The sequence below is a fragment of the Eubalaena glacialis genome, chromosome 3 (genome assembly GCF_028564815.1).
Source record: "Eubalaena glacialis isolate mEubGla1 chromosome 3, mEubGla1.1.hap2.+ XY, whole genome shotgun sequence".
NCBI classification, from domain to species: Eukaryota; Metazoa; Chordata; class Mammalia; order Artiodactyla; family Balaenidae; genus Eubalaena; species Eubalaena glacialis.
The window spans coordinates 167,610,696-167,754,874 of record NC_083718.1 but is presented as its reverse complement, the minus strand read 5'-3'; positions in this window follow the sequence as shown (position 1 = coordinate 167,754,874).

Sequence of the window (144,179 nt, the reverse complement as noted above, 5' to 3'; positions counted from 1 at the left end):
ACCTATGCCATTGTAACAGGACATCTCCAAACTATCCCACTGGAAATCAATTCCACGGTTTTCAGCTCTGTCCACTTAAAAGTCCAGATGAGGACTCTGCCAGGCAGTGATTTAAGGCCAAGACTACTCAGGCTTGAGAGAGGGACCAGCAGTCCAAACTCCAAAGCTCAGCCAGTGATTTTCTGGGCGAAAATCAATACCCAAAGTGCTGGCCCCAGAAGCAGGAAAAAAGGCACTGGTCATCTCAGGCTGAGAATACATTCTAGGAGCCTGTAGGCTAAAATCACAGGCTAAAAGCACAGGGATCAAGGCCCATCTGGAGTGAGGCATGGAGGAATCTTAGTGGGTGGGAGACAAGGCCCCAGCCAACAAAACTGCTTTGATGAGAGAGTTAAGAGGTGGAAGGGAAAACCAGGGGCTGGGTCAGAAGCCTGTCAGTGGGGCAGAGCACACGCCCAGGACAAGGGGCCTGTGGCTTGAGATCTATGAAACCTATCTCAGCCCATGTGGCAGGCATGACTCTCTCTTGCTAGTGGGATGGGAACCTCTGACCCCAAAGGTTTCCTGCTCCACTAGTGGAACTGACCCCAAAGGGCTGACCCATCTTCTCCAGAAGCTCTGGAGACATTGCTCAGGACTGCTGCTCCTCTGAGCCAGAGGGAGTTGGGAAAGGATGTGGTAGCCAGTGGGGTCAGGAGGCCTCACAGAACAGAGCTGGCCTCTGAGATGCAACTGCGCGAGTGGCTGATGAGCAGGAAAAATCAGGCTCAGCTGATGGAGCGGCCATCCTTTTCCCCAGGACAGGCAGGCAAACCAGCTGCTGGGGTGGGACCTTTAGCCTGGATTGGTTACATCTAGGGGTGCGATGGAGAAGCAGGCAGTGCCAGCATTGTCTGGGAGGCCCTACCCCGCAGGCGGCACCCAGGGATGTAGCTCCTGCACAAGGTAGAGTCATGCACCTCTTTAACCACAGATCCAATGTCTTTCTGTGTAGAGAGTGGAGTGGAAAGAGGAAAGGACTTGAGCATCAGTTAGGCCTGGGTTTGAATCCCAGCTCTGCCATTTGTTAGCTGTGTGACTTTGAACAGTGATTTCACTTCTCTGGGCCTCAGTTTTTTAATCCGTAAAATGGAGGAGAATCATACCAGTCTAACTAACAAGGACGGCAGCTTGAGTCTAAATGAAATCCAGATATATGTGAAGTGGGCTCACCAGAAACTATTTGGCATGAGAACTGATGCAGTATTTTATCCATTCAACCAACAAACCATTCAACATACAGTTACTGAATGCGTACTCTCAGCCAGTTAGGAGAAACCCTCCTGAGAAAGGAGAATCAGACATACAGGATTCGACCCAATAAAACAGTCTTAGGTTGAGTTCATGAGGTAGAGAGGGGAAGAAGGAGAAAGAGAAAAAGGAAGGCAGGGCGGGGAGGTGTGATTCTTGAGCTCAGCATGGTCTCTATCACTTGTACTTGTCTCCCAGCTTAGTCCCCACTGGTCTCACACCAGCGTCCAGTGGTCAAGGTTGTGTGATGGGGAGTGGGGTGCTGATGGAGCCATTTCAGTAATTGTATTGTGTATCAGGGCACAAACAGATCTGCTCTAGGGCCCCACTAACAGCACGTGGCATAGAGTGGAGGGGAGGAGAGAGGCGTCTTCCCCAAATTTGCCACCATGCAGTGGCAGGAAACACAGTGCCTGGTGGCTCAGTGACAAGGACCTGGGTACAGGTAAGCAGCAGCACGGAGACCATGGAGCTTGGCAGAGCCTATGAGCCCATATTAGATGGGAACCCACAGAAATATTTGTAGGGGGCGGGAGATTATGCCCCAGCACGTGGAGGCAACAAGTCTGAAATCTGAGTAGTTATTAGCAAAGTGAGCCCATTTGTACCTAGAGGTGGGCAAAGACTGTGGTGGTCTCAATTACACTATCTTGCAAAGCTACTGTATAGACATGCAGTGATATGTTTAAAGGGCTTGGTGCATTGTAGACCCTTAAAGTGGAAGTGGTAATAACAGTGACTATTATTGTTGCTAGTGGGGTCGTTATTATTGCGCAGATCTGAGCAGTAGTGTCGGTGGCCCCTATTTCTGGCTGAGCAAAATCCATGCTGGGAAGAAGAGGGAAAAACCCAAATCGCATTTTTCTAGTTTTGCATCAATTTCAAACATGTCCGGCCCAGTGCTCTGGAATGAGGAGAGGTGGGCTGACCTGCTGACAGCTGCCTGTGGCTTAGGCATAACAAGCTGAGGGCTTCAGGAAGGAGGCACAGGAAATGCAGGGGAGTGGCTGATGGATGGGACTCATGGACACAGAGCCCCTGCTGGGCTAGTGAAGTTTTGGAGGGCTTCCGTGACAAGCTCACACTGTGTTCTCTGTTGGGATGGGGTCATGGAAGTAGCATGTATTGATACTGACTACATGTCAGGTGGTAGGACCTGGCACTGCCATGAGCAGTACCAATCAGCGCTGTGCAAATCAGCATCTTCACCCTTCTTGTAAGATACCCAGCTTCTCTCTGGGCAGCCACCTCTTTCCTAGTCTAAACTTAAGCCAGTGAGAATGCTCTGCCTTCGCTTGGCCATGGTGATTGGATCAGGGAAGAGCACAAGGCCCCATCAGAACCTGAGGGTGAAATAAGACTTTTGGGGGGATTCTAGGATGTTTTCTCATCTGAGCTTGAAGCAGAGAGGATGTGATTGCTGGAGCTGCTGCAGCCCTCTTGCGACCACAAGGGAAATGTCTATTTGAGAATGGAACCAACCTGGAAGAAAAAAGCACAGAGATGGAGGGAGAAATCAGGTCTTCTATGGTGAAATCGCCTGAACCCCTGAACCAAACTACACCTGAAACCAGTCCTATGCCCTGGTTCTTAACAGTTACGAGACATAAATTCCCTTGTGCTCAATCCAGTTTGGATTGGGCTTTCTCTAACCTGCAACTGAAAGAGAATTGACTGAAGCAAAATCACTGCCTTCAGAGGATTCATTGTCTAGAAGGGGAGGCAGACAAGCAAGTAGACAGTTATGACACACAGTGGTAGCTTCTTTGTGGATACAAACGAGGGCCGTGAGAGCTCCCAGGGCTGTGTGTTGAGGGTGTGGGGTCACTCACTCCTGAAGAAAGGGGAGGGCTGACGCATGCACATCGGGGGAGGTGAGAATGAATGGAGAACACCTCTGTTCTTACTTGTCAGTGTTTCTAGTCACTTCCAGCTTACCCTACTTCCCAATTTCTACCTTTTCTACTTCCTGTTTTTATCTAAGACAGACCTAATATCCATCCATCCATCTACTCATCCATCCATCCATCCATCCACCCTCCCCCGCCCACCACCCACGCACCCAAGCTTAGCTCCAGTTTCACCGTCTATTCCAGTAGTAAAGCTGAGTCGGTACTGTCTGTACTGGGGGCCCTTGGGAGTTTCAAACAGCTGTACCTGGGGTCCAAGGTTAATATAAAATGTCTTTGTGTAGCAGCCCACTGTCTCTACAGTGAGACAGACAGAAAGTCCCTGGAGAGAGAATCAGGCAAGAGTGGGATGGAGGGGACAGGCATGGGGAAGAGAACCGAGGTGGAAGGTGGCCTCCATAGGACCACAACCTCTGCTCAGAATCAGGGTATCTTGGTGACAAGAGCATCCTGCTGGCTCCTGCGGGAGCAAGGAATAGGCTCTCCTTTTCACATGTAGTGAACTTCTCATGAGAGGGAAGGGGTAGAAGGCAGGTTTACTAATTATGGCATTCATTGATATCTTCATTCAACTCATCACCTGGCCTGTTCTGGTCACAGAGATGCTTAGGAATCATCCCTGCAATCAAACCGCAGATGGTCTTATACCACCAATCCCTTCACACTAGGTGTCTTCTGTGGAACTCAGGTGAGCTTCGCTCTGGCTGTCAGTCCTCAATTTTAAAAGTGAGACACGTCTGAGTCTGACCCAGACTGGAGTTAGGGGTCCATTCCTGATACTCCTAATATTATCAATTACATTATTCTTGCTAATTCTACCCAATTCAATTATTTTGTTTGTGACATTTTATTTTCTAAATGCAAAAGTAGTTCTTTGCTAATTCAGAAAATTTGGACAGGACACAGAAAAACACAAGGGAAATAAAGACCAGTAATCTACCGCCAAATGAAAAGTAAATATTTGGAAAATAAATGTTTCTAGGTACACACACAAACACACACACACACACATTTATGTTGTTATCTATATTGTTCTGTAGCCTGCTTTTTTCACATAGCGACACATTACAAACATGTCAGCAAATAGTCTTCTATCACTTCGTTTTAATGGTTCCATAGCATCCCATAGTATGGATGTTCCATAATTTAACCAACTGCCTATGGATATGCAGATTATTTCCCGGTTTCATCAATATAAATAATTCTTTATAGAATATATTTATCTATATATAAGTAGTTGCAGGTGTATTTGCTTCGATCATTTAGATAAATTCCTAGAAATAAAACTGTTGAGTCAAAGATCTGTATGCACGTTTTTAAGATTTTTGATAAATATTGCCAAATTGCCCTCTAAAAAGGTTACACCAACTTGCACTCCTTCCAGCAGGGTACAAGAATGCCCAATTCCCACACTCATTGTTGATTTAATTTGCATATCTTTTGTTTCCAGTGAGGCTGAATGTTTTCTCATATGTTTATTGTCTATTTGTAATTTTTCTTTAGTGAATTGCCTACTTATGTCAATTGCCCATTTTTATGGGGGTGTTTATCTTTTCCTTTTTGACTTCTGAAAGCTCTTCAAATACATCAGCCTTTTGTCTGTAATATATGTTTATTATATTTCCCTCAGTGTGTCATTTGCCTTTTAATTTTGCTTTTGGTGGGTTTTTTGGACACGGTGAAGATTTTCTTTTTAAGTAATCAAATTCATCAATCTTTCTCTTTATTGTTTTTGCTTAGAAATGCTTGAATGCTTAGTGATACTTAGAAAGGCCTAACCAGCCCCAAGTTTATATAAACATTCCTCTAAAATGTTCCTCTAACTCTTTTATGGTTTTAATGCCTTTAGATTTAACTCTTTAACCACCTGAATTTTATTTTGTTGTATGCTATGCAGTAATGCTTTAACTTTTTTTTTCACAAGTAGTTAACAAACCCCCCAGCCCCATGGCATCCTTTCTTCCCTTCTTTGAAACAGATCTATGCAATTTAAACCATATCTGACAGCTTTGGAGGTAGCAGTGATTTCTGTGAATGGGGAAGTAGTTTAAGAGAGATAATGAAGCATGATGCTTTCATCTTTGCCTCGGTTGGTCCTGCATGTCCATCATCGTTTATCCAGCAATATTTACAAAATGCCTACAAAGTGCATTCGGGGAGGTATTGGAAATAGAGGGAGAGTAAGAGAGCATTTCTGCTCAGCACTTTCCAATATCCACATCAGATGTGTAGTGGATGCTGTAGTGTGCCACCTACAGCCCTCCTGCAGGACTAAGGCACTTACTCCTGAAGTGGTCAAGAATGTTGGCTGCTGACAGCCCCCCAGTTACCTCCCTGGGAGTTACTCTCCTTCCTTCAAAGGGTGCTGCCTTGCCCAAGGTTTTATGCCTTGCCCAAGGTTATATGCAGCACACATCCTTAGTCTATGAGTAGGGTCAAAGGCCCAGCCCCCTTACCTTAATTCAGGGCAGCTCTGAAGGGCCACCCCAGTTCCAGAGCTCCCTGTGGGATCTGCTAAGAGCTGTCAAAACTACTACATCTCAGCTCAACCTCTCCCTCTGCCCAACCCTGTCTCTCTCATTCGTTCCCTTCCGGGTGCTCCTGAGAGCCCCCCCTCCCCACACCCCCATGCCCCACTCCAGGACGATTAACTTCTTGTATGCAAATCTCTGTCTCCTGAGACAGGTGCAAGACCCAAGCTTCTGCTTGGTTGAAGACGATGGGTGGGTACAAGGTGACTCCTGGGACCACAGCAAGCTGGCATGGGCAGGGCTCAACTGAACAGGCTTGGCACCGTCTTCCTCAGAAGAACTTTATACATCAGATATTGTGTATCTCTCTTTTTTTTTTTAAGACAACCAAAACTTGAGTCCTTAATACTTTTTATGTCGTGGACCCCTTTGGCAATCTTTTTTTTTTTTTTAATAAATTTATTTATTTATTAATTTATTTTTGGCTGTGTTGGGTCTTCGTTTCTGTGCGAGGGCTTTCTCTAGTCGTGCCAAGCGGGGGCCACTCTTCATCGCGGTGCGTGGGCCTCTCATTATCGCGGCCTCTCTTGTTGCGGAGCACAGGCTCCAGACGCGCAGGCTCAGCAGTTGTGGCTCACGGGCCTAGTCGCTCCGCAGCATGTGGGATCCTCCCGGACCGGGGCACGAACCCGTGTCCCCTGCATTGGCAGGCGGATTCCCAACCACTGCACCACCAGGGAAGCCCCTTGTGTATCTCTTGAATTACATAATGAGCTCTGAACAGGAGAAGGACCATTTAACATCAAAATTACGAGTTTCAGTTTTAACAGCAGAATTATGGTTGCCAAAGTCCTCTCCTAGAAAACTTGCACCAATTAGGCCCTAAGCTCAAGGACAAGATACTAATAAATGCCACAATTTAATTGGCTTGTTCTCACCCAATCCCACCTGGTCGTGCTGCATTTCCCTGATCTGAACAAATATAGGCCCTTGTTCTTTAGGCTTTAAGCATAACTAGGTTCTTCTCTTAAGAATATTCACGTAATTGCTTCCACTTCTTGGCTGATGTGGGCACATATGTCTGTGTGAGTGTCATGAAGCATGTGGGTGTGTGTGTTTACAGGAGGCATAGAGCTGGGCACTGAGGCCCAGATTCCTCTTCAGATCAGTCACCACAAAGGAGACAGGAGCACCACAGCTCCTCCTGAGGTATCTACATCTAATCACGCATTTTGCTTTTTCACTTTTGGCTGCAGCAAACGCAACTCAACAACTCCAGACAATGGGAAGATTTATTAGCTCATGTTCCAATCAGTCCAGAGGTAGGGCAGCTCCCAGGTTGATTAATTCAGTGGCCCATAGATGTCATTAAGGACCCAGGCTTCTTTTATATATTCTCTCTGCCGCCAGAAGTATCTTGGCTTTGTCTTAAGTCTCGTTCTTCCCATAACTATAGCCATTTCCAGGCAACACGTCTAGACCTGCTGACATTGCGAAAAAGACAATACCTTCTTTCCCGAGGGTCTACTTTCAAGAGCAAGTAAATCCCTCCCAGAAGCTCCTCTGCAGGCTTTCCTCACAATGTACCATCCAGAATTGATGTCTAGTCACCAGTGGTGCTAATAGGAATAACCAAGAATGGTTTAGACTCACCAGGAAGCACCACCAAGGCTGTGTCCACTCCACCCAAGGCTCAGGGCAAGATGAGAAAAGTGGATATCCAACAAAATAGAGCTCCACTGGGAAGGGGGGAAGCCTGAGGTGGGACTGGATATTGGGGGTAGGCAACCGCCATGCCTGCCACACTTACCAGCTCACAAGGCAAAAGGGGAGCAGGAATGTTTTGCCTCGAGGCAGTGCAGGGGAGAGGAAAAGGGAAGGGGGGACAGGTAAGAGGAGGGCTGTGCGGGGACCTGGATATCCTTGTGCCCAGGGAGCTGTTACCGCCTTGTTCCCAGAGCTCTCCCCATCCCCCTCACTGGCTGCGATCCACACCCTGGTCTCTTTGACATCAAACCTTGAGCACATTCCCCTCTGCCGCTGTTCTTAAAGATTCTCCTATAGTTGAGTAATCACAGGAGAAGGGGCTGGCAGGAAATGAGATAAAGAGAGCCCTCAACAGCGGGGTTCTCTCTGAGCTGCCCACAGATCTTCAAAAGCCTTGGGGCTATCACACACGGCCCCCAGTCCTTTGGACAGATCTTTAGCATAATCTTTAGACTTGTAAAGGTTAGAGCAAATATTAGTAGGGATAAAAGACATCCAAAAGAGGAGGAAGAGGTCACTACAATCAAACACCGAGTTACTATGTTTGTCCCTTGCCTCTTGGCCCAAACGAATGACACGCTAGGGTATTTAAAAACACTTGCAAAGGCAATTGCCCAACGACGATTTGTTGATCTTTGAGGAATCGTGCTGGTCTGGTAGAGGCTGCAAGTCTGGAAACAGGCAAATGTCATTTATATTTTCAAAGCCTTGGAGAGGGTGTGTTTCTTAAGGCATTGTCTGCACCCAGGAAAGCATCTCCAGGGTCTGTAGGGGCTGGCTGCTGAGTGCCCAGATGAGGACTCAGGTGCGCTGTCGGGTTGCACAAGCACACATGAATAAGAACAATTCATGTCAGACTGACCTGATTTCCTTCTTTGTCAGGGACACTCGAGGCTGAGAGCAGGGACATGTGATAGACACAAGGTCAGGCCCTGCAGGCCCCAGCTCTACCCAGCTACATGAAACGGAAAGTCTTTAAGTCCCTCAAGCCAATCTCGCTCAATCGGGGCGGAAAGTTAGGTGCTGCGGAAGCATCTGTCTGGTTCACCCATTTGTCTCCTGCTGGGATATCCCAGCCCTATTCACTGAGGACCCCAAACAAGGCAACAGAGCCTGAACCCAGCAGTCATCCATTCGCTCGTTCACTTATTCAGTTACTCATTCACGCATCTCTCTGCCAAATATTTACAAATGCTCGCTATGTGGTAGGCACGATGCCAAATGCTAAGGATACAGTGGAGAGTAAAACAGACACAGTCCCTGCCTACATGGCATGTACAGTCCAGTGGGACCTCAGAGGAGGGCCACTGAATCCACTCCCTGGCATTTGGACAGCAAGAGTGCTTTTCAAAATGTAATATGCATAGAAATCACCTGGGGATCTTATTAAAATGCAGATTCTGACTGAGTAGATTTGGGACAAACCTGGGATTCTGTATATCTGATAAATATCGGCGGGAAGCTCATGCTGTTTATCCTTGGACCACACTTTGAATAACAAGAAACTAGAACACCTCATGTGGCAGGATGCTCATTCTCTTTCCTAAGAAGATAAAAGCCCAGCCATCTTGACAACAACCTTGTATCAGTAATCATCTGCTGGTGAGCCCCACCCTCCTGGATGTCCAGAACTTTCTCCTATCACTGACCTCAATCCGGGGAATGATTTCATTCCAGTCAGCTTAGTCCTGGTTTCCTGGAGGCTCCTTTGCATATACGTAGAATCTCAGCTCCAAGGACAATGAAGGAAAGACGATCCAGAAATAATCAATTCAACCAATTTCCTTCTCTCTTCCCTTCCTGAAGCTGCTCACGTCACCATCATCACCATCCTCAATCATCCTCGTCCTAGCAAACACTTACACTGCACTTACTGTAAGCCAGGCATTGTTCTTAGCATAGTAACAAGGTATTACCACATTTAAATCTCACAAACAAGCCTATGAAGTAGGTCCTGTAATAGGTAGGTTGACATCAGTACTCCCATTTTGCTACCCCAAGGAGCCTAGGCACAGAGACGTTAAGTAACTTTCAAGTCCACACAGTTAGCATAAAATCCAGGCTGCCTGCCTCCAGAGCCCATGCTCTTAGCCATTCTCTACATTGTATCAGAAATGCTGAAGACTTCGCACTCATCCATCCTGAGTTCCAGTGGAAGGCGCCAAAGCCAAATGGAGGGGAGCCTCTGATCCCTCTGGCAGGTCTCTGCTGTGAAGCAGCTTGGGAGGAGGACGAGGAAGAGGAGGACGAGGACAGGAGAGAAAAGCAGAGTTGGGATGCATTGACTGGGTGGCTTTGAAATCTTGGTGAGATTAGATCTACCTGTTAAATTGCCTGTAACTTGCGGGTGGATTTGGGGAACCAAGGGGAGGCAGAGAGTGGAGGCAGGATGGAGCTGTTCCTGCATAAAGAACAGGCACTAAAGGAGACCGTTTTCCTGGTTCTTGCTGCAGAAGCTGGAAATTCCTGGTTCTTGCTGCAGAAGCTGGAAAGTGATACAGTCTGGACTTGCGGACCATGGGCACTCAGTGACCCCGGGTCCAGATGGGGAGTTCCGTTCCACACTCAGTGTGGGAACCACTCTCTAGGGACACCTGTGGACTGGTCTGACTGAAGAAGAATGCTGGGGAAGCCAGACGCAGCATTGCTTTGTTCTCCACTCCATCCTCTCCCTCCCAAACCTTTTCTCAGTTTAGGAATGATGCCCTGAAGGTGGAGGGGAGACAGCAGATTAAAACCCCATGAAAAATGAAATGAATTCATTTAAAATGTATTAAAGGGCCTGCTTCTTTACATTATTATTTTCCCCAAACAATTTCATAAGCTTAAACTGACTTTTAAATTTAGCCTCGGGTTTCCCAAACCAGCTTTGATCCATTGGAATAATTGACAATTACATGGAAACAAACTTCACTCTAAATGCACTGTCCCTAGCTGAAGCCTCAGGAAGATCAGGCTGATAAAAGACCCATTCCATCATCCAGGCCTCAGAGGCTGGTGCCAGATGATAGGTGAACACAGTGGGGTGGGCCATCTGAGCCCCTGCTATCACTGCTTTGCATGATTTGGAGTGAGCCCAGTACAATGCCCTGGAGCTCTTGCTTATTCTGTAAGTAGGATTTCACAAACAAAAGAACCATGATTTTCCCCTCTTCTTCTAACTTCCCATGTAACCTTGAGTTTGTGACTTCATAATTCTGGAACTCCCTTTTCCCCTCCTGAAAAATTTTGACCTTGGAGTGAAGTGAAATTGTCTTGAATCATCAAGAGACTCAGCCTCTCCTAGTTAAGCCATTCTATGCTATGTGAACTTTAGTCATTAATGTCCCCTCTCTGGATCCGTGTCCTAATCTGTAAAACTAGGGGGTTGGTCTCCAAAAACATTCACTTTCAGTGCATTAGTGAGTCTATCAGGTGGCGAGAATTTAGGATGAGAGAGGGGCGGCAGGAGATGGGGTTGGAGAGGTGATGATGCTGGGATATGGATTGTGCAGCTATACTGGAGAGCAACGCGGCAGGAATTAGTCAACTGAGGAAACACATGCCCCATGACTCCACAATTCTTCAGAGCAATTCTCACACCAATCCACAGTGGATATGCCAGGAATACTCATAGTGGCATGATGTGTGCGGAGGGAGTCAGAGGTAATCCAGCTGTTCTTGCAAAGCAGTGGAAGCAATGGAACCAGACACACACACAACAGAGTGGACAAGAGTTAACACAGTGCTGAGTAAAGAGATAAGGAACGTGGCACATCTTGAGCAGAGATCTGTTTAATGGAGATTAAAACAATCCTTACTTTCCAAAGATACATACAAATTGAAGAATATACATAAGATACATTTATGTGGTTGCCTATAATAAGAGGAGTAGCGAGAAAGGGGAATACACATAAATAAATGAAATCAGAGGGGTCTTGTAAAGATCATGACATTAGCGTCCTACAGAACAAGGTGTACCTGAGATCCAAATATGATCCCCAAACAAAACAAATCAGAAATCCCACACTAACAACAAAAAGCATTCATGCTTTACCCTATAGGTAATAGGGATAATCTTTTGTTCTTTTTGTTTTTTTCAAGCGGGAGGGAAATAAAATTTTATTTATGTTTTAGAAAAATTGCTCGGGTGGCTCTGTGGAGAATGGACTGGAGAGAGAATGTCTGGGGCTGGGGAGACCAGTGATAAGGCTGCAGCCAGGTCTAGGGGTAAATGGTAAAGTCTGAATGAAGGTCATGACAGAGTGGGGTCAAAGATGGGGAGGGGGGCTTCCCTGGTGGTGCAGTGGTTGAGAATCTGCCTGCTAGTGCAGGGGACACGGGTTGGAGCCCTGGTCTGGGAGGATCCCACATGCCGCGGAGCAACTAGGCCCGTGAGCCACAACTACTGAGCCTGCGCGTCTGGAGCCTGTGCTCCGCAACAAGAGAGGCCACGATGGTGAGAGGCCCGCGCACCGCGATGAAGAGTGGCCCCCGCTTGCCGCAACTAGAGAAAGCCCTAGCACAGAAACGAAGACCCAACATAGCAATCAATCAATCAATCGATCAATCAATCAATAAATCTTTAAAAAAAAAAAAAAAAGATGGGGAGGGGCAGGTGAGCCTTTAAGAAAGGGATTGGCTTGTGAGCTGGTATGTCCCTTAGTGGGTCACAGAGAAGGCTAGTTCTGGTGTAAGGAAGAGTATGAACCTGCAGATTCAGGGGCAGAGGTGCTGTAAGGGGCAGAGCCTGGATGAACTCATACTCTCCAATGGCTCAGACCCTTTGGGAGAACTCACTGGGGGCTCTAGGCCCAGGAGGGAGTCCCCCAGAGACAGAGCCAAGGGTTGCCCTCCAAAAGGGTATCTGGAGCTGGGAAACAAGGATAGGTAGGATAGGTATGGCATGTAGGATGGAGGCACTGGTAAACTGGAGCTGGTTCATACTGTCTCAGGGATTTTGCAAGCCATTGGGAGCTTGAAATTGGCTACGGTGGGAGTATTTACACCACAGAAATTGGCAAATGCTACTAATCAGAGTTCTTCTTTTCCCCAGAGAGTTGTTTAGCCAACACACCACTGGGGAGTAAGAGAGAGAGGATGACCCCAGACTAGTCCTCCCAGAGGCCCAGCATCCTCCACTCATACTCAGAGGCCCTGGAACCTGCCTCCACCCCAGAGAATGAAGGCTGTGTCGGGGGAAAGGAAACAGGCCTGGGAAGATCTCTCAACAGCAGTCAGACTCTGGTACAAACGGAGTGGGCTGGCCAAAACTTTGCCTTCCACCTGGAGCTGGAATGGAGGCTGGAGGAGAAGTGGAAGGAGCTCTCTTGGTGCTCATTGGAAAGATGGCAGAACTTGGTTGAATACTTTTCATAGGTCAGTTTTTTTAATGGGGAGGGGAAGTGACACCAAAGAAGTGGAAGTAACTTTTATTTTGGCATATGGTGGACAGTTTTTAATATTTACACTATTGCAGAATCTATAGAATGATGATCTCTGCTTTGTCATTTCTGCAGCAGTTTTCCTGTACCCAGGACAATTTTTATTATGTTTCCAACACGTAAAAATTGTTTCCTTCTGGGAACTCGGGAATGAAGGGGACATAGGTCACTCTCTCCGTCCTGAGTCTTGTTTATAGTAATGAGAATAATGGTATTTTATAAATCCTTCCCATATACCAGGCTCCATGATAAATACTTTATGAGTGCGACCTCTCTAGATTTTTCCCTGTGAGAATTATTATTCTTGCTCTTTACTCTTTTATGGGAAACGAAATGGAGCCTCCAAGAGGTTAAGTAACTTGCCCAGGGTCACACAGCAAGGAGGAGGCTGAACTGAACTGAACTGGGGTCAGCCTGCTCTTAACCTGTATGTTCCATTTGCCTATTTTCCCAGATGCTCCTCACTTGGGGAGCAGGCCAGAAAGTCTCTGTCAGACCAGCATCCATCCTTCTACCTCCTCTATCATTCCCTCTTTCCGGCCCTGAAATTCTCCTTCTTTCCTTATTCCTCTGATTTGAACAACAAAGTCCACGCTACAGTCTCCTGAAGTCTTCTGGGAAAAGATGGTGTTACCTGAGCCATAAAGGAAGACTCAAGTCTGGTTTCACCCATAAACTTTTATGCATCTAATCCAGGGACTGGTAAACATTTTCTGTGAAGGGTCAAATAGTAAATACTTTCGGCTTTGTGGGCCATACGGTCTTTGCTGCAATGACTCAACTCTGCTGTTTTGTCATGAAAGCAGCCACAGACCGTACGTCAATGAATGAGCATGGCTCTGCCCCAATAAAACTTTATTGACAAAAATAAGCATTGGGCCAGATTTGGTCCATGGGCCTTAGCTCCCTTAGGAAACCAGAGAAAGAGCATCTGCTGAAGGGGCTGCGGATGGGTAAGGCTTTTGCTTGTGTTGCTGCCTGGGGCAGATCAACATTGGCCACACTTGTCGTGGGAGCCCTGAGGTGGCCAGGAGTCCAGCTGAGGGCCCAGCTCATCGAGGCAGGGGAGAGACATTTCAATTTGATTTTTTTGTCCTTTGCCTGATTCATATTCTTCTGACTCAGCCCATTTATCAAGCCCTCCGTGACAGGGCTTTTCATCCATTACCCTGTGTAAGCCTCATGCCATCCTTGCGGGATTAGAGTCACAGCAGTCAACTTTGACCCCGGTCTTTTAAACCAGATTTGCCCAGTTTGATCAGGCGCAGATATATTTGGGTCTTGGGCATTCCAGACCCTCTTTCACGTGCCCTCCCAGGCTCCCAGCAAACATGGATGTCTTCACCTGGTTCCACGCGTTTCTCACTCTATACCTGCCTCCACCCCTCTTACCCTGCTTGCTCCTTGAACTCTGCCCTTGGAAACACTGGCTCTCCCATTCTGACTCCGTGTTCCAAGGACATGTACTCCTATCATCAGGCTCACCCTCATCCTGTCCATTTACCCCTGATCTTCAAGAACCCCCCTCTCATGTCTCCTGGATGATGTCTGGCAATTGTCAGACAGGTGAATGAGCTCGCCCAAGGCCACACAGCCAGGGCAACTGGATGAGACCAGATGCAGCCAGTCCAGGCTCAGCACTCTGGACACCATCTCGGCTATGGGGAAAGAGCAAGGGCTGGCCCCAAGGTCAGGCTGCTCATCTCCGAGGACGATGGTGTTTGCTCCCTGCCCAGAGCCCGGGGAGCCACTGGAAACAAGAGCTCAGAGGAAATGACTTTCTGCGGCAGACAAGCCTCAAAGTTGATTTCCCAGGAGGAATCCAACAAGGCCCTTGAAACGTGGACATCAAGGAGGAAAATCAATCGTCTTTTAAGTTTTCACCTGGTTGATTGATCCGCTGCTTCCAGCCCCTTTTTTCTCTCTCTCAAGTCCGTGGACGTGACCTCTCTCTTACTTCCATATTTTTCCCCTCTCATCTTTAAAGTGTGGGGTGTCCTGGTTCTGATCTGAAACCAAAATATATTGCTTTATGCCAGCTGACCAGGTATTGGTCCCGTGCTACCAAACTTTTTATTTGTTCTGAAGGAAAGAAGCCCTGGGAGCCTTCGAGGAGGGAAGAGGAGAAAACCAGCATTTGCGGAGTGCCTGCTGTGCCCTGGGGCCTCTCACTACATCACCAGAGTTAATTCTGCTCCCAATCCCGTCCAGGCAGATTTTACTGGCCTCACATCTCAGATGAGGACACTGGATTCAGGGCAGAGAAGTAACTTGCAAATATGGTTCGCAGGCAGGAACGCAGAACTGAAGTGGGAACTCTGTTATTCTGCCTCCTCTCTCCCAGGACTGGCAGTGAGCACCCCAGGTGGAATGGGAACCCGCAACTAGACAGCATTACAACCTCCCTTGGGGCTTCCCTGGTGGCGCAGTGGTTAGGAATTTGCCTGCCAATTCAGGGGACACGGGTTCGAGCCCTGGTCCGGGAAGATCCCACATGCCGCGGAGCAACAGAGACCGTGTGCCACAACTACCGAGCCTGTGCTCTAGAGCCCGCGAGCCACAGCTACTGAGCCCGCGTGCCACAACTACTGAAGCCCACGCACCTAGAGCCTGTGCTCCGCAACAAGAGAAGCCACCACAATGAGAAGCCCGCGCACCACAACAAAGAGTAGCTCCAGCTCGCTGCAACTAGAGAAAAGCCCGTGTGCAGCAACGAAGACCCAATGCAGCCATAAATAAATAAATAAATAAAAATAAATTTATTAAAAAAAAAAACAAACTCTCTTGACCTTGACCACAAAGAGATCAAAGTATCTAGGAAACCAGCTCCTGAGTAATATAGGGGCCTCAGGGTGCTGTTTATTCATTCAGGATGTACCGAGTGCCACCTCCGATTCCAGGCACTGTGCTGGGCACAGAGGGGAAAAGAGGTGAACAAGGCAGACATGACCCCTTTCTCTCTAGATGTTACAGTCTGGTAGGGAAACAGACAACTAAGACATCATGATAAAGGGTGATAAAAGCTATAATACAGTAAGTGCAGGGTGCTTGGGAGCATATATCCCAAGCATCTCATCTGAGGGGTGGTTGGAAAAGACTTCTCAAGGTCACCACCTTGCTCTAAGATGGGTAAGAATTAGCCTAGCAAAGTGGGACAGTGAGGGTGCCGTGGGGCTGGTATGCCCGACAGGGTGGGTAATAACATTGAAACTTCAACGTGTCCTTCCATGGGCCACGTCAGTCCCTTAGAACAGAGACTGTTCGAAGCACCTTATGTGTGTCAATTCATTTAATCTTCACAGGAGCAAGTACAGAAGAAGAAAGGGAGGGACTGAAGGGGCCTGGGGCAGAGGCTTACTGAAAGCGGAGGCTGCAGAAGAAGACAGGGCCAGCGGTAGAGGGCTTTGTAAACAGGGCAGCCAGATAAAATTCAGGACACCCAGTATGAATTTCAGATAAATAAGAAGTTTGGTTTTAGTGTAAGCATGTCTCAAATATTGCACAGGACATACTTACACTAACAAAGTGTTTGTTGTTTACCTGAAATTCAAATTTTACCGGGAGTCCTATATTTTTATTTGCTAAATATGGCAACCTTCTTCCTTTGGAGGCCATTTGGAAGGGCTTAGACTTCAACCTCAGAGCAATGGGGGCTCTTGGAAGGTTTTAAAAAGTGGAGTGACACCACCAGCTCTGTGCTGTAGAGAATTGTGTTGGACACAAGCCCAGAGGCAGGAAGGCAGCTTTGAGGACACACTTCCAAGTCCATGGCAAGGCCCTGTCACCCAGGTAGCATGTAGCAACCAGGTGTGCTGCTACCTTTCCCAACCCCAACCCAAGCAGCCCAGTTGCCCATCAAATAGGCATTGAGCACCTACAATGTGCCAGGTGCTGTCTGGGAAATAAAAAAGCTCATGACAGGTTACCTGTCCTCCCCAAGCTCCCAAACTGTCTCTTGGACCTGGACAGGCCAGTGGTGCCATAGTGTGGTCAGTCCCTTAGGAACCCAGGTTTTGAGCAGCAGGTGGAAAAGAAGACCAAGGAAGGCTTGAGGAGGTGAGGCTTGAGCTGGGTTTTGAAGGATGCATCAGGAATTTGGGTCTCTCTGTAACTGCAGTTAAACTAGATCCTAAATAATGCCCCTTTGGACTGGGCCTGCTGCTGTATCTTCTGCTCTGTGTAGTAAGTTGTGTCCTTCACTTTAAATTAAAGGAACTCATTTCCTTTTCCTGTGACTGTTGGCTTCTTCCCATCAATCATATCACTGTCACCTTGACAGTCACACCCCAGGCAGTGGGGGAGGGCATGCAAGCAGTGGAAAGCATGCACATTGGTGTGGGGCAGCAAGATGCCTTAGGGAACCCCTGGTGCTCTCTAGCATCAGGGGCAGAGGGATGGGGAGGGGAAGCTGGCAGACGTGGCAGGAGCCACATCAAGAAAGGCCTTGTCCTTTCAGCTATGAAATGGGAACTTGCACTAAATACTTATAAAGAGCCACTGAAGTCTTGTAAGCATGGAGCTGACATGGTCAGTTAAGATGCTCTAAAGAACAGCTAGGACAACAGCTCTGGCTCCCTTTTAGAAGGTGGTTTGAAAAGAATCTACTGCTGGTGAGAGAACATGGGGGCGGTGGGCTTGGAACGAGCTGGCCACAGATTGGATGGAAGAGGCCCTTCCAGGCAGGTTTCTGAGTCCACCCCTTTTAGCTTTCAGGAAAAAGAGATGTCAAGAGTTAAAACCTCCCAGAGGAGAGGCTGGGGCCCTGTCTGTCCATATTCATAGGTCTGAGTTCATGCCCAGTAGATTGATTTTTCCACCAAGGACTTGAGAGATGCTGTAAGGCACAAGAGGGGCTTCTTAGGTATTAGCTTTAACTGAAATAATGCTACATTAAAACCACCCCCAAAATCTAGTAACTTAAAATGGGACTCACTTATTTTCAAACCCACAGGTCTGTAGGTCAGCCAGGGGGGTCTCTGCTTCAGACTGTGCTTTGGCTGGAGAAGTCTTCTTCCATGTGTCTCATTCTGGAGCCCAGAATGTTCTTAGTGTAAGTTGTATGTTCTCTGAGGGGTGAGCAGAGTGTGGGATACTTCCTAAGACATCTCATCTTAAGACTTGGACCTCATATAATGTCACTTCTGCCCATGTTCCATTGGTCAAAGCAAGTCACATGGCCAAGCTTAATATCAGTGGGGTGGAGGACTACACACCTCTCATGAACGTGGGGGTAGCAGGGAGAAGTTACCTGTGGGACAAATATCTAACTCTCACAGTTACTACCAAGGAGCACAAGTCTGACCCAAGGACAAACTTGCCTGGTGAGAACAGAGAAAAATACCACACACAGTCATGCTCTTTGCTGTGCCAGCTGGAGAAGACCAGCATGCCTACAAGAAGTCTAACCATCTCTCAGTCTTTTCAAGGAGGCCATCTCAAAGGAAGGTCAGGAATGAGGCAGAGATCACATGCATTTTACAGGGGAAAGAGAATAGTAGAAGTCATGACTTTATCATGAATGGTATTCATCCTGGGATTGAGGCATTGCCTGGGGCTGGTCGACCAGGAGTCTATTTTTTTTTAAAAATAAATTTATTTATTTATTTATTTTTTGGCTGCGTTGGGTCTTCGTTGCTGTGCGTGGGCTTTCTCTAGTTGCGGCGAGCGGGGGCTACTCTTTGTTGCGGTGCGCAGGTTTCTCACTGTGGTGGCTTCTCTTTGTTGCAGAGCACAGGCTCTAAGTACACAGGCTGCAGTAGTTGTGGCTTGCGGGCTCTAGAGCGTAGGCTCAGTAGTCGTGGCACATGGGCTTAGTTGCTCCATGCATGTGGGATCTTCCCGGACCAGGGCTTGAACCCGTGTCTCCTGCATTGGCAGGCGGATTCTTAACCACTGCACCACCAGGGAAGTCCCAGGAGTCTATTTTGATGGGAGGCAGAGGAGCCTATAGAGAAGTGAGTCACCCCAGGTAAGATTGGGTGGAGGTGCATGTTGTGATGGGTTGTCAGGGGGAGATATCAGGAGAGGGAGACCCTAGCAGAGTGCTTCATCTATTAGTCAATGTCACTCAGCTGCCATGAACTCCAGTCTGGGTTCAGGGTAAGAGGATTTCCATAGACAGAAAAATCTCAGAGAACTATTGCTATATGGTTTCCAGAAGCTTTGGAACCAGGGTTTCTACAGCAAGTGGTATGTATCAGCATAAGGTTTGACTGCATATAACATAAAGACCTAGTGAAATAAGTCAGACAGAGAAAAACAAATACTGTATGCCCTCACTTATATTTGGAATCTAAAAAAAAAAAATTAAAAACCCAAGAACTCATAGATACAGAGAACAAATTGGTGGTTGCCAGAGTCAGGGGTCGGGGGTGGGAAAAGGGCCTCTTAAGGTACAAACTTCCAGTTACAAGACAAATAAGTCCTGGAGATGTAATGTACAGCATGATGACTCTAACAGTACTGTACTGTATAGTTGCTAAAAGAGTAGATCTTAAAAGTTCCTATCACAAGAAAAAAAATTGTAACTATGTGTAGTGATGAATTTTAACTAAACTTATTGTTTCACAATATATACATATATCAAATCATTATGTTGTACATTTGAAACTAGCACAATGTCACATGTCAGTTATATCTCAATTTAAAAAAAACCCGATGAAGATGATGTAATACATTATAGTAGATAATAGCTATTTGCATTTTCTAAGAACTTATTTAATAAATATGAAGAAAATTAGCTTGGCTTTTATTTAAAAAACAAAAACATAAAGACCCAAAATGAAAGTGGCATAAACAAGCTGGTGTGGTGGCTTCTGGGGCCTTTAGGAAGCAAGACTCCATCATCCTCAGACTGTGGTTTCCATTCTAAGGCCATCTCATGATTTAACATGGCTGCTAGGGCTCCAACAATCACATCAGCTGCATTCTGGGCCAAATAAGGAGGAAGGGGAAGGGAAGTACCTTCATACCTTCGTCATTATAAGGAGAAGTCTCTGAAGTCTCCCACAGCATTTCTGCTTAAATCTTATTGGTCAGAACTTACTTTCACAGTTACATGTAGCTGCAAGAAGGCTGGGAGATATAGTCTTTCTGCTGAATGGGAATACGTCTAGCTAAAAGTCAGATTTCTTTTACTTAGAAAAAAATATAATAGGTATAATAGGCATCCTCTTCCACAAGGAGAAAACATCAGTGTAGATACCCTTGATACTGGGCAGCATCAACCATGATCTTGAATTGGCAGCCATCCTGGCAGCTCTTGCAATATTGATGTCCTCAGCATCCCTGCAAGTGTGGACATGTTTGCTACTGTTGGTGGCAGAAGTCATTTCCACAGTGACCTACAGTGGATGAGAGGAAGATGATGAACATTGATGGTTGCCAAAAAAAGAATATCTAGGACACACATGGACCTGGCAGGAGACCTCCAGGGAATCCCACAGAGTCTGTTAAGACCAAACTACAGAAATACCGTGTGTGCCTGAAACTGTGAGCTTTTCCCTATCCCAGTGGGATAACCCAAGAGACAAAGGTTACAAGCCTTCTCCTTGTCCTGTTGATGGGTTTCTTGGTCACATGGCATCCCATGCCCTTGGCCTCCCTCCTCGCCACGTGGCTCTGCCCCTGCTTCTTGGCTGCCTATGTTACTGAGCTGTGGAAATTGTATTCTGACCCACAGGGACTTCTTAAAGCTAAGAGCTGTTTATGGGACCTGAAATTGTCCTCACAATGATTTCATTCAAAGTAATAACAGCATCTGACGCTATAGAAATTTCATCCTCATGATCATAAGCATTTATAATAGCCCATCATCGAACAAGTGCTTACATTGGAGAGGAATTTCCATGGAGAAAGTCAATCTTTTCAAAATGTTAATTTTTGTGTGTGTGTGTGAGGAAATCAAATGAGATGCCAAATTGTCTCTGTCATTATGTTGCCCTTCCCTCCTGAGCACTTACTGCTCTGATCAGTATGACGTTTTCACACGTAGCAATGCAGATGGGGAAATTTACCTCCTGTTGGAGACCCCTCATTTGTCCATTCATCAGCTCTGTTTGAGCAGCCATCGTCTGCTCTGGTTTTACTGTAGGTAGAGCATAGGGGCAGAGTTAAAGACTGCCAGACCTTGAAGGTTTGGCTACCCTTAGGAAGAGAAATAAGGGAAACGTTCCCCACAATAAAATCAAGCCCCTGAGAGATAGACAGTGTTGGAACACGTGGATAAGGAATTTGGGGGCACCCAATTCCTGACCAGTCTTGTTGCCTTTATAAAAGGCCAGCCCTGGGCTATGACCCTTGTCTCCTTAGCTGTGACTCTGGTGCCTCTTTATGACCCATTCCAGTTCCATGCCCCACTCTGCTGCCTCAGACCACCTTGTGAAACACTCATCTTGGGTACCCTGGTGAACTTGGTGGCCAGGCACACCCCAACTCTCTCACCCACTCACCTCAAGAGTGAGCGCAGGCATCCACCAGGGGGCACTGGGTACAGGGCTATTTTACCCCTTGGGTGCTCTATTCACCTTCTCTAGGAATTGCGATCTCCTCAAAGCCCTAAGAAAAACATGAGGTCCAAAAAAGACGACTATTGGCCTCAATGCACAAAAAGAAAGCAGCATAATCAAAATTAATAGGCATTTGCTTAAATGTTTGTAAAGTGCAGCATTAGTTCACATTCATTAATTGTCAAATTTCATATTCATAAAAATGTCATTACATTTACAAACTATTTGCAGGTTAAATTGTCCCACTTTGCAAGAATTCCTGACTATGCATGATGATTGCTGAGAAATTGTAGTCAACCATAAATTAAATGTTAGACCCAAATGATTTCAAAAGCAAAATCATAAAAAAATCCTCTTAATTTTTTACAACAAAAAGTATATGATATAGAATGTGGGCATACTTACATATGTTTGGTATGATGTGAGGTAGAAATTCCAAAAATGAGTTTCATAGGCTTAGGACCTATGAACGTCATAAAATGCCTGTGAGTGTGTGGCCTTGGAAGAAATGATTAACTATTTTTTTAACTTTTTATTTTATATTGCAGTATAGCCAATTAACAATGTTGTGATTGTTTCAGGTGCACAGCAAAGCATGCATATACATGTATCCATTCTCCCACAAACTCCCCTCCCATCCAGGCTACCACATAACATTGAGCAGAGTTCCCTGTGCTATTCAGTAGGTCTTTGTTGGTTATCCATTTAAAATATAGCAGTGTATACATGTCAATCCCAAACTCCCTAACTATCCCTCCACCCCCTCTTCCCCCCTCCACACCCCGTAACCATAAATTCATTCTCTAAGTCTGTCAGTCTGTTTCTGTTTTGTAAATAAGTTCATTTGTATCATTTTTTTTAGATTCCTCATATAAACAATATTTCTCTTTCTCTGTCTGACTTACTTCATTCATATGACGATCTCTAGGTCCATCCATGTTGCTGCAAATGGCATCCTTTCTTTTTTAATGGCTGCGTAATATTCCATTGTATATATGTACCACGTTTTCTTTATCCATTCCTCTGTCGATGGACATCTAGGTTGCTTCCATGACTTGGCTATTGTAAACCGCGTTGCAGTGAATATTGGGGTGGCTGGATCCTTTCAGATCATGTTTTTCTCTGGATATATGCCCAGGAGTGGGATTGCAGGGTCATATGGTAGCTCTATTTTTAGTTTTTGAAGGATCATCCGTATTGTTCTCCATAGTGACTGTACCAACTTACATCCCCACCAACAGTGTAGGAAGGTTCCCTTCTCTCCACACCCTCTCTAGCATTTTACTGTTTGTGGATTTTTTTGATTAACTATTAAAGAATCTGTTATATTTTGCACCAAGCTAGACATAAATGTCATTATGGCAGTGGTTATAGAAATTATGGTAAACAATGGACCACTATGCAAACATTCAAAAAGAACAAAGTATATCTATATGTACCAATAGGAGAAGAGAACCAAGATATATATTGTTACATGAACAAAGCAAGCTGTAGAATAATGTCTACAGTATGATTCATTTGGTGTTAAAATACTTCATGTATGTGTGTGTACACGAATAAATATGTAAATGCATGCTGGTTTATGTGTGGAAAAGTCTGAAAAGATCCACAGACATAACAGTAGTTTATCTCTGAAGATCAGAAATGACGGGCTGGGAGCTGGCGGGGGGGACTTCTATTTTCATGTTATAATACTCATCTGAATTTCAAGAAAAGCATTTAGTAAGTGCATATATTAATTTATAATTTTGAAAAACAACAAAATTTCAGAAGAGATTGGTCTGCAAGCAGACTGGAAAGGGAGAAATTTGCAAACCAGGAATTGGCATTGTTAACCTTGCACTGTCCATGGGGGGTACTTCAGAGCATGGCAGACCTGAATACCCATCCCTACAGAGGTGGGCCGAGGGAGCATCCAGGAATGGTTCAACAGACTCACCAGGGCCTGAAAGAAATAGTCCTCCAGATTTTTGTCCTTCCTTCCACATCTGTAAAGCAACCTTCCAATTCAATGTACTCTTACAATTCAACCAGTTTGTATTGAGCGCTGATTGTATTAGTTTCTTGTTGCTGCTATAACAAACCACCACAAAGTTAGTGGCTTAAAACAATGGAAATTTATTATCTTACAGATGTTCAGAAGAGATCAGAAGTCCTAAATGCGTCCCACTGGGCTAAAATCAAGGGTCAGCAGGGCTGTGTTTCTTTCTGGAGGCTCTAGGGGAGAATCCATTTTCTTGCCTTTTCCAGCTTCTAGAGGCCACCCTTATTCCTTGGCTTATGGTCTCTTTCCATCTTCAAAGCCAGCTGCATCTCCAAATCTCTCTCTGATTCTGATCTTCTGTCTCCCTCTTCCACTTATAAGGACTCTTGTAATTATACATGAATTACAATGTCCAGTAATCTCCCCTTCTCAAGGTCAGCTGATAAGGAATTAGCAATCTTAATTGCATCTGCGACTTTAATTCCTCTTTGCCATGGAACCTAACATATTCATGGGTTCCAAGAATTAGGACATGGACATTTGGGGAGGCGGTCTGTTATTCTGCCTGCTACACCAATTAAATGGCAAATGCAGTTTGAGGAGCTGAGTTGTGAATAGTTGTGAATAGATACAACCCCTGCCTTCCTGAGCTCTCAGGCTGGAAAAGAGGCAGATGACATACTTGACCACCCATACGGGATTTGCAAATGGGAAGGAGTGGCCAAAACCAGTTCTGAGAACGTTAGTTCATCATCCATGTCAAAGGTATAAAGGGTCCAATTTGCAGTATTGCAGGGTGAGAGCTTGAGCAGTTTATTGGAGAGGGCAGTCAGGGCACTGTGCGTCCACCACACAGTGGACGTCCCCCCCACCTTAAGCCAAGTGGAGAAGGGGGCTTTGAGGGAACCTCTTGGAGAGTTTTATATGTGCCCCTTGGAAATAGAGGAAGACAAGAGCTGGTGTCTGACACTCATCTGAGAAATATAAAGCAAGATGTCAAGGCTTGGCTGACTGGGTGAAGGAGAAAGGGAGAGGCCAGGCTGCACTGGGCCTCGCTACACATCCACCAACCGAGCAGAGTGAGGTGGAGGCCAGGGTCCCTGTGGGCCAAGCGGGCCCAGGAAGAATGTCAAGAGGGGTCCTTGAGTTACACTGAACATCAATGAAGCCCGAAGAGAATCCATAACAATCACAGCAAGTCCAGTAAGGCCTTGCCTGCCCCAACTCTCTCTCCCTCTTCCTGCTGTATCCCCAGAGGAGCCAAAGGCAGCCTGGTGAGGTGGATGAGGCAGAGGAGTTGTGCAAAGAGAGGAAAAGAGGGGCTTCCCTGGTGGCACAGTGGTTAAGAATCCGCCTGCGGGCTTCCCTGGTGGCGCAGTGGTTGAGAATCTGCCTGCCAGTGCAGGGGACACAGGTTCGAGCCCTGGTCTGGGAGGATCCCACATGCCGCGGAGCAACTAGGCCCGTGAGCCACAACTACTGAGCCTGCGCGTCTGGAGCCTGTGCTCCGCAACAAGAGAGGCCGCGACAGTGAGAGGCCCGCGCACCGCAAGGAAGAGTGGCCCCCGCTGGCCGCAACTAGAGAAAGCCCTCGCACAGAAACGAAGACCCAACATACCCAAAAATAAATTAATTAATTTTTTTTTAAAAAAAGAGAGGAAAAGAGAAGACAACCTCCTGCTTTTGCCCCTACTTTGCTGAAGCCCAAGCTGGGGAAAGGGAAGAATGTTTACTTTAAATGAAGCTTTGAGCTTTAACTATTGTACTGGACTGGGTGCTTTAATGACTAAATGGAGATAATTGGGGTGCCTGAAAGTGACCAGAGGAATCTATTATAAAGGAGTGACCAGATTATGAGATCACTGCAGAGGTAGGAAAGTGGAGATTAAAAGGGCAGGTGTGAGAAACAGTTGTTTTCTGCTTTCACTGGCGTCTTGCTCGTTCGGTGGCGTCATCTTAAGTGCTTCACGCTCCCACTGACCGAGCCCATGTTAAACTCCACCTGGCTGGGGCCCTGGCGTCCAGGCCACTTCTTACCAATGCCTCCCTTTAGGTTTCACATCCATAGCCTAGAATTTCTCCTGCTGGGTGGCCACTCCCATTTCAGTCTTGAAGCCATCTGTGCCTTTTCCTTCAGGCCCTAGTGACCAAGAAAGGGGCCTGTGAGGTTGACTCCTCATCTCTGGAGGACAGGCTAGATGGCCAGAGCAGGGACTGAACCTGGGGCTTAGGCTCTGAGAGAGCTTCCATTCCATGGGTCCTGGACATGGGCATGTGTAAGCATCCCCTTAACTGAGCTGCAGGCCTTCTGCTTGTGAAAATTCACCCACAGAAGAAAACGGTTGAAATCCCACCTGGGCCTGCCATTCCCAATCTGGCTCCAGTTTCCCTTTGCAATCTCGTATCTGACAACTCATCCACCTGCAGCCTCATGGAGTCCACACAGGACAACCATCCCAACCTGATGGCGATAACAACAACTGTAGCAGCAATAATAGTAATAACAGCTAGCACATCTAAAGTGCTTACACTGTGCCAGATCCTCTTCTAAGCACTTTATGTATATTAACTTTTTAAATCTCCACTCCAGTCCTATGAAGTCAGTACTATTATTATTGTCTCCTTTATAGATGAAGGGACTGAGGCACAGAGAGGTTAAGTAACATGCCTGGGGTCACACAGCTAGTAAGTGGCAGAGTCAGGATCCAACCTTGGCACTCTAGCTCCAGAGCTCTCTTGTGCCTCTTTGCTTTTGCTGGTACCGTTCCCTATGTGTGCCTAGGATGAGTTTCCCTTCTTACTCACTCAAAGTTCTACTCATTCTACAATGATGGCCATTTTAATATTAGTTCTTCCAATCCAAGAGCACAGGATATCTTTCCATTTCTTTGTATCATCTTCAGTTTCCTTCATCAGTGCTTTATAGTTTTCAGAGTATAGGTCTTTCACTTCCTTGGTTAATTCATTCCTAGGTATTTTATTCTTTTTGATGAGATTTTAAATGGGATAGTTTTTTGCTTCCTCTTTCTAATAGTTTATTATTAGTATATAGAAAAGCAACAGATTTCTGTGTATTAATCTTGTATCCTGCAACTTTATTGAATTCATTTATTAGTTCTAATAGTTTTTTGGTGGTGACTTTAGGGTTTTCTATATATAGTAGCTTGTCATCCAAGGCTGCTTCTTATTTCGCTGATCTGAAAACCCACCTCTTATAAGCTCTGCCCTTCTGGAAGGAAACCTCTCGCCTGTAGGCCTTGGCCTTGGGTAGAGCTGTGACCCATCTACCTGTGGTCACCATGGTGGCTGCAGTCCTGAAACCAGCCAGACTTGACAGACACCCTAACATCCCCTTCTACATTGAAGCCCTCGCTCTGCAGCCCACATCACCTCGCTGCAGTGACTTGATCAGGACCTCTGAGGATTATTTTTCCTGTTAGTGGAGAGCTTAGTTTGTTGAAATTCAGGCAACAGGGCAGTAGAATTTGTCACTCCATCCGGGCCAGCATGGAGCTGAAAGCATGCAGACATGTCAGTATGCAAGCACGGACATCAATACATATATGTGTACTGGAAAATACACAGGGGCTTCAGCCTTAGAACAAAACCCTTAGCCAGAGGGAGGACTTAGTGATCTAAGGAGTGTCTTTTAAGTCAGAGACTCCCTGGACCAAAGGGTGGAATTATTCCAAAGTAAATAAATCAGTCCTATTCTTACAGGATCAGGTAGCTTTGTGAACTTTAGTGACCCCAGCAACCTTGGATATACCATTAGGGTTCAGCTGTAAATCTGAAAGCAATCCTTCTTTTCTATTCAAAAGAGGACCTTTGAAATGACATTGATTGTTGTCCCCCTCCCTTAAATAACATTCTATTTTATTCTAAGAGTGCGTGTTTGTTGAAGAAAATTTGAAGACAAAGGATGATAAGAAAAAGAAAATTAAGATTATCATTCTATAACCTACATAGTGAAACCACTGTTTACAAGCCTTCTCTCTCTCTCTTGCCCATCCCCGCCCTCCCCACCCCCACTCTGCTTCTTTCTTTCACCATCGATCCTTGTTTTCCTAGGGAGATACATATCTTCTACATGTTTTTTCCTAAAGTCATGTGACCAGATATTTGGTACCCTGTTCACACACATGTTTACAAATGTACTGTGAGCACTTAGTGATGTCCCTTTATATCCTCTGAGAAACATGATTTTGCATGACTTTACTACATTCCCATTATTTTTTCTCCATGACATGTGTAGCCATCCTCTTTTGCTGGGCATTTGAGTTGTTTTGATCTTCTATCTCCTTATCTGTTAAAATAGAGATAATAACAGGATAGACCTCACATGGCTGTTTGAGGATAAACTGAAATAATGTATAAATATTAGATGTATTATCATCAATTTTGACCCGCTTTTAAAATGCTGTAAGGATCATTCTTGCAGGTAAACCTTAGTATAAATCCTTGAATGTTTCCCTAGAATAAATTCCTAGGAATGGGATATATATATACCTAAGATTATGAACATTTTTAAGGATTTTGATGTATATTGCTAACATCTCCACCCATAGGTGCATAAGAGTGCCTGCTTCTTGTACCCTTTCCAGCACTCAGTAATTGTGTATGTTTTAATCTATTTCAATTTGACAGTCATGTTGAATATCTTTGTTAACTAATGAGGTTGAACATTTTTTCATATGTTGATTGGCCACTTGTGTTTCTTCATTTGTAATTTATCAGTTTGTGCATTTTGCCCAGTTTTTCCAGTTAGGTGCTTTTTTTTTTTCTAATTGATATTAATTTCTATAGAGTCAGGACATTAACCTTGTGTGTGTTTGTGTGTGTGTGTGAGAGAGAGAGAGAGAGTTTCCAGTTTTGTTTATTCTCCTTTAAACTTGATTTATGGACTGTTTGAAAAAGAGAAGTTATTATTGTTATTATTATTATTTAATATTTATGTAGTCAAGCCCTACATTTTCTTCTGTTGTGTTTTTTTTCTTCTGGTGTCTTTTGGTCTAGAAATCCCTCTCTGTCCAGAGATCAAGCAAATATTTAGCCTTGTTTTATCTTTATTTTATTTTAGTTGTTTTATGGTTTTATCTTTTACATTTAACATTTTAATCAATTCGGTAATCATTTAGGTATGTGCTATAACGTAGTGATACAATTTTATTAATTTCCAATAATTAACAAGTTACCTCACCACAAAGTACTGAATAATCTATTCTTTACCCAATAGCAAGAAATGCTGCCTTATTTATGTGGGTCTTTTCTGGGGAATTCTAGTATATTGCAGTGATACCTTCATTTTATACCCATACCATATTCCCTCGATTAATGTACCTTTAATATATATTTTAATGTCTAAAAGTAAGGGCCTTATTTATTCCACTGCTTCAATTTTTGTTTTGATTTCTCCTATGTTTATTCTTCCAGAATAATTTAAAAACCATTTTGCTAAGTTTTAAAAATTCTCTTTGAATATTTACTAGAATTATATTGTATTTATGAGTCAATTAGAAATAAATTAAATCTTTAAAATGTTGAAACTTCTTATCAAGGAACATGGTGTATTTTGACATTAATTCACTTTCTTTTATGTTCTAGAGTAGGGTTTTAACTTTCCTGTGATATAAACTTGGTGGATTTCAATTCATCATTTAATTGAGACTCAATTTTAACAGGGAAGCTTAGCTCATTCACATCTGTTTTCACAATGAACACTAGGCAGTTTTATTTCTGTTATTTTAAGCTTTTGTTTTTATGCTTACTTATTACCTTCTTTGTTCTGCTTTTGTTGTTGTTGTTGTCTGGAAATGAATTTTCTCTGTTCTTCTTGTCTGATGAATTGGAACTTTATATCCCTTTTTTTACCCCTGAAACATCATTTTTAAATGTAAAAAATGACCCTACTTCATGTCAAAAAAAGAAACTTTTATCAATACCTCTTTGTGAAAGAGGAGAAATCTAATACATTTTGAATTCTCTCCCATCATCCCCAGGTCTCAGTTAAAAAAAAAAAAGAACCTATTAGAATGACTATTATCAAAAAGACAAGAAATAACAAGTGTTGGCGAGAATGTGGAGAAAAGGGAACACTTGTTCTCTGTTGGTGGAGGTGTAAATTGGATTGGAGCCACTATGGAAAACAGTATGGAAATTCCTCAAAAAATTAAAACTAGAACTACCACATGATCCAGCAATCCTGCTTCTGAGTATTAATCCAAAGAAAATGAAAATGCTAACTCAAAAAAATATATGCACCCCCATGTCCATTGCAGTATTATTTACAATAGCTGAGACATGAAAGCAACTTAAGTGTTCATCAATGGATGAATGGATAAAGAAAATGTATGTATTACATATATACATTTATATATACATATATATGTAATTTAGCCATAAATAAGAATGAAATCTTACCATTTGTGACAACATGGATGGACCTCAAGGGTATTACGCCATGTGAAATAAGTCAGAGAAAGACACAAGATCTCACTTATATATGGAATCTAAAATAAACAAACAAACAAACACCCACAAACTCATAGATACAGAGAAAAGATTGGTGGTTGTAGGGGGATTGGGGTAGGGGGTGGGAAAATGGGTGAAGGGGGTCAAAAGGTACAAACTTCTAGTTATAAAATAAATAAGTCATGGGAAGGTGATATACAGCATGGTGACTATAGTTAATAATACTGTACTGCATATTTGAAAGTTGCTAAGAAAACAGATTTTAAAAGTTCTCATCACAAGAAAAAAATTTTGTAATTATATATGGTGACGGATGCTAAGTAGACTCATTGTGATTATTTCTCAGTGTATACAAATATCAAACCATTATTCTGTACACTTGAAACTAATTTAATATTATATGTCGATTGTACCTCAATAAAAATTTTTTTAAAAAAGAAATGCAGGGTATTGGATCTGGGTTTGTGTTAACTTATTTCAAGGGTTTTTTTTATATTTGCATATTATAAAACTTCATTAAAGGTAATCGTTTGGCTTTAGCTTCATCTTAGTTCTTTAAATTCTGAATTTAATTCATTTCTGAAGCAGTAAGCCATACCTTCAAGTGATTTTTTTTTCATCACCCCCATGGCCCCATGGGAAGTGTACTTCTGAGCCCCTTCATGTAAGAGAAAACCTTTTTCTGCTGTCCTCAAGGGAATGATAGCCCAGAATGACAATCAGAATTCGCCATCATGCTTTACCTGTCCTATTGCGCCGTCTCATCTGGAGTTTAGTTTTGTGGGAAGATACAAAGCTAACCTGATTTTCTTCCTTTGTAATGAACTTCTCTTTTCTCTTACATCTGGCAAATCTTTTTCCGTATCCCTGCGATACAGTATTCTCACGAGGCTGTTTCTAGTTGTTGGTTGGTTTTCCTTTCCTGTTGCTCAGTCTGTCCTTTCAATTTGCAGAAATACCAGAAAACGTTTTCCTATTTTATAAAAGTAATTAATTCAACCACATTTGCTCTGTATTCACCTACTCCACTTCCTGTTTTGAATTTATTGTGCCTGCGGTTTATGCCTCTCTTTTTTTAAAGCCTTGTTATTTTCACTTTTTATTTCTTTTCTTTCGAAATCAGGGAGAATTTCCCAAACTTGATTTCCACTTTGTTCTCGGTTTCCTGAAGAATCTAACCTGCTGTTCTTTGCCTTCATTGCGATCTTCAAATTAAGCAGTCACATTGCATTTTCATGCACTTTCTCAAGAAGAGTAATGTATATCGGTGCTTCTTGAGTGCCTGGCATTTTGCTAAGTACTGATCATACACTGGTATCTTGGTTAAGCCATTCAACCCTCTTGGAAGAAGAACTCTTTTAAATCCCCTTTTTGTAGGAAAATGACGAGCTCTAGAACTTGCCCACGACCACAGAACCAGCAAGTGTGGAGCCAATATTTAGCTAAGGCTCCTCACCCTCACCCTGCAGTCTTCTAGCCTAGTTTGTCCTAATTTGTCCTCTCCTCATATTTTCATGGCTGACTTTCTGCTTTAGATTCATAGATGCAATGACATTTTGAATCTTGTTGAGAGGAATATTAAAAGTTGTCTAAAATTATCTCCTGCTCCTTCCTGTAATTTAACTATTTAGGAAGATGTGTTCTCTGATGTCGCAGATGGACCCCCATCTTTTGAACTTTAACTTTTTACCCGGTGTCTGGTTATTTCTGTTCCTTCACCCTCCCAGGGCCAAAGTTGGTTCGCTCGGTATTGAGAGTTGAAATTAGTTCTGGCTGAGATGGTCAGGATGGGCCCCTATTTTTATCTGTTGGGTTCAGGCAAAAGGGAGAAGAAGAAAGAACAGATTTATTGTAAATGTAATGGACGATCAGAGACCAAGCAGTTTGGGGCAGGGAGAGAGGGAGGCAGGGAGGGAGGGAGGCAAGGGCTTTAGGACTCTTGGCCTAAGCACCAGGAAGTGACCTGGCTGTTTCCGGTGAGGTGCCCCGAAGCACTGGGGCAGTGGCTCTTGTTTCCCTGGCCCAATCAGGAACTGATGTCACTCATGAGACCCTGTGCCCCTGGCATGCTTCTCCGAGCCCTGGCTGAATCCATACATGCCCCTGACGTGCCCAAAGCCCACCCCCACCTCCAGGCCTTCCCTTTGAGATGAAGGGAAGGGTCTGATAAGAGTGGAGTTCTGCCAGGATCTCTTTCTTTAATTTAGGAGGGCACCGAAGTCCATTCTTCATAGACTGGGCGCTTTGTTAAAAATAGAAACCAGCTCATGTTATTTTGCATGAAACCTTCAATGTGTCCCCAGCACTTTTCACATAAAATCCAGACTCCTCCCCATGGCCTGCAGGGACCTACATGATCTGCCCCTTTTGCCTTCCTGGCCTCCTTTTGCACTGTTCCAGCCCTCCCTGCGCATGCTCCAGCCACTCTGCCCTTCCTCCTGTTCCTCCAGCATGCCAGGCTGCTCCCAGGCCAGAACCAGGTGGGAAGCTTCTCGTAAGCTCTCTCACAACTGGCTCCTTCTCATCATTCAGGTCTTAGCTCAAAGCTCCCCTCCCCTGAAAGGCTTTCCCGACACCCTGTAGAGATAACCTGTTGCCCCCATCCACACATGCACACCCTCCGTGGAGTCCCACAACGGTTCTTACTCTGAAATGTCTTGTTCCTATCTCCCCAGACTGGAATGTAATCTTCATGAGAACAGAGAATGTGTCTTTCCTGTTCTCGCCTCCATGTCCCCGATACCTAGAGCGATGCTTGGCACATAGTAGGTATTTGTTAAATGTGTGAATGGATGTAGCCCATTCCTTTGCAGGGAGAGACCGCCCTCCTTCCATCTGGGCCAGCCCGCCTTCTATCTTTCAAACATCCACGTACGTTTCCATCAGCTTTGCTTACTTTAGAGTGCATGCCCTCCTTGTGTTTATATTCTACTGGTAATTTTAACCTGACCAGGGGTGGAGGGAGGGAGGTGGGGCAGGTGGAATCTCTAATGAGATCTCTGGCTTTCCTGCAAGTTCAGACTGAATCTACATCAAATCCTTTCCCTCTTTGCCTGACCTCAGAGGTCATGTTCAAGAAGTCAGCAAGACCTTTGGGGAACTGCATGAAGCACAGTTCTGCCTGGAATGACACCTGGTGAACCAGGTGACTTCTAGGAGGGGCCTCCATACCCCGGCTCCCTCTCACTGTTCCCACCCAGGAGAGTCCCATCAGCTGCTGCAGGGGAGTCTCCAGGTCACTTTGAGGATATCAACTGTCAACACAAGGCAGGTCATCCCATCAGATGTACACGTGTATAAGCCATCTGTGAGAAATTGATGCGCCCCTCTACTCCCTAAATGAGAGCCCCCATCCATTCCCTAAGCCACCTGACACATCCTCTATTGAGCAAGGACTCCAGGGAGGCTTGAGCACAGGTGCGAGGTCTCTGCTCTGCCCAGCATGCACAGAGCAGAGCTGGGCAGGCCTCGGTGAAGCCAGCATTCCAAGTTTATAGATTAATAAACTCTGAGCTGGAGGAAACATACCCATCTCACCCAGGCTCCTCACTTTATAGATGAGACAGCTCCAGCCGAGAGAAAGGAAGAGATTTCCTCCCAAGCTCATATGACAAGCAACTGGCAGACCCCCACGTCATCCCTAGTCTCCTGATTCCAGTCCAGAACATTCTCACTCCCTTGTGCCTCAGTTTCCCCAAGGCTGCAGGATTCTAATCTAGGAAGAATGGAAAGCAGCAAGTGCCTGCCACACTTCCCCTTCCCCCCGCCCCCGCCTCCAGCCTTGCCACCCAGGGAATCCATTTCCCAGGAAGCAGGTGGGCTGCACCTCTGCTCAGGGAGGCCAGGACCCCTGGCAAGGAGGGGGAGAAGGCTGCTGGGACACTGCAGGAAGCAGCGGGGAGGGGCATTGGTCAGCATCTAAGCAGGTGCAGCCTAAAGCCTGCTGTTCCCAAGTGGCCTCGCCTGGGCCTGCTGATGTGAGGGGCTGACTCACAGGGGCAGGGAACTTTGGACTCGACTCTGGGCAGAGCACGATTAGCTCGGTGTTCTGACTCATGTAATGATGTCAGGACAATTCCAGGGCACATGATCAGGCACTCCGTAGAAGAAAAATGGCCCTCATTACCAATCGGGGAGGAATATTTCAAACACCTTAAATCGATAAGGCTTAAAATTGGAGGCTGTTTCTCCTTTCTCAAGGCAGAAACTGTCATGGAAAACCCCAATGCTGTAAAGCCTGTCCTTCTGTTACCAGGAGCAAGTCCATGGGGCTCTCAGGGAGATGAGACCTGGGAGGAGGCCCAGCTTAGGAAGCTTTGAATTCTAAGTGAGGTCTGATTTCTCATCCACAGTTAGCAGGGCCCATCCAAGGAGGGCAAGCTACCCATTAGTCTCCATCACAACATTTCATTTGAGGGTGTGCTAAAGAAAATCACCTGATTGGCAAAGAGTAAACTCACTTAATAGGCTCTCTCCCTGCCAGACATAGATTAAAAGTGATTTTTTTTTTTTTTGCCTAAATTACATTTTATTTTCTCACCAGCTGCTAACTCTCTGAGACAGATTGGGAGATAAATTATCACAGCAGTGAATGAATCTAATTTTTCAATATAATTCACGGTAATTCTATATTTTCCACACAAGATGGAAATAGAACTGGCTCTTTGCCAAGAGCCAAACTTTCAAAAAAACACAATATCCTGGACTCCCAGAAGTCTATGAGTTTAGAAGGTACAGACTGTGGAGCTGACGGAGAGAAATCCTGTAGGCTTGGGCAAGGGAGTGGGACAGGGAGAAGGGGGGCGGTAAGGAGGAGAAGGACAGAGCAGAGAAGGAGACAGCATGTATTTAGATGCCTCCATCCTTCCCCCAGCTCATGACAACCTGACCCCACAGGCCTCCTTTCATCCTCCACAGTCTTGGCTTGTCTCTTCTTTATGGAATGTTCTTCCCCTGATTCTTCACATAGCTGATTCCTGTTCATCATTCAAGTTATGACTCAAAAGTCACCTCCCCAGAGAGGTCATCCTTGGCCACTCAATAGGAGGTAGTCCCCTTCCCCCATCACTTTCTATCACATTAGCCCGTTTTGTTTCCTTCATAGTGTTCCCACTGTCTGAAATGGTGAGTTTATTTTCCTTGGTTTGTGTCTGTTTCCCTCCATAGAATATGAGTACCATATAGAGAGGACCCCTCCCCGTCTTTTTCACCATGTACCTGGCACAAGGTGGGCACTCCATGAATATCTGTGGACTCTGAAATATGAACAGGAAAGGAAAGGAGGAAAGGAGGGGAATTTATTGCAAACACCTTATCAGGCGCTTAGTCCCAATAGCATGGTGAGGGTGTCAGGTAGCAATTTGTTATTGTTAGTGGGTTATTGATGGGAATTTGGAAGAGGGAATGGATAGAGCAGCCCTCGATCAGGCAACCTGGCTTGGCTGTGCGCATGACTGCACCTTGTGTCAGTGAATAATCTCTCAAGGTTCATTTTTCTTCCACAGGGCCTTCTCCTGCCAGTATTTCAGGAGAAATTTAAAATGGTAACTCTTAGGAAGGTTGTTGACTAACAAGTCTTTCCCAATCAGAATCAGACTGAACACAGCTGGGGCCAGCCCGGTGCTGCCTGACCTGCCTTCCTGTCACCCCTGGTGACCTGAGGCATGGGCCTGAGTACCTGTCTGGGCAGCTGGACCACAGCATTGGGTGCAAATGAGCTTAAATAATTGAAGGAACTAGCATCTGCCATAAGGGAGAAAAGTGGCCGTACTGTTTGCTTTAAAGAGGCTAAGATCAGATCTGCCTTGGATCTGTAGGGAATATAAATGATGCAATTAAATTGCTGTAATTTACAAGTCATCATTTGCACAGAGCTCTGCAAGGAAGGGTTTGGAAACCATATATTGTATGCTGTGGGCTCTGGGGTGTCCCCATTATTCTCTCTACCTATGGAAAACAGGCTCAGTCTTGAGGGCTCAGCTCAAGTGCTACATCCAAAGAGCCTTCCCAGGATGATGCACTCCTCCACCCGAGTTTATCTAGTCTCCTCGGGTCATTTCATCTGCATTTAGCCCTCACTTCAGTTTTACTTTGAATTATGGTTGTTTGTTTCTGCCTCTTTCAGTGAAAGAGGCACCATTCTTCTCCAGCACCATTGTTATTTCTTGCCTATTGTATGTAATCATTAAATATGTACCATGTGGCATTACATTGAAGATGAAGTGGCTAGCCACTCTCAGCTCTGCCCAGCCAAGGGCCATAGATATTAGAAAAAGAGTCCTTGATGAATTCAGTGAAACAGAGAGGGTGGAGAGAGAGAAGGGTTATTTACTTCTTTTGTGGTGGAAATTGGTGGTGAAAGTTTCCCATTTTTGCCCCAAAGTGATAATGGTATCTCAATGTTCAGTTGAAGCTCCCTGCTTTCCTCCTCCTCAGTCCATTTTGAAAGAGGCTGACCCTACCCCTAGTCCCAGGGACAGAATGTGTGACCCAAACCCAAGCCAACGAGTGCCCCACACTCCCCAGCCTTGGCTTGGGATCTGCTGCTTAGCCCTCAGAACCAATAGGGTGCCTGAGGCTTTGGGTGTGATTTCTGGGCATCGGCAGGTGTATTTCTGGGCAGTGGCAGGTGCATTTGCCAGAGGTATTTGACACTGAGAGGAGTAAGGTCTGGAGTGACTGCCACCACGGAGGTACCATTAGGAGCTTAAGATCAAAAACACAACCCAGGGGCTTCCCTGGTGGTGCAGTGGTTGAGAATCCGCCTGCCAATGCAGGGGACACGGGTTCGAGCCCTGGTCTGGGAAGATCCCACATGCCGCGGAGCAACTGGGCCCGTGAGCCACAACTACTGAGCCTGCGCGTCTGGAGCCTGTGCTCCGCAACAAGAGAGGCCGCGATAGTGAGAGGCCCGCGCACCGCCATGAAGAGTGGCCCCTGCTCTGTGCAACTAGAGAAAGCCCTCGCACAGAAACGAAGACCCAACACAGCCAAAAATAAATAAATAAATAAATAAATAAATAAATAAATAAATAAAAAACACACAACCCAGTAGAAAGCAGAATTCAGGATGACAGTGAGACACAAAGCCCAGACAACAACCTCTGGGCCCTGAATCCAGTTAGGCCTGGATATGACTTTTCTACCCCTGGATGCTTCAGTTTTGTGAGACAGGTTGTTTGCCACTTGCAGTAGACATGCCCCGCCCCCCGGACTAGTGGCTCCTTCATGGCAGCACAGGTGAACTGCGACCGGACTAATGACGTGGGAAGAGTCAAACCATGTAGTCAAGGAAATGTTCAACCTCACTTATCATCAAAGAACAGCCAATTAAAACTATGAGATAACATTGTTTGCCTAGAAACCTGGCAAAGATTAAATGCAAAGATAATGCTCTGTGGTGAGTGGATAGATGATGCTTAATAAGAGTGCTGTGGAAAGGATGTTAATAAACTGCTGGGCAGAGGATAATTTGGAGAATGATTAATAAATGCATATTAAAATCCTTTAGAACATGCAAACCCTTCACTTGCATCTAGGAAAGTATCCTAAAGAAAGAAGAATGTGTGCATTTAGCTAATAGAATAAACGTATATAATAGATGTTTCTAAAACAGTGAAAAATTGAAAATAACCTAAAGTAGAGGATGGGTGAAGTAATTCTGGTGCGTTCCATAATCAAAACTATGTATTTGTTAAAATTATGTTTTAGAATAGAATTTATGTATGTAGAAAATATTTGTAATGTATGATAAAGTAGCAAATAAAATATTAAATATATGTAAAAAAACAAGATAGATATTCTGGAGGAAGAGATTAGAAGTATTTAAAGTTTTTTCTTCTTTTGCATTTTTCCAACTGGCTCAGCTTTCCACATATATCCCGTATTTGACCACACTCACCACGCCTGTGGCTACCAGCCTGGTCCAAATTGCCATCAGCTCTGGAGTGGATGACTGCAGTAACTTCTAACTGGTGCTCTCGTTCAGTCTGCTCTCCACACAGCAGCTGGGGTGATTCTTTCAATGTGTTTGTGAAGTCATGTCTCTTGTCTGCTCCAAACCCTAGTGACTTTCCATCACACTTATAATATCAATAAAATTCAAAGCACCGAGCTGATCTCCCTGTGCTATGCAGCTGCTTCCCACTCGCTATCTATTTTACATTTGGTAGTGTATATATGTCAATGCTACTCTCTCACTTCGTCCCAGCTTACCCTTCCCCCTCCCCATGTCCTCAAGTCTATTCTCTACGTCTGTGTCTTTATTCCTGTCTTGCCCCTAGGTTCATCAGAGAGGGGTGGGATAGGGAAGGTGGGAGGGAGGCACAAGAAGGAGGGGATATGGGGATATATGTATACATATAGCTGATTCACTTTGTTATAAAGCAGAAACTAACACAACATTGTAAAGCAATTATACTCCAATAAAGATGTTAAAAAAATAAAATAAAATAAAATAAAATTCAAAAGCTTAAACTCATAGCCTAAAGTTCCCTACACCTCTGCTTAAACTACTCCTTCAAAAAGGCCTTTCTTGATCAATGAATTGCAAATAGCATGGCCCTACCCACCCACCCTCTCTCTATATCCTCTTATTCTGCTTTACAGCACTTAGCAATACCTGGAATTATAATTTAAATAAATGTAATTTGATTCATCACAGCACCTCTCCCATTTAAATGTTAGTTCCCTGAGGATAAATGTGATCTTTAATTAACCATTGTTTCCCCAGTGCCTAGAACAGTCTGGAACCTAGTAGACACTCAATAAATACTTGTTGACTAAGTGAATGAATCAGAACTAATTTTATCTATTTTTTAAATTTTTCCTTTTGATTTTCATGGGCTATATACATATTATTTTTAATCATTTAAACTTAACTTTAAAAAACAACCCAGGGACATTGTTTTCCGCTCCAACATGTAAGGAGCTTGGAGGTTGCCACTCATGTTCTCACAACAAGAAAAAAGCTAACAAAACTGAAAATCAACAACTCCTCTTAGATACATCAAAGAATTAAGATCACAGGACAAACTGACTCCCCCCAAAACTGGAGAGACAGGGGAATAAAGAGAAACACAACTTACTGGAAATGGAAATTGTGGGAACAAAGGAAGGGTAGAAAAAATGTGATTTATACATTGCTAGAGGCTTAGTGGGGTCTAGTTTGAGAGTTTATACTCCTGGGGGCCAGTCTTAGGGAGCTCCCACACATTTGTGAGTTTTAAATCCAGGAGCCCCACCAGGTTCTCACTGTGAAGATCATAGAAAAATCCCCTTCTGCTTCTGACTTCGGGTGGCCTTGGTCTGCAGCAGCTTAAAGTAGGATCTCAGTTCCCCAGTCAGAGACTGAAGTCAAGCCATGGCAGTGAGAGCACCGAATCACAGCCACTAGACCAGAGGGGACAGTGGCCAGTGACAAGGCCCCTGGCCCATCACTTTTGTAGAAATGAATTTCCACAAAGAGACGGAAAGTAGTGAAACAACTAAAGTGTTTATGAGGAGGAAAAGAGCATGTGTGAATAGACACACACAGGTGAGCTCAGAGAGAGTCGTGTGCTCATGGTAGTGTAAATCACATAGAAGGGGCATTTCTTCTCGGTTTTCTTTGGCCAATCATCCTGCTTTGCCTGGTTCTGAGTCTGTATTTGGTTTATCTCAGGGTCCTCCCCTGTGTGCATGCGCATCTCTTAGCCAAAATGGATTCTGGTGAAGAGGCCTATGGGTAGGTTGACATCAGTCACTATGGGGTGGTGCCCCCTCCCTTTTTGACCTCCGAGGAGCCTTTCTGCACGTGTGTAGTCGGGAAGGTCTCCTTGACTTTGAGAGTGAGAAATATGTAGTCTCTTTTTCTTTTATCTGGGCAGGGCTCAGCCCCTCCTTGCTCCTGATATTATCTTCATCTTGGAGTATCTGTCTACAGGGGACAAACTCCAGCTTCTCAGCTAGGGGCCCATTTATCTCCTGCCTCACTTCTAGCAGGTGGAGTGGAAAGTAACCATTTTGAAATATGCCCAGAGCTTTTTATTTTTCACCTTCCCTCAAGGGAAACTACTTTAACAGAGCCTCAGCTACCTGGAGGAAGGAAAATACCCAACTTCAGTACTTCTACCCTTCTTGTCTTGCCTAAGACTGGAGAGGGTACTGAGAAGCACTTATGAAGGTCACAGCCTTGGGACACAGGCCACTAAGAGACTGTGACTTAATCACAGGATTATAAGATACTTCCCCTTCTCCCCATACCTCACCACCATGATAGAGCTCTTGCATAACAACAGAGGATTATAGCAGAAAAACTGCCAGCTTCAAACCCTATTTAAGAAGAAGTTTCTAGGGAAGCACAAAGAGAACTGTGGAAACAAAAACAAGGACTCTAGAAAAATTGAAACATTATCACCCACAGCTACAGCAAATAGTAAACAGAGTAGGAGTAAAACTCCTAGCCAGATAAAATAAACCTTTAGTGACAACACTAAAGGTTTATTTACCTCAGTTCCTATTACCCACATGTAATGACCAGCTCTCAACAAAGAGTTATAAAGTATGCTAAAAAGCAAGAAAAAAAATCAGTCTGAAGAGATAAAGCAAGCATCAAAATTAGACTCAGATATAACAGAGATTTTTGAATCATCGGACAAGGAATTTTAAATTTTAACTAAGATTAATATGTTAAGGACATGGGGAGGGGGAAGGGTAAGCTGGGATGAAGTGAGAGAGTGGTATAGACATATATACACTACCAAATGTAAAATCGATAGCTAGTGGGAAGCAGCCACATAGCACAGGGAGATCAGCTCGGTGCTTTGTGACCACCTAGAGGGGTAGGATGGGATGGTGAGAGGGAGGCGCAGAGGGAGGATATATGGGGATACATGTATATGTATGGCTGATTCACTTTGTTATAAAGCAGAAACTAACACACCATTGTAGAGCAATTATAGTCCAATAAAGATGTTAAAAAAAAGATTAATATGCTAAAGGTTCTCATGGAAAAATGGATATCATGCAAGAACAGATGGATAATATAAGCAGTTAAATGGAAATTCTAAGATCAAAAGGAAATACCAAAAATTAAAAACACTGTAACAGAAATAAAAAATGCCTTTGATAGTCTCATTGATAGACAGGACATAGCTGAGGAAAGAATCAGTGAAATTGAAGAGAGGTCAATAGAAACTTCCAAAACTGAAATGGAAAGAAGAAAAAGAATGAAATAGACTTAACAGAATACCAAGAACTGTGGGACAATTAAAAAACGTGAAACATATAGGTAGTGGGAATCTAAGAAGGAGAAGAAAAAGAGAAAGGAACAGAAGAAATGTTTGAAGTAATAACTGAGAATCTTCCAAAATTAATGACAGACAGCAAACCACAGATCCAGGAAGCTCAGGGAATGACACATAGGATAAATACCAAATGCACACATGCGCACGCACACACACACGCACAGAGTCATATCATATTAGAACTGCAAAAAAAAAAAAAAAAATTCAGAGGCAAAGAGAAAATCTTGAAAGAAGCCAGGGGAAAAATGTAAAGTGATAGAGAAAGATATGCCATGTTAACAAAAGAAAGCTGAAGTAGCTACATTAATTTCAGGCAAGCAGATTTCAGAACAAGGAAAATTACCAGGGATAAAGAGGGGGACATTACTTAGTGATAAAGAGGTCAATCTTCAAAGAAGATACAACAATATTTAATGTGTATGGCCTAACAACAAAGTGTATACAAGGCAAAAACTGATATAAATGTAAGAAGAAATAGACAAAGACACTATTATAGTTGGAGACTTCAACACACTTCTATCAGCAATTGACAGATCTTATAGGCAGAAAAATCAGTTAAAAATAGTTGAACTGAACAGAACCATCAACTGACTCTAATTGATATTTATAGAATATTTCATCAAACAACAGCAGAACACATATTCTTCTCAAACTCACCTGGAACACTCACCAAGATAGACAACATTCTGGGCCATAAAGCATACCTCAACAGATTTAAAATAATACAAACCATACATAGTATGCTCCAAAATCACAATGGAATTAAACTAGAAATCAATACCAGAAAGAGAGCTGGAAAATCTCAAAATATGTGGATACTAAGCAGCACACTTTTAAGTAACATATGGATCAAAGTAGAAATCTCAAGAGAAAAATTTTACTCTCCATGCAAATGCCTGTTAATCATGAAAACTCTAGTTTATATTTGTCCAACATTCATGAATTATTGCTTTTATGACCTGCTCAGGGATTTTAAGAATAGTTTTCATTAAATTTAATGGTGTTCAGAAATTGATTTGAAGATGGGAGTAATTCCCCAGTGAGCATATTGAGTTGATTTTGTTTAGATAATACATTTTATTTCTTCTTACTTAATTGGAGAGGAACATTAAGACAACTTTTCTTTATTTATTGTTCCTTTCATTTCTTGTAAATGACATCATCACAGTTATTCACTTAACTGTGACAGATCAGGTGAAAACCTAGAGAATTCATAAGTCATGGAGTTGTTTATAAAAAAGGAGAAAATTTAAAAATATAAACTAATTAAACTGAAAATATAACAGCAAAATTTGTAGAATGCAACAAAATCCATGCTTAGAGGGAAATTTACAGCATTGTATGCATATTACATAAGGATAAATATCTAAGTTTCATCTAAGCTTCCACTCCAGGAAACTAGAGGAAGAAGAGTAATATAAACCTTAAGCAAGCAGGAAAAAATAATAATAAAAATTAGAGCAGAAATCAATAAAAGTGAAAACAGGAAAGCAATGGGCGAAAAAAAGCTGATTCTTTCACAAGATTAATAACATTGATAAACCTCTAACCAGGCTAACCATGAAAAAAAGAGAGAAGATACAAATTACTCATATCAGAAATGAAAGAGGGGCCATCAGTACTGATCTCTTGAACATTAAAAGAATAATAAATGAGTATTATGAAAATTCTATGTCCACAAATTTGATAACTCAGATGAAATGGACCAATTCTTTGAAAGACATCATCTACCAAAATTCACACAAGAAGAAATAGAAGCTCTTAATACACCCACATCTATTAAGGAAATTAAATGATTAATTAAAACCTTCAAAATAGAAAGCATCAGGCACAGATAGTTTTGCTGGTAAATTCTACAAAACATTTAAAGAAGAAATGATACCATTCCTCTATAAACTCCTCCAGAAAACACAAGCAGAGAATACACTTCCCAACTCATTCTATGAAGCCAGCATTACCCTAAAACTAAAACCAGATAAAGAAAACTACAAACCAGATAAAGAACCAAAGACATTTATCTCTTGAACATAGATGCAAAATCCCCAACAAAACACCAGGAAATCAAATTCAAAAATATAAAAAGAATTACACAACACAACCAACTGGGACTTATTTCAGGTATGCAAGGCTGGTTCTGCATATGAAAATCAATTAAAGTAATCTGACAGGCTTAGAGAAAAATTGTTTGGTCATAGAGACAGATGCAGAAAAGGCATTTAACAAAACTCAATGATAATTCATGATTAAAACCCTCAAAAAACTAGAAATAAAGTGGAATTTCCTCAACTTGATAAAGAACATCTATAAAAATTTTACAGCTAATATCATATTTAATGGTGAGAAAATAAATGATCCCCCTAAGATCAGAAAGAAGGCAAAAATTTCCATCTTTTTCACCACTCCTATCCAACATTATACTGGAAGTCCTAGCTGAGGAAATAAAGCAATAAAAGGAAGTAAAATGTATACAGATTTGGAAAGAATAAATAAAACTTTCATTGTTCATAGAAAAAATCCCAAAGATTTATGTAGAAAATCCCAAAGACTCAACAAAAACTGGAACTAACAAGTAATAATAGAAAGGTTGCAAGAATACAAGGCTAACAAACATATCTAAGTCAATTGCTTTCATAAATGTAAGCAATGCACAACTGGAATTTGAAATTTAAAATATAATACCACTAAAATTAGCACCTTTCCAAAATGAAATGCTTGGAAATAAATCAACAAAACATGTATAAGAACTATATTAGGAAAACTACAAAACTCTGCTAAAAGAAATCAATGAAGAGTTAAATAGAGTTTGGGGGGGAGGGGCAAGATGGCGGAAGAGTAAGACGCGGAGATCACCTTCCTCCCCAAAGATACATGAGAAATACATCTACACATGGAACTGCTCCTACAGAACACCCACTGAACGCTGACAGAAGACGTCAGACCTCCCAAAAGGCAAGAAAATCCCCACGTACTTGGGTAGGGCAAAAGAAAAAAGAAATAACAGAGACAAAAGAATAGGGACGGGACCTGCACCAGTGGGAGGGAGCTGTGAAGGAGGAAAGGTTTCCACACACTAGGAAGCCCCTTCGTGGGCAGAGACTGGGGGTAGCAGAGGGGGGAAGCTTCAGAGCCACGGAGGAGAGCATAGCCACAGTGGTGTGGAGGGCAAAGCGGAGAGATTCCCGCACAGAGGAGCGGTGCCGACCAGCACTCACCAGCCCGAGAGGCTTGTCTGCTCAGCCGCCAGGGCGGGCGGGGGCTGGGAGCTGGGGCTCGGGCTTCGGTGCTAGCCCGGAGGGAGTCCGGGAAAAAGACTGCAGCTGCCGAAGAGGCAAGAGACTTTTTCTTGCCTCTTTGTTTCGCGGCGCGCAAGGAGAGGGGATTCAGAGCACCGCCTAAACGAGCTCCAGGGACGGGCGCGAGCCGCGGCTATCAGCGCGGATCCCACAGCAACAGGGACGCAGAGGGAAAAACGGAGAGATTCCCGCACAGAGGCTCGGCGCCGAGCAGCACTCACCAGCCCGAGAGGCTTGTCTGCTCACCCGCCGGGGCGGGCAGGGGCTGGGAGCTGAGGCGCGGGCTTCGGTCGGATCCCAGGGAGAGGACTGAGGTTGGCTGCGTGAACACAGCCTGAAGGGGCTAGTACACCACAACTAGCCGGGAGGGTGCCCGAGAAAAAGTCTGCAGCTGCCGAAGAGGCAAGAGACTTTTTCTTGCCTCTTTGTTTCGCGGCGTGCAAGGAGAGGGGATTCAGAGCGCCACTTAAACGAACTCCAGAGACGGGCGCGAGCCGCGGCTATCAGCGCGGACCCCAGAGACGGGCATGAGACGCTGAGGCTGCTGCTGCCGCCACCAAAAAGCCTGTGGGCGAGCACAGGTCATTCTCCACACCGCCCCTCCCGGGAGCCTGTGCAGCCCGCCACGGCCAGGCTCCCGTAATCTGGGGACAACTTCCCCGGGAGAGCGCACGGCGCGCCTCGGGCTGCTGCAACGTCACGCCGGCTTCTGCCGCCGCAGGCTCGCCCCGCCTCCTCCGTACCGCTCCCTCCCCCCGGCCTGACTGAGCCAGAGCCCCCGAATCAGCTGCTCCTTTAACCCCGTTCTGTCTGGGCGGGGAACAGACGCCCTTAGGTGACCTACATGCAGAGGCGGGTCCAAATCCAAAGCTGAACCCCGGGAGCTGTACGAACAAAGAAGAGAAAGGGAAATCTCTCCCAGCAGCCTCAGAAGCAGCGGATTAAAGCTCCACAAACAACTTGATGTGCCTGCATCTGTTGAATACCTGAATAGACAACGAATCATCCCAAATTTAGGAGGTGGACTTTGGGAGCAGGATATATTAACTTTTCCCCTTTTCCTTTTTTTGTGAGTGCATATGTGGATGCTTCTGGGTGAGATTTTGTCTGTATAGCTTTGCTCTCACCGTTAGTCCTAGAGTTAGGTCCGTCCGTTTCTTTTTTTTTTTTTTTTTTTTTTAACTTAAAAATTTTTTTCCCCTAATAAATGTTTTCTTAATAATTTTTTCCTTATTTTCTATTTTTAAAAAATTTAAAAAAAATTTTTTAATAAGTTTTTTCATATTTTTTATTTTAAAAAATTAAAAAAATTTTTTTTTCTTAATAAATTTTTTCTTAATAATTTTTTTCTTATCTTTAGTATAAAAAATTAATAAATCTATTTTTAAAAATTAAAAAAAATTTTTTTTCTTAATAAATTTATTCTTAATAATTTTTTTTCTTATTTTTTATTATAATTGCTTTATTTTATTTTATTTTATCCTCTTTCTTTCTTTCTTTCCATTTTTTCTCCCTTTTATTCTGAGCCGTGTGGATGAAAGGCTCTTGGTGCTCCAGCCAGGCATCAGGGCTGTGCCTCTGAGGTGGGAGAGCCAACTTCAGGACACTGGTCCACAAGAGACCTCCCAGCTCCACGTAATACCAAACGGTGAAAATCTCTCAGAGATCTCCATCTCAACATCAAAACCCAGCTTCACTCAACAACCAGCAAGCTACAGTGCTGGACACCCTATGCCAAACAACTAGCAAGACAGGAACACAGCCCCATCCATTAACAGAGAGGCTGCCTAAAATCGTAATAAGGCCACAGACACCCTAAAACACACCACCAGACGTGGACAAGCCCACCAGAAAGACAACATCCAGCCTCATCCACCAGAACACAGGCACTAGTTCCCTCCACCAGGAAACCTACACAACCCACTGAACCAACCTTAGCCACTGGGGACAGATACCAAAAACAACGGGAACTATAAACTTGCAGCCTGTGAAAAGGAGACCCCAAACACAGTAAGATAAGCAAAATGAGAAGACAGAAAAACACACAGCAGATGAAGGAGCAGGGTCAAAACACACCAGACCTAACAAATGAAGAGGAAATAGGTAGTCTACCTGAAAAAGAATTCAGAATAATGATAGTAAGGATGATCCAAAATCTTGGAAATAGAATAGACAAAATGCAAGAAACATTTAACAAGGACGTAGAAGAACTAAAGAGGAACCAAGCAACGATGAAAAGCACAATAAATGAAATTAAAAATACTCTAGATGGGATCAATAGCAGAATAACTGAGGCAGAAGAACGGATAAGTGACCTGGAAGATAAAATGGTGGAAATAACTACTGCAGAGCAGAATAAAGAAAAAAGAATGAAAAGAACTGAGGACAGTCTCAGAGACCTCTGGGACAACATTAAACGCACCAACATTCGAATTATAGGGGTCCCAGAAGAAGAAGAGAAAAAGAAAGGGACTGAGAAAATATTTGAAGAGATTATAGTTGAAAACTTCCCTAATATGAGAAAGGAAATAGTTAATCAAGTCCTGGAAGCACAGAGAGTCCCATACAGGATAAATCCAAGGAGAAACACACCAAGACACATATTAATCAAACTATCAAAAATTAAATATAAAGAAAACATATTAAAAGCAGCAAGGGAAAAACAACAAATAACACACAAGGGCATCCCCATAAGGTTAACAGCTGATCTTTCAGCAGAAACTCTGCAAGCCAGAAGGGAGTGGCAGGATGTACTTAAAGTGATGAAGGAGAAAAACCTACAACCAAGATTACTCTACCCAGCAAGGATCTCATTCAGATTTGATGGAGAAATTAAAAACTTTACAGACAAGCAAAAGCTGAGAGAGTTCAGCACCACCAAACCAGCTTTACAACAAATGCTAAAGGAACTTCTCTAGGCAAGAAACACAAGAGAAGGAAAACACCTACAATAACAAACCCAAAACATTTAAGAAAATGGGAATAGGAACATACATATCGATAATTACCTTAAATGTAAATGGATTAAATGCTCCCACCAAAAGACACAGACTGGCTGAATGGATACAAAAACAAGACCCATATATATTCTGTCTACAAGAGACACACTTCAGACCTAGAGACACATACAGACTGAAAGTGAGGGGATGGAAGAAGATATTCCATGCAAATGGAAATCAAAAGAAAGCTGGAGTAGCAATTCTCATATCAGACAAAATAGATTTTAAAATAAAGACTATTACAAGAGACAAAGAAGGACACTATATAATGATCAAGGGATCGATCCAAGAGGAAGGTATAACAATTGTAAATATTTATGCACCCAACATAGGAGCACCTCAATACATAAGGCAAATACTAACAGCCATAAAAGGGGAAATCGACAGTAACACAATCATAGTAGGGGACTTTAACACCCCACTTTCACCAATGGACAGATCATCCAAAATGAAAATAAATAAGGAAACACAAGCTTTAAATGATACATTAAACAAGATGGACTTCATTGATATTTATAGGACATTCCACCCAAAAACAACAGAATACACATTTTTCTCAAGTGCTCATGGAACATTCTCCAGGATAGATCATATCTTGGGTCACAAATCAAGCCTTGGTAAATTTAAAAAAATTGAAATCGTAACAAGTATCTTTTCCAACCACAACGCTATGAGACTAGATATCAATTACAGGAAAAGATCTGTAAAAAATACAAACACATGGAGGCTACACAATACACTACTTAATAACGAAGTGATCACTGAAGAAATCAAAGGGGAAATCAAAAAATACCTAGAAACAAATGACAATGGAGACACGACGATCCAAAACCTATGGGATGCAGCAAAAGCAGTTCTAAGAGGGAAGTTTATAGCAATACAAGCCTACATCAAGAAACAGGAAACATCTCAAATAAACAACCTAACCTTGCACCTAAAGCAATTAGAGAAAGAAGAACAAAAAAACCCCAAAGCTAGCAGAAGGAAAGAAATCATAAAGATCAGATCAGAAATAAATGAAAAAGAAATGAAGGAAACAATAGCAAAAATCAATGAAACTAAAAGCTGGTTCTTTGAGAAGATAAACAAAATTGATAAACCATTAGCCAGACTCATCAAGAGAAAAAGGGAGAAGACTCAAATTAATAGAATTAGAAATGAAAAAGGAGAAGTAACCACTGACACTGCAGAAATACAAACGATCATGAGAGATTACTACAAGCAACTCTACGCCAATAAAATGGACAACCTGGAAGAAATGGACAGATTCTTAGAAATGCACAACCTGCCAAGACTGAACCAGGAAGAAATAGAAAATATGAACAGACCAATCACAAGCACTGAAATTGAAACTGTGATTAAAAATCTTCCAACAAACAAAAGCCCAGGACCAGATGGCTTCACAGGCGAATTCTATCAAACATTTAGAGAAGAGCTAACACCTATCCTTCTCAAACTCTTCCAAAATATTGCAGAGGGAGGAACACTCCCCAACTCATTCTACGAGGCCACCATCACCCTGATACCAAAACCAGACAAAGATGTCACAAAGAAAGAAAACTACAGGCCAATATCACTGATGAACATAGATGCAAAAATCCTCAACAAAATACTAGCAAACAGAATCCAACAGCACATTAAAAGGATTATACACCATGATCAAGTGGGGTTTATTCCAGGAATGCAAGGATTCTTCAATATACGCAAATCAATCAACGTGATACATCATATTAACAAATTGAAGGAGAAAAACCATATGATCATCTCAATAGATGCAGAGAAAGCTTTTGACCAAATTCAACACCCATTTATGATAAAAGTCCTGCAGAAAGTAGGCATAGAGGGAACTTTCCTCAACATAATAAAGGCCGTATATGACAAACCCACAGCCAACATTGTCCTCAATGGTGAAAAACTGAAACCATTTCCCCTAAGATCAGGAACAAGACAAGGTTGTCCACTCTCACCACTATTATTCAACATAGTTTTGGAAGTGTTAGCCACAGCAATCAGAGAAGAAAAAGAAATAAAAGGAATCCAAATCGGAAAAGAAGAAGTAAAGCTGTCACTGTTTGCAGATGACATGATACTATACATAGAGAATCCAAAAGATGCTACCAGAAAACTACTAGAGCTAATCAATGAATTTGGTAAAGTAGCAGGATACAAAATTAATGCACAGAAATCTCTTGCATTCCTGTATACTAATGATGAAAAATCTGAAAGTGAAATTAAGAAAACACTCCCGTTTACCATTGCAACAAAAAGAATAAAATATCTAGGAATAAACCTACCTAAGGAGACAAAAGACCTGTATGCAGAAAATTATAGGACACTGATGAAAGAAATTAAAGATGATACAAATAGATGGAGAGATATACCATGTTCTTGGATTGGAAGAATCAACATTGTGAAAATGACTCTGCTACCCAAAGCAATCTACAGATTCAATGCAATCCCTATCAAACTACCACTGGCATTTTTCACAGAACTAGAACAAAAAATTTCACAATTTGTATGGAAACACAAAAGACCCCGAATAGCCAAAGCAATCTTGAGAACGAAAAATGGAGTTGGAGGAATCAGGCTCCCTGACTTCAGACTATATTACAAAGCTACAGTAATCAAGACAGTTTGGTACTGGCACAAAAACAGAAATATAGATCAATGGAACAGGATAGAAAGCCCAGAGATAAGCCCACGCACATATGGTCACCTTATCTTTGATAAAGGAGGCAAGCATATACAGTGGAGAAAAGACAGCCTCTTCAATAAGTGGTGCTGGGAAAATTGGACAGGTACATGTAAAAGTATGAAATTAGAACACTCCCTGACACCATACACAAAAATAAACTCAAAATGGATTAAAGACCTAAGTGTAAGGCCAGACACTATCAAACTCTTAGAGGAAAACATAGGCAGAACACTCTATGACATAAATCACAGCAAGATCCTTTTTGACCCAGGTCCTAGAGAAATGGAAATAAAAACACAAATAAACAAATGGGACCTAATGAAACTTAAAAGCTTTTGCACAGCAAAGGAAACCATAAACAAGACCAAAAGACAACCCTTAGAATGGGAGAAAATATTTGCAAATGAAGCAACTGACAAAGGATTAATCTCCAAGATTTACAAGCAGCTCATGCAGCTCAATAACAAAAAAACAAACAACCCAATCCAAAAATGGGCAGAAGACCTAAATAGACATTTCTCCAAAGAAGATATACAGATTGCCAACAGACACATGAAAGAATGCTCAACATCATTAATCATTAGAGAAATGCAAATCAAAACTACAATGAGGTATCACCTCACACCGGTCAGAATGGCCATCATCAAAAAATCTAGAAACAATAAATGCTGGAGAGGGTGTGGAGAAAAGGGAACCCTCTTGCACTGTTGGTGGGAATGTAAATTGATACAGCCACTATGGAGAACAGTATGGAGGTTCCTTAAAAAACTACAAATAGAACTACCATATGACCCAGCAATCCCACTACTGGGCGTATACCCTGAGAAAACCATAATTCAGAAAGAGTCATGTACCAAAATATTCATTGCAGCTCTGTTTACAATAGCCAGGACATGGAAGCAACCTAGGTGTCCATCATCGGATGAATGGATAAAGAAGATGTGGCACATATATACAATGGAATATTACTCAGCCATAAAAAGAAATGAAATGGAGGTGTTTGTAATGAGGTGGATGGAGTTAGAGTCTGTCATACAGAGTGAAGTAAGCCAGAAAGAGAAAAAGAAATACAGTATGCTAACACATATATATGGAATCTAAGGGGAAAAAAAAAAAAAAGGTCATGAAGAACCTAGTGGCAAGATGGGAATAAAGACACAGACCTACTAGAGAATGGACTTGAGGATATGGGGAGGGGGAGGGGTGAGATGTGACAGGGTGAGAGAGTGTCATGGACATATATACACTACCAAATGTAAAATAGATAGCTAGTGGGAAGCAGCCGCATAGCACAGGGAGATCAGCTCGGTGCTTTGTGACCACCTAGAGGGGTGGGATAGGGAGAGTGGGAGGGAGGGAGATGCAAGAGGGAAGAGATATGGGAACATATGTATATGTATAACTGATTCACTTTGTTATAAAGCAGAAGCTAACACACCATTGTAAAGCAATTATACTTCAATAAAGATGTTCAAAAAAAAAAAAAAAAAAGAGTTAAATAAACGGAGAGATGCTCCATGTTCATGGATAGGAAGATGTCAGTTCTTCCCAACTTGACCTAGAGATTCATTGCCAACCCATTCAAAATCCCAGCATATTATCTTTTGAATATCAACAAATTAATTCTACAGTTTATATGAAAAAGCAAAAGACTCAGAATAATCAACACAGTACTGAAGAACAAAGTTAGAGGACTTAAACTACCCAAATTCAAAACTTACTATAAAAGTACAGTAACAATTATAAATATTTATGCACCCAACATAGGAGCACCTCAATACATAAGGCAACTGCTAACAGCCATAAAAGGGGAAATTGACAGTAACACAATAATAGTGGGGGACTTTAAAACCCCACTTACACCAATAGACAGATCATTCAGACAGAAAATAATTAAGGAAACACAAGCTTTAAATGACACAATAGACAAGATAGACTTAATTGATATTTCTAGGATATTCCATCCACAAGCAGAAGAACACACTTTCTTCTCAAGTGCACATGGAACGTTCTCCAGAATAGATCATATCTTGGGTCCCAAATCAAGCACTGGAAATTTTAAGAAAATTGAAATTGTATCAAGCATCTTTTCCAACCACAACGCTATGAGACTAGAAATCAATTACAGGAAAAAACCTGTAAAAAACACAAATACATGGAGGCTAAACAGTGCGTTGCTAAATAACCAAGAAATCACTGAAGAAATCAAAGAAGAAATTTTTTAAAATACCTAGAAACAAATGACAATGAAAACACGATGATCCAAAACCTATGGGACACAGCAAAAGCAGTTCTAAGAGGGACATTTACAGCAATTCAAGCTCACCTTAAGAAACAAGAAAAATCTCAAATAAACAATCTAACCTTACACCTAAAGCAACTAGAAAGAGAAGAACAAAGAAACCCAAAGTTAGTAGAAGGAAAGAAATCATAAAGATAAGAGCAGAAATAAATGAAATAGAAACAAAGAAAACAATAGCAAAGATCAATAAATCTAAAAGTTGGTTCTTTGAGAAGACAAACAAAGTTGATAGACCTTTAGCCAGACTCACCAAGAAAAAAAGGGAGAGGACTCAAATCAATAAAATTCGAAATGAAGGAGAGATTACAAATGACACTGCAGAAATGCAAAGGATCATAAGAGACTACTACAAACAGCTATATGTCAATAAAATGGACAACCTGGAAGAAATGGACAAATTCATGGAAAGGTACAACTTTCCAAGCCTGAACAAGGAAGAATTAAAAAATATACACAGACCAATCACAGGTAATGAAATTGAAACTGTAATTAAAAATCTTCCAACAAACAATAGTCTAGGACCAGATGGCTTCACAGGTGAATTCTATCAAACATTTAGAGAATAGTTAACACCTATCCTTCTCAAACTCTTCCAAAAAATTACAGAGGGAAGAACACTACCAAATTCATTCTACAAGTCCACCATCACCCTGATACCAAAACCACACAAAGATATTACAAAAAAAAAAGAAAACTACAAACCAATATCACTGATGAATATAGACACAAAAATTTTCAACAAAATACTAGCAAACAGAAACCAACAACACATTAAAAAGATCATACTCCATGATCAAATGGGATTTATCCCAGGGATGCAAGGATTCTTCAATATACACAAAACAATCATTGTGGTACACCATATTAACAAATTAAAGAATAATGACTATATGATCATCCCAATAGATGCAGAAAAAGCTTTTCACAAAATTCAACACCGATTCATGATAAAAACTCTCCAGAAAGTAGGCACAGAGGGAACCTACCTCAACATAATAAAGGCCATATATGACAAACCCACAGCAAATTTCATTCTCAATGGTGAAAAACTGAAAGCATTTCCTCTAAGATCAGGAACAAGACAAGAATGTCCACTCTCACCACTCTTATTCAACATAGTTTTGGAAGTCCTAGCCATGGCAATCAGAGAAGAAAAAGAAATAAAAAGAATAAAAATTGGAAAAAAAGAAATAAAACTGTCACTGTTTGCAGATGACATGATACTATACATAGAAAATCTTAAAGAAGCCACCAGAAAACTACTAGAACTAATCAATGAATTTGGTAAGGTTGCAGGATACGAAATTAATTCACAGAAATCTCTTGCATTCCTATACACTAACAACAAAAGATCAGAAAGAGAAATTAAGGAAACAATCCCATTTACCATTGCAACAAAAAGAATAAAATAACTAGGAATAAACCTACCTAAGGAGGCAAAAGACCTGTACTCAGAAAACTATAAAACACTGAGTAAAGAAATCAAAGATGACACAAACAGATGGAGAGAAATACCATGTTCCTGGATTGGAAGAATCAATATTATGAAAATGGCTATACTACCCAAAGCAATCTACAAGTTCAGTACAATCCCTATCAAATTACCAATGGCATTTTTCACAGAATTAGAACAAAAAATTATACAATTTGTATGGAAATACAAAAGACCCTGAATAGCCAAAGCAATCTTAAGAAAGAAAAACAGAGCTCGAGGAGTCAGACTCTCTGACTTCAGACTACACTACAAAGCTACAGTAATCAACACAGCATGGTACTGGCACAAAAACAGAAATATAGATCAATGGTACAGGATAGAAAGCCCAGAGGTAAACCCATGCACCTATGGTCACCTAATCTCTGACAAAGGAGGCAAAAATATACAATGAGACAAGACAGCCTCTTCAATAAATGGTGCTGGAAAACTGGACAACTACATGTAAAAGAATGACATTAGAACACTACCTAACACCATTCACAAAAATAAACTCAAAATGGATTAAAGACCTAAATGTAAGACCTGACACTATAAAACTCTTAGGGGAAAACATAGGAAAAACACTCTTTGACATAAATCATAACAAGATCTTTTATGACCCACCTCCTAGAGTAATGAAAATAAAAACAAAAATAAGCAAATGGACCTAATTAAACTTAAAAGCTTTTGCACAGCAAAGGAAACCATAAACAAGACAAAAAGACAACCCTCAGAATGGGAGAAAATATTTTCAACAGAGGATTAATCTCCAAAATATACAAACAGCTCATGCAGCTCAATATCAAAAAAACAAACAACCCAATCATAAAATGGGCAGAAGACCTAAATAGACATTTCTCCAAAGAAGACATACAGATGGCCAAGAGGCACATGAAAAGATGCTCAACATCACTAATTATTAGAGAAATGCAAATCAAAACTACAATGAGATATCACCTCACACCAGTCAGAATGGCCATCATCAGAAAATCTACAAACAATAAATGCTGGAGAGGGTGTGGAGAAAAGGGAACCCTCTTGCACTGTTGGTGGGAATGTAAATTGATACAGCCACTGTGGAGTACAGTATGGAGGTTCCTTAAGAAACTAAAAATAGAACTACCATATGACCCAGCAATCCCACTACTGGGCATATACCCAGAGAAAACCATAATTCAAAAAGACACATGTACCCCAATGTTCATTGCAGCACTATTTACAATAGCCAGGACATGGAGACACCTAAATGTCATTGACAGATGAATGGATAAAGAAGATGTGATACATATATATAATGGAATATTACTCAGCCATAAAAAGAAATGAAATTGGGTCATTTGTAGAGATGTGGATGGACCTAGAGTATGTCATATAGATTGAAGTAATCAGAAAGAGAAAAACAAATATCGTATATTAACACATATATGTGGAATCTAGAAAAATGGTACAGATGAACCTATTTGCAGGGCAGGAATAGAAAAGCAGATGTAAAGAACAGATATGTGGACAGAGAGGGGGAAGGGGAGGGTAGGGTGAACTGGGAGATTAGGTTTGACATAAATATACCACCATGTGTAAAATAGATAACTGGTGGGAACCTGCTGTATAGCACAGGGAGCTCAGCTTGGTGCTTTGTGATGGCCTAGTTGGCTGGGATGGGGGAGGTGGAGAGGGAGGTACAAGAGGAAGGGGATGTGTGTATGTATATGGCTGATTCACTTTGCTGTGTGGCAGAAACTAACTCAACATTGTAAAACAATTATACTCCAATTTTTAAAAAAGTACCATAGTTAACACAGTGTGATACTGGCAAAAGAATAGACAAAACATATCAATGTAACAGAGTAGAGAGCCCAGAAGTAGACTCACACAAATATATCCAGCTGATCTTTGACACTGTAGCAAAGGCAATTCAATAGAGGAAGGATAATCTTTTCAAAATATGGTGCTGGAAAAACTGGACATCCACATGAAAAAAAGAAAGAATCTAGACACAGACCTTATACCTTTCATAAAAATTAATTTAAAATGGATCATAGACCTAAATGTAAAACACAAAACTATAAAACTTTTACAGGATAACACAGGAGAAAATCTAGGTGACCTTGGGATTGGAAATGGGTTTTTATATACAACACCAAAAGCACAACCCACGAAAGAAAAAAATTGATAAATTGGACTTCATTAAAATTAAAAACTTCTGCTTTGCAAAAGATAACATAAAAAGAATGAAAAGGTAAGCCACAGACTGGGAGAAAACATTTACAAAACATATACCTGATAAAGGACCAGGTATATATCCAGAATATACAAAGAACTCTTAAAACTCAACAATATGCATTTTAATCTATCACAGTCTACTTCAGATTAATACTAGCCTGATTCTGGTAAAATATAGAAATTTTGCTTCAATATGGCTCCATTCTCTGCCCATTTCTTTGTGTCATCACTGTCACACATATTGCATCCATATATGTTCTAACCCAACAATTCAGTGTTATAATTATTTCTTTATACAATCTTATTTCTTTTAAAGAAATTAATAGAAATGAGAAAATATTTATAGACTTTATCATATTAACTCACATATTTACCATTTCTGGTGCTCTCCGTATCTTTGTGTTTTGCTGTCTGCTGTCATTTTCTTTCAGTCTGAAGGTTTTCCTTTACTATATTTTATAATACTGTTCTCATTCTTTGCATATATAAGAGTATTTTTATTTCACCTTCATTTTGGAAGAATAGTTTTGTTGGGATATAGAATTCTTGATCGATGTTTTTTTTTTTCTTTCAGCACTTTGAATATGCCATTCCACTACTTTCTGGCCTTCATTGTTTCAGATGAGAAGGCAGTTGTTAATCTTACTGTTGTTCCCCTGCATGTGACGAGTCATTTTTTTCTTGCTGCTTTCAAGTTTTTCTCTTGTATTTGGATTTAAACAGTTTGACTACAATGTATGCTGTGGGTCTCTTTGTACTTAATTTTTGACATATTTTATATATTATATTATCTATCTGTACTTGTATTCTACTTGGGATTTGCTGAGCTCCTAAATCTGTTAATTAATGTTGTTGTTGTTACATATGGGAATTTTTTTTAACCATCATTTCTTCAAATAATGCCCTTTTCTCTCTCTCCTCTCCTTTTGGGACCAGCATTACAGATATGTTGTATGCTTGATGCTATCGCATGGGTAGATCACTTTAATTTATTTTTTTGATTTTTTTTGATTTTTTTATTTTTAATAGATCTTTATTGGAGTATAATTGCTTCACAATACTGTGTTAGTTTAGCTTTGTATCATAAACTCCACCTAATCATAGTGTATAATTCGTTTTATACATTGCTAAATTCTATTTCCTACTATTTTGTTAAAGATTTTTGTGTCTATATTCATAAGGGATATTGGCCTACATTTTCTTTTTTATGCTGTTTTTCTCTAGTTATCAGGTAGCTTCATAAAATGAATTGAGAAGTATTCCCTCCCTCTTCTATTTTCTGGAAGAGATTGTTTAGAATTGGTGTTAATTATTCTTTAAATGTTTGGTAGGAGTCTCTGATGAAATTTTCTGGGCCTGAAGATTTCTTGGGGGGAAAGATTTTAAATTAAGAGTTCAATTTCCTTAGCAGCTATAGGCCTCTTCAAATTATGTTTCATTTTGGGTGAGTTGTGGTAGTTAGTGTTTTTAAAGGAATTTGTCTATTTCATCTAAATTGTCAAAATTTTGTGCATAGAATTCACAGTAGTGTTCATAAGTATTCTCTTATTATCCTTTTGATGTCTTTATAGTCTGTAGTTATATACCTTGTTTCATTCCTGAAATGGACTCTGGGTTTTTGCTCTTTTTAAATTTGTCAGTCTTGCTAGCGATTTGTCAATTTTATTGACAGTTTCAAAGAAGTAGCTTTTTTCTTCTATTTATTTGCTCTATCCTTTTTCTCTTTTTTATTTAATTGATTTCTGCTCTTTATTATTTCCTTCCTTCTGCTTGATTTGGGTTCATTTTGCTCCTCTTTTTCCATTTGTTGAGGAAAGAGTTTAGGTTATTGATTTGAAAGTTTCCCCTTTTTCTAACATGTGCATTTAATGTTATAAGTTTCCCTCTCATCACTGTTTGTGACCACCCAAATTTTGATATGCTATATTTTCATTTTCATTCAGTTTAATATTTTAAAAATTTCTTCTTGAGCTTTTCTCTTTGACTCATGGATTATCTAAAAGTGTTTTTCAGTTTCCAATGTTTGCAGACTTTCCTCTTGTCTTTCTGCTAATTGTTTCTAATTTGATTCTGTTGTGGTCAGAGAGCACACTATGTATGATTTCAATTCTTTTAAATTTGTTGAGGTTTGTTTTACGGCCCAGGATATGCTCTATCTTGGTATTGTTCTGTGGGCACTTAAAAAGAATGTGTATTCTGTTCTTGTTGGATGGGTGTTCCATAAATGTCAAATTAGTATTTGACAGTATTATTGAATTCTTCTATATTCCTGTTGTCTAGTTGTTTTATCAATTATTGAGAGAGGAATGTTAAAAGCCAGCTATAATTGTGGATTTGTCTATTTCTCCTCCCAGTTATATTAATATTTTTTCCCATATCTTGCAGTTCTGTTGTTTTGTGCATGTACATTTAGAATTTGTCATGTTTTCTTAGTGGATCAAGACTTGTTTTATCATTATATAAGGTCCCTCTCTGTCTCGGGTAATTGTCTTTTTTCTAAATCTACTTTATCTGATATAAATAAAGCTACTCCTGCTTTCCTTTGATTAATTTGCATGATATATACTTTTACAGTCTTTTACTTCTAACTTACCTATATTATTATATCTGAAGTTAGTTTCTTGTAGATGCATATAGTTGGGTCATACTTTTTAACACACCATGCCAATCTGTCCTTTTTAATTGGTATATTTAGACCATTTACATTTAATATAATTATTGATCTACTAGGGCTTAGGTCTTCCATTTTATTATTATTATTTTTGCTTGTTTTGTGCTTGCCTCTCTATTTCTTTTTGTTTGTTTTTCTATTTTTCTTTTTTTCTACCTTCCTGTTGATTATTTGAACATTTTTCTAGAATTCTATTTTATTTATGTTGTTTTCAAGTGTATCTCTTTGAAAAGACCTTTTAGTTGTTGCTATAGGTGTTATATTATATTTATATAATATATTCTACTGGTGTCATTTTACCAGTTCAAATGAAGTATAGAAGTCTTACTTCCCTTTATATCCCTTTACCTTCTCTAATGTATAATACAAAGTATCTTAAATTTTCCTCTAAATAAATTTCCTCTATATAAATTGTAAATTTCCTCTATATAAATATTTCCTCTAATAAATCAGACAGTGTTATAATTTTTCCCTTCAACTGTCAAACATTACTTTGGAAATTCAAAAGGAGGAGGAAAGTCTATTGTATTTACCCATATTTTTACCCATGATGTTTTTTCTTCCTTCTAGATGTTTCAAAGTTCCTTCTTTTATTATTTTTTTCTATTTAGAAAACCTCCTTTAGACATTTTTTAAGGTATGTCTGCTCGTGACAAATTCTCATAGTTTTCCTTCATTTGAATATGTCTTAATTTCTCATTCATTCCTGCAGAGTAGTTTCACTGGGTATTCTGGGTTGATGGTTGTTTTCTTCAGCACCTGAAAAATACGCTATGCCACTTCTTTCTGGCCTCCCTGTTTTCTGCTGAGAAATCCAGTGTAATTTGATTTTTTTTCCCTTATAAATAAGAGGGGCCAACTCATTACTGTCAGGTAGGGATAAAAGTCCAGGTTCCCAGCTTGACCTCTATTAACACCAGAGGGGTGTGTCCCTCATTATTGCCAGGAGGGTTTGGGAGTTCTGGCTCCCCACGTGGCCTTCACTAATACCTTCCTGACCAGAAGGGTAGGTGTGCCTTTTACAGCCAGGAAAAGGTGGAAGTCTAAGTTCTTCACTTGGTCTTTGCTGGTGTGTGTTGGTTGGGGCCACCCTTTTTCTGCGGTGTTTGGCTAGAATAGAGAGGTTATTGTTTAAAAGTCTTCTGCCTTGTTAGCATGACCCTTTCCTGATCTTTGTCAGACCCATTTATGAGTTGCTTGGCTTCTTCAGCTTCAAATCAGGGATATATGAGTCAAAATTTAAAAAAATTAAAACAAGGAACTCACCATTGTCATTCCTCAGGTCCTGAGCCCCACCAGCCAGCCTCACTTCTCTCCACCTTTTAGAGTTTTCTTAGATTTGTTTTATATGTAATGTCCAGAGTTTTTAGTTGTACTTGTTGGAAAGAATAGGAAAAGTGCATGTATTCCACCTGCCCATAGCAGAAGTCCTGGAGCTGTTTCTAATACATAAAACAAATCATGTCACTTCCCTGCTTAAAATGCTCTAGTGGTTTCATAACCAACCTAAACCAAAATCCACACTCCTTCCACTGGTCTGCACCTTCATGAACCGTCTTATGCCCACCTCTCTGGACTCATCTTTTACCACACTTCTTACCCAAGTGAAGTAGGCAAGAAGCCAAACTGACCTTCTTTGTCTTTCTCAAATATCTGAGCTCATTCTGCATTAGAACATTCACACCTGTGCCCCTGCTGCCTGGAGTGATTTCCCCATATTTTCAGATCTCTTTGTAAATATGGCCACTGAAAAGATACCTTCCTAAAAACCCAGTCTCTATCATATCCCAGTTAAGCAAGTTTTTTCTGGGGAGCTCTTATTTCTATATGTTATACTCTGATTTATGTTCTTGTCTCCCCTATTAGAATAAGCTCCATGAAAATGGTTTTATGTGTTTTACTCATTTTTGAATCCTCAGACCCTAGAACAGTGCCAGGCACTCTGTAAACCCCACATAAATAATTGTTGAAAACAATGAATGAACAAATGTACCCACATCAACCACTTACATTCTACCAGTGCCTGGGAAAGACAAGTCAGAACCAGTCAAGAGAGCAGATGCAGAGTTGACGGTAAAAAGTGTTGTGACCCTATTACCTCCAAAGCTTATGGTCAGGTAAATAATGCTCTATTAGCAATATAAGTTAAAACACTCAAAACATTGCTAAAGCTTGTAAGTGAAAAAATCCTTTGCAAAATTGCATTTAGGTCAACTAATAACAAATATGGAAATCAATAAAAATAAAAACACTATATATAAAAACCTCTGTTGTACCACAAAGTCAGACTCAGAAAATCAATTGTTCATTTTTTAGTATCATATAATTGCATTTATCTGATTATAAAATAATGCACTCTCATTGTTTGAAGAAAACAGGAAGGAACAAACAAAAAAAGAAAACTGCGGATAACCACTGATAACAATTTTTCCCCTTTGTAGGTAAGAGATGTAGTCACAGAGACATGGATTTTATTTTTGACTAATTTGGATTTTCAATTCGGGTGGGGTGTTGGGGGGGAGAGTGAAATGAGAATCTGGTACCTAATCTATTTGGGAGAAACTTAAGGCAACTGTTATGAGAATAAACTGTAGGACACAGGATGGTATTGGCTGCTAGGCATATGGGAAAATGGGCAAAGCAAAGATTATCAAAGAATCAGGTGGCCTGAATATTTCACAATAATTAGTGAGAGAAATAATGAATTTGCATCACTTTAGCCTTTAAATTATTTTAAATTCTTCTATTATTTACAAAAGTCAAATAAGTCAAATAAGCATTAAGCTTAAAAAGAAAAGGAAATATCTTAAGACTTGTTTGGTTGCATGAAACAGAAACTTTAGCTTAAGGATTAAATGGACTTACATGAAAATAGAGGAGGATCCTCATGGAAATTCATGGTGAGGAAATACAGTCAGACCTCATGGGAACTAGAAGGACAAAAGGCAGCTAGATTCTCCATCTTCCTCTCCCTGGGGTTACGTGGTCCCTGGACTCTGCTTCGCTCTGCATATTTATCTCTTTTCCCTACCAGCTTCCATAGCTCAGACTGGTATCCTTCTTTCCCTTAATTTCAGTTTGCATGTGGCTTTGCTGGTGACAGTATTGGTTCATACATACTCTGATGTTGCAGCTTCACTCACTACAGTTACCAATCACAGTTTTTTTGTCTCTTAATTGCATTTTTAGTGAGTAAGAATCTAATGGTTAACCCTACCTTTTGGAAGGCCTATGCTTGTATCAACCAAACATCTATGACTAAGGAAAGGAGGTGGGGTCATACAGACAAGCCAGACTGTCACCAAGGGTAATAGCAACAGAAATCCAAAGGAAGCAAGAAAGGAGAAAACAAGCAAATGACAAAATAAAGAAACCTAAACTAGTAAAGCTAATCAAAACAACTTCAAATTAACAATGTTAAAATCAGGAATCTGACATAACAACCAATATAAAATAATTTCTTAAATTATGAAGGTACATTATGCCAAACTATCAGATAATTTGAAAGCTCAATAAAATAGGGGAAAGTGTCTTTAAAAACATGGCATTCCAAACTTCATGCAAGGAAAAGTGGAAAACGGTATTAGGCTTACATAAGAGATTATTCACAAGGACCTTAAAGATGTGCTGCTAATTATTCCTAATACAAATGATTTCTGTGTGTTATAAATTGTTCTAAAACAAAGAAAAGAATTTCAGGGTGCCCATATAGGTCTATGAGGTCAGTATGATACAAAGCCTGAAGTCTGATAAAGATGGGACAACAAAGCAAGATCTATGCCAACATCATATTTGAACACAGATATGAAGTATTGAAATAAAATATCAGTGAGTAAAATCAGTCCTACATTAAAAGAATAATATAGCAGAAGCATATATGATTTATTCCAGCAAAATGAGGAAATGTATTCATATCAACCATACTTGGCATAATGTATGCTGGTCTAGAAGATCTTAATAGTTATTAATATTGCCTATTTTATTATTTATGTACATATTATATTGTAAACACAATTAACAATCATATTCCTAGTAGATACAACACTTCATGAATCCTGGAAAAAATTCTTGAGAGAGTCATGCAGTGTTGCCTGTGACTAAACACAGATTTCCAAGACTATAAGGTTATTCTGTCAAACGTCTGCCCTTGTAACAAGCACAGAACCACATACAAGAAATCCTTTTAAGTTTAAAATAAGTGAAATAGTTAACATTACACACTACTGAAGTGTTAAGATTAATTTTCAAATATTAAGTAAATAAGCACTCAAAATGCATTAAATTCTTTTAAATATTCACCTGTTGCTAGTCTATCAATGTCAATGTTTAAAAATTAATGAGTGCTTTTCAATCATCACTTGGCCCTTCTTCATTCACTGGCTGGAGTGCCCAGAGGAACTTCATCTAAACTTTTCTACCCAGGAATTCCCTAGCAGTCTAGTGGTTAGGACTCCGTGCTTTCATTGCAGAGGGTACAGGTTTGATCCCTGGTTAGGGAACTAAGATCCCACAAGCCTCACAGCACAGCCAGAAAATAATAATAATAATAAAAAAATAAAAAACTTTCCTACTCTTTAATGTGTGTATGGAGGCTACGGGCAGAGGCAGGAAATGACAACAAGAACAAAAACCCAAAGGACGTCAAAAAGAAGAGGATAATAATTAAATGGTAAGATAAAGAAACCTAACCTAGCAGATCTTAGTAAGAACAAATGCTCAACACTTCAGTAGTTAAGAAAGAAACAACACAATCATTTCAGTGGATGAAACAAAGCATTTGATACAATCTAACAGCTATACCTTATGTTAAGAATTTTAAAGAAAAGGACAGAAATATCCACTTTTACATAAAAATTAATATTCATTGTATACAAAAACCCAACTGAATACTTAATGATAATTCTAAAAACACAACTTTAAAATAAGCAACAGAAAAATTATGCCAGATAACCTTATAATCATTTATCATTATGGTGGGAGTTTTAGATAAAGCAATAAGACATGAAATTGAATTACATGAAAACATTGGTTCTCAGACTTTGGCCAAGACCGAGTGTACTGGAGAGGAATTAAAATAGTAATAATCACAATGACAACAACAATTGACACATGTAGTACTTACTTATTTCATTCTCATGACAAACCTATGAGCTAAGATTACTATCATCTCCTTTTCATAACTGAGGAAACTGGCACAGAGAGGGTAAGTAACTTCTCAAGGGTTAAACAGCTAGGTAGAGGTGAAGGTGGGATTCCAAGGCAAGAAGTCTGAGTCCAAAAATAATGCTCTCCACCAATCCTGTGATATGCCAGACATTGGGCTAAGCACCACATGTCCATGTAATTTTCTCAACAACTCTGAGAAGTGGATATTATCTCCATTATAGGTTGTGGCAGCTGTGAAGTAAAATATAGTTTATAAAATCAATAGGGTTTTGTGAAATTCTTAAAATTATAATTACAAAGATGTAACTATACAGAAAGATTCTGATAATAAATTTTAAATTAAGAAACCAGATATCAAATAGTATTCTTGATATAATTACAAATAAGGAAAAATGTATCCATTTGGACAAAGACTAAAAGGGACTACACTAAAATGAAGACAGTTGTTATGGCAAGGTGATGGGAATATGGGTAATATTTTTTCTTTACCAAATGTCCACAGTGAACATTTAATAAATAATCTGAGGTTGCAAAAATGATATGTAAATGATCAAAGTGAAAAATACTTTGAGGATTTGTGTTGAAGCATCTATTAAAGCAATAAGTCAGAAAAAGGAGATTTTGCATTGTGGAATTTTAAGTGTAGGTTAGCATATACTTAGAATAGATGTTGGAGAGGATGAGAAAAGAGACAGAAAAAATTACCTATGCAAGCAATTGCTTCCTCTATCACTCTGGGGGCTGCCTGTCTTTGCTCAAAGCAATCTCATTAAGTCACTGCTCCGTAACCCAAGGCAAGACTGCACCTGAAGCAGACCAGATGGATTGGGAGCTCTCTGGCCACCAGCATTCAGAATCCACTTCTTTCCTGGCAGCCAAGCTACTGGCCACCAGTGTTTATACTAAATGGCTTCATACGCACGTTAAACTTGGGTAAATTCAATTCTATCCACCAGCCACCAGAAAGAAAAAGTTAGGGTGGGAGAGAAAAAATTAAGCATATATCAAAACATGTTTTTCAAAATAAGGTCCTTAAACGTCAGTCCTCATCAAGAGCTCAACCAAAGACACAGCCATAGTTCAATGCTGGAAGAAAACACTACTGCATTGGACTTATTGAGAGTATTAAAGTGTATTTTGAATATTAATCATTTTTTTACCTTATACCCTAACTTCAGAAATTAACCCCAACTTAAGATGCAATTTCACTCTATAGTCAAGAGAGAAGTAGAGATGGGAGAATGATCCAGTTTGTAATCCATGCAGTCAAAATCCAAGGCTTATTCTCCTAAATAACGTTAATTCTTTCTACAAGTGTAAAGCCTGAGTAATCACTCTCGGTGCTGTGTACAGTGTAGTTATATTAATTAAGGTAAAACTACTCAGCTTCTTTAACAAAAACACCCCAAGACAGAGTGGCTGAAATAAAGTAGAAGTTTATTTCCCGCTCGTATAACAGTCCAGACAGTCTAGCCTGATGGGCAGCTCTGCTCCATGAAGTCAATCAGGAGCCCAGACCCCTTCCACCTTGTTGTTCTTCTATTCCCTGGGATTTTCCCCTGGTTTGTATTGCTGAAGCCAGGTTCCCTGGCACATCAGCAGTCTAGATTTCAGGAAGGGAAACACAGAGCCACAGCCAGGAAAGGTAACTTGCCTTCCGCAGGAGGTGACCCAGAACCTACACATATCACTTCTGCTCACATTCCATTGCCCTGTACTTAGTCATGTGATCACACTTACCTGCAGGAGAGGTTGGGTAGATAGTCTCTGAGGGCATATGTGCTCAGGAAGAAGAGGAGAATGAATTTGTGGGAGGGGGCAATGAAGTTTGCAGGGAGAGGACAATGGATTTGGGGGATACAACTAATATATTTGGGGGAAACTAAGTTGCCATTTAAGACCACATACTTCCTGATCAGAGATGGGATATTTTCCTGGCCCTCATAACTGCCACTGCCAGGAAAATTTAATGGCCACTGAAGCTTCTTCATTCATGCACAGCCCTATTCCTATCCCCAAGCTTCATCGATAGACCGAAGACTACAGTGATCTCCATGCTTGACACTTTTAGTCAAACCCAGAGACCGGACGTGGGCTCACATAGGAATCAAGCAGTCATATGTGTGCATGCACAAGCACACTCACACCATACACACACCACACACATGTACTGAGGAACATGTTGATTGCAACCCATCAGAGTTCGCTTATAGGTACCCTCTGATAGTTGCCCCTGATAGGAGAGGAGGCAAGCCAGAAAATTGGCAGCAGCAGATGGAAGAGGAAAGGTTTGCAGGGGAATGGAGGTGCGGAAGAGGTCTTTGATCTTCTGCAGTCACACCTGTGTTTGTCTGGGGATATCCTATCAACATACTCGAGTAATACCAGGTGCATGTTCCTCTTTCAGCAAATATAACAGATAAACAGAACACAGGTATCTCTGGGATTTGAGGGGATGGGATTCATGAGGGGCCATGTCGCATTGACTGGAGTGGGGAGAAGGATTAGAGCTTAGTGTTTTGAAGGGAAACTCTTACAGCAATGTTCTCAGGAGTTCATCATAAAAGAATCAGAGACTTTGAGATCACATGGCTCTGGGTTACAAACCTCTGCTCCATGACAAGTCACTTAGCCTTCCTCAGTTTCCTCCTCAGCAAAAAAGGAGACAACCATGCCTAGGTGTATGGTTAAACTGATTCTTTGAATGCAGCCTAGACCCAACAATAAGGTCCCAATAATGATAAGTCGTTGTTTATTATTATTATCATTACTTCCCTGGGTTGTTGGGAGGCTTAAATGAGTTACCACGTGAAAACCCCGTGGGCAGTGCCTGACATGTCATAAATGCGATTTTCTGTGGTTAGAGCACCTAAGGGATCTCTTAGACTTTCTCACACTAGAACATGTATTAGGACGTTTCTCTTTTGATAGAACCTAATGTTAAGACTGAGTAAGGGATGGACTGAAAATGGGGAGAAGGGAAAAAGTGAGGGAAAGACATTTGTTAAATGTCTATTATAAGTCAGGCACTGTTGTGGGTATGTGGGGTCGCTGGAGACCAGCTTTGCCGTCTCAGTTTTGTTCTGAGTTGGTATTGCGTATTAGTCTCCTATTTGCTGCTGTAACAAATTACCACAAACTTGATGACTTAAAACAACATAAATTATTATCTTACAGTTCTGGAGATCAGAAGTCTAAAACAGCAGGGCTGTGTTCCTTCTGAAAGCTCTATGGGGGAATGTTTCTTTGCCTTCTTCAGCTTCTACAGGCCTCCTGCATTCCTTGGCTAATGGTCCCTCCCTCACATCACTCTAACCCCCTTCTCTGACTCTGACCCTCCTGCCTCTCTCTTATAAGGACCCTTGTGATTATATGAGGTCCATCCAGATAATCCAGGATAATGTAATCATCTCAAAATCATTAATCACATCTGCAAAGTCCCTTTTGTCATGTAAGGTAACATATTCACAGGTTGCAGAGATTAGAATGTGGATGTCTTTGGGGGGGCCATTAATCTTTCTGCCACAGTTATTCATGTAGACTTTGTACACAAAAACTCTGTGAATCTCGGGAGTAATCAAGAGAGATGGAGGCCAAGAAAAATATTTGTGTCCTCCAACACATTTATACAATGTATTCAGCATAAGTAAAATCCGAATGACCTTTGACACCAACAGCTAGTAGAGTTGAGAGTGCACATACCCTACAACTCAGCAATTCCACTCCTAGGGGAATCCACTAGAGGTTCTGTGCTCTAGGACACAGGCTTATGAATCTTCAGAGCAGCATCCATTCTACTTGTGAAAAATTAGTGTTTCTCCATGAAAATGGATTTGGAAATTCCCACAATGGAACATCACACAGAACTGGAAGATCCAAAGCTACCTAAAACAACCTAGAGGATTTTGAGACACATAACAAAGAAAACAAATCACAAGAGAATACATACAATATCATTTATACAAGTGCATATAAAAAACTAAAAAAAAAAAATATTGTTTAGGAATATATAGTTTGGGTGACACAATACAAAAACACTGCACGAGAAGGTAAACACCAAATTGAGAATAGTAGTTTCTCTTGGGGAAGAGAGGAAGGTTCTGGGGAAGGGGACCTATTTATTAAGTGGAAGTTGAGTACAAGAGGGCACTCATTATTTCACTCATTTTGTAGGTCTGAAATATTTCATGATAAAAATTTTAAATAGTGACCTTGAAATTTTTAAGCAAAATCGTAAATGCTTTCACCCAAGTATCTTTAAGACTGAAGGAGATGGGATTCTTGACAGGGGCACAGGAATGGGCAGGACACTATTTCTAAAAAGTGCTAACAAGGAGACAGAGGAGTAGGTCTGTCAATATACCTAAGAGGAAATATGCAAGGCTGAGGACAGGCATGGAGGAGGACACTCGGGGGAGGAAAGAAGAGGTGGCATTGTTTTGAAAACTATCAGTTAAGATTCTTTCCATTTCAAATCACAAGAAAACCAACTGAAACTGATTCAAAAAATAAAGGAAACGCATTGGCTCATATAATTGTAAAGTCCAGATATCGTTTTGGCGTTAGACTTTGGCTTTGGTTTCTCAGCTGCTCAGCAGGCACTACTGACATTTTGGGCCAAATAATTCTTTGTTGTGGGGCACTGTCCTGTGCATGGCAGGATGTTTAGCAGCATCCCTGGCCTCTACTCCTAGATGCTAGTAGTAAACTCCAAGTTGCGAGAACCAAAAATGCCTCCAGACATTGCCAAATGTCCCCGGGAGGTCGGGGAGGGGATGGCCACACTCACCCCCTCATTGAGAGCTACTGCTTTAGGGAAAGCTGACCTCATCACTCAAATGACATCACCAGCACCTGGTTTCTCACGATCAAGGCACATGCCTTCTCTAGTCTCGGCTTCATCCTCAGGGCCCATGTTGTGGTCCCCGGCAGCACCACATTCTCACCTTATGGTAGCAAAATGGTTATCACAGCTCCAGCCCTTTCAGCCTCATACCCTACTGTCCAGGAGGAGAGAGATGGTTTCTTTGGCCATTCCCACAGAACCGAGACCGTGTCTTCCAGAACAGAATCCCCAGCCTGTGTCTCCTCTCCCCTCCCTGCTCGGGTCGGCTATGTGCCCATAGCCAGTCCCTGTGGCAAGAAGGACAGAATAAGCTGATTGACCTAAGCCCAGAGGACCCACTGTGGAGCTGGGATGAAGTCAAGCCACCAAGACACATGTCTAAAGAGAGAGGTAGGGTGACTTCCCCAAAATGTCTGTGCCCCATCCCTTAAGCAGAGGATGCTGGCCTGGAGCTGTCCAAATTTTGTCAAGGGACCATGTAAACCCAGGCAAAGGGGCCCCAGTGAGTTGATGCTGTGTGGCAGAGACTGCCGGGGGGGTCTACATGAGGCTGGACTGCTCCCCCCACCCCCCAAAACCATTCCCTTCCCCTAATCCCACCCCCCCCCCGGCCCGGAGCCAAACTCTCAAGGGATTAGAAACCTCAGAAATTCCCAGTTCAGCTGGAAGAGAAGGAGAAATTCTGGATCAGAAGCTGGACAAAGACCCTGCCCTTCTCCAGAGACAGAAGACCTCTTTCATGGGCCAGGCTGGGGATGCCAAGATGGCATTGAAACCAGTTCAGAATTTTTATTATCTAGGACTAGACCATTTTAATTACTGAATTGCGACTGTATTTGTGGTATAAAGTGACCAGAGATCATTTTATTACCAAAAAGCCAGGAGAAAATTATGGGGCTTGCCTGAGACAGAGAGTTCATCCTCAGGCAAGGGAGAAATGGGCCTCACTGAATAAATTTTAAAGGGCGAACGGGAGCAAAAATAAAATTATACTTCAGTCGTATCCATGGGTCGTGCTTGCCCAACGTACAGATTCCATGTCTTTTAATGGAGCCCAGGGAAGAGATCCAGCAGGACTGTGGACACAGACGAGGGCCCGAAAGGCAGGCAATCCTGCCTCCAACCGCTGCCAGAGAATCTGGCCTGACCCTAGGATCTGCAGAGCCCCTGGGAAGAGGCTGCCTCAGTAACCAGAGAAGCAGTGGGTTTGGGGGCAGCCCCAAGTTGCAGCCCCGAGGCCGGGCAGGGGCAGATAAATGTCACATCACAGAGAACAGTGGTCCCAGCAGAAACACTTTACAGGCCATCCTGGAACCTGCCAAGGAACTGTAACCTCCCTTCTCCCCCCAGGGCCTCATCTAGATGACCAAGCTAACACTGTTATTATTTACCACCTGCCTTGATTTTCTTGCCATCTGTCAGGAAGCACTGTGACCCGGGAAAACAAAGATTACATCAAGTGCTGCTAGGCCAGGAGACTCAGGGACCCTGGGCTGGGACCCTCAGTTCCCTTGTTCTGAGCAAAAAGGCACAGCAGGCATTCACTTCCTCTCTTTCCTCCCTGGAGACAGATGCTCAAGGGCCAGGCCATGCTGCTCACAAATTCTCTTCACTGACTTCCTGTTTATGGTACTGGCTTGGCTCTCGATGAGGCAAAAAGCCAACGGAATTGCAGGAATCAGTCCAGTCTTACAACTGAAGCAACACGGGGCTCACAGAACCTTCTCCCATTCTGACAAGTGTATGCTCATTGCGTTCTGTCTCCTTGCAAATTACAGCTATTCCTCAGGTTTAAAAAAAAAACAACTGGATATTTCATTTTGGTTGCAGCAGCTTCCTGTTTCCTCAAGCACTGGGAAAGAGGAGGGGGTAAAAGATTGAGGGCAGACACTGACCTCACGGCGGGGGCATAGGTGCTGCCTTAGGATTCAAGGTCTTCAAGCCAAGTTACATTTTTGACCTCACAACAAACTTGAACCCAGATGATACATGGGGCCTTTCTGCTTCTGGCAGATTTAAACAAATTGGATCCAAACCTTCAAATTTCATAGCTCATGTGGACTCAGGGCCCTCCCGTGATTTCTACAATTTCTCGACTATACTTCTTCCTGGCTTCCTCTGATTTTGCTCCTCTGGCCGGGTGAACCATTCTGACTTGTCTGCGCATCAACTGGTAGATGTATCTCAAGAAATCCAACCACAGTTGTGATTCCATCATTCAGCGTCTTATCTGAGGGCTTGAGGAGTTACTGCAGGAATTCCATCATGTACAACATTCCGTGCCCCCGTTCAGAGGTTCTCCAAGTGTGGTCCAGGGACCGATGGGGGTTCTGAGACCTTTTCAGGGTATCTGGGAGATCAAAGCTCTTTTCCTAACCACACTAAGATGTCATTTGCCTTCCCACTGGCACTCCCTCTGAAGTGTACAGTGGAGTTCTCCAGTGTCCACATAATGTCTGATGATGTCACCCTTCTGAGGGCTGATGCAGTGTGTACTTGTGTGTTCTCATGCCTTAAAATATTCTCAGTTTGAATTTCTAACATGGTAAATATCAATACACCCGACACACGTAAACAAAATTTCTTTGGGATCCTCAATAATTTGCTGTTGACTGTCTCCAAAATGCTCTGTTGCATCCCCTCAAGCCCTGCTTTCTTTCAAAGCTGCTGCTCCCACCAAGAGACCTTCACCCGTTCATGCAGACCCCTGGGAAGTGAGGTCCAAAGAGCTATGCTCCAATTACTTCTCAAACCAAGAGCACCATGAAGCTGATCTGCCTTCCACAGCCCCCTGGAAGTCTGGTGGGGGGGTTCTGCATCTCAGTTCAAAGCTCTTGAATCTGGCAACTTGACAAGATCCGTGACATTCTTGGGAAGGGAGGGAGGTCTCAGGGAATCATCACATTCTTGAGATCATACCTAAGTCCTTGTTCATGGCAGAGTATAGAGTTGGGGTGGAGGAGGAGTTTCTTACTGCCCATTTTACAGGAGGCAAAACTGAGACTCTGGAGGCAGATGGTGGAGATGTGATTAGAACCCACTAACCTGTGATTGTTGCTTTGAACAGCCACGCCATGGAGCTTCAGTCTGTCCTGAAATATTCTCTCCTCCCTGTGTTTGCTGCTTCCCCATCTTCCCTCTCCCCTCTTTCCTTTCCTCTTGCCCCCTCTCCCTCCTCCTTTTGGTTCTCCTTCCCTCGTTTTCTTCCTCCAACCTATTTAAGGTGGTGTTGTTTGTATTTTTGTCATTCTTTCCTTGGAAAGAACAGTGAATTTCAATAAATGCAAATGGCAGAGAAATCTGGACAGTGATACTTGGACAGAAGCAGGGGGTGGGCCCTGGCAGAGCCATTTAATCGCTCCCCTGGCTCTGGGCAGAGCCAGAGTCCTAATGTGACTCTTCAGCCCCTTAAGCCCCTCTGGGTCTCAGTGGAAACGCGACTGCTGCTCTCCACTCAGCCAGCAGCTGTGGAGGTTCATCCAGCCCCCTCTAATCCTATTTCCACCCTGCTCCAAAGACGGGGTTTTCCAATGAAGGCTACAGATCTACTCACTTTTCCATTACTTCCTTTGAGGCAGGATTTGAAGAGAAGGTGAATAAGATGCAATCTCTGCCCTGGAGGAGTTCACAGACCAGGGAAGAGACAGAGACAGATAAAAACAGAGCAGTGGTATAAAGGAGGGAAAGAAGCCTGAACTGGCCGTCACAGGGCATGTGGACTTGGCTGTAGGAGTTACTGAGATTCTGTGGCTCCTGAAGAGCTGATGGAGTGGAGAGTGGGGCTAAGACGGTAACAGGAGATAAGGAGGCTCAGGAGCCCAGACTGCAAAGTCTAAGTTACCCTGAAGTCCAAACTAACAATAATATCTATATCTTAGGGGCCTGAGTGTTTGTCTGGAGGTGTGTGTGTATGTGTGTGTGTGTGCGCACATGCACACACATGTGTTTGCGGAGCTGGAGGTGGCAAAAATAGAAAGAGGAAACAGAAATAGAAACAGGAACTTCTAGGCTGTTTTCATGGAATTAATACAGAGTAGTGGTTAAGAACACCAGCTGTGACGTCAGATGAACTTGACTGTGACTTACCAATTTGTATGACTTTGAGCAAGTCCTTTAAACTCAGTTTTACCATCTATACAATGGAGATGATACTAGTACCTATTCGTAGAGTTATCATGAGGATTACATAAATTAATATATGCCAAATTTTTAGAAAAGTGCCTGAAACATAGAAGGCCGTAGATAAATAGCACATCAGTTGCTATTAGTATTGTATTAAAGAATAACTGAAATAATCTATGTTAAGCATTCAGCACAGTACCTAAAACATGAAAGACCATGCACAGGAGGGAAGGAGATGCAGTTCGATGTCACCCTGGGTACCAGGGGCTCAGTTCCTCAGGGACAACAGACACGAGGCATGATGGGAACAGGTTCCCAGACGCCCTTCACCAAAGGGTGTGGGGCTCCAAACAGGCAGGAATATGGATGTCGGATGAGTGTGAAGCCTGGAGGTGAAGGGTAGGTGGTGGGTGTCAGAGGCAGGCAGCAAGCGACCACATCCATGTTTGGACGTCCATCATCAGGGGTCATCCTCAGATGAAGCACATAACCAGGCCTGGGACATCAGGGCAGCCCTCACCCAGGAAGTGACATTTCATTTAGATGTAAGAAGATAAGCAAGCATTTTCCAAAATTTTGTACAAAACAAGTCACACAAATGTCATTTCTCCCACATTTCTTAGTTTCACCTAACTTTCTAGAATACCGCATTGTGCCTTTCAAAGTTGAACTTTGTTGTTGGAATCTGGCATCTTAACACAACTACAGATGATTGGTAATAGGTGAGGAGCACCAGTTTTATCAGTGAAGACATTTAGAACTGGAGGCTGATACTTATAAACTGTTTCATAGTCTGTATGAGAAAGAAACTCCGATATATCTGTATAAAGCGTTACAGCTTACAGGTCAATTGCCAGCTCATCTAATCCTCAAAAACAGCCTCTGAAGTAAGTATCAGGATCCCCATGTTACACTGGAAGCAACACGGAGCTCAGTTCTTTGGGGCTTCTGCCTGGAGGCTACATAAATCCTTCTACTGGAACTTCTGGGTAAATTCGTAACAGCCATTTACGCTCCCTCAGCCAGGCTCCTCCTTACCTCAGGTGGCAATTGACAAAAAGCCAGTTCTAGAGCTTGTTATGTATTGTGGCCACAAACAAGGCAAAGCCAAAGGCCTGTGCAAGCTTCTCTGGCGAGTCTTCTAAAATATCAGTCTCTGGTATAAGGAAAATACACAAAGCCCTTAGGGAATGGCCAGTTTTATGTGTCAATTTGACTAGACTACAGTCCCCAGTTAGTCCATCAAACACTAATTGAGGTGTTGCTTTGAAGGTATTTTGTAGATGTGATTCGAGTCCATAATCAGTTGACTGGAAGTAAGAGATTACCCTGGATAATCTGGGTGGGCCTGGCTTAATCAGTTGAAAGCCCTTAAGAGCAGCCAAGGCTTCCCTGAGGAAGAAGAAAGTCTACCTGTGGGCGGCAGCTTCACCCCGTGCCTGAGAACTCAGCCAGTCCTTCCCAATGCTCTGCTCTGTGGGTTCCGGACTTGCCTAGGAAGCCTCCACAATCACATAGGCCAGTTCCTCATGATGCATCTCTTCATACATATCTCCTACTGGTTCTATGTTTCTTGTCGAACTCTGATGGATACACACTTTTTCCAGGCATCACTTCTGACTTCGATTACTGCCATAGTCTTCTAACCAGGCTCCCGTCTCCAACCCTCCTCCTCCAACCCATCCTTCACACCCTGATGGAGGGTCCACTATAAAGCACAAATCTGATGTTTCTTGTGTTCAGTCCTGAGACCCTCTTACCATAATCATGGTGAGCGTCACCAGGGTCCATGTAGAAAAGACTGAATCCTGGGGCTAGCAGGCCTCAGGAAACTTGTTAAACTGCATGTTGGTGATTAAAAGTGCTGACAGCTCACCTTCCTCCCACTGAATTCTAGAAAAGGGACACAAATTGCCAAATGGAGAGCCAATTGTCAGCTTTATCTGGGGCTTTCTTGTAGCAACTGCATTGGAGAAGATGGCTTGGACCTGAGGTCAAAATGAAACGTCCATCTCCCTATCCTGTGAATTGAAAATAGCCAGGTCCCCATCATAGGACCCATCTGACTTCTCCATCTGGTTCCAGAATGAAACATGGCATTCCTTGAGGGATAGACCTGCTGTGCTGAGCTGACGGCATGGAGGAAGAAGAGAGGGGACCCTAGCTTTCCTTGCTTATCTTTGAGGCAGGCTGTGTCTGTGTGAGAGATCATGGGAGGAGGGAGAGATCGGCACTGCTGTGTGATGCAGAAGCTCTGCTCCCTAGTCAGCGTGGCCAAGTGGGTGTCAAGCTCACCAACAGAAAGGATACAGTTCCCGGAGGGAGCACGCTGATGTAGGGCAGAGAGAAACCAAGAGCGAGTGCTTTCTCCAATACTTACCCCTCTTGGGATCTAAGAATGAAGTCCTCTCTTATCTGTGGGAGCAGGAGACAGGGAGGATGATTAGGGTTCCCCCAATAGAGGGCGCCACCTGTGAACACACATTTGTCACAGCACAAGGCCTCAAATATGGCTCCAAGGACTCCACGTTGACAAAGGTATTGTAGGCTGAGCCCTTCCAACTTTGCAATGTCTTTCACAGGTCCCTCCCATCCAGCCTCCTCCCTTTATGTTGATGGGAATTATCTAGAGAGTTGGGAGATGGCAACTTGAAAACACAGTTGTACATACTTTACAGAGACATTTGTCCTCAGAAGTTTTTTTGTTAAGTCACGTCGCCCCCTCTTGTCTTGTGGTGGCTTGTGATAAACAGCCCTATCTGGGGCCCTGCGAACAACCTCCAATACATCTGGGAGCCCCCAAGCTCTTGGTATCAATGATATCATTCATATATGTGGTCTCCAAAGTCCAACAAAATCATGATTTCATTCACCCTAAGAATCCCAGCTCAGGCAGTCTAACTGCACCCCAGTCACAACAGCGGATTTTTAAAATCTTTAAAATAAAAGCAAGTGCTGGATATTACAGAGTTATAAAAAGCATTATCCAGGGAAACAAAGACAATGAAGGCTGAGGTCAGCTGACTGCAGGCCTTTGCCTGGGAAGCTGAGTGCCCAATATAGCTCTCCCCAAACCCTCCGGAAGGTTTCCGTTTTGAGCATCCCCAGCACTGAAAGGTGCCTGCTGCCTGCACATTGTTGCAGGATAAATTCCTAACTTCCAAGAAAGCCTCACAAGAAGCTTCCTAGGGAGGCCACCTCACCCTCAGCTCCCTCCAGCGCCCACCACCCTGGGCTCTGACTCTGCCATGTCCTCAGGTTTCCTGGAGCGTGCCTGACATCTGTAGGTCTCCAGGAAGCCTGTGAGCCTGGAACATCCTTCTCTGTTCTCTGCCTCATTGCTTACTTTTTCTTCAAGTCCCATCTCAAGGTTCTCCTCCTCTGTGAGGTATTTCCAACATTCTGTGGCAGTCATGAATGCCGTTCATCAGATATTTCATTTTTCCACACACCAGGCACATTATAGGATTGCATTTCCGGACCTCTTGTGTTTGAGGTCGTGTGACTAATTCTGGCCAATGGGTCATAAGCAAGAATGACACATGTCCATTCTGGACCTGAGCATCTGCTTGCCGTGTGAGGCCCTCCAGCATCTTCCTCTCCCTATGGCATGGCAACCAGCATCATTCCAGATAGCAGCTGCTCTGTTAACATGGATCCCAGAGTAAGAATGGTAATGACAGCCCTGCTAACCTACACTGGAGAAGGAAACCTTTGTTTTAAACCACTAAGATATAGGGGTTGTTTACCCAATGGAAAAATGGGCAGAAGACCTAAATAGACATTTCTCCAAAGAAGACATACAGATGGCCAATAGGCACACAAAAAGATGCTCATCATCACTAATTATTAGAGAAATGCAAATCAAAACCACAATGAGGTACCACCTCACACTGGTCAGAATGGTCATGATTAAAAAGTCTACAAATAATAAATGCTAGAGGGGGTGTGGAGAAAAGGGAACCCTCCTACACTGTTGGTGGGAATGTAAATTGGTGCAGTCACTATGGAGAACAGTATGGAGTTTCCTCAAAAAATCTAAAAATAGAGCTGCCATATGATCCAGCAATCCCACTCTTGGGCATATATCCAGACAAAACTATAATTTGAAAAAATTCATACACCACTATGTTCACAGCAGCACTGTTTACAATAGCCAAGACATGGAAACAACCTAAATGTCCATTTGACAGATGAATGGATAAAGAAGATGTGGTATATACATACAATGGAGTATTACTCAGCCATAAAAAAGAATGAAATAATGCCATTTGCAGCAACATGGATGGACCTAGAGATTATCATACTAAGTGAAGTAAATCAGAAAGAGAAAGACAAATACCATATGATATCACTTACATGAGGACTCTAAAATATGACACAAATGAACTTATCTATGAAACAGAAACAGACTCACAGACATAGAGAACAGACTTGTGGTTGCCAAGGGGGTAGGGGTGGGGGAGGGAAGGACTGGGAGTTTGGGATTAGCAGATGCAAACTATTATATATCGGATGGATAAACACCAAGATCCTACTGTATAGCACAGGGACCTATATTCAATATCCTGTGATTAAACCGTAATGGAAAAGAATATGAAAAAGAATCTATAGATGCATAACTGAATCATTTTGTTGTACAGCAGAAATTAACACAACATTGTAAATCAACTATACTTCAATAAAATTTTCTTTTAAAAAAGATATAGGGGTTGTTTGTTGCTGCAGCGTAACCTAGCCTGTGCTGGCGGACATGTACTCCCTGTCCAAGCTGGCTGGTCTCACCTTCTCAAGACTCCAACAGCACTCAGTCTTTTCTCCCATCGTTGCATGTTTTGTTTACATGTTTTCATGTGTGTCCCTTCAACGTCAACTAGACCAGAACTAGTTCAGAAATCGTATCTCATGTGCTTTTGCATCCCATTATTCAGCCCAGGGCCTGCCACGTAGCAGGCATCAATACACAATCATTATGTTGTTATTGGTTCGCTTTTTCTCCTCTTCCCTGTTGTGCAGGTGAGAAAATGACCTTGACAGTTTCCTGTTACTCTTGCTTGCTTTCTCCTGCTGCTTAGGTTACCAGAATTGATTTCACTTCTCCTGTTGCCAGTTCAGTGGGGGGTCAGGGAGTCAAACTTGTTCTGGTTCATACATCCTCATCACCCATAAAAGTCCCAAGGATCTGGCTTCTGAGCAGTTGTTGTAAGTGAGGGATAGGACCCCTGGGACCACCAATAACTCTGTAGCAGCATTAGCAGGCAGCAGGGACAGCCCAGACTGCTTCCATCCTTCTAAAATGTGGGAGAAAGGGAAGGAGGGAGAGGAAGCTCTCTCTTGGATATCCAGGCCTCTGGATGCTTGCTTCGGTAGTACCCATCTGTCCCAGGCTCATTGAAGCACCATGATCAAAATACACACACACACATGAAGGCTCCACCCCATGGTCCTGGGAGAGTGGGAGCCAGGTCTGGAAGGAGATCAGGGGCTGCTCCATGACTGGGAATCATATACTGTCTCATTTCTTAAGCTTGGGTAGGCAAAGCATCTAGTACTTATGGGGGCTTAGAGCTAGAGCCTTTCTTACTGCTCCTACCTTTGCTGTGCCTGCCCTTCTGCCTGGGCCTGGTGCCTGGCTCCCACTCTAGCTCTCTGTTGGACTGGGGCCTGAAGCTGACTCCCAGTTTGATCAGCTGGCTTCTAACTCATGGTCTACTTCACACCAGTCCCTCCACCTTCCTTGAGACAAGTTTCCTTATAGTTCACGTTGGCCCATATAGACTCCCTGTCTGACACTATAACTGATGTTGAGAACTACCACACCCAGAAGCCCTACCGCTGTGCCCACTGCAGACAATCTCATTGAAAGCAGCTCTAGCCAGGAGGAGTAGAGTCTGCAGACTCCCTCGGATGTGGTGATTTGGTCAAGTTGCCAGGGGCAACCACCCTTCCTTGGTCATTCCTCTCCGGTTGCTCAAATTCATCACTTTCTCCTTATCAAGATGTATGTCTTCTGGCCCCAGGCCCTCCGCCATAAGAAAGAAGATGCAAAGGAGAAGTCAAGCTGGTCACCTAACCTATATCTTAAAGTCTCATCTTGACTGGGAATTATTTGATTGTAAGAAAAAAAAAAAACTATTCAAATAAACTAAAAAAAGGGAGTACAACTGGCTCTTAGAGGAATGGAAATTTTCGATGTTAGAGGGTATCAATGGCCCCAAATCTTCACCTCTCCCTTATTTCCGCGCCCTTTGCCAGGTGACTTGCTTTGGCCAATGAAATCACAACAAGCATCCTGTACCCAAAGCTTTGGATTGGGCTTGTCTCGTGCTTTTCCATTGCCACGAGGACAGCATGGCTGGGCTGCCTATTAGTTCCAGGAGGAAAATGAGAGCCATGTGGAACTGAGCCACCACCAACCCAGCCCAGCCTAGATCCGCCAATCCCAATTGATCAAAAGATGCATGGGCGAAATGAATACTTGTCATCCGACACTGAGATTCTGCAGCGATTTGGGACAATAGTCAACCAATATAAGGGTCAAGAAGTGACTCTCCCCATTTCTGTTTCTGCTTTCAGATTCCTCATGCTCTCTCACCTCTGCTTTCCTCTGCTCTTCTGCTTCATCTATTTTTTCCTAGAGATCAGCTTTTTCGCTTTCTCTTCCTCTTATACATGATTCCCTCATAGATGTCTGAGTTGGTTCTCAAGAATGCACTATCAACATCAGACCATCTCCTTTTCAAATTCTGAGACACAGAGGACTTATCCCTCCCTCTCTACTCCACACCAGAGCTTGATGGCCAATCAGGGAAAAAGCCAAACTTAGAAACACAGAAGAGTGTTCCAGGCTTGCCAGGGCATGGTGTGGGGGGGGAGGAAGCACTGTTTCTTCCTATGAGTCCTCCCCACCCTTGGGGAAATTTAGGGAAATGTCTTGCTACAGCAGTGAAAACCCAAAACAAGCTCTCAGCAGGTTACTCTGACACTCATGCAAATAACTGTCTGCCTTAGGGAGGGGAGCATGCTGGGATTTCTACCTCGGTAGGCTGGTGTGGAGGTGGGAATGGGTAGTAGCTGAAACTGAGAGAACTAGGAAAGCTAAGGGCTCTGTAGGTCTGGCCCTGATGGACACACTGTAAATAAAGAAGGAGCTACATTTGTAGACAACTTAGGGAGGGCTGAGATGAAAACTGATATGGCGGGGAACATCCCCAGACGCAAGAACAGTACACCTAGTTCTGTGTTCTACTCGGTGCTGATGGGTGACTCTGCTTAAACAAGGCCAGATAAGTTGGGACAGACAGAGAATGGGGAGAATTCACAGATGCCACAGGGTAGGGAGGGGCAGGGCCAGAGCGTGGATACGTCTTGAAGCCAGGAGCCAAGGAGGAGCTGCCGTCCTGAAGTAGGGGACTGGCTCAGCCCCGTGGCCGTGTAATTCCCTCCGTTGGATGCCAACCAATCTCAAGAGAGTTACACCATTAGAAAAGTGGATGAAACCAAGTGTTGGAGAAAAAATAGAGAGCTGGGAACCCTTGTTATTTGGTAGAGGCTTTCTGGAAAGTGTTATGGAAATATTTAATGAAACTCAGTTTGTTTAAAGTCTATAACCTAGCAATCCACAATCCTTTCCTGGGTGTAGAGCCTGAAACGTTCCTGAACAGATTCACGAGGCACATGTCCCAGAATGATCATCCTGGCGCCGTGTCTGGTTAGCTGAAGCCTGGCAGAAAGGATGGGAAAAAAGCGGTGGATGCGTCTGAAGCAATGGACTAGCTATGCAAAGAGCAACAGGAATAGATCTTACAGAGTACAGGGTGGGGGAAAAAAAGTAAGAAACAGAACGAGATTTGTAACACAATACCATTAGTGTAAATTAAAAGCACATACACACCACAAAACGACATTAGATTTTAACAAGGATCCATGAGTATGTGAGGCCATATATCAAACACACTGAAGTGAATACCTAGGGGAGGAAAGGAGTAGAAGTGAAGACTGAGGTTGAAGTGGGAAAAAGCCCATAAAACAATAGAAGGCCTTGCACAGATAATGAGTATGATATGAAGTCACTGATTAACATAATTTCTGTTTCTGAGATCTGGTTTTTTGTTTTTAATTTCATGTGAGACTGCCATTGGGGGTAAGACCATCACACCTGTGGCTGTTGGGATTGTGGGGGACAAGGTGCCATAAAGATCCCCGGGAGAGACAGTCACACTCAGGCGCGGGAGGCAGGGAACGGGCGGGTCATCGGCACAGGCTTTAAAATCAGACAGACCTGGATCTCAATCTTGACTTTGCCACACACTAATCGTGTGACCTTGGGCAAGTTGTGTGACGGTGGACAAGTCACTTGACTCTCCAAACCACCTCATCTGTAAAATGGAGATAATCCTACCCAGGTCATGGAGATCAAAGGAGTTGATGCTTACGAATTACTTAGCGCAGTGCTCGGCTTTGTAAATAGCAGCTCTTATTCTCTTGGGTTTTTCACCCAAGGTCCCCAAATCCCACTAATTCTCAGAATCTAAAATGTAGCTTCAGTTCCATGTTTCTTGGTCAGCTGCTTTCAGCTGGGAGAGGCTGCACCAGCAGCTGCCAGGGCCACTCGTGGGACAGGAGGGGACGCCCGTGACCAGGTTGGGAGGCCTGGTGGAAGCCTTCCCAGGAGCTGGGCAGACCTGGAGGCTGCAGTCCAGAAACAGACAGGTCAGGCCAGCAGGGGGCAGGGAACGCGGAGATCATCCACCCAGAGCATTGGCCGGGAGGGGGTCGGGGTTGGGGGATGGGAAGATGTTGTAAGCTCAAGAGATCTGAGAAAGATGAGTTGAGAGGGAAGCCCAGAGCCCCTTCTTCTTAACCTTTGCCACAACCTGCTGACCCCCATCTGCCCCTGCAGAGTTTCCCACCCCCAGCCCCAGTGGTAAAGGCCCCTGCCCTGGGCCATCTCCCTTCTAATCTTGCTTCCTTCAAATAATGCCACAATTTGTGTGTGTTTGTCTGTTTCAGAGTCGGTGGAAACCTGACTACAGTTTTCTCTGAAGAAAGACAGAACCCTTGCCCTCTGGGCATTTCACTCCATACTGTGTAAACGCTCTGTGCATTTTACATCAAAGCCTGAAACTGTCTTTGTACATTCCTTATGTGGGGAACCCCCTTCTTCTCTGCATAAGCTCCCCTGGGAGGTGTGATCTGGGAATCTCATGGGTCAGAGGCCTTACTGAAATCCTTGTTTGTCCCTCTCCTTCATCTCCCTTCTATCATACAGTCATTTGATTCCACTTTATAAATATCTCCCCATTCCACCCTCTTCACTCCATTTCCTAAGCCAACATCTTTACCCTGGACCATGACAAAGGCTCCCTTACTTGTCTCCTGGTCCCCAGGCTGCCGCTCTCCCATCAATTCTCCATGGAGCAAGAATGATGTTTCTATAATATACATATGGCCATGTCAGTCTCTTCCGTAAAAGTTTTCAGTGTCTTCCCATTAACCTGAGGATAGAATCCAAACCCCTTAACAGATAATGCAGGGACCTGCACCATCTGGCCCCTGTCTAGCTCCATCCCATGTTAATCTTACTGCCAATCAATGTGCCAGCCGGACTGCATGCCCTTTATTGCCTCAGATGCTCTTAGCTCTCTCCTGTGCCCAGACCTCACACATATTTGTCCCTCTTCCTTCTTTCCCTGGCTAATTCCTACTTGCTTTCAAAGGTTAATTTCACTTCCTCCAGGAAGCCTGCCCTGATGATCCAAGTCCATATTAAGGGTGCTGTTGAGTTGAACTGTGTCCCCCAAAAAGATAATGTCCCAAAATCCCCAGTACCTACGAATGTGATCTTATTTGGAAATATAGTCTTTGTAGATGTCATCAAGTTAAAAAGAACGCATACTAGAGTAGGATAGGCCCTAATCCAAAGCAGGGTATCTTTATCAGAAGGAGGAAATTTGGATACAGACACCCAGGGAGGACGCCATGTGACCACGGATGCAGAGATGTAGCTGAGAGCCAAGGAACACTGGGGGTCACCAGCAGCCACCAGAAACTAAGACACAAGGAAGGATCCTCCCTTAGAGCCTTGCCAGGGAGCATGGCCCGGCCAACACCTTGATTTTGGACTTCTGGCCTCCAAAACTACAAGAGAATAAATTTCTGTTGTTTTAAACCACCAAATTGTGGCAGTTTGTTACAGCAGCCCTAGGAAATTAACGCAGGCCCCAGCTGGGCATTCCCAGAGCACCCTTTGCTTTCCTCATCAGAGTATATACCCTTTATGTTTCTACTGGTTTACTTGTCTGCTACAATAAGCTACATGAGGGCAGGGACCTTATTTGACCTGTTCAATGTTGTAGCCTCAGCACGTAGTTAGAATGTATGTGCTGCGTTTGGTGAGTGAATGAAGGATGAATGAACCAGCAGGAAGGAGAGAAGGCTGGGGCAACAAAACGGGGATAGGGTGGGAGGCGACAGAAAGGTCAGGAAGGCCTCATGGCTCTCCAGGGAACTCTGGACCCCTACAGGGCTGCAGGAGGCCAGCAGGAGGGCAGGGCCGTAGAGGGGGCATCTCAGGGGCAGCTACATACTAGGCAGATTGTATGGTCCTAGATGCAGGAGAAAAAGCCACTCCCACGGGGCCTGCAGGGGTGTCTCCCTCTGGTACCTGTGAGAGCTTAGGCCAAGGGAGTTGAGGCAGGGTTGTGTTTCAGCAGTAACACTCCCTGAGGCCCTGCAGCCTAGCACGGCTGCTGGCTTGAGAAAGTTCCCCAACACCCAGATGAGAGCGAGCCCCTCTCTACGTGGGCAAAGCCAGCCTGCCTAGCTGCCCGCTGCATCTCTCTGCCACGGCGGCTGCTCTCCCCACATGAAGCCACTCCAGCTCCCTGGGGAGCCCTACCATGGCTGCTCTCAACCTCCGCTTGACCTTCTTTCCTCCCGGGCTCAACAAACCCACACTGAGAGGTCATTTGGCTTATTCCCCTCCCGCTGCCCCAGGCTTTCCCCCCCTTACCTGTGTGCCCTCATTTCCTGGCCTGCCCCTCTCCCCACCCCAGTCGTGCAGGAACTCCCGAGTGGAAGTGTCAGAGACGATTTGGCAAATAGAAAACTGTTCTCCTGAGGTTTGATGCACCTTCCTAACTGGCACACATGACCCAGCCCTAGGCTGGAGCAGGTGTGGGTTGGGCGGGGGGCTGTGGAGTGGCTGAGGAATTGAGTGGCTCCTGCACAGCTGCTCAGGGCTCAGGGAAACCTGAGTCAGGAGAGTGGAGATGGCTGAGACCCTCCTGATCACATGTTTAGGGACAGGGGGCAAGGTGAAGTTCAGCCTTGGCTTTAAGGATTCTGGCTTAAAGAGAATGGGATGAAGAGAGATGATGGATGGCCTCCAGAGTTCTCAGCAATGTTTGGGCTCTTTGTAGGATAGGAGACCATCTCCATTTTGCTAAGCATGTACTGGGAGTAACAGGAAAGGCCTGAAAGCAGACTCCAACTCCAGCAGAGAGGCCACCAGAATCCAGAAGACGGCCAGCATCCCAGTCTGCATTGGGTAAGACAGGGAGCAGGGGAGCGCCAGGACCCATTCCCATAGGAGGCAGCACACGGGGATCTTACCAGAAGACCTGACGGGCAGCCCGGCCATACCTGGTCTAGGAGGCTGCGGCTTAATAGTGAATGGGCTTGACCACAGACACTTGGATATTCCAGAGCCTGCTTACTAAAGGGGAAGAACCCTCAGCTATCCTCTTGGGTGGGCTGGATAAGACTGTGTCTGGTTATGGCAGGCAGCAGGGGCTGGGCAGCAGGGATGGACCCCCACCCCCAGCCACCCAGTTGTACGGGCAGAGTAGGTCTGAGAGCTCCTTTCCCAAACTGCCGGTCAAGGGCCCTTTCCTCTGCCTAGCCTGATCTTAAGAGAAGACCAGTCCCCACTCCCGTTGCCCAAATGGGGAAAGGACACATGGTCAGTTACTGCTGACGGGTCCTGTGAGAAAGACTTTAACATCTCTTGGCAAGTAAGAGCTTTCGCAGATTCCAGAGGATGCAGCCCTGAAGGTTACTCTGAAGGACAGTGAGAGAATCTGGAGGCAGACCCAGGCTATAAAATGGGGGTGGGGGGGGTGGGAAGGGGGCGACAGTTACCACAAGACCATCATTCCCAGTGCCCGAAGCTTCCCCTACCAGTGAGGTTTTAGGGGTCTCAGGATGGGCACGTGTCATTTTAAAAACCACCTCAAACTCTGCAGCCTGCGAGAGGCCCAGGCAGAGCAGAGAGACAAGAGAAGGTGGGTTGCATGCCTTGGTGTGTGCTGAGTTCTTTATTTCACTAGGGCCTCGAGTCCATTTCCATCAGGAAGCCAACAGAATTCTGCGGAGCTGGTGCCTAGGGCCAGAGGGCAGGCAGCCTAGGGATGAGATTTTTGGATAAGCCTCTGATACAGGAAGTGGCATCAACGGTTCACTGTTGGTCAGGTTTGGTGCATTGTAGGTGCTCAGTAAATATTAGCCAAGTGCATGCCTCTCCCTTTCACCCAGACATTTGCCAGCTGCAGCATCTTGGCCTTGAGCTGACCCCCTGGATAATGGGTATTGAAACAAATGTTTAGCACGGGGGTGGAAGAGTTGTTTTTACATTTGGCAAACAGACTAATCCCCAAACTGCCCTAATCTGCTCTGCTATGCTTGCTCCCTTGTTAGACTCCCATCTGGTTGACAATTGTTAGAGTGACTTGCAAACAACAGATGGGAACTAACTCCCACAGGAGGGCTGAGAATGCAGAGCAGGAGACCCAGGGGTTTGGACAGAACCTTGGGAGTGCTCGCCACATCCCCTGGAGCCAGGGCAGGAGGCCTCACACGCCACTGATTCCCTCTCCCCTTCCTCAGAATTGGAGTGTGTTAGGACCAGAAGCTCCGTCTGAAATGTCTTTGGGAAAGACACTCCCCTCCTCAAATGTTAGAATTACCTATAGCCTGATTTTGCTTGCTGTTGACCATGAGTTGGTGATTCCAGGAAGATGTCCTGAAGAAGGAGTATGTAGAGGGACCCAGAGACCCCCTTTGGTCACAAGCGCCTTGTATTGTTAGCACGCTCGTCCAAAAGTCATGCTGACCCTCACTTTAACCAGGCCTTCTCTGGCTGGTCTACATACCACACCTGGGGCAGTGCAGGGTAGTGGGCAGGACAGAGGCTTGGTTGTTCTAAAGAGTTAGAAGCATGGCTACACCATTTCCTGGTTGAGTGGGGCCTGAATCTCTCTAAGCTTCATATCCTTATCTGTAAAATGGGTACAGTTATACTCATTTTGAAGGAACCCTCCAGGGTTCCTGTGAGAATTAAATGAAGAAAAGTATACAACACACCTAGCACAGTGCCTGGTCTGTAATAGGAGCTCAATGTAGTCTAGCTACAATTGCTACTATTTTCTAGACAAGAAACCAAACCTTAATAAGTGACTTCCTTCTAGCCAGAATCCTTTTGTTTGATCACAGGTGATAGAAACTAATTCAAAACTAGGTTTAACAAAATAGAGAATTTGTTGGCTTTATGTAACTGGAAGTCTGGCAATTCCAGGTCTCAACAAATGACCCTGTCATCATCAGTGCCATTCTCCCCTTTATCATCCCCATTCTCTCTCTCTCCCTCTCTCTCTCTCTCTCTCTCTCTCTCTCCCCTACTACTTTCTGAACATTTGCTTCACTATTGTCTTAGGCAGATGAGCTTTCATGATGGTGGCTTGCAGCTGCACTCTAGCTGTAAACAGAGTGGCTTACACCCTCCCAGCTACCCAACCCCACAGTAAAGGGGGAAACTTGTCTCTTCCATTGCCCATATATTAGATCCCAAGAAAGGAGTCTAGGTGACTCCCATTCTTGGGCCAACTGCCATGGCAGGGCATGTGAGTATGGGAGTATTAACAAGGAAATTTGATTGTCCGTGCCTGGGCCAACTGTCCATCTCTTTGGCCACGGGGCTAGAGTTCCGACTGGCAGCCCCGCCAGGCAGTTTTTGAAAGGAAGGTATGGTAGACTCAAAGGGTCAAAACTCCTTTGGCATGCCTCCCATGGAAAAGTGGAGGCTATTTCTCCTCCCCTTGAATCTGGGCTGGTTTGTGACCTATTTTGACAAATAGAATACAGCAGATGTGGTGCTATTTTACTACCAAGACTGGGCTTAAGAAATCTGCAACTTCTGCTTTCGTGCACTTGGAATGCTCCCTCCTAGAAGCCAGCCACCATGCCAGGAGGAGCCTAAGCCACACAGAGAGGCCTGTGGAGGAGAACAGAGGGGCTTGGCTCAACAGCCCCCGTGAGCCCCAACTGCTGGCCACAACCAAGCACCATACGAGTGAGCACTTGGGCATCCCAGCCCAGTCAAGCCCCAGATGACCGCAGCCCAGCTAACACCAAGACGAATAGAAGAACCGCAGAGCAGAACCCAGTCAACCCATAGAATCATGAGTGATAATACAAAATGGTTATTTTAAGCCACTAAGTTTTGGGAGGATTTGTCATATAGTAATTGATAAGTGAAAAGAAGCAGATGAGGAAGAGGAATGATAAGTAGACAAAAAAAAATAGATGTCCTTTTTTTTTTTCCTTAGATTCCATATATATGTGTTAGCATACGGTATTTGTTTTTCTCTTTCTGACTTACTTCACTCTGTATGACAGACTCTAGGTCCATCCATCTCACTACAAATAACTCAATTTCGTTTCTTTGTATGGCTGAGTAACATTCCGTTGTATATATGTGCCACATCTTCTTTATCCATTCATCCGATGATGGACACTTAGGTTGCTTCCATGTCCTGGCTATTGTAAATAGAGCTGCAATGAACATTTTGGTACATGACTCTTTTTGAATTATGGTTTTCTCAAGGTATATGCCCAGTAGTGGGATTGCTGGGTCATATGGTAATTCTATTTTTAGTTTTTTAAGGAACCTCCATACTGTTCTCCATAGTAGCTGTATCAATATACATTCCCACCAACAGTGCAAGAGGGTTCCCTTTTCTCCACACCCTCTCCAGCATGTATTGTTTCTAGATTTTTTGATGCTGGCCATTCTGACCGGTGTGAGATGATATCTCATTGTAGTTTTGATTTGCATTTCTCTAATGATTAATGATGTTGAGCATTCTTTCATGTGTTTGTTGGCAATCTGTATATCTTCTTTGGAGAAATGTCTATTTAGGTCTTCTGTCCATTTTTGTTTTTTTGTTGTTTTTTTTTTTTTTTCCACACACACACACTGTATTTTATTTTTACAAGAGATAAATAGACTGACACCAAGCACTGTAAATGGATGACCATTTTTGGATTGGGTTGTTTGTTTTTTTGTTATTGAGCTGCATGAGCTGCTTGTAAATTTTGGAGATTAATCCTTTGTCAGTTGCTTCATTTGCAAATAGTTTCTCCCATTCTGAGGGTTGTCTTTTGGTCTTGTTTATGGTTTCCTTTGCTGTGCAAAAGCTTTTAAGTTTCATTAGGTCCCATTTGTTTATTTCTGTTTTTATTTCCATTTCTCTAGGAGGTGGGTCAAAAAGGTCATGAAGAACCTAGGGGTAAGACGGGAATAAAGACACAGACCTACTAGAGAATGGACTTGAGGATATGGGGAGGGGGAAGGGTAAGCTGTGACAAAGTGAGAGAGGCATGGACATATATACACTACCAAACGTAAAATAGATAGCTAGTGGGAAGCAGCCGCATAGCACAGGGAGATCAGCTCGGTGCTTTGTGACCACCTAGAGGGGTGGGATAGGGAGGGTGGGAGGGAGGGAGACGCAAGAGGGAAGAGATATGGGGACATATGTATATGTATAGCTGATTCACTTTGTTGTAAAGCAGAAACTAACACACCATTGTAAAGCAATTATACTCCAATAAAGATGTTAAAAAAAAAAAAAAGATGTCCGTTATGTCAGATAAAGAAAACCAAGCATCCTTCCTCCCTAGCCCCATTGCCCACCAGGGTGAATGCTGGACAGCCAAACAGTGGGGTCATCATTTAGGCATGACATTTCTCAAGTGCCCACAGGAGGCAGGGAGCTGTGCCCAGTTGCCAAGGCAATAAGGAGGCGTAGCCTTGCTTTAGAGTCAGGCTCATTCAACACCCAGGTGTGGGCACTTTCTGCTACTCTAACGGCCCAGAAGCGCCATGTACAGACATAAGCATGAGGGCTGTTGGCAACTCTGTGGCAAGTGTCTGAGCGGTTCTTACCTTGTGGTGAATGCAAGAGGAAAATGGAATTTCTTACTTGAAACCCCAAAGAATATCAAAACCGAAAGACTGTGCAAAGCCTAGAACAAAGCAAAAGCTGAATTCTGAAACACAAAGAGAGAGATGGGCAGAGCCACCAACTTCAGGGCTCGAACAGGTGTGAGTGCTGGTGGCCAGGGACCAGGATCTGCGATCACATGGCTGAGAGCACCAGGGGAGCGGTTCCCGCCAGCCCAGCGTCCCCTCATTGCTGCTGACACTGCATCCTCCTCCCTGTGTGTCCACTGCCCGCCACGCCCGTGGGGAGGTCTCGTGGGAGTTCGGTGCACGGGCTCCAGCTGAGCATCTGACTCCAAAGACACGACATGCTTTCAAATCAATGTGAGACCTCGTGGGTTAGAGAGATGAAACGCTTACACTGGGCTGCTGATTGTCATATTGAGTTAAATTTGATCACACTAATAAAAGGATTTGTATTTTTGTACCAGAAAATGGATACCTCCAGAATTAGCAAACAAAAAGATGACTGGAAATAAATTCAACCAATGCAGTCTGTCGAGTTCTAAGCAGGAAGGAGTCTGGGAGGACTCCTTCCTGTCATGAGGATATGACATGAGGTAAGTGTTGGCACAGGCTGGGACGGGAAGGGTTGCTGACGCTGGCTAAATCCACAGGGTCACCCTGGAATAATCAGCAGGCAGGTCTGCTGCCCTTCTTGTCTGGCTCTTCCTGCCCACCACCTTATCTTTGACTCAGATAACCCTGCAGGCTTTGCCCACTCAGGCCCTGAGCAGAGCCCATCCTGACCCAACCCAGCCTGGGTAAGAACCCCACAGGCAGGTGGATCCAGGGTTAGTCACGCTATCAAAAGCCCAGGATCCTGTGTGCCTAGGATGGATTTTGAAGCCCAACACCCCTCCTACCTGCTTGGAATATAATGATACCACTGTGCTAGGGCTTGACAGGGACCCAGAGAAGTCCCCTAATAATGCATACCCCTCCCTCATCCAAAACAGAAAATTAATCTGTGCTGGGTGCTCTACTGCAACCCAAAGCAGAGGCCAGTTGTGCAAGCCAGGCACACAGGCTGGGTTGAGGGTCAGGAGAAAGTGTGGCTCCATGGGCACGTGGGCACATGGGCAAGTGCTGCATACAAGGCCCAGAAACACAGCCTGATTCAGGCCTCTCTAGCTAGTGGTGATGCTGAAAACTTGGGCTCTGTGCACTGGTGCTGAATTGAATCTTGGAGACAGAGTTTTGGGTGAAGCAGAAAAGAATAGCTTTATTGCATTGCCAGGCAAAGGGGGACACAGCAGACTCCTGCCTCAAAACCTGTGTGTGTGTCCCAACCTGGGAGGATTGGGTGAGGAGTTTGATAGCAATGGTTCAAGGGTGGGGTTGCTGTTAAGATTAGGGTATGTGTAGGGCCCGCACTCCTTTAATCTGGTCTCAGGTAATCTCTTGATGAACTTCTCTGGTTCCTTTAATCTGGCCTCAAGTGGTCTTCTCTGGAATGAAGAATGCTGACATCTTCCATTTGCTGGGGGTTTTAGTTCTGTAAAGAGCTCAAAGATATTGTTATGTGTATCCCTTGAGGCGGAACCAAGACCCTGCCCCAAGGCTGCACTATTGTTTCTTGGCTTCTCCTCCCTTGTCTCTGCATCCCCTCCCTTTCCTGATCAGCAACTGTTAGAATCTGCCCTTTGGAACTCAGGGAAGGTCATGGAGGCTGGAGTTTGTTCCCTACAAACAAGAAACGGAAGACACAGAAAGGTTTCCGTGCTCAGGAGCCCCACAGGGTCCTGCTGGGTTTCCATGGGACTCACCCAGGAACCAGGATGGGTCAGTGTGGGCTCAAGGTCAGCGAGGACATTGTCTGCTGGGAACAACAGGTCATCAGAGTCTGCTGGTCGTCAGAAAAGTGAGGAGCGGGAACCAAAAGGAACCTCTGCTCATGGAGGGGTGACCAGTAGTTCCCAGTGGGGACGTCAGTGGTTCCAGCCACTCCTCTTCCTCGGCGGTTGCTGACACTCCTTTGCTATCATAGCGGAGACTCCTTCCCCTCTGGTGGGATTGATTAGGTTTTTTATCCAGTACTCCTTTCCTGCTGTTCTCTTCAATGCTGCTTATTGTATAGCACAAAGATGGGAATCTATTTACTAATCTGTTCAATTTTCACTCAATGCTGCAATCATCCTGGGAGCGGCAGGAAGGCTAGACTCCTGAGGGGAGCACAGTGAGATCCCAGCTGGGTCAACTTCGAAAGTAACTTTAACACAATAGGTTTGGGTCTCTTTTTTTAAGCAACTGAAATAGAGAAGGTAGGATTTTTCACGGGAAGGTGCCACTTGCAATTTCTCCATCATAGTAGCTGCATTGTGGGACTTTTGCCTGAATAATCTGTGTAATTGCTTCAGGCTGGGTGAGGATCCTGCTGGGTCCTCCAGGGGAGGGGATCTGATCCTGTCACGGCGGCAATCAGGAGACAAATGATGAGTCTACCGACAGACACCCCCTTCTGCTTCTCTTGTCATAGACTTTCCCCAAACCACCAGCTGTGTGTGTGTCAGAGTCTATCAGGACACACTGCCCAGAGGCATGAGACTCAGTCATCTGGGTTCACAAGTTGAGACTGGAAGGCAAGAGGTGTGCTGAGGGTGAGGCTGCCCAGGAGCCAGAGCCAGCGGCTGCCAGCCAGGCCCAGAGAGTGGGCTCTGAGCTTCCTTACGTCACCACGTCTGCACCAGGACCACGACTCACAGGACCTCAGCCTACGCTGTGATTGTTGACCTGTCAGGTCTTCACCTCCCTGGCGTCCCCTTGGCCAGGGTCCCGTGAGAAGACTGACTTCCACGCTGCATCCTGATTTCCATCAGGAGGAATCTAGGGGCCTCAGTGCAGGAGCTCAGGGGCCTCCCCTCCAGCCTGGGTCACCACCATGCCCACTCTGACCCACGTCCAGGTCAGTGGTCAGACCTTTGCCCCACCTGGTACCCGGGGCTGACAGGAACTGGGAATGCACGTCCCATGCAGCCCACCTTCAGGTGTAGAGCCCCCTTGGGCACCCTCGCCCACTCTTTCTTATTTCAGCTCCTTCCCTCTGCTCCTGACTCCCACCTCCAACACGCTTGCTTGCTGACTCATCGGACACCTGTCTCTAGCCTTAGCCCTTTCTTCCAGGGACACCATTCTGGCACTGCTCCCCGGCTCCAAAGCTCTGCATAAGAGGCACTTCTCCTCTCCTCAGCCTGAAGGACTGAAGGGCTGGGCCTGTTTTCTCTCTGCTTCACTGTTGGGAAAGAGGGCTCAGCCTTCTTTCCAAAGAAAGTATCCGTTAGCCCACTCCGGGCTGAGCCAGTGGTAACCCCACCTATTTTTTGCATCAGGACGATGATGTCCGCTGCCTTGGCTGGGAGTCCCACAGCACGACCACCACCATCCTCACTGACATGGGAGAAAATTGCCAGAGGGGGCTGCTCCTGCTCCTTGATCCAAATAGGAATGTCTTTGAAGGTACTGAGCACCCCGTTCAGTGAGGGCATCAAGCTGTCATCTGAAGTGTGGCGGAGGCAGCAGAGACAAGAAGGTGCTCGATTCCTCAAGGAGGGGTGGGAGAGACCCACCTGGCACTGAAGTGCCACTGAGGTTGGCACTGAGATACACACAGTCCACAGGTGTGAACTCTGAGTTGTCCGTTCACAGAGCTTTTGAACAGCCCATGTGCACACGCTCCTAATTTCAGTCACAGATCACATCCACATCAGCTAAAACCAGCTTGCTAAATTGGGTTCCCTGCACCATCCTGACGTGTGCCCTGGCATATAAAATCAACCTCTTAAAGGCAAATCGACGAGCCAAATGAGGTCTCCAGGCTCAGGAATTAGGCTCACTGCCTCTGCCTCAAAATTTCAGATTGTAATTCAACTAATATTTATTGAGCAACTATATTTGTCAGAGAGTGAGCTCAGTGCTTCCACATATGCTATTTTTTGAACAGCTCTGCCAGGGAGTAATATTACGGTGGCCAGAGTAAAGATGAGGAGGGTAAGTGACGTCCTCAAGGTCACCCAGCTGTCCATGACAGATCTGTGGTTGGAGCCAGGAGTTTTTCTATCATTCTGCTGCTACCCAAGACTGGTTTAAAGGATGGAGTATACGCTTATTAAGGCCCATGTCTTCTGCTGGCGCAACAGCTCTGGAGTAAATAGTACCTAATGCAGCTCAGCTCCTTAGGCCAAACTGTCCATACTCAACAGAGGAATAAGTGTCCAGATGGCAGACTGCGCCCCTAGCGGTGACCACTGGGAGGAACCTGGCTCCTTGGGAAGAACACAGCTTTGGAGACAGACCAGGCCACTAAACCAGAGCTCCTGTTATTCTGGGTGACTCAATTTCTCTCAATGTCAGTTTTCCCACATTGAGAATGGAGGCCTCAAACCCATCTCACCGGGGTTGTTGGAGGATACAACTGTAAAGCTTTCAGGCAGACAGGCCCACTACAATGTGAGCTTCATGAGGGCAGAGACTTTGCCTGTTATGTTCACTGCTGTAGCCCTAGGACAGTGCTGGCACATAGTAAGTGCTCAATAAACACGTGTGACATGAGTGAATGCAGTAATGCTGGTTCCTTTCTGTTCTCCTCCCCACTGTGGATAGGCACATTCTACAACAGTTTGGGATATCCCTTATGCCCAGGATGCATGAGGCTTGGCTCAAGGCTTTGTGGGATTTTTATACTTATCGCTAAGAACAGCCACCCACATCCAGCAGCCTGTGCATTTCCTCATTTCTTTTCCCTCACTGCCACCCTCCATGCGAAACTACTGAGGCCCAGGGTCCTCCACCTTCCAAATAAGAGTTTAAGAATAGGGTGACTTTGCAAATTTTACTTTGGCAATTAAATTAAAATCTACTATTGTTACCATTTCATGAAAGAAAGGACATTTGAACAACAAAACCAGGAGGACATATTACCAGAGTAAATACAGTCCTTTCTAAGGAAAAACATCTGGCAAACTTAGATTAACATATTCCCCCCAAAAGTTGGGCTTTCAAATTTTTTGAACTCAGAAAAATGACAATGTAGAATTTTGTTTTACGATGTCACATGGCAATTTTTTTTCTTGATAGAAACTTGTCAGCTTGAGGCTCTACATTCAAAGCACAGGGACACGAGTAACGACAGAAAACATTCAATGAGTATTAACTGCAGACCACGTGTTCAGCAATTTTCAAGTCTTACCTCTTTAAGGTACAACCTATGAAGTAGAAACATTAGCCCCAATATGGAGATGGGAAAACTGAGACTCCTACCTTCTCCTTGATGGAGGCTGCCGTATGTGGCCTCATGAGGGCTATAGGAAGGGGCCCTCCCAGTTTACACTCAGGGCAGTACCTCCTGCAGCCTGGATCAGCCAACCCAGAACAGTCAGGAGTGTATCAGGAAAGGATGCTGCTGTCAGGTGAGACTTCATCCCAGCCCCACAAGAATCTTCAGAGGGTGCCTAGGACCCACTGTTCTAAATCACCATCCATCTCAAAGCAAGAAACCCAACAGCACTCTTCAAGACCTTCAGAACAGTGTACGTCAAGGCCCAAGTCCCTCACAATGTTGAAATATCCTCCGAGGTATCCTGAGGTAAAAGCTAATATTTATGAAAGAAAAGTGGATCTAATCTCTAGTAAAGGTATCACAATGGGTTTATTGATTTTTAAAAAGAAGAGTTACATTTTAAAAAGAAAAATATCAATTTCACAAGAAACCTCCTGCCAGATTCTGGGCCCTTGGGATAGCTGACAGCAATTCTGGTTTAAAAAAATAGAAAAAGAAGAAAAGAAATCTTGAAAGAAGGGGGTTTTCATACAGACATACAAGAAAGTAAATAAAATCAATTGAAAATACTGACAGAGAGCCATTCATTTTGTTAAGTGTTATAAAAATGCCAAAAAGTGCACCCTTATTCCCAGGTTCTAGGGCTTAGGACATCCCTTCCCGGAAAACTGGCAACTATAAGGAGGAAAATACAAATAAAGAAAAAATTGATGAACATTGATCATGAACTGAATGATCATGAAATGGCAAAGATATAGTCCCATTAACATTGCAGCCAGGGTCTAATTTTCTTACCATCTCAGCCGCTGGGGGCACAGGAGGTGTGACCTTTAATAGAGAATCTTCTGGAAGAAACAGTGTCCTCACTGGGACTCAAGGTTGTGTCCTGTGACTAAGACTGTTAATCAGTCAAAATACCTGGGCTCCGCATACCAGTTGGGGTCCCAGGAGGAAACAGGTGCCACACCGAGCTTGGGCAAGTGAGGAGAGTTTATAAAGGGGTGGGCAGGGTGTAAAGACACCGTAAAGGATGGTGCAGGACCCTATGCCTGAAAGAATGAGGGGAGGGAACACTTGCAGGAATCTGGAGACAAAAATAGCTGTGGTTTTCTTCCATGGTGTCACCTAGGTCATGATGACCCCATGAGGAGGGAAGCAGGGGAAAATACCCACTCCCTCTCTCCTCCCCTGGGCTCTCCTACTGGCATTCCCCATTGACCAGATCCAAGTGGAAGTTAGAAGGCAAAAACCCTCGTGGTCCATACAGGTCACCCTCCCAGGTACAGAGCTGGGAATCTCAGGACAGAGTATTTTCATTCATAGGGGCTTTGATTTATATAGGACTTCAAGGGTCAGATACTAACCAGACCTAGAAATATATATCTGCAAATGGATATGTACTTTTTATTTTAATAGGAAGCTATTTAAAATTTAGCTATTTCTTGCAAATCAAAACTACAATGAGGTACCACCTCACACCAGCCAGAATGGCCATGATTAAAAAGTCTACAAATAACAAGTGCTGGAGAGGGTGTGGAGAAAAAGGAACCTTCTTATACTGTTGATCGGAATGTAAATTGGTGCAGTCACTATGGAGAACAGTATGGAGGTTCCTCAAAAAACTGAAAATAGAGTTGCCATATAATCCAGCAATCTCACTCCTGGGCATATATCTGGAGGAAGCTCTAATTCAAAAAGATAATGCACCCCTATGTTCACAGCAGCGCCATTTACAATAGCCAAGACATGTAAACAGCCTAAATGTCCACTGACAGATGAATGGATAAAGAAGATGGGGTATATATATACAATGGAATATTACTCAGCCATAGAAAAGAATGAAATAATGCCATTTGCAACAACATGGATGGACCTAGAGATTGTCACACCAAGCAAAGTAAGTCAGAAAGAGAAAGACAAATTCCATATGATATCACTTATATGTGGAATCTAAACTAGGACAAAAATGAACTTATCTATAAAACAGAAAAAGACTCACAGACATAGAGAACAGACTTGTGGTTGCCAGGAGGGAGGGGGGTGGGGGAGGGTTGGATTGGGAGTTTGGGACTAGCAAATGCAAACTATTATATAAAAAATGCATAAGCAACAAGGTCCTATTGTATAGCACAGGAAACTATATTCAGTATCCTGTAATAAACCATAATGGAAAAGAATATGAAAAAGAATGTGTGTGTGTGTGTGTGTGTGTGTGTGTGTAACTGAATCAGTTTGCTATACACCAGAAATTAACACAACATTGTAAATCAACTATGCTTAAGTTTTTAAAAATAAATAAAATAAAATAAAATTTAGCTATTTCTGGCTAAATTTGGAGAGAGTATTTGGAATCTGGTGTGGTACCCCACAGACTGTCCTCAAACAAGCCCCAATTGAATGGAATGTCCCCAAGTTCCTGAAGAAAAGGGCCAATCTGGACCTATGAGTTCAAATCCAGTAGAAATGTTGGAACATAAGGGGCACTCCCACTACTGAGAACAAGATAGGCAGTCAGAGGTGATGAGCAGAGAAGCCTGAGGACAAGGTCAAGGTCATGATGGGTCCAGTATCATGTAAACTCAAAGGGTGCAGTGGGAAAAACTCCATGGCCACTGAGGAGAAAGTATGGGCCACCAGGGACTCTCTGGGGGAGAGGAGGGATAGGGGAGTTTAAGGAACCAGACAATCCATGGGTGGGAGCTCACAGCCAGGCTCACCCTACCCCACCCTGACACACAGGTACACGCACACACACGCACTGATGTTACCCTGTTGGTTTGACCTTGCAAATCAAAGTGTGAGAACCCTGCGAGTGACTCCGCTGGGTGCTGCCATCACTAACTTGAGGGAGATCTGCCTGCAGCCACGGAGCTTCCCGACAGCATTTGTCTCAGTCTCACAGCCCTCCTCTCACACGCTTCAAACCCATCCAACTCCAGCTGGCCCTGAGCTCCCATGATGACCTCAGAAATAAACTGACAACCTTGTTTAACCACCTCAGGAACAAACACACACTGTGTGCCAGATAAGTTCACACTCTTACACCAAACAAAGCTCTACGGCGGGTCATTATTCCCACGTTTAAGGTGAGAAACCTGAGGCTCGGAGTAACTGAGCAAATCTGATTCCCACTGCAATTCCTGCTTTATGATTCCACAGCTCCTATTAAAATCAGAAGAGGAGGATGGACCCCAGTTCCCATGGGCTGCGTCATTCTGAGCTCCTGAGCTAAGTACAGTAGAGGGGCGGCACACAGTTCCCAAATTGCCGAACAGCAGAGCAGAACTTTTGCACCCTCATCTTTCCGCATCTTTCACAGACAGCCTCAATCAGATGTGAACTGGAATTTCTAAGAAACAAGGGAAGAAGGGGACACTTCTGCATCTGTCCTTTGAGGAGTAAAGCAGCAGCTCTCTCTGACAGAGAGAAACACAATGTTCCATTGTTCCTTTCAACCCAGGAACAGAGCGGACAGGTCCCCAGGAGCTGTGCCTCCTCCATCCTTCCACACTCCCGAGAATTCAGCTGGAGAGAAAGAGGTCAACTCCAATGGGTGTGACCTGCGAAGTCTTGATGGGCAGGCCAAATAAGAGCAGATAAATGGGGCTGGGTTCTCCCAGAACCCGGCCCTGAGACAAGGATTTAAGAGCAAGTAGTTTGGGCTTCCCTGGTGGTGAAGTGGTTAAGAATCTGCCTGCCAATGCAGGGGACATGGGTTCGAGCCCTGGTCCAGGAAGATCTCACATGCCGCGGAGCAACTAAGCCCGCGAGCCACAACTACTGAAGCCCGCGTGCCACAACTACTGAAGCCTGTGCACCTAGAGCCCATGCTCTGCAACAAGAGAAGCCACAGCAATGAGAAGCCCTCACACTGCAACAAAGAGTAGTCCCCACTTGCCGCAATTAGAGAAAGCCCATGCGCAGCAACGAAGACCCCATGCAGCCAAAAATAATAAATAAATAAAATAAATTAAAAAAAAAAAAAGAGCAAGTAGTTTACACAGGAGCTGATTACAGATAAAAGAGTGGGAAGTCACACTTCCCACTCTGGGAAGGAAGCCAGTGCATTTCCCTTGTGGCCAACTGGGCCTCCACCCTGCGGGGAACCTCTGGTGACTGTGTAGAACATGCCTCAGAGTTGTCACACCTGAGGACAAAGAGCTGGGTATGTATCTGCTAATCCTTTCCAGGGCTGGTTGAGGGCTGCTCCCAGGGGTGTTAACTCCTGGGCAGTCCTGACCTCTGGCCAAGCATCCTCTGACTAGAGAATGCCTTTGGCTAGAGGGAACAGGGGCTTGCAGTGGAAAACTGTTCCTGGGGAAGAGAATGGTGACTGCCAGAGGTTGGGGTGGGCATCAGCTGTGTCTGCTACCCCAAGGTGTTCCATTCCAGCCGCATTAGTTCCAGGTCTGGGGAAGTGAGGAGAGAGAGAGAGATACTATGAGGACCAAGATGGGACCATCTGTCCTTTGGGACAGGAACTTCACCATCTCTGCACCTGTTTCCTCATTTGTTAAATAAGAGTAAGAACATTCCCTATCCCATGAAGCTGGTGGGGGATTACATGAGTTAGTATATGTGAAGCACTTAGAACAGTGTCTGGCACATAGTAAGTGCTCAACAAATTCAGCTCTGCCTGGTCCAGGGTTGAGAATATATTGGAAGCCCCATCCCCACCCCTGATGTAGAGACTGGAATCACTCTTAACACCTTGATCCTGGGGCACAAGAATCCCCGGGGACTCCTGCCTCGCTAAGCTGGACAGACCTCAAGCTCTTGCATGGGCTTCACCTCGTAGACACCTCCTGGTCATTTCCCTTCCCTTAACTACCACTCCTGTGAGCATCTCTAGGACCAGCTTCTCCCTTGCTGTCCTGCCCAGTGTTTACACCCCTCTCCTGAGGCTGGAGCCTTGCCCTGTACCCCTGCCCCCAGCCTGATTGGCAGGACCCTGAGCTCTACCAGCTCCTCCTCTGGGGGGTGGACATTGAATCCACTCCTGGGCTGGGCTGGGGTCCTGCTCCAAGGAGACAGCACCCATCTACCTTTAGTATCATATGGTAGTAGCTATCCCATTTGTTCATATCACCCCACCCTGGTCCCTCTTGCAGGGGACCCGAAAGGAATAGATGAGTAATAGATGAACTGAATTTAGTGCAAGGATGATTAACAAGGATTCACAAAAGCTTTTACACTTGAGCCCCAAACCAAAAGCACACAAGCAGGATGGGAGAGAGACCAGCAATGACCTATGACTTGGCAAAGACTGGGCTGGACAGCATGGAAAGCCCAGCGTGAGGATACTGGCTGACCCAGTCCCGAGCTGATCCCGTGTCAACCAGCTCTGCCCACCTCACAGAGCCCAGGGGAGCAGGGGCAGCCTGGCAGGCAGGGACCATCCACACCTCTCTGGACACCAGCACTGGGCCTTGGGAAGCTGCCCTCTTTGCAGGGGTGAGACCCCAAGGGGTCAAGGTCCTGAGGCACCAGTGACAGCACAAGGATACACCTTCCTGAGCCACCCACCCTAAAGGACTGGGAGAGGGAGGCCCAGCATGAGCCTCTGAGCACCAGCCTCTTCCTCTGACCCCATGACTGAAGCCCCCAACTACACAGAGGCCACCTGGGCTCTATTTCTGATGCCCCAGGTCCTGTGAGTCATTCTGAGTCACTGGACACTTCCTCCAGCCTCCTGTGAGTCACACCTGACAAGGCCCAACTCTGTTCCCGGCATATGAGCCACCTCTGCTTTGATTCCCAAGTCATCACAGCCCTGAGCCTACCTCAGTTGGGCTTCCCTGGGGTTGGTCTTCTCCTTAGGGCTTGGTCCTCTCCTTAGGGCTTGGTGGTCACCCACAGTGGCTCTTCCCAGGACCGTGGTGGCAGGGAGACAGGGAGACAAGCTTGGGGCACTGTCACAGAGTACTGCTTCCATCCCAGAGGCCCTTTTCCTGTTCAGATTTTAGAATACATGTCCGCTGATGCTAGTCTTCTTTGCAAATGCATTCACATTCGCTGGGACATGATAATGGACTGAAATTATCTGTGAAGTTGTCTGTTGGGGGAATGTAAAGGGTGATGGATTCTCTTAGGGGCACGTGGCTAATGGGAGGCAGTGCCCATACCAGCTGCATTTAGCATCTTGATTAAGGATCTGGTTGAAGGAACATGAAGAGTGTGGTTCATAATCTTTTTTTTTTTAACTTAAAAAATTTCACAAATAATACATGTTTATTACAGAAAAAGCAGACAGGTCAAGGGAAAATTAAGAAAAATTACTCTTTATCCCACTATTCTGAAGTGACAGAATAGTGTTTTAACATTTTTGTGCAAATTTTCCACACCTAGATGCACAGATATAAATAAATGTCTAGCCAAAATTCTGGACATAAGGGTGTTTTGTTTTTTTTTTTTTAACGTGGATGGTTAAAGCTCTGATGTAAACAGGTTTTGTCCTGAAAGTGAAAGAAACGAATATCGACCTTAGGAATAGAATGTTTATTTTGGGAAAACCCTTTGAATGGGCTTTTTGTTACAAACCGTTAAGCAAATACCTCCCTCCTGCAGCTTTGGGGGAATGAAGTGGTATTGAACTATTGTACTAGATGCCGTTGTCCACTTGGAGACCCTCAGAAAGGGCCCCCCCAGTTCACTGAAGGAGAAACGAGCATGTGTGCCGTCAGCCATGACCAGGAAAAGGATGATCCCAGGAAAGCAAGCAAGGCTGGGGCAAGTGAGCCTCAGGGAGGGAAGAGAAATACCTGTCTCTCACCAGGTCCTGTGGCAATTGGACCAGACCTCAGAGACCCAGACATCCTAAAAGATTTCTGGAGAAGGTGTTGGCCTCCAGATCGATAGAGGCGACAGCAAGGCAGTGGGGGTCCCCAGGGGAGCCCCAGCAGCGGGCCTGGGATTGGAAACTCCAAAAGCAGTTCTTTTGGATGGGACTTGTCAGTTTTGCTCTAGGTGGTTCTTTCCTTTGGTTGTCTCTAAATCTAGTGACAAGGCAGTACTAGTACCCAAGTACCCAAGGGAAGAGCCTCTTTGGTGCTTGAGTTAGGATGGTGAAGAGGAGAGCTGTGGTACCCTCTTAAAGCCAGCCTGGAGGTGCCCACTCCAGCTGGCAGAAGGTCACCAGTTCTGGAACATCATGGGACACAGAGCCTGTATCCTGACATTTGCTCAGGAGTGGAAGCAGGACAATGGGAGCAGACAGTGCCCTGGAGGACTCTTAGAAATGACTAGACGACCCTCTGAGGGAGGTTCTGTTCCTACACTCAAGCAGCACCAAGATTTGGAGCCTTTGTACTTTATGGTATTCACTGAAATATGTTCTCACAGGCTGGTGACATCTGAGACATCCTGGTTACAAATAGACACCTGACAAAAGTAGACATGTGCTCGATCTGCCATTTTGAAGTCTGCTTCCCCATCACCACCTCAATGATATATCGTGTGTCACTTTCTGTATCAGTAGAGATGGACATTGTCACTTTAATAGATGAAGCATGTTCCTCTTTACACAGCATAACCATAATTTATTTATACATTCCCTTTTGGTGAAGCAACTTGAAAGCATAGTGGTTTTGAGATAAGCAGGGTAAGGATGTGGAGAAAGGTGAGCATTGGCCTTGAGTTGCAGTGATTTGGGGCTCCTGGGGCAGTGCCCATTTGGCTTGGTCTCAGACTCATGCCCAGGTACTCAGGTCGCCACTCTCAGCCATGCCCCTTCCACACTCTGATTCTGACCCTGCTGGTTTATGGCTAGGTAATATGCCAATCTCTGCCTGGTTTCTTCTTATAGGGAAGAGATCAGCATACAGGCCAGCTGCACCTGACAGCCCTGATTGCTTGGCAAACCCTCCAGACAGTTAGACTTTCAATTTTAAGGATATCATCTCTTCTGCTCATGGAATACCCCATACTTCCTGCAAGGCAAGCTTCAGACCTTCTCCTGTTCTCCTGGGTCTCTCTCTCTCTTTCTCTCCGTGTCTCTCTCTATGCCTTCTTCACCCCATCCTCACATCCCACCCCCTTCCAATACACACACATTCTCCCTTTTTTATTTTAATCAGGAAAAGATGCTGTGTCATGGTGTCTCTATCAAAAACATGCATGTTGAATTCTTTCAGTTGAAGACGGTGAATTGACCACCAAGTTTATCTCCTCTACTTCCCCAGACTCCACTAAAATGAGAGTAAGGAGATTTTTTTCAAGGACAAAGAAAATAGGGAGAGAAACAGTAACAGATTTTCAATAGTTTTTAGAAGATGCAAAGCAGAAAGGGAGGTGTGGAAACTATTTTATCAGGGAGGAGAAAGCTACACATTCCAGAGGTGGATACTGATGAGATCAGGGAGAAAAAAAAGCTGATTTTCTAAGTTCCAGAGACCCTTAAGGGTTCAGGACCTGGAAGCACTAGATACTATGGCGTGCAGGAGTGCAGCTCAGGGCTGCGAACAGAGATGCAAGTCAGTAAACTGGGTGACCAAACTCTCTAGTGGATTGTGTAGACTGTTCACCCACACTTCAGTTCCGCTCATCTCCCTCCTTCCTAGCAGAACCATGCCTTGTTACAATATGAACACCTCTTCTATATAGCATATTCTTAGGGGAAGACCTGATGATCCCCAGATCAAGCGGATGAAACTTGATCAGTTTAAGTCAATCAGCATATGACAGTTCATATGGGCTCTAGGACAGGGCCTCATGGCCCAAACTGACCCAATCAGATAGAAGAAAAGTACAGGAAGAGAGATTTTCTCCCTCTTTCTTCAGTTGAATATGGATCTGGAAGTGTATATAGCCCAGTGCTTCTCAAATTTTCATGTGCATATGAATCTCTTGGGGGGCTCTTATTACAATGCAGATTCTGATCAGTAGGTCTGGGACAGGGCTTGGGATTCTGCATTTATGACAAGCTTTTGGGTGATACTAATGCTGTTGGCCCAAGGACCACACTTTGAGTAGTAAAGCCGTAGCTTAATTCCTATTGGCACAATATTACGGTGGTGAAGGGAACCAATTTATCTGAATCAGATGTTGAAAAGAGAAAAGCAAAGAACGTGAAAAACCCTGAATCCGAGATGGCATCATTGAGCCACTGATCCATACCACACTTGGAGCTCCCCCTACCTTGGAGCTTCCAGTTATATGGGTTAATATTGTTGCTTAAGCCGCTAAAATTCAAGCCTCCGTCAGTTACAGCTATACCCTGCAGTGGACAAGGATTATCCTCTGCAGAAGGAAAATGGTAGAGGATCAGGATTCAGGAGCATCAGGTATAAGAGAAGCTGGGAGCCAAGTGTAAGACCGAAAATAGGTATTAACAGTCTGCACATCAATGAGGCAGGAAGAAGTTTTCAGGGTGGTAGAAATATAAAAATCCACTTAACGTAAAATTGAGTTTTACATTTTACTATACATAAATTGTACCTCCATAGAAAATATTTTTTTAAGTTGCACGTGGAAAGGTGATAGCCCCTGGCTCCCTCTCTTGCCCTATGTTCAACTTTTTAGAAGCCAGGACTGTGCCAGTCAGGCAAGAAATTGAAAGGTTCTTTTCTGGGTCAATGGGATGGCCCCAAAGAGAAGATGTCACACATTGTTATTTGAAACTCTCCAAATGAAACAGTTTGGTGTCTGATCACCCTAAAGTGAAACCTACTGCCCCAGCCCCCATACAGGGATTTCAATCATCTATTTAGTGCCTGTTTCATGAATGGGCAACAAAGAGTCACTAGACACTTGAGAAAAGACTCCAACATAACACAGAAAGAATAAAATAAACAAAATAAAACACCAATATCAAAACAGGAAAAAGAAAAGAACAAAAGAAAATAGAGATAACACAGGACTAAGGAGAAAACTTGAAAATAACATTGAATGAGTCCACTCAGAGCTGGAAGAGAAGATAATGCTTCCATTAAGGAAGAATAAGTTTTATTAAAAAATAAGAAAAATAAGAGAACAAGAAAGGACTATTAAAAATAAGGAGAGAAAAAAATAAAACAATGTAATAAAAGATTTGGAGGATAAAGATAACAAAATCTACTAGAAAGCAGAACAAAAAGATAGAGGTAGAAAATATGGAAGAAAATCCCAGAATCTTAGATAACCAACGGAGAAATCCAACATCTGACAGATAGGAAAAAAAATAACAGAGCGAAAAAGAGAGGAAGAAATTGTCAGAGAACGAATTTAAGAATATTTTCTGGAACTAGACTTCATCTTCTACTTCAGGGCTTGTATAAATTTTCAGAACACCAGGGATAAAGAATAGATCCTAGAAGATTCCGAGGAGAAAAATAATATGTGCAAAAGACAGGTAATCGGATTGGCATTTAACTTCCCAAGAACAGAACTGGAAGCTAGAAGACAATAAAGCAATGCATGCTGGGACATTTTGAAATAAAATATTATTTTCAGCCTTGAAATTTATATTCAGCCAAAACAGAAATTGTATGGGGATAAAATGAAAATATTTTCAGACATAAGGACTCAGAAAAAATTACTTTTCATGTATTTTTCTTTCAAAAGCTACTAGAAGGTGTGCTCCAGCAAAATTAGGGAGTAATCCAAGAGAGAGGATGACAAAGGATCAAGAAAGAGTGGCTCCAACCCAAGACAGGGGCAAAGGAAGTCCCTGAGGAGAGCGGTTCAGGAAGTCTACAGATTAAGCAGAACAATCGGAAGTGAGGAAAGAATTCTTTACAATGGATTTCTCCAGGAATCAAAAAGGGGGAAATGATAAAATACAGTATATAATGGAATTTTTGTGAAACTAATGTTAGGAGGATAATCGATCTGATTGATTTAAAAAAAAAAAACTTTAAAGACATATATGTAGAAATTTATACAAGTGAAATAACTAGGCACTTATTAACTCCAAGGAAAAACAAAATCTGTTCAAGAAAGGAAATATAATTACAGTAGACTCTGATCCCATATTGAAGTAAAAATGAGACTAGGTCTAAATGGGATGATGAGGTGGGAGGGGGCTCTTATAAGAAAGCTACATTCTCCCATTCCACAAATCAAGAAATAGAATATGGGCATAAATGTAGAGATACAGAATTAAAGTCAATACAAAAAAAACCAAAAAGAGTTTAAAATGATCTCCTCTGGGGAGACTGTAGGGTAGGTCAGGGACTGCTCTTATTCATTATAAGCCTTTTGTTATTATTTGATTTGTTTTTAACCATATACATATATTAATATTTTTTTAGAAGTTAAGGTAAGAAAGTATTTTTGAGTTGATGAATGAATGAATGGGAAGATCACCAGGCTACATGCATCAGAGATCTGGATTCTGTTTTGGTCCCCCCACTAATCAGCTGAGTAGTCATCAGCAAGGCACTGAATCTCTCTGGAGTTCAGTGCAAGGCAGAAACTCTCTAAGCTTCTTTCTGTCTCAATGACCTACAGGCCCACGGGAGTCAGACAGGCCTGGACTCCACACCTGGCCCCATCACTGGGTCACCTTGAATAAATGACCTCTCTTCCTCCTAGCCCAGCTTCTGCAAAATGGAGGTAATGATACCACCTTCAAAGAGGACATCAAAGGATCACATGTGGAGTGTGCCCACCCTAGGGCCTTTTAGATGCTCAATGGATATCAGTGACTTGAACCATGTGGGCTGGAGGAAAATCAGACCAAAACAGGCTAGATAGGGTCAGGTTTCAGAAAGCTGAGATGCCAGCACAGCCAGAAGTCAAGTGTTTGCTGGTTATGACACCTGTAACTGCTCTTCCTCCTTCTCTTCTGGGGGTCTCTCTTGTGACAGTGACCATGCCCAAGGAACCTCCACTAAGTGGCCAGAGCAGAGGAGGGACCTGATAGCATGGTGTTCCCTTGGGTTGGACATACTTAAGCCCATTTAGCTATTATACATACCCCAGAACTGCCTAAACTCGGAGGAAATTTTCACCTACCCCCTTCATTTTCATAATCAGCATTTGCTTCACATGAGGAGAAGGATTTTTCTTTCTGAAAGTTCAGTCTGTGATTTCCATGCCCCCAGTGGCCTCTGGAATCCCGTTCTGCTCAGGCAAGAGCGCTCTTTTCAAGCTGTCAGTAGGGGAAAGATGACAAGGCTTTAATGAAGTCAAGTCATCATTTTTTCATGACACAAGGCTGCAGGCTGGCGGCTGGGCTGGGGAGAGAACATGGAGATGGTTTCCTTCACCACGCTTCCTCTCTGACAGCCCCACCCCACTACCTCCTGTCCCCAACCCCCTGGAGCTGCTTCACACAAACAAGCCCAGTGCTGCAGGGCTCCCGGAGGCCACTGGCTGGACTGCTAAAGAGGGCACCAAGGTCTGATGCCATTAATCACCCAGACGCGCATTTGCGGATTCTTGGCTCAGCTGGGAGCTCCCTCTCCTCCCTGCCCCCAAGAGAATGAATCTGTCAGTTTTCTCCCTGTGATTCAACCAGTTGCTAATATTAACATGGCTTAAATCATCAAGACTCCCAGAAGTCAGATTTTTGCTGGTTTTCCTACAAATGAGCCACCAAATTTAGCCAGAAATGCTTTCTATTTAAATAAAGACTATGCATCCACTTGGAAAAATATATTTCAAGGTCTAGTTAATATCTGATCCTCTGAATTCCTCCCACAGTCTGTATAATTCAAAAGTCCCAGTGAAAGGAGATACTCATCTGCTGATAGGAATTCACATCCCTGAAAGGAGAAAAAAAAAGGCTCCTTTCACACAGAGGATTGTTTTGGATACAGCTGTGAACATCTTGGAAAATCTGCCACTTGGGCAGTATGAGATGGGGGTGGGAAGAGAAGAAAATGCAAAGGATTGGGCTATGACTCCAATCCTCCTAGGAGGACCAATGATATCCTAGTTGGTGGTCTAGGCCAATTGTTCTTAAACTTCAACATGTACCAGAATCACCTGGGGGGCTTTTTAAAACACAGGTTGCGGGGCAGCAGCTCCAGAGTTTCTGATTCAGTGGATGTGGGTGGGGCCTGAGAATTTACATTTGTTATCAAATTCCCAAGTGATGCTGAGGATGCCAGTCTGGGGACCACACATTGAGAAACAGTGCCCTGGACCTTCCTGAATGGTCACACCCAGGAGTTCACTCTGAAGGGACCTTGCTGCTAGCCTGTCTCCTCCCCACCCTCCACCTGCCTACTCGTTTTCAGCAGCCTCCTCTGAGCTGGTCCTGAGCACAGCTGGGAACCCACGAGGAACCTCAGCTCCAGCCCCATCCTTGCAGTCTGAGCTTGCTGCTGAACTTGGCTGGGCACTGGCAGAGTCTGGTGGCCTGAGAAAAGTCCCGTGCATCTGCGTATCCAGTACGTCACAGTTTCCCCAGCCCCTGCAGGGGTGGTTCAGCCCAAGCACCTGGGTTCAACCTTGGTTTGCTGGCTCAGCACCAGTTCCCTTGCCACTGGAGCCCTGTTCCCAGCCCCATAACGCATGGCTGAGGTCCTGACACCTCACCCAGCCATTTTCCATTCCTCCCCTTACCAAGTGCTTGGACCTGGCATCTTGCCTCCTTCGCCCCACAGGCAGGGGCCGGGCAATGCCCCCTCTGGATGAGGAACACTGTGCCTGTCTGACTTGGAGGGCTGCAGTCACACACACGCCCACCCCATCCCATGGTGGGCTCTCCCCGGGAATAATGTCTTTAACACTGGCTCAATCATAACTGAGATGCCACTGAGATTTTTATGTTTGGCACCTCTTTTAAGGGGTAGCAAACTCCAGATCAGCATGTCTACCCCTGGCCTCACTCTGCCTGGCCCCCCCAATTTCCTCTGCTTCCCCATGGCCAAGCTCGCACCGCGTTTACCCCAGAACCTAACTCCCACCCACTTCTCCCCCACCCCTTGCAACATCTTGATTATGACATCCATAACTGCTCCTCCTCCTTCCCTTCTGGGGACTTCTCCTGTGACAATGGCATGCCCAAGGACCCTCCACTAAGTAGCCTCAGTCATGACTACATGATTTCTTAGCCCAGCCTTGTAGAGTCTGCCTGGTTCCTTGCCACATTTGCCGTGGCTGATGTTGAGTTGTAGCTGCAAGTCATAGAGACTTGTGGTGAAGAACATGAGCTCAAGAGATAGACTTGAGTTTGATTTCCTGCTACTTGCTAGCTCCATGCCCTTGAGCGAGCCCCTCATCCCCTCTGAGCCACAGTCTCCTCATCCATAAAAAGAGATCATAATAGCACCTACTTCATAAGATGGATGAGGATTAAATGACCTAAGGTGCTGCATTTGTTTCCTGTTGCTACTGTAACTAATTACCCCAAACATAGTGTCTTAAAACAACACAGCTGTATTCTCTTATAGTCCTGGAGGCCAGAAGACTGAAACAAGTCTTCTAGGGCTGAAATCAAGGGGTCAGCAAGGTTGGTTCTTTCTGGAGGCTCCAGAGGAGAATCCAATCCTTACCTCTTGCAGCTTCTGGTGGCTATTAGCATTCCTTGGCTTGTGGCCACATCACTCCAATCTCCGCTTCTGTTGTCACATTTCCTTCTCTTCTGTGCCAAACCTCTCTCTGCCTTCCTATACTTGTGATTACACATAGGGCTCACCCAGACAATACAGGATAGTCTCATTTTAAGATCCTTAATTGAGTCACATCTGCAAAGTACCTTTTGCCATATGAGGTGACATTCATATGTTCCAGGGATTAAGACCTGGATATTTTGGAATTGTTATTCAGCCTGCTGCAGGTGCTCAACACAGAACCTGGCACACAGATGCTACTGTGACTGCTACTATTCTTATTACTGTTATTATTCATCACAGTGTTTGTTTGTCCTCTAATTCTGCCCAAACATGATTCCCATGACTGCCACTCAGTCAGTACAGGATTGGCTTTCCATAGGTCCAAAGAGCACAATTATGTGAGGCTTGAGTTAACACTCAGAAGGTTCAGCCATTTACACCTTCTATACAATCCTTCCTTCCCCATGTGCACTCCTAGCAGGAGGTAGGAATACTCAGTGGGGTGCAATACAAGCCCCTCCAGGTGAACTTTTAACTAGCAACTTATCAGAGCAAGATGATGTTCTAATGAGTCCCCTGAGCTCTCCGGGTGCATCCCTGAGCATGGCTTCCTCTGGCTATTACATCTGAGATTCCTTTCAAGGATGTAGCTGAGCTCTGCTCTCCTCCCAGCTGGCAAGAGCTCAGCAAGACCCCCAAGGCTCTTACCTGAAGGGACAGCTATGAATGAAATGTCGCTGCCCTTGCGTCTGTCCACGTCTGTCCACAGAGCATGTACACAGGCTGTGTCTTATTGGATCGAACTTTGCCCAAGGCACTCTTGGAGCCCCACAGCCTTGTGGTCTCTTTGGACACTGAACACTGATGGGTTGCCTATTGGCAACCCATGGGATCAAGTGCAATGACCAGTGCAAAGCATGTACAGAGCCACAGCATGGGTGGACCAGGCCCATGTGAGAAGTGGCCAATCCTGAACTAGGTTCAGTTCATGATAACAGAAACAGGGTCACGGAGCCACCAAGGCCAATGAGAGAAAATCACCAGAGAGAAAAAGAGAGAGAGAGAGATTGACCAAGAGATGCACCAGTGAAGGCCAGGAGCCAGGGGTCAGCCCCTGGAGAAAAAGCCAAGACAGAGACTGGGGTGGGACATGGGAGGTGGGTCGTGGTCCTCTGACTAATTCTGGGCCTTTTCTGAAGGGTCAGTTCTTTTTTTTTTTTTTTTTTTTTTTTAATTTTTTATTTATTTATTTATTTATTTATTTATTTATTTTTATGGCTGTGTTGGGTCTTCGTTTCTGTGCGAGGGCTTTCGCTAGTTGCGGCAAGTGTGGGCCACTCTTCATCGCGGTGCGCGGGCCTCTCACTGTCGCGGCCTCTCTTGTTGCGGAGCACAGGCTCCAGACGCGCAGGCTCAGTAATGGTGGCTCACGGGCCCAGTTGCTCCGCGGCATGTGGGATCTTCCCAGACCAGGGCTCGAACCTGTGTCCCCTGCATTGGCAGGCAGATTCTCAACCACTGTGCCACCAGGGAAGCCGAAGGGTCAGTTCTTGCTCCTAAGAGTTTAAAGATCATGAATGCTTCATACTGAGCACCACAAGCATTCAGTTTCAAAAAGGAGGGAGCCCTCCTGGGACTCTTCTCCTTAGGAAGCCTCTAACAGGTGGTTCCCTGAGGCTGGAGGTAACCAGTGGTCAGTGGTGCCAAGATAAACATCCCCTCAGTGACTCTACTGTTAATGCCCCCAAAGGCACATCCTTGGGTTTTCCCTCCTGAACTAATAGCCTCCTGTATTCCATGGGTTCTTGTCTTAGTCAGCTTAGGTTGCTATAACAAATACCACAGACTGAGTGGCTTAAATGATAATTACTTATTTCTTACAGTTTTGAAGGCTGGAAGTCCAAAATCAAGGTGCCAGGATGGTGGGGTTCTGATGAGTGCCCGTCCTCTTCTTATTTGCAGACTACTGACTTCTCATTGTGGGAAAGATCATCCCTCTTGAGTCATCTTCTCATAAGGGCACTAATCCCATTCATGTGGGCTCCATCCTCATGACCTAATTACCTCCCCAAAAGCCCTGCCTCCAAACACCATCACATTGGGAATTAGGACTTCAGCATATGAATGAGGGGGCACAAACATTCAGTCCATAGCATGTCTCTTCTTGGTGTGGAGCCCCTTTTATCCATCAGATGCTCTCAAAGTTAACATGGGACCTCCAGGAGGCTCACCAGCTCTCAGTGTCTGAGACTCAGGACCACATGAGTTCCAGCTCAGGTCCAGGGCATCATCTTGGCTGAGCTTGAAGGGAACTTCAAGCTGTGATAGTTGTCAGGGCAATTTCAACTGGGTTTCCCTTTGTTTTGTCCCTTAGCCCTGCTCATATTTCCTAGGGTGGGTTCTCCATATCTCTTTCACTCTGTTGAAGTCTTACCACCTCCATTCCCCCTTAGCCTACATCCCCAACCCCACATCTCCAACAGATTCTCTCACCTCCATCTTCAAGGCAACACCGAGGCCACTAGATGGGAACTCCCCACCTCTGCTCCCATCTTCGCACTAGTCTCTCTTTTTGAAAGAAAAGGGCAGTGAGTGAAGCATGGGTCATGTTGGGCTCTGGGGTCAGTCCATCAGGATCAAGAGTGGGTTCTGCCTGTTACTAGCTGTATGACCTTAGGTAATTCGCTTCATATGCAAAATGGGGTAGCAGTAGTATCCTCCACCTTATAGAGCTACTGAGGAGTACATGAGGAGTTAGAGTATATAAAACAGTGTCTAGGGACTTCCCTGGTGGCGCAGTGGTTAAGAATCCGCCTGCCAATGCAGGGAACACGGTTTGAGCCCTGGTGCTAACTAAACCTGTGTGCCACAACTACTGAGCCTGCGCTCTAGAGCTCGCGAGCCACAACTACTGAGCCCGCATGCCACAACTACTGGAGGCCACGCGCCTAGAGCCCGTGCTCCGCAACAAGAGAAGCCACTGCAATGAGAAGTCCGCGCACTGCAATGAAGAGTAGCCCCCCTCTCTTTTTGTAGAGAAAGCCCGCACGCAGCAACAAAGACCCAACGCAGCCAAAAATGAATAAAGTTTTTTAAAAAAACAGTGTCTAGCACAGTGTATGTACTGAATAATGTAAGCAGTGATTATTATTTTTATGTAAGAAGCACATTGTGTAAACAAGTATAAAGCAGTGTTGGGAACACAAACTCTGAAGTCCTAGCTGTGTCATGTTTTAGCCTTGGGTCCTTGAGGAGAGTCACTTAACCTCCTTGACACTGGATTTTTTCACTTGGAAAATGAGGAGATGACAGTGCCTGTCGGAGGCATGAAAGGGCACAATCTGTGTGAAGTTCTCAACATGATGTCTGGGGCCTGGTGAGTTCTCCATAAATAAGGCTTCTTATTAGGGGGGTAGCCTGCCCCCCCTTCCCCTCTCCAGAGCTGGCCTCGAGCACATGCCCCCTGGGTCCCATCCCTCATCCTGAGGAAGCTCATCCCTTGATCACCCCCAACCCCATTCATGTAACTTCAGCATCTTCCTCTCCTCTGGATGCTGCCCCTCAGTCTCCAGACGGGCTCGAGTCTCTCCAAACAAAGAAAACCATCTTTAATCTGTTTTTTAAAACACCACCTTCCTCTCCTCCTCTTCCCACTAGGGAACTTCTAGAAAGCGTGGTCTACCCTTGACCACAGGCTTCATTTGCTGAAAGTGTGGTGTTTGCAGGTTTTCACCGTTTCCCACCAGATGTCATATCTCTCGGGGACATCTCAGGATAATGAAGTCCCTGAGTGTTGGTGGGCTCTCTGTGGAGACATCTTCTTTCTGTCTGCTTATTTGGGTGGCAGAACATTCCATATCTTCCCCATAAGTGGAGGTAGCAATTTACCATTGGTAGTTAGACTGCTTTGCTGGGTGACTGGAATCAACCCTAAGGTTGGACTAACTTTCCAAAGCTCTTTTGGGAACCCTCCTGGAGATGAACCAGCCCATTGAAGGCATCCAGGGGTCGGGGTGCCATGGGAGGGAAACAGAAGTGAACTGACTTGAGGAAGCAGAAAAAATGGCCAGGGAAAGGCAAAGCTGCAAAGGGATTGGCCTTAAATCAGGAACAGAATAGAGGCACAAACGGTGGTCATAGTTTTCCCAGTAAGTTCTGTGAAAAAACACCAAAAAACCCTCTAAGACCTGAAACTTCAACAAAGGTGATGAGAAGCAGATAAAAGAAAGCCCTTTTCAGGTTTGGGGCTGGAAGGGGTGAGAGCAGGGAGGGAGAATCACCGTTTGTGTCCCTTAGAAGAAAACCTTGGCAAGGAGAGGAGCCCGATGCTAGGATAGCAGAGACACCCCCATACCAGATGGGCGCTGACCCGGGAGGCTCCGCTGACACACTCCCACTAGTGACACCAACATCTTGGTGAGATTACCCCCTCTGGCCCCTGCCAGGCAAGATGCCCTGTTGCATAAGGCACCATGATATGTTGGGGGGTATGAACCCTGGAGCCCTGGAGACTCGGCTTCATGTGTCCACAGTTAAGAGGTGCTTCCCTATCCAGCCAGATCTCCTGTCACGGACCCAGGGAACCCGCTACCTTCAAAACTGCCTGGAGGACAGGACATAACTGAGACCTCCCATCACGCCCCATGCAGCAGCCCCATGCACAGCCCTCCAGGTGGGCTGGTGTGCCTGCCCCCAATTCACCCTACTTACACACATCCACACTCACCCTTTGAATGTTCTGGGCCTGCTTCTCTTTGTACTGGGAGCTCCAGACATTTCTTATTCATCTTCGACTGCTTTGCAGGACCTGATACATAGTACGTTCTTAAAAACAGTATCTTGAATGAGTGAATGAATAAACAGTTCTTGGCCACAATCAGTGTACGTAATATACTAGTTAACGTTTACGGAGTGCTTATTATGCACTAGATCGTCTCTGAAGCATTTTAGGTATATTGACTCACTTTATTCTCACAGAAGCCCTAAGAGCAGCTGCCATTATTATCCCTATTTTATACATGCGGAAACCAATCCCCAGAGAGGTTTATTACCTTGCCTTAGAAAGGTAATGGCAACTAGAAAACGGCAGAGCCAGGATTTGAACACTAGCAGTCTGACACCAGAAGTTGAACTGTTAACTTACACATTAACTGCTCCTTAAATTATTGAAAGCAAGTTTTCTCACTGGGATTGCCAAAGGCACCTGTGAGCAGATTAGTAGAATGCATTAGATGTTGGCAGATTATATTCTTGTCTGAAAAGGCTAATAGTGCGGGGAGGTCATGGTGTTCTGGTCAGAAGCTGCCTTGAGGGGACTTCCCTGGCGGTTCAGTGGTTAAGACTCCATGCTTCCACTGCAGGGGACATGGGTTCGATCCCTGGTCGGGGAACTAAGATCCCACATGCTGCACGGTGCGGCCAAAAAAGAAGCTGCCGTGAGGTGGAGAGGGAAGGGATGCAGAAGATGGTTTACGGCCCCAGGATGCTAGAGGGCCAGGGGAGTGGGCAGCAGGCTTGACCCAGCCTGAGCAGAAGAGGGAAGGAGATGCTCATCAGACCCTCCCAGGCCCAGAGGGTGACTCAGGAATGAGACTAAAGATGAGAAACAGGACATCCTGACCTGTGTAGGCTCCATACCCAGGCGGGCTGATGCCTCAGTGAGTCACTGACGAAAGGGGAGAAGCTGGACCATGGGGGGCTGGTATTTCAGGTGCCTGACTTGGCAGGCAGAGGGTGATGGTCAGTCCCAACATCTTGGTGAGATTATCCCCTCTGGCTCCTGCCAGGCAAGATGCCCTGTTGCATAAGGCACCATGACATGTTGAGGGGTATGAACCATGAACTCCATGACATGTTGTGGGGTATGAACTCCTTGGGACCTCAAGGAGTATGGTGGACTTGGGCTGGAGGTGTTAATGTCTGATGGATCCAATGTGGTGCGTAGAGGGCAGGGGCACTGCGGTTCCAGCGGGTCCAGCCAGCAGCTGGAATTACAGGGGGCAGGTTCAGCCACTGAGTCGGGGAGCTGCGAGGAGCCAGGCAGGGTGAGGGTCCTGAAAGCACAGGTAGGGATTCAAGGCAAGCTCCAGTTCCTGCAGGGCACTGGCGGGCAACTGGAAAACTGAGGCAGGCATGCAGTCATACAGAAAGGGCTTGTCTGGGGGCAGGGAGCGCAGTGATTGAGGAGAACAGCAGCTCAGGGTCCACGGGGACTCAGGACCAGCCACCGCTTTCCCCTCCAGACAACTGCACCGGGAGCAGCACGGCTCGCCCCAGATCCCGCTGCCGGTGTGACTGGACTCCTCGCAAGCGGCCTGGCTGAGTCAGGAGGCTGAACCTGTGTGTTTCTGCAGCTGAGCAGGCCTGGGCCAGCACAGTTGGGGCAGAGGGGCAGGGAGTAGTAGCTCATTCATTCACTTCCCCACTCTCTTTCCATCCATCCATCCATCAGTTACTGAAATCGAAGTGTCGGGCGCTCCGCTGGGTATGGCAGAAATTAAGATTTTTAAGATTCATTCAGTGCTTTCATGGAGCCCCCGAGCAGCAGACTCCTGACGCTAAGTTAAATTGACAACGTGCAGTCAGCTCGAGGGCGTGTATCAATGAGTAATGGGGAGAGGCAGAGGGTGGCTGCGAGGATGGTGTGTGTAACCAACAGGAGACAGTATAGCAAGCCATCTGCATGGGTATTCGATACAAGTTGTATAAAGATTAGGCTGGTGGCTGCTTTCTAAAATAAGCTACAAGTCAGGCCCCCTCACCTGCTCCACCTCTGAATGAGTTCAGTGACGTGGCTCAATAAGCCATTTCTCTTTACCCGGGGAGTATCAGATGATCTTTGCCCAGACCCAGCCAGACTGCCATGCCTGGGGCTGCAGCTGACCAAAGGACAAAGTATCCCTCAGTCTGGAGGGAACTGAGTGCTCTCTGAGCAGGGTGGACTTGTGTTGGTGTGAGGGTGATAAATGCTAATTCCAAAGCGGGCCTTGCCCCAGGCTCTGCCCTACTTCTGGGAACCAGGGGCTCCTACCCGCTAACCTCAGCTGGGAGCATCAAGGGGGAGTTGAAGCCCCCGCTGCCTGCTCCCCCATCAGAAGCCCCTCCCCAAACCCATACTGCACTCAGAGTCAGGTCCTCCCTCTTTGTGGACCGCAGAGGAACAGCTGGCCAAAATTCGTGTGCATTTTTTAATTTACTAGCTATTGTCTCTCTCTCCCTCTCGAACTTAAGAGAGCAGCCCTCTGCTCTGCCTCGTTCATTGCTATGTCATTAGGGCTTAGAACAGTGCTAGTAACATAGAAGATCTTTACTATATTTTTGTTAAACATATCTGTTATATATGAATTAATGAAGGAATCAATAATGAATGAATCAGTGAATCAATGAATGAATGACTATTTTAAGAATATGATTGGCTTAGGCTCCAGTCCCAGCCCAACTACTTAATAATGCTATGTTCTGTTACCTTGGGTCAGTTACCTAAACTCAGTTTCCCTGCATGTAAAATGGGGGAAGTAATAGTGCCTTCTGTATAGAGTCGTTGGGAGGATTTGGTAAGATAATGCCTATAAAGCACTCAGCATAGTGTCTGGCTTATAATAAGGGGTCAGTAAGAGGAGCTTGATCATGAGCCTCATTGCTGTTGAAGTTACTAAGTGCTTCCCTCCTGGGCCCTGGTTCCTCAGGCGACAGGGGAAAAAAATCATCAAGCTGGCACAAGAGTGGGAGAAGAAGCAGCCTAGCGCAGGGCCCTGGACCAGCAGCTTCAGCATCACCTGGGAAGTTGTCAGAAATGCACATTCCCAGGCCTACCCCGAACCTACTGAATCAGAAACTCTGGAGGTAGGATCCAGAAATCTGTATTTTAACGAGCCTTCAAGGTGATTCTGATGCACACAAATTTGAGAATTCTGTGCCTAGAGCAAGGGGCAGATGGAGAAGGCCAGATTCCCAGTTGGAATGCCAATGGCTTGCTCTGATGTGTAGAGAAAGGCAGAAAAGGAATCTGGGCAGCTCTAGGCCCGGTGCCAGCAAAGCTCCCCATTTTGCAGCCACCAGCCTGGCCTTGCCCTCTCTGTTGCTGGAGGAGAAGTCTGGTCTCCATCCATTGCAGGAAAAGTGCCATTGGCTGCAGAAGAGCAGCGTTTGCTGAAACACTGTCACTGGGGCTGCTCTCTGCCCAGCATCCCGAGCACCCGCACTGCCGAAGGCCAGCAAGGCAGAGGTACAGTGAGAAGCAGAGCAGAAGCAAGAGTCAGAATACCACAGGACCAAGTTTTCCTGAGCATTCGTGGGTTGGGAACCCCGGGGCAGGGGTGGGGAGTCCTTTGTTTGAAGGTGGTGAGAAAACCCTCATGGTCCAGCAGAGGAGTAACAAGGGTTGGAATAGCAGCAGCCACAGGCAATTGCAACCACCTGCTTGATAAACAGCCCTCAGCTGCTACCGGAATCTCCAGAATGTCTATGGGAGGGAAATTTGGAGCTGCACCTTGGAGAAAATGATGTCAGAGAGGGGTCTGTGGCAGATTACGACATGGGAACCGCTAAGGCTCCCCATGGAGGCAAAAGTATGTGTGAGCCTTTGAGTGTTGGGAGGTGGGGCAACTGCCCGTAAATCACTGGGGAGCTTTAAAAATTACCATTGCCATGACCCTACCCTGGGGGATTCTGATTCAGTTTGTCTGGGTTGGGACCCAGGCAGCAGTGTTTATAAAATCTTCCCAGGTGATTCTAATGCCCAGCCAGGGTCAAGAAATGCTCTTCTAAACATTCCCCCTTCACTCGGGAGGGCAAATGTACCCTCTCATCTATGTCCCCATGTTTGTATCTTGGAACATGTCTCTGTTGTTTTTTTTTTTTTCCTATCGTTGGGAATGTCTGGTATTGGGAGTGGGGAAAGCTGATTTTGAAACCAGCTGAGAAATAAGACCCAGGAGACAGAAGATGGAGATCAGAATGTCAAGTCTACAAGGTAAAGTCAAGTGGAGAATGTGACTTTAGATCTGTAACCAAATGGGTTTGCATTCCTTCACCGCTGCATTAGACAGACTTATCCATTGGGCAGTGGTCATACCAGACAACTCCCCAGAGGGACAAAGCCAACCCTAGGAGGTTACCCAGTCCCAGAGAACTGGTGAGAATGTTTCCCTTCTGCAGGTGGGCAGGGCAGAAGACAGGGAAGCCCTAGGAGGGGCCACACTGAGCGTGTTCAGCTCTTCTCCCACGCTCACCAATCAGATAAGTCACTTCTCCTCTGGGGGGAAATAGGTGAGGGGATGGACAAAAGCCAGAAGAGTTCCTTCCATACTTTCCCCTTCTGGATGGTGCAATAGAAATGTCCTCCCCTCCATGGAAACATGAGTGGTGGGATATAAATGTTCCTCCCTAACATCTGGGCATTTATCTTAGCATTTTTGTCTTTCTGAATATCTGTGACATGTCCGTGAGTGTGGCTCTGTCTGTGGGAGTATATTTGTATTAATACAGTCTGTGTGCCTCCATGTATCTGATTCTTTGTGTGGCAAAGCTTGAATCTGCACCCTTCCTATCACTCATCCCCGCAAATCTCAGCTGCACCACCTGCCTCCCTATGGGTTCCCCATGTTTGCTTCTCATGTATCCTGAGCGATCTCACAGATGTTCCCAGCAGTCACCGTGCTCAGAGAACATGCTGTCCCAAGTGGTAATGACCATCTTCTCATTGGCTAAGATGATTCATCATCCCCATGCCCTCGGTCCACAGGGTCTTACAAACCCTTGGGATAGAGTCAGCCATGTGTTGGGTCTCCCACGTGCCTAGCCCCTAGCTAAGTCTGGGTGCAGGAGTTAGTCCTTCTCCCCCATGTAGAGTCCCCTGAAGGGCTGGCCCTGGCTCTCCCAGTCTAGGGCCAGACCCTCTGCATCTTTAGGGGGTTTTTCTTCTCTCCAAGGTTTCCCATGGAAACCTGCCTTCTCTTCTTCAATAGTTCCTGCTAGGGACACCCAGGAGCTAGGTCTTCCAAATAGTGATGCTTTCAGAGCATTGACCCCTGAGTCAGAACAATGCTAGAGACCCTACTCTACTACATATTAATTGTGTAATTCTGGGCAATTCACCACTCTCTGAGCCTCGTTCTTATCTGTGAAATGGAGGTATTAATAATAAAGATAATTAATATCTATTGAGGGTTTACTATGCAGTAGGTACTGTTCTAAGAATTGTACATGTATTATTATATTAGTTACCTATTGCTGTCTAACAAATTACCCTGAAACTTAGAGGCTTAAAACCACAATATTTATTATCTCATAGTCTCTGTGGGTCACGAATAGGAGCACGAGTTAGTTGGCTCTTCAATTTAAGGTATCACACAGGCCACAGTTAAAGTGTCAGGCAGGCCTGCAGTAGTCAGATGGGTTTGCAGAGATGTCAAGTCTCAATTGGAGAAGGATCTGCTTCCAAGCTCACTCAGGTATCTGTTGGCAGGATTCAGCTTCTCAAGGTCTGTTGCACTGAGGACCTTGTTCCTAGCTGGCTATTCCTTACAAGTGAGCTTCTCTATTGGGCAGCTCCCATGTACAATTGGCTTCCATCAGAACAAACAAGAGGTGAGAGAAGATAAGCAAGATGGAAGTCATAGTCTCTTTATCCTAATCTCGAAGTGACAGCCCATCAGTTTTGCCATATTCTCTCATTAGAAGCAAGTCACAAGGTCCAGCCCACATCTAAGAGGAGGGGATTACACCAGAGGCTGCTCACCACGTGTACTGTCACTTTATCCTCACAGCAACACTATGTGGTTGTATCATTAATATCCTCCTTTATCACCATTCTACAGATGAGAAAACTGGGACACAGAGACTTTCCCAAGGCCATACAACTGGCATATGAAGAAGCCTGGAAGCTGCCTCCAGGGTCTGTGTTCTTAACCACTAAACCTGAGGTGGTTGGAAGGATCAAATATGTCGCTGTAAATAATGACACCATGGTCCTTATGAATACAAGCTCCTTTCCCCAGTATCTCCTTCAAGCTCCACCTTACTCAGTGTTTTGGCCTGGAGGAATTAGTGTAAGCTCCCAGGCAAGTGCAGCTTTTCATAAGCTAAGGGAGTTTACTCTCAGACTAGCCACACGTTCTCTCGTTTCTGATTGGTCATCATGCTTTATTTCTAACTTCTGGTTGGTTGCAGAACAAACTAGCATCCAAGATGAGAGAGGGAAGTGTAAGAGAGCAGCAGGTCAAGTCTCCTGACCTGTACTGGCTCCATCTCAGGAGGTGGTGAACACATACAGATGAACTCACCCAAACACAGGTAACTTTTTGTTCTGTTGGAAATGGGTGAAGACTGGGGTTAGCATTTGGGATGGAGGTAGGATGTTCCCCATCTGGACTTAGCAGCAAGAGAGAACTGTTCCAGGCATGCTAGAAATGGCCTGATGGTACATCGGTAGCAAGTGGCATAGAGAGGCCTATGCCTTCTGACTCAGTGACAGCCCCTTCTATGTAATATCAGTCCTACTTTATGGCATGATTTTTAATATGGCAAGAAGTCTATGCCCCTTGGTCCATGTTTCCCTAATATGTAAACATCCCTCCCAGGTGTGGTCTCTCTCCTGGCCATAATTCCCCATGCAACTAGCTAAACGTCTGCTATGAAGACCCAGAACTGCCCTCAGGTGGGTTCCAGAGTCCAAATGTAGAGGCAGGTATCGAGTAAACCACTTCAGTTTCAGGTCCAAGCTGTCCTCAAATTCAGCTTTTCCTGTTAAAAGTCAATATTTTCATCCCCACCAAACTCCCATGTATAATTCCAAGTTGCTACAAAACTTTCAGGAGAGAGAGGTATGATTAATTATGACTCATAAACTCCAACACTGAGACAATAAAGGACTTTCTAGGTCATCTTTCTTGCACGCAGCAGAGCCAGGATGCATGGCTATGTCAACCAAGCTGTCCGTGTACTTGTCATCTTATTACATCCTTCCTTCAGTATTGTTCTGAGGAACATAGGGCACCCAGAGCTGTCAGAGGAAACTTTAGTTCTTCAAGACTTAGCTCCAATGTTACCACCTCTAACAGACACAGAGACACAGTTCCCAAGATTATGGAAGTAACTAACCCAGCAGGGTTAAATCAGGGACATGGCTAAAAACCCTCTCTGGTATATCACATGTTGTTCCTCAAACATTGGCTCCCTTCCCCTTGACCTCCGTGGGAGAAATGCACTTCTCCACCCCACAGATCTTGGGCTTGGTCATGAAATTTGCTTTGCTCAATGGAACATGGGTGGATGTAACAGTGTATGAGTCAAAGTCTAGGCCTTAAGAGGAATTCTATCCTGAAGAACGTGCCAGAGGTAGCCTCCTGGCACCAGAAGAATGAGAGACATGTGAAGCAAATCTGAACCAACAGCAAAGCTCAGCCTACATCAGCCAAACCCCAGCTGATCTGTAGACATGAGATGCTGCAGGTCATAAATGCTTATTGTTATTTGCTATTGAGGGTTTTTTCCTGGGGTGGGGAGAGAATTGTTATGCAGCATGATTGTGCTAATAGCTAACTGATACACTCCCCAAGATGATCATAGAAAAGTTAGTGATGCCTAAGTGGTCATGGAAAACTTCAGAGAGAAAAGACTGCAGTGAATCCCAAATGGTGGGATGTACTTAAAAGTTAGGAGCTTTAAAAGTGGACTTCTGTCAGTCACACGTGTGGGTATGTCAGTAGGAGCATGTTGTAGCACACACATGGACACGTATGTGCTAAAGAGAATGTACACATATCCTCATGACAGCGTGGAGTGTGGTCTGGAAGAAATCCCCTTCTGCAAGTCTTAAGTATTGAGTTCTTTTTAAGCCAAGGCCATTTTTTCCCATTTTTCCCCAAGGAATTAATCTTTTCTATTATTATTATGTTTGGTTTATCTTGAGTGAAACGTGGATGTGAATTTTATCTGTGGCTTGAGACATAATTGTGGGATGAAAAATTCAAACACTCGAGGAAAACATTGCTATCAGCACCGCCTTGATGGAAGGGGATGCAGTGCCCATGTGCCACCCGGCACACAGCACTTCCTGTGGCGTCCTCTCCTCCAGCGAGCTTATCACCTCGGCCATTCGAATGAGGCTATTTGCCCAAGTTAGGAAATCATTACAAATCAGCTAAGTGGGGCTTTTCTGTCACTGATCTCGACAGTATAGCTGCTCAACCACAGGGCAAGAAAGAACACAGAGGGCAAATTCCAGGCCAACCTTCTACAGCAGTTTCCCCCATGTGTTCAGTGGAACAGTAGTTCCATGAAATGTTTAAAAACGTTACTTGAAAAAAAACGCTCACTAGTCAAATAAACGCTGGAAACACTGGATTCAAGAAAGTCAAACACTCATTTCTTCTGCAGAACATAGCTCTGAGTACTTATCAGGCTAATGCGTGAATCTTCAAGAGGGAATGGTGTTTGCAGATTTGCAAACTATTTGATAGCAAAATTCTCCACCCCACCCTGCATACTTTTTTGTCGGAGATATGATAAGTCTAGAGTTCCCTGGAACACAATTTTTTTAAAGTTTATTAATAACATCCATTGATTCCATTGTGGACCTGCTTTCATTATTGGAAAGTTCTCACAATGAGTTAACATTCACCTGCTCATGGCTTCTCCCATTTACTAGAGATCTGCAAAAAAAAAAAAAACAAAAACAAAAAACAAAAGACTGTTCCTTCTACCCACAGCTGACTCTCAGGCATTCAAATGCAGGGATTCTGCCTCTCAACTCAGATTGCCTCGATTTTACTTTCTAGTCTACAGTTTAAATATTATTATTTTAGCAGAGTAAATGAGGGAAATGGAAAAAAAACCCACACATTTCTTTGACTCCATCATGTATTGAATAATTTGATCTCCAGCAAGTTACTTAACTTCTCTGAGGCCTCAGTTTCTTCATCTGTAAAGTGGGGATGAGAGGTGATACATGTTATGGGCCTGGCTCAGAGGCTGGCATGTGGAGGTGCTCATGAAGCAGTAACTATTATTGCTGTTACTCTGGAAGCCTGTCTTCCCATCCCTGACCCTGAGTGTCTCCCACATGTTTTCCAAGAAGGGTCCCCTCCTCTCAGATCCTTGCTAAATTCAATTCACATCAACATTTACTGACACCTACTATGCGTCAAGCCCCGTCCAGGGCTCTGGGAACACAGTGCTGAATGAGATGGGATAATTATCCTCAAAGCTCTCCCAGCCAGGTAGAGGACACAGCAAGGAAACCTCAGCTCAAAGTTCTTGAGAAAACTGGGCCCAGGGTCGCCACTGTCTCAGGTTTGGAGGAAAAGAGGGGTCCAAGCTTGCAAGGACAATTCAAGAACATAGACATGTATGCACTGAGATGCTTTCACTATCTCTCTGCAGCCGGTGTTTTGTCTGGAAAGAAGGTGCCTCGAACAACCTCAAGCATTTCTAACACACTGTGTGCTATGTCCCTGGAGACTGAGCTTCTGGGAGGGCACGGGAATCTGTGCTTCCAATCACTTGGAGAAGGGGAAGGGGAAACAGAAGCCAAGGACTCAGTATGGAGATCCTCTCATTTCCCTCCTCCAGCCATTGATCCTGGGTGATAAAGAACAAAATTTTGAAAGCACAATATCTTGTTCAAGAGCAAGAGGACACTTTCAAGCTGGGTCAAAACTTTGCCCTCTGCTTTCTCCTTAAATATAAATGAGCAGGCTTTATTTTTCCCGGATCGTACTTGCTTGGCTCTAAAGGGCTGCCTCCTTACACCAAAACTACCATATTTTTTAAAGTGCTATTCTTCCCTTGACCTGCCCCTGAGACAGAAGCCAACACGGTCTTGCACATTCAGCAGGTTATTTTTTAGAGGACACTGAGAGTCTGCTCCCAGTTGCTCATCTTTCCGGGAGAATTCACGTCATACAGCAGAAGCAGAGTTCAATGTCTGATATCTGAAAGCGTTTTGCCAATGTCAAGGGTGTGAAGTATATTAAGGTGCACCCAGCTGAGTTCATTCGTTCATTCAATAAATGTTTATTGAGCGTCTACTGTGTGCCTGGCCCTGGGCTTTGTCCCAGGGACACAATGACAACAGCAGCAAAAGGAGCTAACTCTTGTGAATGTTTAGCACGTGCCCGGTAGTCATTAATCCTTTCACCTTCACAACAGCCCTGTGAGACAGAGATTATTCTTTCCTGCTTTTTATGCATAAAGAAACGGAGGCATAGAGAAGTCAAATCACTCACCCAGGCTCACCCATCTAGTTAGTGGCAGAGCCGGGATGGGGGCCCTGCAGTCTGGCCCCAAAGCTGGTGCACTTAACCCGCGGCCCTCTACCATTTCTCAGTGTGACTGAGACAGATTTTGCCTCCAGATTGCCCGCTCACAGGGTGGGGACAGTCAAGTAAACAGGCTGTCTAACAGAGGGGGATAAATGTTGCGTGGAAGGCGCTGTGGGAGTTCACAGAGGGCCCCATCTCCTAGCACGTGCTGGAAAATGGCATGTCTGATCCTTCCCTCTGAGTGTGTCCAGTTCAGTGCTTTGCAAGAGTTAATGCCCACTCAGTCACCTGGGGATCTTGCTAAAATGCAGATTCTGATTCCGTAAGTCTGGAGTGGAGCCTGAGAATCTGCATTTCTAAAAGGACCCCATTTCTAACAGTCACTTACATAAGGCTCTATGCAAGGGCGGCAAACTTTTCTTTTTTTCTTTTTTTTTTGCCACTAGAACATTATAATGAGGACATCTGGCCTCTCCCTTCCCGATGCCAAGCCTAGATAATAGCATCTGAGACAATGATTCATGGCTGCTGTTATACCCGCCATATATCCCGGTGCACCAGGCACGATGTTAGGAGATGACTAACTTGGCTAAACCCAGGCACCAGCCTCTGTACTAAGTGCTTCACAGGCATTTAACCCCACAAGGACCCTAGGAGGGAGGTACTACTATTTTCAAGCCCATCTTACAGATGAGGAAACTGACGCCTAGAGAGTAAGTGACTTGGTGACTTGCCCAAGGTCACACCACCAATAAGAGGTGGGGCGGGGGGCTTGAGCTCTGCCCGTTTTTGAAGCACAGACACACAGGCCCCTTCTGGCAGCTTGCCTCCTAGGCCTCATTTTATCTCCCGTTTTTCTAATAAAGAAGCTTAGGGTCAGAGAAGTTTAGTTATTTGGGCAAGGCCACCCAGTTAGTGAGGGGCAAAGCCAGGATTCAGAACAAGTGGGCCTGACCCCAATTGCATTCTTTTAACTGCTCTGTAGCAAAATAGGAATTTAAATTTCTGCTCAGACTCCAGTTCTCAGCTGTAACAAGTTAAGGGTCAGTTTATAACCACAAAACAAAGTTCACAGACCTATGGAGGATTTAGGCCACAATCTGGGCCCCAAGCTCTGGAAGGGGGGTATGTCCCCTCCATCCTCTGGCTTGTCCATTTCAAATACATGAACTGGATTTTGTTGTCTCTGATCAGAATGTGTCCATTGTCCTTCATCCTTCCTAGGAAAGAGAATAGCAGTCATTCTAGAAACATCACCCAGCTGCAGGAAATTGGGGGAACTGAGGCCGTGATGGCCTGAGACTCAGGGACCTGAGAAGGGGGTTGATGCTGAGCCTGTCCCTCCAGCCCCACCTCACTCCCCAGGCCCCTGGCCAGCTTCCCGACATACCAGCCTTGGCTGCCTCAGCTCTCTTTAGCCTCCTGAGATGGAAAGATGCCCCTTATCCTCTGCTTCTCCTCCTCCTCATGTCAGCCCACTCGCTGTCTGAAAGCCGACCCCTCCAACTCACTGCCAGGCTTCTTGCCGTGAGCACTCCTGTCGGAGTACTGATTGCTAATAAAAGCAGTACAATTGTTGATTGGGAATAAAAAAAAAAAAATAAAGCACTCGAGCCGACCAGCCACTGTGTCAGGCCATGTTTCAAGAATGTCATCTGGAAGCCAGGGGAGCAAGAAAAATTGCTGTCAGCTCAGACTGACTCCCAGCCACCCACCCCGGCTCCTCAAACCAGCATCTATCACTTCTTTTCAAAAGCCTTCACCCTTCCAGTGCCAGCCCCCTGGGCTGGCCTCAATGCCTGGACCCCACGCCCATCTCAGCATCCTGGGCAAGTTATACCTGTCACCATCACTCAGCACCACAAGGAAGCATGTGTGTTTGTCCACAATAAGATGCTACAGGGCCTGGGGTGGGGTGGGGGAGTCTGGAACCACAGGTGTTGGGGGTACAGAGATGGAAAATGAGAGAAAACACGACATTCCATGGTACAGCAATGTCCAGTCGTGGTTCAGCGTGTCCAGGGGCATTAGGCAGGGTTTGGTGACACTCACACAGGCAGCCCCCTTCAGAGGGCTTCGTCCCTGTGTAGCAATCACACGACACAGTTCAGGATCGGGGCCTCAGGCAAGGTCAGGCCTCTGTTCTCTCAGGGCCTGGAGAACTGGGACAACCCCCTGGAAACTTATTTCAAGGGGGCACCAAACTGAAGCCTAGTTAGACATCATAGCAATAGAGGGCCATGTTAACTATTGCAGAGAACTTGGGATCTCCAGAGCAAGTGATCTGTGACTCTAGAGCATTTCAGGGGCTTTGGTTGAATGCTGTGAGTCAAACTAGAAAGTGGCTTAAGAGTGATAAGAATGATCACCCCACCCCAACCCCTCACCCCCAGGAGGGAGGAGGAGCTGAGCTTTCTTAAATATTTCCTGCTTCAACTCAGACTGGTCTGGGACCTTTGGGAGAGATGGGGACTGCACCTTTCGGTGAGGGGACCAGGGGGCTCAGCTGTCAGGAGGGCCAGAAGGCAGAGGCAGGCGTACAGAGGGAGGAGGAGAAAGACCTCCCCCCTCTGAAATCCATCTTTCCTACTTGGTTTACGAGACTCATATTATTTCCTCGTGGGTTCATTGCCTTCCATCTGAGTAAAATGGTGCCACCAATGTTTTCCAGATCATTCCTTCAGAGCTTTGATAATATACCTGGTGATATATAACATTCACTACTATTGCAAATGTGAGATTTTGAACAAACTTCTGGGATTTTCTCTGATTAGACCAATTTGGGTCACATATCCATTTTTGAATGACTGTGTCTTGAATGTGATACGCAGATGTGAATGAGATCATGGTATTAGGTTCAACCAACCAGGGCCCACTCCTCAGCTGGGAGTACGTTAAATCCACCCCAAATGGACAAATGGAAGATGTGGGGTCCTTTTAAGAAGAAGGAGGGAAGGAATAGATGCTGGCGAGGCAGCCGCAAAGGTCAGATATTAAGTACCTACCATGTGCCACGGACTGTGGGCTTTATGTGAACTCTCTCATTGGATTATTAGCTTTAAAATGGACTGTAAAGATGATTTGGCCCAGAGATTCTCACCAAGTCAGCACTCCATTTTAGGATATATAAGAATCCCTGAGGGGCAGTGTGTGATTTGCACATCTAACAAAAAGGGGTAGTGGGTTTTTAAAGACTGGGAAACACTGCCCTATTGCATCATGAGTAAACTTTCAAAGATCTGACCCAGAAGTCTGGCATAGTGTCAAAGGGTTTGAGCCTCTGAGAACAAACTTGAGGTTGAAGAATTCTATTTGTATTACTTACCAGCTTTCTGACTGCTATGAACTGAATGTTTGAATCCCCCCAAAATTTGTATGTTGAAGCCTAATCCCCAGTGTGATGGTATTCGGAGGTGGGGGCTTTGGGAGGTGATTAGGTCATGAGGGTGGAGCCCGCATGAATGGGACTAGTGTCCTTATGAGAGAGACCCAAGAGAGATGATCCCTCTCCACCATGTGAGGATACAGTGAGAAGACAGGCAGCCTGAACACCAGGAAGAGTCCTCACCAGACACTGGATTTGCTGGCACCTTGATCTTGGACTTCTAGCTTCCAGAACTGAGAAAAATAAATGTATATTGTTTAAGCCACCCAGTCTATGGTTATAGCAGCCCGAACTGAGTAAGACACTGATCTTGGGCTATTTAATTTACCAAAGTCTCAGGCTTCTCATGTTAAAATAGAGATGACAGACTCTCCCTCTCTGAAGGTTGCTGTGTTATTAAATGAGCAACGCTGTGTTATTAATGTTGCCTCGAACAAAGGAAGCACTCAACAATGGGTAGACCTCTGACTATTATTATTATGTGAGTATTGAGGATTTGTGACACATGGTGCCACTTGGAAGAAAGAATAGAAAGACATCAACACAGCCCAATGCCCTCATTTTATAGATGAGAAAATTCCAACACAAGTTAGAGAACGATGTACTTAAGTCCCCACGAAGGATGAGTGGTTGATCCAGAATAAGAGTATATTCCAGCTCAAGACGTGCTTCTGATGTTTAGTCCAGGGCTTACACTTCCCATCAGGCTGTGTCTGATCACCTCCACCCTTATTCTCCCCACCAGGAGCCCAGCATTGTATCTGGCATGTAACAGAGGTCCACTACCCTTCCAGAGCATCTGTACGTTGGAGAAAAGGAGACAGATCTCATGACTCACAAAGACCCTTCCAGGAAATGCATTTCCAACAATTCAGCAGCAACATCTGACCACCTTCTGTCCATTCTCCTCAGCCAGGTTCTGTTCTCAACTATCATTAATTGCTTTGGGCAGGAGGAAAACTGCTGAAACAACAGCAGACAAGAACTGGTTCTCCCTGTGCTGGTTAAAGGAATTCAATCGGGTGATCCTGCTACTAGGAGATGGGACTCTCAAAATGATCATCCCTCTGTAGGTATCTTTCTGATTGGGCTTCCAGACACATGGCAAATGTACTTTTAAAGGCTTCTGCATCTGCCCTCACCTCTCAGCCCCAGGTACATGTGTACACACACACACATGTACACACACACACATGCAACCCACAGGTTTCCTGAATGTTTCTGTTTCCTTTCAAGATGATAGACAACCCTTACTTGCCTGATGTACCACCACCAATCCTAGATGGTGCTCAGTTATGCAAGTCTCTACCAAGCGGACTGTAATAGACACCCCCATGCACCACTTCAGGTCCTCCTGGCCTCCCTTGTCTCTGATTCCAGCTCCTGCTCCTGCAATCAGGAGGTACAGGCTTCCGCCAGCTTTATGCAGGTACAAAATGACAGTGCCTTGATCAGGCCACACCATGCACCTCTCACCTGCCTCCCTTGAGCTTCTCTATGACACCTTGGTGTGGGATACTGTGGGGAACTTGCTCAGCACCCTTCACGTGCACAGCCGGGAGGTGCAGGGACGTTAATACCCCTTGAGGAAACTTTGACCAATGGGTGACAGAAATCGTAGATAAATGTCTCCCTCCCACCCCTCAGAACACTGTTTGAGCCACATTTCAGAGGGCTTTTCAGATGGTCTTGTGGGATTAAGCATCCAGTTGCTCATGGATGTAGCCGAGATAATGACTCCTTTCCTACCCTGCTCCACTCCCTTAAACTTCACTGTCCTTCGCTTCCGTTCCCTGGGATCAGTTCCCCACAAAGTACTTGTACATAAGTCTTTGTCTCAGGCTCTGCTTTCAAGGGTCCCAGGCTTAGACGGTTGTCTCCCCTGGGGCCTGGAATGCAGACCTTCAGGATGGGATGTTAGGGCTGGATCACTCACCAGTCACATTGCAATAAGGACCCTCATGCTGGCGGTAAGTGGAGGGTGATGACCTCTGACGTTCGGTAGCATCATCATGACCAAGACTTCCACCTGAGGCTGATGGATATGAGAAGCCAGTTAGAAGCTGAGGTTGGGTTTTGGTGGCTGCAGCACTTGACTATATAAAGATAATAATAATTATACAGATTATAGAGTGGTGGCCTTTTGTTAACTGCATTGAACACCTTGAAATAAGAGAATTAAAAGTTCAAGATATCAAACTTAGATTCAAGCAATGCTGTGAAAACCAGAAGCTTTGAGGAGATTTTCATTGCCTATAACCATGGGCCAAAAGTCTGTCCAAGATCTAACTGAAAGAGTGACAGCGTTGCAAAGGAAACTGAATGCACATGTCTCCTGTGTTGAAACTGAAACCCTGAAGGAAAAGCAATGGAAACTTGAGATGTTAAATGAGGACACCTGAGTGGACAGCCCTGAGAATATCTTAAACCCCCATATTCCCCTGCGCTCTCTAGGCTGGCAGAAGTATCCCCCTTCCTCTGTCTCAGGACAACAGCCTCCCCAGCCTGGAGAAACTTCAGTAACTTCCAATAACTTCACCTAAGGCAAATGCCTGCAAAATAAATTTATCCTTCTCAAGATCTGCCCCTTCCACCCCTCATTGCCTCCAGACTAATAATTAGGGTCAGATCTTAGCACAGCTTCTGTGAGTGCGATCCTTGCTCCTGGAGGAAATATCAGGGTCCAGATTATATGTATAAGCAGGAATTTGAGGACACGTGGGGATCTCAAAAATGTTAGACTGGAGGAGGATTTGGAATACAGGGTGGAACAGGGGAGAACTTATTGACCTTGGAGGAAGTCACCCATGACTTGGGATTCAATATTCTGGAAGGAAACATGGAGCCAGTCCCAGGAGTGTCCTGGGGTGACTACTTGAATCTTAGACACGACCATAGCTTACAATTAATGAGATGGAGATTGTGGATTTCCCTTGGTATCATATGAAGGAAGGAGTCAGAAAGTTCAGGGATTTAGGAATATTAGAATGATGTGCCAAATAAGAACCAACACTGGCCCCAGGGTGTGCCAGAGGGTACTTTTTCCAATAAAGCAATAAGGAATGCATGGGGCAAGGATAGAATCATCATCTTGGAGATACTGTGGTTTTCCTCCTTAAGCTGGTGGATGGTGAGAGAGAATGCCATAGAACTTGGATCCCTAGGATCAATAGGGATAATGAGATCCCAGCATACCAGAGGCCAAGGTCAACACTTAACCATCAGAGCAAAATGAATGTAATTCCATTATGAGCAGCAAGACCAGAATGGCAATTAATATGTCCACAGGGATCTATGCTGATGCCTAATAAATCAAGGTATTTTAGGGCCAAGATAGATGAACAGACAAACAACATGTGCCTTCATCTGTACAATTTTTTTTAAACCCAAAACTTTGTGAACAGAAGTCTCCTATGAGACACTGTCACGGAAAACTCAAGCATCCTAACTCAGTTTCTAGATCTAAGTTAGTTCATGGATCCAGGACCTATTAGTTGAAGGAGAGGCTTGGTACCTTTAAGAGAGGATGATGCAATGCTTTTGCACATATATACAGGAAATATACCCCTGATCCTTTCCCAAAAGACTTATGGCTATTTGTTAGAGTGACTTGCACTGAGAAAAAGGAGAAAAATAGACCTTCAGATGACTATTTGGTTATGGAAATTGAGATGATACTGATGCATGATCTGAAACACAATCTGGCCCTCCAGTTAAAGTGGGGGACAATAGAAGGCAGGTGATCAATGGAGTTCGAGTCTGTCTCATCCAATGGGTCCTGGATTCTGGACCCACCCTGCAATTATTTCCCCAGTCCCCAAGTATATAATTGGAATAGATATACTTAGCAGTAGAAATAGCCCTCATATTGGTCCTCTAGACTAAAAATCTGCATTATGGTAAGAAGGACTAAGCAGAAGCCCCTAAAACTGCTATCCCATGCTTCCAATTACAGTAGTAAACCAGATGCCATCCTGCATCCTTAGAGGAATCACAGAGATCAGTGCCACCATAAGAGACTTAAAGGTATTTCCCTCTGCAATTCTAATTTGTGACTCATACAAAAATCAAATGGATCAGGGCAGATGAAAGTGAACTACCATAAACTTAACCAGGTGGTTGCCTCAATCACAGCTGCCTTGTGATACCTTTACTGAGCAGATCAACACATTATTTAGTATTTGTATATGATTACTGACTTGTCATATGAATTATTATGGATATTTATCAGTAAGGATGATCAAATGCCATTTTCCTTTACATGGGAAGGACAACAGTACACATTCACTTGTGCTAGGACTATGTTGACTCTTGCTGTCTGTCATAGGGTCATTCATATAAGAGATCCTATTTGTCCCGCAGAACCCTAACCAGCTTTACATAGGGCAACTTAAAAAGTGCCTTACCTCAGGCCCACACCATGTACTTTTTACCTCCCATCCAGGGGTTCTCTGCTGATGCTGCAGTATGGGATATCATGGGAATGTGTTCAGCATTTATGCGTGTGCAACCCAAAAGTGTAGCAGGGTTAATTCCTTGTGGGGCTAACTTTCAATCAATGGGTGACAAGAAAATGATGTACTTACCTCTTCCTATCCCTGGACACATGGTCCTAAAATGGCTTGTTGATGATCTTGGGGAATCAACCACCAATCAGCCATGATGATGGTCAACTTAATAATGCATTCTTATATTGACTCGCTCTCCTTCCTTGCTTCCCTTCCCCTGTCCTTCACTTCTGCTCTCTGGGATCACATTCCTCAAGAAAGTACTCATATATATAAACGTATATCTCATATACATAAACCTACCTATCTACTCTGGAAAAACCAGACTGGGTCACCGACTTCTCTGGGACAGAGAATGATGAAGAAGACATTCTTCTGTTCTCCGACCTTGTTTCTTTGATTTTAGGGTGGAAACAAGGGAATCCTGGAGTTGGGAGATCCAACACCACTAGAGGATTCAAAGAGTAACCAGCTCACTCTAACAGAGAGAAGGAATTTAGATAAAAGTACCTCTTTTATGAGAAAGCAATTTTTACTTTAGAGGTTCCATGAGAAGTAGGGATGGTTACAAATAACAAGGAGTATACATCAGTGGATTTGTTTGATCCACAAGTGATCATCTATATAGTGTAACTTTAGGGACCAGAAGTTCCCTTTTTCTACTGGTGCCTGAAATGCCCCATATAACAGTTTTCTTTCCTGGATCAAGCATTGCCACTTTTAAAATGCACACCTCTTTAAAGCAGACATCACCAACTAAAATGCCTGATGGGTCCAGGCAAGTAACTGAAAAGAGAGCTGGGTTGAACTGGAGCATGCATGCCCCAGCTACAGGAAGCAGCAGCTTGCCAACTCCAGCTAATGCTGCCATAGAAGAATATGGATCCAGTTGCTTGCTCTTTTCATTTTTCAAAAGAAATTGAAGATCCAGATATTAACATGGAACTCCTAATGTATGAAGTTAGAAGCTAATTAAAAAATTTTGAAAACATTATGAAGGCAAAGAAAAAGTATCCATGGGCCCAGGGTAACCTCTCTGTTTTGAAGGATTTGATCGCAGATATTTCCAAACTCTCTTTCCAATCACCCCTGTCAAATTCTACATTGTTTATTCAAAAGTATTGATAGAGTACCTGCTATGAGTCAGAAATAAAAGTCAAACACCAGTTCTCTGCCTTCGATAGTGGACAGAGTAGCACACGGACAAGTAAAGAGACCATTGCAAAACAGTGTGATTAGAGCTATACTGTAAAAAGGGCAGGTATTATGGCAGCACAGAGGAGAGGTACCCAAGCCAGTTTGGGGAAGTCAGGGAAGGCTTCCTGGGGTAGTTGATGGGAAATGAGATTTGATGAATGGAATATGTTTGACTTAGGCAGGCAAAGCTGATGGGGAAGGGCCATTCCAAATCTTGGTCCTTCTCCCTTGCCACTTTCTCATCCTTAGCTCAGACCTTCATCATCTTGCACTAGAATTATCAAAGCAGCCTTCTCCTTAGTCTCTCTGATTCTAATCATCCTTCACCATGCTGCCAAGCTCACCTCTCTAAAACACAAATGTGTTCATGTCACCCTCATATGTTAATTTCCTTAAGATGTCCCATTGTTTATAGGAGTTTCCAAATTTCATGATCAACACCCCATTAATAAAGAGTTACTGAGATGCAACTGCACCATAAATATATTTATTCATTTATTTACAAGTTATGTACCTATGGTGTGCTAATGTATTGCGGAAATTTTGCACAAGAAGAAAATTTTCAAGGATAAAATATGTAAAGTTTAAAATTATAAAATATATTTTATATATAAAAATCTTGGACCACTAAATAGAATAATGAGAGCAATGTAATTGTTCATTGTAAATGCTTTGTTGCTTTTCAAAATCTTAGTTTTAGCACTTTTTGATACAATCATTTAAGTTGAAGTATGTTTATTTTGTACATGGTTTTAGTGACTTGACAAACTGAAAGACAGGCATCCTAAAGACATGGCAATCAAAACAGAAGAAGTGCATTATTGGTTGCACTTTCTATATATCAGACCCATTTTCCAATTTCATCTACCAATTATACAGAGGATGCTGTAGGCATTTGGCTGGCAGATTTCCATATTCCACATGGCAATCAGTTTTTTCTGCAAACAAATCAGAAGGCGTGGCATTTTTATATTTTGAACAAGTGTGTTCAAAATCCTCCAGAATTCTTTATTTGGAAGATTTTTTAACACTTTAGAAAATTCTGTTTCTAAGTTTTTATAAAGCACAGATATGACAGTTTTTGTAAATGACACACTGACAATATTTTAGGCAATAAGATCACATAATGCTGGGAACACTTCAAACATCCACTTTTAAATGTTCTTTATTTTGTGGAAACCTCTTTCAAAAAACAGTTCCTTTCTCACTCATTGTTAAAAATGTTGCCTTTGTCTTGAAAGGGCAGCTTACAGATGTTTACTTTTTGAAAATATCTAGTAGCAACAGCTACCTGTCATCACTGGAAAGGTCAGCACATTTGGAAAACTTGTTTTTTTGTAAAAGAAAATTATATCTCTCATCGTTAAATTCAGTGAGCCAGCAAGAGACCCTCTGGGTGGCGCAAGATCACTCTCCTTCTCCCTACAAAATATTGAAAGATTCTACCACTTAAGATATTACACTCTGCCAGCCCATGTCAACTGCTATATGGTTCATCAAGCTGAACGTGAGTGAGGGCGTTGGCCTCGCAGCCTTCAGCATGGGGGAACTCCCGCTCCTTCCTCAGGAGACCTCATGCACCCCAGGAGCCAAACAACTGTCTGATGAGTGGATAAGGGAGAATAATGATGTCATTCCATTTATTAAATACTAGCAAAGCTTAGTTTCTTTGTCATTTTCAAAATGAGAAATAAAACAAAACAAAACAAGGTTCTGCTATTTTCTTCCCACACTCCAGGTGACATCTGGTGCTTTGGAGACCAGTAGCCTACAGGGATCGAGTCCTAACTATTAGTGACCTTCCTCACTTCCCCTTCCTTCTCTCCTACTCAATGTTCCATCCATGAGAATAATAACTAACATTTAGTGAACCCTTGCTGTGGGCCACACCCTGATCCATATCTTTTACATGGATTAATTCATTCAATCTCCACCACCATTCTCTGGGATAAATCCTATCACAGTTAAGGAAACTGAGGCATAAAGGATTGAGCAACTAACCCAAGGTTTCAAAGTTAGTAATTAGCTGAGACAGGATGCAAACCCAGGCGGTTTGATTCAGAGTCTATACTCTTAAGCACTGAGCTGTGGTAGCGCCTGTAATATAGAGGTATGCAAAATTCTACACATCTGCCACGATGTTTAATTCTTCCAGGAGTTTGCACATACTATTTCTTTTGCCTGGAACAGTCCTGCAAGGTTTAATGCTAATGGCAGAATCTCCAGTGGCCTTCTCTGATCCTGCAGAGAGCATGAGTTACTCTCTCTTTACTTGTGACAGCTGCCTTACTCACAATGCTGGCAGTTTCTCTGGGAACTGCTCCAATATAAAGGGGATAAACCCTGAGTCAAGCTAGACCAATCAGATTCCTTCTCTTGGGATTTGAAATTTTAACTGAGTGACATGGGGATTGGAAGAGGGAGGGGTCATTGGAAGAGAATCCATACCTTTCAGCTCTCTAAAGAGGAGATCTTAAACTCCCTTTGTTGAGTTCTCCAGAGCGACTCTGTCCTATAAGCTTGGTGATGGAGATCTTCCTTGATTTCCAAAAGATATCCCAGTGTCCTTCACTGACTCCATCCGGAATCCGTTTTCATTTCCTTCAGTGAATAAAGCCAACTTAACCAATCCCCTGAGCTCCTGTAGCATTTTCCCACACCTCCATCAGTGCATTCATTTATCAGCCTACACTGTGGTCTTTGTTTATCTGCAGGTCTGACTGCCCTGGGCAGGCTGTTGGTGCCTTGAGTGTACAGGCAGCTCCCACATCTCTGGACTTCCGGTGCCCAGCGCTGCATGAGACCCAGAGCAGGGTCAGCAAATACTTGCCCAGTGAATACACAGATGGGTGTGTTTCCCCAGGATGAGGCAGACAGATTCAGGTGCCTCCCCTGGTTGTGATGCATTGCCTGCCCGCTGATTTCACAGCCAGAGTCTTGAAAATACTATCTCTGAAAAGACAATCCAGGTTGGAATCATTAAAAGCATTAAAAAATGAACTTTACCCGCTGACAGCATAATCCATTAATAATGTACCTTGTACTAGAGAGATAATGGGAGTCTCCCACTGGGGGATTAAGCAGTGACAGGAATTTAGGGTCGATACTCCTTCTCCAAAATTGCTTTATTCCCCGAGGTGCAAACAGCAGCGTTCGCACCAGCCCTCCCAAGGCTGAGGCTGGGAGGAGGGGCTCCAGACTGAGGGAGGGACTTAAGTCAGCAAGAAAGCCCCCTCCAGGCCATTCCACTCACCATCTTCCTTAGGACAGTCCTGCAGGGGCTCTGGACTGTCCCACTTTGCTCTGACTAGGAGTCAGGAATTGTCTGTCTCTGCCCATGGGCAGTGTGGCCAGTTACTGACAGTAGCAAAGGTTGTGCATGGGGGTGGGGGTGGAGTGACTCTAGAATTTGGGGTTGTATCTATTCGAGACACGGCTGCTACTCATGCCTCAGACACAGCTAAGTCCCCAACACTCCCACGGACTGAAGGAGACACTGTCATTCCTGACTCATGGCGTCGCTGAGCCCCCAAGCTGGAAAGACCTTACAGGTCATCTTATGCTTGACCACCTTTCACGGCAGGAGATTTCCTGCCCCTGAGGCAGCCCACTCCGTCGTGGTGAGCTGTGACAGTGGGAATGCTCTTCCGTACCCTGAGCCCGAAGTGAACTCTTCTTTCCATTGGGGGGCCCCCTCTAATCAGAGCGCATCGAGGGTGGTATTGGTGGGCAGTTCACCCCAAGTGCAGACAGTAAGAGGGAACATTGCTTACAGTAAGAAAAAGAACAGTATAAACAGCAAAATCCAGTCATAAACAGTAAAAAAAAAAAAGTAATAAAACTGACTAAACCGTCTGCATTTTATTATCACCATTCAGTCACCATTCACCAGCAATTCCAAACAACATAAGTGGTCAGATATGCCTCTTTGACAAAGTCTTTATTGGTCAAGTTCTAAACAGTTGTTATGTTACTGTTGAGTTTTAATAATAATGATATATATGTAATAAGGTTCCATTTAGCACATTTTTATTATGTATCCTTTAATAAACATTGTGTTCTACATGGGCACTAATTTGGAGAAGTCCCAGTTATACAAATGGCCTCCAACACACACAAATTTGGCTACGTGTGTTCATTTCAAGAGTAAATTCTTAGGGTTTGAACTCATCTCAGGTTTTTCTTCAAGCACGGTTCCTGTCTTCAAGCCCTGAGGTACCACATATCCCTGTGTTTAAATGGTAAGTTTTTAGAAACAAGCACAGAAATGGTAAAGACAAAAAATAGAGTTACTTCAGTTCTGACATTCTATATGACCACTTGAAGTTTTATTTGCATTTAAAATTTAAAACAGTGAAACAGAGTGAAAACTGCAAGGTGCAATAATTTTTGTTTGGTGAGTGCAATTTTTACATCATCTGTATTGCATTTGAATAATATCTTTAAAATTGAAATTCATCTTTTTCTTTTCATTGTTAATTGTCTTTGAACTAAGAAATTAATCAGGAAAATAAAACTGTAATGCTATTATTTATTACTGCAACATGAGGTAGATATTTGTTTTCCCTTTCTCAAAAGCTACACCAACATAATAAAAAATATTCATCTATTACTCTTCTCCTTTTTTATTCTGTAATATTGGCTGTATATACATTTTTACTGGTATGGTTATATATAAGAAGTTTATATCAAGCTGAGGCAGAAAGTCAGGTACATGAGACAGCAAAGCCAATCAACAGGAAGGTTCAGCATGGAGAGAGGCACCTCCTTCATTCCAGAAGCTGTACTTGTACCAATGCTGACTCTCAACACATTGGTTTCATGGGCAGCCTCAGCGGACAGAACGGTCTGAGAAGGATATTGACTTGAGCCATAGGGGTCTGGCATGTGATATTCAGAATCCATCAGGTCTGCAAGGGAGGAAATAGCTAATGCTGAAATGAAAAAGGGGTTCCTCTGTGCTATCCCAGTGAAGGGACAAAAATGCCAAGCCTCAAGGAAAGGACCATGCACAAGTCCTCAAATGCAGACAAGTTCAGTGTCTAAGAGCACTGATGCAGGGGAACAGAACCTGGGGCACAGAGCAGAGGTGACAAGCAGATGAAAAGCAGACCCCCGCCTCTGCAGCGAGTCTGTATGAGTTAAGGGAGGCCTGGGAAAAGGCTGGGCAGCCCTGGAAGCACAGACAGACCCTGCTGGGCTAGGACCAGAACAATAGTTAGGCTTTCACCATGGGGTCAGAGGACTAGGCTGAAGGACTCCAGATGCTCATGCCAGCCTCCTCTCCGCAATCCCTTTGGGAAGGCTCAGGGAGATGCAACAGATGCTACCACTAGCCCTTCAGGCCCTTGGCTTCCTTAAAACCTCGTTTCTATACCAAAACAGCTGAAAGCGTTTTCTGAAGGCCACTTGCTAGAGGACAGAGAGTTTTGGACAGCCTGCTAGGTGAATCCTTCTCCTATTTTCCCTGATGTAAGGTAGGTAGAGCCTGGAGCTGGTGGATCCATTCCAAGCAGCTGGACAGACTCAGGTCTGAATCAACTGTTCTCTCATCCTAGGCTTGGATTGACCTCCAATCCTACCTTTGTCTTTTGACTCTTGAGTCTCCTCGTCTTAATCATGAACATTTGGCCTCAGTGCAAGACCTGACATGAATTCTTGTTCAAGGCCACTTCATTCAGCCTAGCCATGGATCCAGGCTGTTGAGGCATTTAAGCTCCCAAATAAGTGGTGTTCATACAGTCAATGGGGCACTGAGAGTCAGCTGGATTCTCCAGCTTCAGACAGTACCAAAATGTGGGCAGATGCTGTCTTTTCAGGGAAGAACTGTATCCCATGGCCAGGAGCAGAGAACTAGGTCTATCCTCCAGGGAAAGGAACTAGTAGAACCAGATAGGGTATAGGATCCCTGACAACCAATCTAGAAATCAGAGTTTGTAGGAGTTCCAGCCCTTCAAGAGGCTTAGGGCACTAGCCAAGTCTCCAGATGGAAGCCAGTCCTATACTTTGCTCCAGTAAGGCAGGGATGAGGGGGGGGGGCAGTTCATGGGCAGGCAGTCAACTTGGTGATCTGTGGATAACTAGCCCCCAGCGCCACCTCCAGACCCAAGGCCTAGGGCCATGAGACTAGATTAGACTCATGCTAGTGGAGACTGGGCATTTAACATGCAGACCTGGGCAGGGTCAGGGGTGAGCACTCCTGGGGATTCTGGCAGAGCAAGGAGAGGAAGGGACTGAGAGGTACATGAATACACCCAAGCACCACTCAGTTCAGGACATCGGCATCCCCTCTACGGAGTCTGGTGTAATGGATCAGCCAAACTTGAACTTCCCAGCCCTGACATTGCATCTTGCTGGCAACATCCCTGCCATTTCCTTTAGATTAAATGTGGAGAAATGAGAGCATGATGATAAACACTGATTAACTGTAGCTCTAGCAAGGAGATAAGTTTCTCTTTCCTATCTCACTCTTCCTCCCTCCCTTCCTTGCTCTTCTCTCTCTCTCTCTCTGAAGAAGCACCGCTCTTTGTCCTAACCTATGGAAAGGTGGGTTAATTGGCTTATAGAACTGCTGAATATGGAAGAGAGCTCCAATGGAGATTTAATCAAAGGAGACAGTTGTGTGAGGTGTAAAAGCCATTGAAGATGAATGGAGACAGATACAATTTCCCCCCCAGAGTTATTCAGAGCAATTTTAATAAAGTGCAAGTTTAACTATGGAATAGATTGTGTGACCAAGTGTCATTTTGCTGTAGGGCACAGCAGGGCAGGCGAGAGAAGGAGAACTTAGAAAGTCATTTAGAGAAGGCAGAGCTTCCCTCTGCCTCAGACAACAGGTGTTGGGCCAAAGTTCAATGCTCCTATCCTAGTCTACCTGTCGTCCAATGGCCCATCTATGGGACTCATTCAATGATGTTTTCTGCATCCTCTGTGGTTCGTGACCTGTGACCTTGTGGTTAGAGCAGAAGGTCTAGGTCATGGCTATGTTTTGAGACCCATAGACCCAACCATTTACTGGACACCTCCACTTGGGTCTCTGCATACTCCTCTCCATCCTTCAGTTCCCAGCTTAGCTGTCACTGTTTGGCAAGGCTTCTCTGGGCCCCTTAGATGTTCCTTCTTGCATTTCTCTAATGACATATACACCATGCAATCCCCTAATTGTCTTTTTTTTGTATTTCTGTCCACCATCCCCACTAGACTGGGAGCTTCCTGAAGTAAGTGTATATATACCTGAAATCCATTACTGGGATTATCTCAGACAAGCTATTGTGTAAATTACTTCTTTACTCAGCAATATGGTGTGGGCATCTTTCCATATCAATGTATGTTGCTCTATAACAAGCTATTTAACAGCTGCAATGTATTCCTTTGTACGGAGGTCACATAAAATATTTAACAAATCTCATATCTTTTTCTGCTACCAGTAACATCATTGCAAGGAGCATTCTCTCACATATATGTTTTGAAAATTTCCCCAATTAACTCCCTGATAAATTCGTAGAAGGAAAATTGTTGAGGTCAAAGTTTTGATACATATTTTCAAGCTGCCCTCCAAAAAAGTAAAGAGCTATGCTAATGTTCCCTCCCACAAATGCTGTCCGAGAGTATCTGTTTCCCTTCATCCTTTCTAAGCATTGTCAATCATGTTCGTTTTTGCCAATCTGATGAGTGAAACTTGATGTCTCATTCTTGTTAAATTTGACAATTTAATAGTCCAAGAAAGGCCCCATCTAAGGAGATGAGATCACTATACAGCTTGGCAGGGCCATGAGGAGTTCCAAAAGCCCGTGGGGAGGAGAGGAAAGCTTGCTGAGACTTTTCTTGGAGAAACCACCCAGGACAAGACAGTTGGCTCCCTTAAAGAAGAGGCTAGCTGCCCAAACCATTAAATGCAGGAGATATAGTCAGATGTAGTCTGGCTCATGTAATATCATACCCAAGGGGTCTGGATGGGTTTTTTAGATGGCAACATTTTCTGACATCTGACTAGAATCAAAGTCTTAGATCTGAAACAGCCATCTGAGTAAGTATGAAGGCTAGCAGAAGTAATATACAGGTCAGAGAGATGGAAGATATAGAGTATGTAAGATACAGACATAGGGGATTGAACAACCAGCCCCAAGGTAAAATCAGGAATCAGGGAGCTGGACAGAGGACAGTTAGACTCAGGGGCAGGCTAGTGAAGCTGCAATCTGATGTTCCCCCGGGCACCCAGGGAGCTAAATAGCCCTGTGCACTGGGTACACCAGATGTAAGGGCAGCTGACGATTTGAAGCCCTACTGACTAGTGGACAAAGGTTTCCTGATGGCTTTCCAGGCTGAGTCCTCATTGACTCAAGGGCTAAGCAGGTGGTGGAGGAGAAGCAGGTCTGGACTGTACTCTTGACAACTGGATTTACCAAGAAAGGAGCAAAAAGATAACCTTCCCCAGAAAATATGCAGGTGATTCCTCCCAATCAAGTCCTCCTCCAGTCTGGAGGTGGGAAGTGAGGGTGGGCACAGCAGTGCTCTCTTCACAGATCAAGGATGGGGAGCCCAGATTCTGAAAGAAACGAATTTGAGCTAATGCTATTCCTACATGGATTGGCATGAAGTCCAGGCCCTGTTCCCCACGTTATCAATGACCAGAGAAAACCTCGGTGAAATCCATGAGGGTACCTGACTCGGAGTGGAGCTATGTTTGGCCTGCAGGAGCCAAGTCAGCCCAGTGGCTCTGGCCAAGCAGGTGATGCTCGGTGCTGGATCCAGAAGGTGATCCCAAAACCATGTCCATGAATCAAATCAAACGAAGTCCAAGCATTTCTTATATCTAAGAAGTGAATGTGAGGGTTGGGAATTGAAATCAAAAGGTCAGGAGCTGAGCAAACAAAGATGCAGAGCAAGAAGCAAGAAACAATTGGTGAGTTGTCACCAGTGGATTAAGAACATTCGCTTTCAACAAGACCGGGACGAGCACCCTGTAAAAGGTCCCATGGGGCATGGGAGTGTGGGCTGACCTACATTAAAGGCCCAGTCTCAGGAAGAAGTTTGCTGTCCTGCTTATCATCAGTTACCGGGGCTGCACGTTGATGGTCAGCTCTTGGTATTACAGGAGAAGGTCCTGAATGACTTTATTGGCTGGAGTATCTCCTGCAGCGTTACCAGCTCTCCCCTTTTGTTGCAGATGTCAAAGCCACCATGGGTCCGCTGGGATGAAAATGTTCTCACCTGTCCTGGGAAAGGGCAGTGAGATACTTCCCAGAGAAGTTTTCATCTTACTACCTTGGTGTGCAGAACTGGACCTAATAACCACAGTATTGCCGGACACTGGAGTCTCAAAGACCTGCCTTCCAAAAGGCAGCTGGTTTAGCTGGAGAGCAAGGCCTGGGGCTTCTGAATGGAAGAGAAACGGAGAGATACCCTCCACTCCAGGAAATCCACCTCACCTCCCACCTGGGATCACACTCTGCTTGAATTGACTAGAGGCTGTGCCACAGATTCTGTATCTTACTCTTGCCCACCAACATCCACCCCCCCCCAGTTTCTTTATTTTATATCCAAATAGATATTGAATCCAGATAGTTCCACAAATTTTCTTTCAGCCCAATAAACTAGACTTAGCTTCACATCCACAGTCACATAGCTTTTCACCCCACCACTACCCTGTCTAATCACTGGCTACCAACTAAGCTGAAAGACAGAATAGCACAATGGTTAAGAGCATGGATTTTTCAGTTGAGCTGCCTGGGTTCAAATCCTGGCTCTGCCACACATGTGGCTATGGACAAGCCACCTGTCTAGCTTCCTTCCCTGTGCTTCCTTTTGCTTAAATTCTGTCGTCTTTTAGACAGTACCTCACATGCAGTAAATGTCACACAACAGTTAGCATTAGCATTACTATAGTTCCCTAACATCACCTGGTCAAGGACTATGACCCAGATTGGGTAACTAGGAAAAAGCAGGAGACATCTAGGTATATCTCAGTTATCTATTTTGAAGAAAAATAATTTATTCACTTTTGTGTACTCATAATGGTAATAGCTGTGATCTGCCGAGTGCCTACCATGTACCAAGTGTTGTAAAACCCCATTTAATCCCCATAACAACCATGTGAAATCCATGTTATTATCCTCACTTGACAGATGCAGAAACTGAGGCTCAGAGAGGTTAACCAACTGGCCTGAGGTCACACAGCAGTAAGCAGAGGAATTCAGGTTTCAACCCATGTCTGGCTGACACTGAACTTGCACATACTCTTGTTCTTTCAGGTAATAGTTCAATATAATATGAGAAGAGTCCAAGCAAAAGGCTAACTCTAGTCTGGGATTGTTTAAACATTGTAGTAGCGGCTATTCTTTGTTCATAATTGTCTGTTTCCTCCCTGTCCTTGTCGTGCTTCCCTGTAGGCAGCCCTACTTCCTCTTTGACTTTAGGCTGAGCCACACGACTTGCTTTGCCCACTAATGTGCCAGCAGATCTGACTTACCCCACATCTGAGCAGAACCTTTCTATGGGCTAGCTGGTTTACCTCTTCCTCCCTTGAGCTTCTGCCCTGGGCCATGAGAGCAACATGCTACAGATGGGGGCTGCCCCTTCAGCCAGGGTCCCAGAATAAGAGGACCAGGCAGCTGAGTCAAGCCCAGCAGAGCCCAGAAGAATCCAGCATAGCTACCGGCGACCAGCAGCCCTCATATAATGTGAGCAGGAAATAAATGTTTGCTCGTATAAGCCATTGAGATTTGGCAAGAGAGAATGAAGTTTGTTGCCATAGCAAGAACTGGCTAATTCAGACATGGTCCCCGGGGCAGGGGGATAGACTGGGCAAGCTCCACTCTGATGGAATAGGCAAAGGAGAGGAGATTCCAAGCTCCCTGCTTTACCAAATACTCATCCATTTGGTTGTAA